Source organism: Acipenser ruthenus, chromosome 54 (genome assembly GCF_902713425.1).
Source record: "Acipenser ruthenus chromosome 54, fAciRut3.2 maternal haplotype, whole genome shotgun sequence".
NCBI classification, from domain to species: Eukaryota; Metazoa; Chordata; class Actinopteri; order Acipenseriformes; family Acipenseridae; genus Acipenser; species Acipenser ruthenus.
This window is the reverse complement of record NC_081242.1, coordinates 514,953-656,719: the sequence shown is the minus strand read 5'-3', so window position 1 is coordinate 656,719 and position 141,767 is coordinate 514,953. Positions and strand designations below refer to the sequence as shown.

Sequence of the window (141,767 nt, the reverse complement as noted above, 5' to 3'; positions counted from 1 at the left end):
ACTGTCCTTGAGATCGGTACAGAGAGTATTACAGATGAACCGATTCAATCACTGAAAAAACTCCCCTGGTGCTTTCTGAAAAGACTAATGATGGTAAATGTGACAGCTCGGAGTACCAAGTGCAGTGCTGCTGAGACAGATACAGACTCGATATTGCAAGACCTTGACAGTGTTCTTGAACTTACAGCTAGTAATGATGATCAAGACACAAATATAATCAATCCACTTGATCTCTTAGTAGCACTCTTTCTGTGCTCAGACAGCTTCCTGCAGCAGGAAATGATGTTAAAAATGTTGATGTGCCAGTTTGCTGTACCTCTCTTGCTCCCTGACTGCAGCACCAGTCAGTGTACATTAATGCTGTGGGCCATGCGAGACATTGTGAAGAAGTTTAGACCCCGTTCATTAGCTGACTCAAAAGGGTTTGTAGAAGACAGTATAGTCAGCACTGCCATGCCAATGATCTCTTTTGTCAGGCTGGGTGACTGCAGTTTATCAAAGTCTCAGATTCTGAATCAGGTTCTCAGTAACCCCCAGCAGTACCATGATTTCTTTACCCATCGTGACATGGAATGTGGAAATGTTCCACGGAGAATTTCAAACGGTCTAGTGGAAATAGGTTGGTACCTTCCTTGTGGAAAGAAAAACTTGGACATCTTTCCAGAACCTATAGCTGTTGCCAACCTTCGTGGAGATCTCCTTTCCTTTCAGAAACAGTTTTCCATTTTATGTCAAACATCCTCGACAGTCTTCATATTTTTTGACAGTATTGCGGAGAGCAAGTGCAAGCTCTTGTCCTCTGCAGGAGATATTAAAGCCCAATTGTATTTGGTTGGAAATTTTCCAAATACAACAGAGAAAAAAAACTTTCTGAAAAACTTGGCTTCACAATTACAATTAAGTACAAGTCATATCCTATTGAAGAATAAGCAGACCAATGACGCAGAGTTTGTGTCAAAACTGCGCTTAACTATGAATGACATCATGGAAAACTGTCAACACACAATGACTATTGAAGGCATGTCTGCTGAAGCACATGAATTGGGGATTCCTGTAGATGAAGACTGCACTGCATGTCAGAACGCTAAGAGAAGTGCTGCAGAAATCACATCTAAAATCAACGATGTGGTGCGATATAAAGAGGATCAGTTGCCATTGCAAGGGAAGCTTTGGAAGGAGCTGGCTAAAATAGAAAAGGAGGAGTGTAGACTACAGAAGGCAGGAGACAAACCTCTTGAACAATATAAAGCCAATCTGCAAAGAGAAAAACAGAAACTGAGACAACAGCAAAGCAGTTATAATATGTCTGAAGCAATCGGATGTTTCTTTACTGCTATATCCAATGAAAGCAAAGAAGAACGATCCTATTTTCTAAAGTGGATGAGGATGAACTTGGATGTTATAGCACGAAAGAAACTTTCCGGTCTTCGTGATGAATACAAAGAAAAGTGTTGCAAGTTCTCAGAGAACAAAGACATAATTGCAGACTTGGATAGACAAATATCAGACAGCTCTTTAGGAATTGAACATTTCATGCGTGAGATGGGGCAGCTTTATGAAGCAGCGTGCTCCCTTCCTCCAAGTAATGCATATCGTCTGCAATTTCAAGATCTTCCCAGTTTGGGGGCAGATCTGCTGTTGGACGGCTTCCCTCTTGAGCTGGTGGATGGAGATGCATCAAATATCCCTGTAAAATGGGTGACTGATGTCCTAACTGAGCTCCACAGGAAAGTCCAACCCAAGAGCAGGCTGCTGGTTGTAACAGTGCTGGGAGTCCAAAGCACTGGGAAGTCTACCCTCCTCAACACAATGTTTGGGGTTCAGTTTGCAGTTAGCAGTGGCAGATGCACAAGAGGAGCCTTCATGCTGTTAATCAGAGTCAAAGAGGATCTTAAAGGAGTGCTGAAATGTGATTTTATCTTGGTAATCGACACTGAAGGTCTGAAATCTCCAGAACTGGCACAACTAGAAGACAGCTACGAACATGACAATGAGCTTGCAACACTGGTTGTAGGTTTGAGTGACGTCACCATAATAAACATTGCAATGGAGAACTCCACAGAGATGAAGGATATCCTACAGATCGTGGTGCACGCCTTTCTTAGAATGGACAAAGTGGGGAAGAAACCAAACTGTCAGTTTGTGCACCAGAATGTGGGGGATGTGTCTGCTCATGACAACAATGCAAGGGACAGGAATAAGCTTCTAGAACAGCTGAATGAGATGACACAGGCAGCTGCCAGGATGGAGAAGCTAGATCCTAACACCAAACTCACAGATGTAATGGAGTATGACCCCGAACACAATAACTGGTACATCCCTGGCCTGTGGCATGGCATTCCTCCAATGGCTCCAGTGAACACAGGCTACAGTGAAACGGTGTATGAGTTCAAGAAGAGTTTGATTGAAGTGTTAAAAAGCTGCAAATTCCAAACACTTAAAGAGTTCCTGGAGTGGACAAGAAGTTTGTGGAAAGCTGTTAAATATGAGAACTTCATCTTCAGCTTCAGAAACAGTCTAGTGGCTGAGGCTTACAGTAATGTGTGTGTTGAATTTAATAAATGGGAATGGGCCTTCCAAAAGCACATGTACAACTGGCTGGCAACTGCTGAGACAAGGATTTCAAATACCAATGAGCAGTCCTCAAACCTTGATGAGTTTCTCAGCAGTTTACAAGCAGAGGCATTTCAAGAACTGACATCACAAGAAATGACATCTCTGGAGAAACTGACTAAATACTATGACAGTAAGGAGGGACATGTTAATCTTGTAGAAAGCTACAGAGCCACCTTTGAGAGAAGCATTAAAACTCTTAGGATTGAAACTGAAAACTCTGTGACAAACAAGTTGACAGCAGCGATTGATTTTCAAAAAGAAATGAAGAAAGTACATGATGTCAATGAAAAGCATAAAGCAATATTAGAGGAAAGAGTATTGCAACTGCTAGCAAAGTGTAGGAAAAGAAATAAGGATTTATCTGAGGAGCAGCTGAAAAACAAATTTGAAAAGATGTGGGAAGAGACAGTGAAGAGACTGGATTTTAAAGGTTTAGAGAAAATAGACATTGGATTAGATGTTTTTAATCAATTGAGAAACAAATTAAAAAGAAATGTAGGTGCAGTTAACATGGTGTTAAATGAGGCCACAGATCTGACTGAATATGGAAAAACACAGTTTAATGTAACTGATAAACACTTTGATCCTGTATGGTGCAAAAAACACCACGCTGATCCCATGGACCTGTCAACAAACCCCAAAGAGGAAGCAGAGGCGATGGTGAAATCTGTAACAGAACAGTGCATGGAGTTTGTAGCAAACAAAAAAAGGAGTAAAACTGACTACCATGAGACGTACACCAGAGAGCTGTTAGAAATGATAGATGTCAAGCTGAAGGGAACTGAGAAGCTCCAGACCAACGCCCAGTTTGAGGTTGATCTGAAGCTGCACATCTGTGGGTTTGCTGCCAGGGAATTCCAGCAGATGCACGAAGATTTCATTAAAGTCAATGACCCTCTGAACCATCTGGAAAAGTTCAGGCCGCAGTACAGTTCTGACTTCATAGATCTTTACCACAAGAAGGACCAGAGCCAAAAGAAGGCTGGAGAATTCACTGAGCGCTGCCTCAAGCCTGCAGTGAGGGAGTATGTCAACAAAGCCCTTGGGTTAGATATTGTGGATGAAATGCTGACTGGTGCAGACTCTCTGAAATACAGCACCCGGTCATATTTCCAGCATTCAATTCTGAAACAGCTGCTGGATGACAATAATTTTAAAAAGTATGTGGAATACAGTACAAACTATAACGGTTTTGTCAAGGGTTGGATATTGAATCGTATTATTGATCAGTTTTCAAACAGTAAAGCCCTTTCAGATTTACAAGTGAAACGTTTTGAAGCAATAACAAAAAAAATACAAGAAGCCATTGAAAAAGAAAAGAAGACTTTAACAAAGAGCGAAACCATTTTAACGCTTCTTAAAAAGATCTGCAGTAATTTAAACAGTGACATTGTGATTTCCACAGGCAATCTTGGATTAACATTTATCCATAACAAAGCAAACAGAGAAGAGTTCATTGAATATCTTCAGAAGAGTGTGAATGAAATGAAGACATCTCTAAGTGCTGAAGTTTCTCAAGGGTGTGATATCAATAAGAAACTAAACAAGCTGCCATTTAAGCCACAGGACGAGCTGTTTAAGAGGATGTTTGGCTGTGGAAAGCAGTGTCCGTTCTGCAAGGTCCCCTGTGAGGCAGGAGGCAAGGACCACGAACAACACCACGCATCCGTGCATCGACCTCAGGGTCTGGGTGAACACAGATGGTCCAAATCTGAAAAACTAATGGTAGATGTATGCTCAACTGCTGTACAGAGTTTCGTGAGATTTCAGAATAGCGACACACAAGGGAAGTATCATCCCTATAAATACTATCGGAAATTCTACCCTGACTGGAACATTGCCCCCGACGCCAGTATTGAAGCCTCTGACTACTGGAAGTACATCCTGACTGCATTTAATGAACAATTTGCAGAGGAGTATAAGGCAAAGCCTGCTGATATCCCTAAGCAATGGAGAAGAATAACAAAGGAACAAGCACTGAAGAGTATTAATGAGGTGTATAACATGGAGTAAATAAACAGAAGCTCGTTACCTACTCCCAGTGTTTAATTTGTGCCGGGGCGTGCAGTCACATTCCCAGTTCATCTAGTTAAAAAATCTCATAAAATGCTTTCTTTTTAAATTCTCAACACAGTTGAATCAAGTTTGCAAGATCTTGCGTGCGCGCTAAAGAGAGACAGTCCGCTGCCACGTTTGTAGCCTCCTTTAAATTACGATTTCAGCTTAAGTAAGATGACACTGGCTGCTACTCTATTATTATTATTATTATTTATTTCTTAGCAGACGCCCTTATCCAGGGCGACTTACAATTGTTACAAGATATCACATTATACATTATTTCACATTATACAGATATCACATTATTTTACATACAACTACCCATTTATACAGTTGGGTTTTTATTGGAGCAATCTAGGTAAAGTACCTTGCTCAAGGGAACAACAGCAGTGTCCCCCACTGGGGATTGAACCCACAACCCTCCGGTCAAGAGTCCAGAGCCCTCACCACTACTCCACACTGCTGCCCTACTCTATAAATTAATTTTTCTGCACGCACTACTACCTTGTATATGATGTAGAATATGTGAATGTAAACATCTAAAACCAGTACATACAATGCTCTTTCAAATAAACGTGCATGATTTTCAATGTGCGGTTCTTCAGAACGGTATTATTGTCATTGCTTGCGCCCCAGCACCTCTTTATTTACAAATTAAGCACTACCTACTCCTAAAACCATTCTAATGGATGTAGTTAGTGATGGAACACACACTGAATTGGGACGAGGAATCAGAATCAGGCTCTATTTTGAAGGAAGTGCAAAGTTTGCACCAGTTCTTTATGAAAGAAATAAAACAGTTTGAATCTTCTAAACAGAAAACTTAATTGAACTACTGATGTGTGTTTGTTTGATTGTTTTGTTTTGAGCACTCAGTATCAGGCCCTGTGTGGTTCCTTGGTTAATGTCATTTAGATTTTCTTTTGGCTGTAAAGAAAATTGAATCCTGTTTTGAAAATGTACTGTCTGTGTTTGCCTGAAAGCATTTCTTTCAAAAAAACATTGTAAGAATGCATCTCTTTCATTTTCAGTTTTGTTTAAAATGTTATGTCTTTAGATGTGAAACATAATTTAAGTCTACAGTGATGTTAAAAAAAGCAAACATGACTTGCATTTACTGGCACACAAACTATAATGCATGTTCTTGTAAATAATGCCTTTTAATGACCAGGACAATCATTAACGGTTACTGATGTAATCGGAGCTTACTTATTATTAATAGTATTAAACTATCACTACTGGGAATCGTAGTTGTTAAATGAATACACACGTGATTTCATGTTTTGTATTCATTATCTGTTGTACTGGATTACAGCAGTGTTTGACTTCGCTCTCTCTCTCTTTTGCTCGTATCCAACCAGTTTGGGAGTCTTCATGTCAGTCCTGTTACCATGACGACTTCATTAAAATCAACGACAGCAATATGTCCTGCCTGCAGTCCATTGGATAAAGGGGCTGTCTTAATTGATGTGCTGCTTTAAAAGCTGGCTGCTGGATGGTAACCGGGTGTGCCCTTGACCGAAAGAAATTGTGTTTGTGAACGTCAGGGAAAGAGCGAGAGCGCGCCTTTTTGTTTGTTCATTTATTTAGTTAGTTAGATTTGTTTTTAGCGTTTAATGCAGTGTGATTGGAAAATTAATTGTTCTACCCATGAATGAGTTGACAAGCAGATGAGTCGTGATTTGTTTATGATTGCTGTGTGTGGTGAGAACAAACCAAATTTGTGTAGCTGAGGAAGTATACAATTAAACTGACTTTTGTAATATATTGGCTCTCTTTTTTTCTGCTGTTTATTATGTATGGGTTAACTGATTTTATGATGTATCTATTTTAGTGAATTGAAACCGGTAAATTGTATTTCAGTCGTGGTATTAATTGTGTTTTGTATGTGGATTTTAAAACCTATGTTCTGTCTGGAGGTCAGAGGATTGTAAGCTTTGTTTAAAGGATCTATCTCACAGTTATTCTTTACAGTGCTGTCATTTTCATATATTGTCTATTTAGAAACTGAACTTGGTCATTAATCTACCTGAACCATTTTGCCCTGTGCTGCTAATATTTGGCGTTTTTTATGCAAATTTGTTCATTTATATATTGTGTTCATGGTGTTATGCTATATGGGATTTCTTTATTTTGTTTTGATTTGTTGAATAGTTTTATTTTTTTACTTTGTTTTACACTATTGTGATTTTATTGGGAAAGTGTGCAATTGAGCTGATTGGGCTGTTTATTTTTTATTCTGCTCTATATTGTGAAGTGAAGTTTCACTTGGAATCTGTTATTGACATTGTTCTCCTCCCCCACCCTTGTTTCTGTTTGTTTAAAGGGTATATCTTTCTTAAAGATATAATTGATTTGAATTATTCTTGTCTGCATATTTGTCCTATCTGAGATCGACTGTCCAATCCAAAGGAACCTGGCCCTGGGTACTTCATTGATACACAATGATTGTGCTTTTAAACATGTGTTACCAATAGATTGCTTAACTTGTTACTGTGCCTTGTATCTTAGATTACAATACAGTTGAAAATTGTATCGTCTTGTTTTCTGCTCAATGAAATAATAGTATTGGACCTTACACAGATCCTTGCTGTGGATTTTTCATTGTAAAATGAATCACTAGTTGGGTCTAGATTCTGTGATTTCTGCTTCTGCTCATACTTACTAATAAAGTTGAATTACACTTTGCAGTGTTGTGTGTTTCAGTTGATTTCCTAAGAGCTCTCATCACCTCACATGCTGGCTGGTTGCGGGTCAGTTGATCTCCAGGTTTTCTTTATTGAGAAGCACCTCGATCCTAGCATGAAGACAGAGTCCGGGTGTTACATGTTTGAAATGAATGTCTATTTAATCTGCTACTACTTTCTGTCCACACTGAAAGATCACTGATGAGTCTGACACAGACAGAGCAGCATTAAAACATGAGCAATCTAGGAGGCTGTGTGGTCCAGTGGTTAAAAAAAAAGGGCTTATAACCAGGAGGTCCCCAGTTCAAATCTCACCTCAGCCATTGACTCATTGTGTGACCCTGACCAAGTCACTTCACCTCCTTGTGCTCCGTCTTTTAGGTGAGACATATTTGTAAGTGACTCTGCAGCTGATGCATAGTTAACACACCCTTGGATAAAGGCGTCTGCTAAATAAACAAATAATAATAATAATAATAATAATAATCTCCATTGTGGGGCTGGCTGGCCATTAGGATATACACATTTCAAATGTATTTATTTAACCAGGATAAAAACCCTTGAGCTATATCTCATTTCAAGGGGGTCCTGGCTACAGCAGTACAGTGGTCAGTGAATTCTGATTAGGTTTCTATTTGCTCATCAGTAAAATATGACGTTGACAACAGACACAAACCTCCATGAAACCCGCGGATTATGATACTTTCTGTTTCATCTATTTAAAAAAATCGAAAGACCACCAGCTCTAATTTAAAAACGATTTCCTCATGTGGCTGTTATTGTATGCAGTAAAGTCAGTAAGTGGGTAATTAAACCAGGAAAGTCGAAACGCTGGAGACATCTTACTCTCTGATCAATGTATGGAACTGGAGTGGAAGAGAATATGGGAATAAAAACTCAGCGTTTCTCCATTTCACTTCAAACTATTAACTATTCATTTTAATTATTTGTTTGAATTAAATTAAACTCAGTCAGTATTCAAATTCTCTCAGCTGGACCGTCTTTGATAAACTCGGCCCGTCTTTCTGTGCCTATAGATTCAGCTGCTGTTTAAAGAGCAGCTGAGCATTATTTAAGGAGCCACGCTACTTCAAAAAGTAATCAACCCGTTTGTGGGAATACTTCAGAAAACTAATAAACAATATATATATATATATATATATATATATATATATATATATATATATATATATATATATATATATATATATTAAAAAATATACCAAAAAAAACATTCATGGATTTGAGATAACACTGGACTGTCATAGTCATTTATTAATAATTTAAGAAATATAGGTAACATATTCATGCATTATTATACTGTGTATAGTTTTAAAAATCATTAGAGAGTGCATCTAGCATTTTAATTGTCCAGTCTAGAGAACCGTTTATACACTTGTATGATTAACTCAAACACAGCATTTACTTTCAGAATCTGGCTAAACACCTTCTTTAGCCCAAGTTATTCAGAGCATCAGCAATCTGGGAGCGTATATGAAGGCCTCTATCCATCAGTCTGTGTGTCAAGCTTATGTGTTTCCATGTGGACACAGTGCACTCTCCCTGACACTATACTTTTAATATTATATAAAGTGTTCTCTCAGCTTGGCTAAACGCCCAGTTTCTTATCATGCTGTCCAGAGCTCCATCTGTTACAACTAACATTCCTTTAAAAAGACGTTGTGGATTTCCCTCCTTGACAAACACAAAGCCCTTTTCAGATATGAATTCCTTTAAATTAAGTGCTCGTCCGTTTAGCTATAGATATTTATAATAACTGGTGAGCTATTGTTTATATATATATATATATATATATATATATATATATATATATATATATATATATATATATATATATATATACACAGTCACCTCCAAAATTATTGGCACCCTTGATAAAGATGAGCAAAAAAGGCTGTATAAAATAAACAACACAGATAATGCGCTATATTGTATGCTCAAATATATGGGAAAACCATATTCTTTTATTCTAATACAATTGCTCAGAGAAAAGGTTTTTTATTAACAAGTAATAAAACATTTTCTCAAAAAGATAGGTGTCAGAATTATTGGCACCCCTAAAGATTCTTATAAATAAAATCAAACAAAATTAAATCTGCATTGACATTCTACTTCTTTAAGTTCATCTCAGTCTTAAGGAACTGTATTGTGGCCTTCCATGGCTTCCTGTTTCACTGGGGTATAAAAATGAGGTAACACGCATATAAAATCCATTTGTCATCCATCAACATGGGGAAAGGCAATGAACTCACAAATGAAAAGAGACAAATGGTTGTTGACCTTCAGGCAATGGGTACAAAACAATTACCACTATTAGGGCAATAATTAAGAAGTTCAAAACCACTGGAACAGTGGTAAACTTGCCTGGTAGAGGACGCAAGTGTATCTTGCCCCCACGCACAGTGAGGCAGATGGTTCGGGAGGCAAAGGGAAATCCAAGGGCCACAGTTGGAGAATTACAGAACTTGGTTGCATCTTGGGGTCACCAAATCTCCAAATCTACAATTAGACGCCACCTCCATGCCAATAGTCTACTTGGAAGGGTTGCCAGAAAAAAGCCTTTATTGAGAGCAACCAACAAACGTAAGCGCCTGGAGTTTGCTAAATGGCATTGGCACTTCGACTGGAACCGGGTGCTATGGTCAGATGAGATGAAAATAGAGATCTTTGGCCACGCACACCAGTGGTGGGTTTGGCATCGAAAGAAGGATGCGTGTGCAGAAAAGAACCTCATACCTACTGTAAAATATGGTGGTGGATCTTTGATGTTATGGGGCTGTTTTGCTTCCAGTGGTCCTGGGGTCCTTGTTAAGGTCAACAGCATCATGAACTCTACCCAATACCAGGACATTTTAGCCAAAAACCTGGTTGACGCCGCCAGGAGGCTGAAACTTGGCTGCAAGTGGATCTTCCAGCAAGACAATAACCCCATGCACACATCAAAATCCACAAAGAAATGGTTAATTGACCACAAAATCAACATTTTGCAATGGCCATCTCAGTCTCCGGACTTGAACCCCATTGAAAACCTGTGGTTTCAATTGAAGAGGGCAGTCCATAAGCGCAGACCGAAGGATATCAAGGATCTGGAAAGATTCTGTATGTTGGAATGGCCTAAGATCCCTCCCAATGTGTTCTCCAATCTCATTAAACATTATAGAAAAAGACTCAGTGCTGTTATCCTTGCAAGCAGGGGGGTGCACAAAGTATTGAAAACAAGGGGGCCAATAGTTGTGACTCTTCATTTTTTTTGGAAATAAATTTATAATTTGAGAAATGTGTAATTTTCATTGATTCCATTGAATCATTAATAAAGTCAAATATATTCCACATGTTGGAAAATTACAATATAGCTCAGTACTGGTATTATTTATTTTATACAGTCTTTTTTGCGCATCTTTACCAAGGATGCCAATAGTTTATACAGTATATATATTTAAAATTATTTATCAGTCCTAAAATTCTAGGTGATACAAAACTTTTGTCCATAGCTGTATATCTATCTGTCTGTCTGTCGGATGAAAGCTGCTGAATAATGTTACGTTAACATTGAATTGCACACCGCTTTGCAGTTTTCCATAACGACAAAACTGACATTTCGAAATCTAACATGAAATACTACTGTACTACTAGTATGGCTTCCCATGTGCACACAGTGGCCCTAGGCCGTGGTGATCTGCTTTTTCATGTGATTGACAGCTCTGATTTTGTATTGGCGGCTGTGGTAGGTTATAATAAGAACATAAGAAAGTTTCCAAATGAGAGGAGGCCCCATTCAGCCCATCTTTGCTCGTTTGGTTGTTAGTAGCTTATTGATCCCAGAATCTCATCAAGCAGCTTCTTGAAGGATCCCAGGGTGTCAGCTTCAACAACATTACTGGGGAGTTGGTTCCAGACCCTCACAATTCTCTGTGTAAAAAAGTGCCTCCTATTTTCTGTTCTGAATGCCCCTTTATCTAATCTCCATTTGTGACCCCTGGTCCTTGTTTCTTTTTTCAGGTCCCCTGGGTCGACATTGTCTATACCTTTTAGAATGCTGAATGCTTGAATCAGATCACCGCGTATGTCACGGATATACTTATTCTAGTTTTGTAAAATTACAAACTTTCAAGAAGTATTCCAAGTTAGTTACCACTTTGAAAATATACCCCCTATTTATTTAGGCAGGTTTTTATTTTGTATAGAGATTAGTTAAAAAGTCAGTTTTGGTGCCAATTATAATACCAGTATGCAATGAAAAATCTAAAACTGATTACAAGAAGTCACATGCTTTTCAGGAAAAATGATTCATTGTGACTTACAAGAAAAGGAAATGTTGGTATGTGCTTCCAGTTTCGTTTCTGCATCTGATATAAACAGGGCTTTTACATCCTGTGTCAGTGTAGAGGACAAGGAGCAGAGAGACTGAACTTCTTCAGCAGGGACTCTATCAGGTATTCACTTCATTTCTTGAAGATTAAAAACACACACAACATAAGAAAAGCAGTTAGTTCTGTTATGTACAGAAGAAGTGGTTAATGATATTATTATTATGATTATTATTATAACTGTTGATGTGAGCAGGTAAAAGCTGGACCAACAACAAAACTGCCCGGACAGGGCATTAAAACATTGAGAAACGTCTTCAAACATAAACCACATAGTTACTCCTTTTCTATAGCCTCGGAATTAAAAAGAGTTATCATTATCTGACACTTCATATTTTTTTTTAATCAATTAAGGAAGCAGTTATTTCAACTTAAACTTGATTTGACACAGAAAAAAAAATTAATTGATTCAAAAATAATCATTCACTCTTTTTTCCCGTAAAGACAGCAAGAGCAATCCAGTTTAAGTTTAATGAATTGCTCTGTCCGTTTTTTTGACTATTACAGAAACCCCAAAGGTGATTCAAGAATATATATTTTTTTGATAACTATGGGGGGCAGCTGAGTATTTGATTAACATTTGATTTTGTAAACACCCTTCCATTTTTAATTTCTTTGTTGTGTTTTGCACGGTCTGTGGAATGTTCTTGTATTTCAGATAGGAAGCATTCTTTGTGCGCAGTAACGGAAATATTAAAGCCCAGTCATTTTTGCTTGTTTTTACCGTACTCAGGGTTCATACGCCTTTGAAAGAATTAATTTCCAGAACTTTTTCAGACCCATTTAACAAAATTTCAGACTATGTTGCATGATTCTTGACAACAAGTCGTTTTAAATACTCCATTAGCATGCATACTTGAGTCTACAGTTGTATTTTTTTTTTTACTCTTGAGATTGTAGTATTTTTTCTTCTGTTAACTGTTGCTTGATTAAAATAAAGACAAACAACAATAAATAATATTGTCCTGTTGAACAACGTAGCTTGAAAGCAGAAGTACAATAAATACATACATAGAAACGGAAAACAGTAAACGTGGAAACAGGAAAAAAAAGAGATTAGGATGAGCAAAAGGAAATCTGAAGAAGCTTCCCTTTTTGGCTGGTGGTTTGCAGTTTGCCGCATACTAACTTTAATTTGTATTAAAGTACGACCACTTCCTAAATCGCATTCATGTTTACATAGAGAAACACACATCACGTGTTATAATATCACGCATCAATATAATAATAAGACATGCCAAAAATAACCTTTTTTTCATAAGCATATTCCGTTATACATCACTGCTTTTGCTATAGACCTGCCCTATTGACGTCACAATAAAGACAGATATTGGGTGCGCTAAGTAAGTGAGCCGCTCAGAGTGAGAGCCGCTCAGAAAGCACACTGAGCAGATTTAAATGACTTCACACTCTGCTCCACGACAGCGCTGAGCGACTTTTAAAAATGGTGAATAATAATTATTTGTTTGTTTGTGTTTCTGAGGTGATGGTAGATAAAACGGCCCCGTGTGAAGTTACTGTCCCCGGCTGTACCTCGCTGAGTTCGGGGCTCTGTTTGGACTGAACCTCATATCTGGCTGTGTTTAATACCGACGTTAATAATGAGAATTATGAATAATATTAATACTACAAGCCTAATAATAATACATTAATAACTATAAAACAGCTCTACATTTAAAAAAATGATACAAATTCGAAAACAACAATTTTTACCATCTTATTTAGCCATTTAATACATAACTTCATAAATCGAAACCAGTTCATCGTTCTTGACAGACGTATTTGTCAATCCTGCCTGTCATCTCCACTTGTTTTCTGCAGGTGTCCAGTCCGTCCGCTCACTCTGATCCCTGATGAGAAATGCTCAGGAGCGGCTCTGAGCGGCTCAGCGGGAGCGGAACAGAGCGAGTCGTTAAGTTGATTCTTTTACTGAGCCGCTCACTTACTTAACGCACCCATTGTCTTACTTTGCTGCTTCTCTGATTGCTCTTATAACAAATGATCAGTTTCCATACTTAATCCAGATACTTTAGCCAAACTGTATATTTTCCATATCTTTTCAACACCTGGGGCCGGTTGTACTAACGAGATCAAAAAAGAGGATCCGATCCGGGCTCACTGGAGCCGGATCATGAAAGCGTTGTACTAAGCGGATCAGGATCAAGCTCCACTGATCCAAAATCTTGATCCGATCCTGCAGCTGCGCAGACGTAACTAGGGAAACTGACCAATGAGAAGCGAATATGCGTGGCGCCGAGATTGAAGATACTGAATGTCAGAAAATGAAATGCGTTTAATTTAAACGACATGAATCAGAAGCAACTACTGTACATGTATAATTTAAAACTCCAGCGATTCTACAAAAACAGTCCGCGTATATTAATACCGGTATCTGTTTTTTTTTTAACTTCTAAAAATGTTTTAATAAATGTTACCGTAATCACGGTCGTGTGTATTTTCTGACGGACACACAGATTCTTTACAGAGGTATATCCACCATACACACAAACATCCAGCTGCAGCGTCGCTTCAGGGCAAATTATCAACACATTTTGAGCAAATATAATCAAGTGCTGACAGACAGCTGCAACTGGAAAATGTCGCGGACAGGGGGAGATTGAGGCTGTGAAAAGGTAAGCTTAAATTATTGAGAAAAAAGGAATGGGGGGGGGGGGGGGGGGGGGGATGATATGCATTAAAAAATACAACGTTAAATCTAATTAAATCAATGAGAACGCCAGTATGACTTTGTCAACACAGAAAACGTAGAAATATTATTTATGAAACCTCATTACGCAGTCAGGTCTAAAACAGAAATGTCAGATAGAGCTAAACACAAACTAAAAGTTTTTTTTTTTTTTTCTAATTGGTATTATCTTAATACAGTACTGTTACAGCTACTTTTAAATGCATTGTTGCTGAATGTTTCCTAAAACGCTGAATGATCTCCGTTTCAATCCGAAGGAAATATTTTTGGATATCCCTGCAAGCAGGTTTTAAAGTTTATTTAGTTATCGTTACAATTATCCAAATTCAATATCGTGCTTATTTAAATATTATTTTAGCAATTTAAAAAAGGTTTCAGTTAGGAATTTTGATGATGCATGGTCCATTTTAAAAACGTTTGATCAAGCTCTGATCCGATTCTGATCTTGGTCTAAAACATGCTTGATCTGATAGTTGGGCCGTATTATTACTTCCTCCTCGCCGAAAACCTCAAGAGGGTTTTTGCCTATCTTTAAAACCTGTAAGTGTCTGACGGTTTCGAATAAAACGAATTGCGTTTAGTTCCTCAATTTTTCAAAAGTGGGATCAAGTTCTGATCCTGCTCAAAAGCAAGATCAGATTTGAGCTCAGATTGACCACTGATCCGTCTAGTACACAACAACTAGGATTAAGATCAACATCTGAGCCCGGATCCGGGATCGGATCCCCGTAGTACAACCGGCCCCTGGAAAACGGCGCTCTAAATCCCACTTTTCCCAGACGTTCAAAACTGTGTACGAACACTTAGTTTATTTCTTTATCTTTTATAATTATTATTTATAAGGGCAAAAATCCAAATAAATTACTAACCGTGAAAAGCACTCGCAGATCTTATTATCTCCTTTATATCTCTTTTACAAACTACAGATTTCTGCATAAAAGTCAACTGTGTTTCTCTTAGTGATATTCGGATTGAGAGCCACCCGTTACTCGGACTTGTGAGGGAGTCTGCATCGAGAGCAATGGGTGATCTTGTGCACGCTCTACTTTGCACCCTGGTTCTTCTTTTAAATGGAGGTAAGAGAATACTTCAGCATGCATTTGGATATTTATATCATGTTTACAGTGTGTCATCGAGGACATTGAAAGAAGATCAAATTTAACATCCTTCGGATGAGTCTCTGTAAGTCGCCTTGGACAAAGGCGTCTGCTAAATAAACAAATAATAATAATAATAAAAACAATAATAATAATAATAATAATAATGAGACGTAAAACAAACGAACTCCTATTGGAAGTGACTCTGCAGCAGGTGTTAATGATGCGGAGTTCACCCCTCTAGTCTCTGTAAGTCGCTTTAGATAAAATAGTCTGCTAATGACTAATTATTATTATTATTATTATTATTATTATTATACTCTACGGGATAATATAACAATAATAATAATAATAATAATAATAATAATAATAATAATAATAATAATAATAATAATAATAATAATAATGTCTCGTTGAGTTTATTGCTCCTCAGTGATCGTTGTGTTTCCTTCAGCAGTCACCGCCTCTGAAGAGCCCCTCAGTGCCGTGCACGGCGGGGATGTTATCCTCAACTGCAGCTTCACCCTCAGCGGAGGTCGCAAAGATCTGCGTCTGCAGTGGGTGAAGGAGCGCGATGGGCAGACAGAGACCGTGCTGGCATACTGCGGTGGCGGGGTGCAGAAGAGCGAGGCCAGCGCCTCCTACAGGGATCGAGTCTATTTCTATCCAGAGGAGCTGACCCGGGGCAGCGCCCCCTTGTGGCTTCACGATGTTGAGCTCTCTGATCAGGGCAAATACACTTGCTATGTGGAGGACAGAAGAGTCGGGGACTCGGAACAGATGACAGTTCATGTGGAGGTGAAAGGTAAGTTTCTCTCTCTCTCTCTCTCTCTCTCTCTCTCTCTCTCTCTCTCTCTCTATGGTTCTTTTTTTATACTGTGAGACTGTGAATACTAAAATATTGTTTCATGTTAGATTTTGAAATGTCACATTTTTCCATCTTGTCCTTACACTGACACTGTACCCAAAACAACTGTTTATATCAGATGCAGAAACGAAACTGGAAGCACATACCAACATTTCCTTTTCTGGTAAGTCAATCATCCGTTCTTCCTGAAAAGCATGTGACTTCTTGTAATCAGTTTTATAATGACTGCATGGCCATGTTTATACTGTGACTCGAACATGCATTTGTTCAACTTCATTTTCATGTGTTTTAATAATTATTCTTCCTGAGTGTGCTGCCCAAGGTTAAAGGGCGACTGGAGTATAGATCATTTAAATATATATATACGCCATTCAATGTTTACCAGTAATGAAAACACACAGCATTTATACCAGTTTAACAATGTAACAATCGCAACAGGACAAACATGTTTTTAAAAAGCTTTACAAATATATAATATTAACAATATTTCATATTTGAGATACACATGGCATACTGGCAGTATAATTGACACCAAAACTGACTTTTCAATAAATTTCTATAAAAAATAAAAGCCTACCTAAATAAACAGTGAGTATAATTTTGAAATTTTAACAGAACTAGAATATGTATATCAGTGACATTAAAAATGCCACTGCCATCAATACAAAATCAGAGCTGTCAATCACATGAAAAAGCAGATCACCACAACCTAGAGCCACTGTGTGTACATGCGAAGCCATACTAAAAGTACAGTAGTATTTCATGATAGATTTCGAAATGTCACTGTTTTCACTTTTGTCAGTTTTTTTGTTAAGCATATGGAAACCACAAAGCGGTGTACAATTCAATATGTTAACAAGGTAATATTATTCAGCAGGTTTCATTCAAATTTATTTAGCAAAATGAGTTAATTCTATATTTGGGGGGAATAGTTGAAGTAAAGTTGTCAGTATGAGGAACTGTGAGCCGAGGACACCCTGGCCCTCCCTCCCCCCGGGCGACGCTCAGCTAATTGAGCGCCGCCCCCTGGGAGCTCCTGTCCACGCTAGGCTGTGGAATAGCCTGGACTCGAACTCGCGACGTCCAGACTATAGAGCGCATCCTGCACTCCATGTGGAGCGCCTTTACTGGATGCGCCACTCGGGAGCCCCCTCATCTGTTTATTCTAATGTGAATCTTTGTATGTTTTTCTTTATACAAATTTTTTTCAACATCAAAATCTGTTACAGGCCATCTTTTGCTTAGACAGTCAAATTATAAGTTTAATACCTATGTAGAGTGTTTGAAGAAAAAAAAAAGTGTCACTCTTTAAAATGATCACTTAATACAGTAAGCATATGTCTACTTTTTTTTAAAGAACATCATTTAAGCACATTGTACATTATTTATTTTCAAATCAGGAGCCGATCAAAGTGAATCACAAAGCATCCTTCCTTACGCTATTGGAGTGGTAGTGTGCTTGGCTACAGTCGCCATCATTGTGAAGATACTAGTTAAACTTCAAAATGGTAAGTTAATCAAGGATCAATCAAGTGATAGTAAAAACTTAATCCATAGCATTGTATTTGAAATTCCTATATATTCTGAATTAAAGTTAAAAAGAAACAATCACATAATCAAATGACATTCAACACAAGGTGCAGTGATTGCTTGTATTAACGAGAGGGGTTTTGAAGACTTGGTTAGCACTTCTTTAAAGAGAGGTTTAAGCTTCGAGGGAGCTCTACAGGTTTTGTTTGTGGCAAATGTAGGATAAACACGTCTGTTGCAGCCCTACTATAGCATTGCCACCAATGACATTATCACTAAGCTCTTCACTCAAATAAAAATAAGTCACCTTTTTCTCACGCTATTTTGGTAGTAGCTTTCGTGTAATTTCTGTTTCCATGTAGTTTTCTTTTAGAGGGAGAAATCCTCAGTCCAAATGCAAATGCTTTTTTGAAAGCATTCTTACTTTACAGCATTTTTTCACACCTGCCTAAAACTTTTGCACAGTACTGTATATATATATATATATATATATATATATATATATATATATATATATATATATATATATATATATATAATATGGTGTGCGGTGGCTTTTCAAGTAGGGCATGCAGTAATATATAAATGTAACATGTAACTCAAGAAATTTAAAAATATATATATATAGGTTTACTCACCCTATTTATAGATGAAATTCAGCCGACGTTCTTTCTTTACAAATTCTTCTATAACAGTGTCATAAAAGCTCTCCAGACTTTCTAGCTTGCTAAGTTATTTTCAACTGACATAACGGGCCAGTCCTGACAGACGTGATTTCAGTGTTGCATTTCTGGCACAAGTCTGTATTCTTCTCAGTGCTGAAAATGTTCTTTCCAGAGATGCAGTGACAGACGGAAGAGTTAGGAATAAGTCTCAGAGTTTATACACTTCAGCCGTCGCATCACTCAGGTCATTTGCATGCATGTATACTAGTAGCTATGCAACACTTTTCTTTATGAAATCTGGCACTGAATACATCACGGTTCGCTCATTATGCAGGCATACGGCATGAAAAAAGCCTATGTTTCTTTTAGGGAAGTGAACGCTTCCTCTGGAAAGGCATTTCTGTACCGGCCAAATTTACTGAAGTTTAGTAGCTCCAGGAACTTCAGTTTTTCCAGTGATGAAAGTCTCTGTTGCGTTTGCACTATTATCGTGTCCAACACCTGAACATATAATCATTTAAACTCCTCTTTTGGGTCGCTGCTGCAGTTTTGTCTACTTCTCTTGGCAGGGATTACAGTGGATTCCTCAATCATTGAATAGTATTTCTCATAGTGTCCTTTTTTATTCTGTAATAGCTCAGTTGTTTTCTTCGTTTCATTTACGCAGTATCCAATGTCTAGAGCAGGGCTTCCCAAACTTGCTCAATTAGACCTTTTTACTTGTTTTCAGCTCTTAAACAGTTGCAGTTGAAGTTACTTATCAAATGTTATAGCTAACTTGAAATATGCAAACTGTTCAAGAGCTGAAAACAAGTAAAAATGTCTAATTAAGCAAATTATCAGTTCAATTAAGGGTCTAGTTAAGTAATTGAGAGCTCGGTTGGAATGAAAACCAGCAGACACAGGGGGTCCCCACAGGACTGAGTTTGAGAAGCCCTGCTCTAGAGCCTTTGATTGCTGGGTATATATATATATATATATATATATATATATATATATATATATATATATATATATATATTGTATTAGTTATGACAACTTTATAACAGCAAGAAGAAACAAACACTAAAAGCCACAAACATGTTTATTTTATGTCTAAAAGAACAAACGCGGCAGAGCAACAGAATCCACAAAAGCAAAATTCCATAAAGATCAAAAGGACAACCAACTGTTCTACTCAACCAGGCAACCCCCACTGCTCTTAATATTAAAGCAGACCAAATTCTTCAAAACCTTAACGTATTTAAATATTTAGGAACATTTCTTGTATAATAAAACTCTAGAGTAAATGATCAATTTTGAATGTGACAACACTTATCTTTTCTGCTTTAATAAATAGTAGTCATGAAATATCTTGAAATAACTATTTTTAGACTGTGAATCAAGCCTTTTTAATTGCTTTAAAGAATGTTTTGTATGCACAGGTAAGGAGTTGTTATTTACAACTCTTGTGTTGATTCTTCATCTACCATTCTACTCTAAAGTGACATACCTTTCTCTTGCAGAACCATCCCCTCCTGGAGAGGTAAAGATAGACTCAGTGGAAATCAACTCTGTTTCTCTGAGCTGGGGCTTTCCTGACAATATGGAGGGGATGCCACACAGCTTTCACATTACCTACTCTAGCTCTGATAAGAGTGACCAAGACTCCATCACTGCAGTCTCCAATTCCACTGTCATCTCTGAGCTGAGACCTGGGAGAGAGTACAGCTTCACAGTCACCACAGTGCTAGAGAATGGGACCCAGAGCACGTCTGTTTCAAAATCTGTCCGCACAAGTAAGAATTATTTATTTACAACTCTTCTGTTGATTCTTCATATACCATTCTACTCTAAAGTGTCACAACTTTCTCTTGCAGAACCATCCCCTCCTGGAGAGGTAAAGATAGACTCAGTGGAAATCAACTCTGTTTCTCTGAGCTGGGGCTTTCCTGACAATATGGATGGGATGCCACACAGCTTTCACATTACCTACTCTAGCTCTGATAAGAGTGACCAAGACTCCATCACTGCACCCTCCAATTCCACTGTCATCTCTAAGCTGAGACCTGGGAGACAGTACAGCTTCACAGTCACCACAGTGCTGGAGAATGGGACCCAGAGCACACCTGTTTCAAAATCTGTCCGCACAAGTAAGAATTATTTATTTACAACTCTTCTGTTGATTCTTCATCTACCATTCTACTCTAAAGTGACACAACTTTCTCTTGCAGAACCATCCCCTCCTGGAAAGGTAAAGATAGACTCAGTGGAAATCAACTCTGTTTCTCTGAGCTGGGGCAGTCCTGACAATATGGATGGGATGCCACACAGCTTTTACATTACCTACTCTAGCTCTGATAAGAGTGACCAAGACTCCATCACTGCACCCTCCAATTCCACTGTCATCTCTAAGCTGAGACCTGGGAGAGAGTACAGCTTCACAGTCACCACAGAGCTGAAGAATGGGACCCAGAGCACGCCTGTTTCAACATCTGTCTGCACAAGTAAGAATGATTTATTTACAACTCTTCTTTTGAATATTACTCAATCAGTCTACAGTAGAACCTCAGAGTTACGAACCCCTTGGGAATGGAGGTTGTTCGTAAGTCTAAAATGTCTGTCACTCTGAATATGAGTTTTTCAAAGGTTTTAATAAATGTGCACACCTGCTATCTACACCCTCAATCTGGAGAATAATACAAGGATACAGCACAGTAACGCAATACTCATATTAGTATGGTTGATTCTAAAGTTCCAAGATACTATCAATGGAACAAGGCTAAATTAAAGTTATTTTAAAATCGTAACTGTAGCAAAAACACAGATTTAACATCCATAACGTGGGTTAATGTAGTTTTTATTTAATGTCTTCATGCAGCTTGCTCAGTCGTTTAGGCTCCTTTGGCTTTAAAAAAAAACAAACAAAAAAAAAACCTGTGCTTTGTTTAAAACTAAAATGTTCCTAGTAAAGTTCCCAACACTTGCTTTGAAATCTGCTTCACCTTTGTCTGGATACATTTGTTTGTTCAGTAATTTTGCTTTCTCCATGACCAGCATGGTGCTTATAGGAGTGCCTATCTGGTTGCATTGCACGCATGGCTGAGTGATTGCATTCTTCCAGCTGAAAGTGGGGTGTTCGGTAGAGCGGTCAGCTCGGAGGTTTGGAGTTTGTAACTCTGGGGTTCTGCTGTACTTTGTCATTATATCACTTCTCTTTTCTCTTCCAGAACCGTCTCCTCCTGGAGAGATAAAGATAGACTCAGTGGAAACCGATTCTGTTTCTCTGAGCTGGGGCAGTCCTGACAATATGGATGGGATCCCACACAGCTTTTACATTACCTACTCTAGCTCTGATAAGAGTCACCAAGTCTCCAACACTGCAGTTTCCAATTCCACTGTCATCTCTGAGCTGAGACCTGGGAGAGAGTACAGCTTCACAGTCACCACAGTGCTGGAGAATGGGACCCAGAGCACGCCTGTTTCAACATCTGTCTGCACAAGTAAGAATTATTTATTAACAATTCTTCTTATGAATATTAGCATCTCAGTCTACTTTTGCCATTACATCAGTTCTCTTTTCTCTTGCAGAACTGTCTCCTCCTGGAGAGATAAAGATAGACTCAGTGGAAACCGATTCTGTCTCTCTGAGCTGGAGCAGTCCTGACAATATGGATGGAATCCCACACAGCTTTCACATTACCTACTCTAGCTCTGATAAGAGTCACCAAGACTCCATCACTGCACCCTCCAATTCCACTGTCATCTCTGAGCTGAGACCTGGGAGAGAGTACAGCTTCACAGTCACCACAGTGCTGAAGAATGGGACCCAGAGCACGCCTGGTTCAACATCTGTCTGCACAAGTAAGAATTATTTATTTACAACTCTTGTGTTCATTGTTCATATACCATTCTACTCTAAAGTGTCACAACTTTCTCTTGCAGAACCGTCCCCTCCTGGAGAGATAAAGATAGACTCAGTGGAAATCGATTCTGTCTCTCTGAGCTGGAGCAGTCCTGACAATATGGATGGGATCCCACACAGCTTTTACATTACCTACTCTAGCTCTGATAAGAGTCACCAAGACTCCATCACTGCACCCTCCAATTCCACTGTCCTCTCTGAGCTGAGACCTGGGAGGGAGTACAGCTTCACAGTCACCACAGAGTTGGAGAATGGGACCCAGAGCACGCCTGTTTCAATATCTGTCTGCACAAGTAAGGCTGCACAAGAATTCATATCGCCGACTCACAGGATTTGTCTGAGGGACAACAAGTTTCACCGTTATAGTTTGCCCGTTAGACAAAGTTTTTTTTTTTCTCATTACGTTCAGTCTGTTGCTAGAAAAACACTGTAGGAGCCACGCAAACTCTGAATTGCATTGAAGTCTAGCAATACCCACACATTTAAAAATGTGTACTTCTAAACCTCAAACCAAAATGATACTCACATCTACAGTAACAAACGTACCAAAATTAGTGCAATGATGTTATTACTAATTTACATTAATTTTGTCTACAGTAGGAGCCAAGTCATGGATGTGTGTGTATATATGTATATATACAGACGTGCTCAAATTTGTTGGTACCCTTACAGCTCATTGAAATAATGCTTCATTCCTCCTGAAAAGTGATGAAATTAAAAGCTATTTTATCATGTATACTTGCATGCCTTTGGTATGTCATAGAATAAAGCAAAGAAGCTGTGAAAAGAGATGAATTATTGCTTATTCTACAAAGATATTCTAAAATGGCCTGGACACAGTTGTTGGTACCCCTTAGAAAAGATAATAAATAATTGGATTATAGTGATATTTCAAACTAATTAGTTTCTTTAATTAGTATCACACATGTCTCCAATCTTGTAATCAGTCATTCAGCCTATTTAAATGGAGAAAAGTAGTCACTGTGCTGTTTGGTATCATTGTGTGCACCACACTGAACATGGACCAGAGAAAGCAAAGGAGAGAGTTGTCTGAGGAGATCAGAAAGAAAATAATAGACAAGCATGGTAAAGGTAAAAGCTACAAGACCATCTCCAAGCACCTTGATGTTCCTGTGACAAAAGTTGCAAATATTATTAAGAAGTTTAAGGTCCATGGAACTGTAGCCAACCTCCCTGGGCGTGGCTGCAAGAGGAAAATCGACCCCAGATTGAACAGAAGGATAGTGCAAATGGTAGAAAAAGAACCAAGGATAACTGCCAAAGAGATACAAGCTGAACTCCAAGGTGAAGGTACGTCAGTTTCTGATCGCACCATCCGTCGCTTTTTGAGCAAAAGTGGGCTCCATGGAAGAAGACCCAGGAGGACTCCACTTTTGAAAGAAAAACATGAAAAAGCCAGACTGGAATTTGCTAAAATGCATATTGACAAGCCACAATCCTTCTGGGAGAATGTCCTTTGGACAGATGAGTCAAAACTGGAGCTTTTTGGCAAGTCACATCAGCTCTATGTTCACAGACGAAAAAATGAAGCTTTCAAAGAAAAGAACACCATACCTACAGTGAAACATGGAGGAGGCTCGGTTATGTTTTGGGGCTGCTTTGCTGCGCCTGGCACAGGGTGCCTTGAATCTGTGCAGGGCACAATGAAATCTCAAGACTATCAAGGTATTCTGGAGCAAAACGTACTGCCCAGTGTCAGAAAGCTCTGTCTCAGTCGCAGGTCATGGGTCCTCCAACAGGATAATGATCCAAAACACACAGCTAAAAGCACCCAAGAATGGATAAGAACAAAACATTGGACTATTTTTAAGTGGCCTTCTATGAGTCCTGATCTGAATCCTATCGAACATCTATGGGAAGAGCTGAAACTTGCAGTCTGGAGAAGGCACCCATCAAACCTGAGACAGCTGGAGCAGTTTGCTCAGGAAGAGTGGGCCAAACTACCTGTTAACAGGTGCAGTAGTCTCATTGAGAGCTACAGAAAACATTTGATTGCAGTGATTGCCTCTAAAGGTTGTGCAACAAAATATTAGGTTAGTGGTCCCATCATTTTTGTCCATGCCATTTTCATTTGTTTTATTATTTACAATATTATGTTGAATAAAAAATCAAAAGCAAAGTCTGATTTCTATTAAATATGAAATAAACAATGGTGGATGCCAATTACTTTTGTCAGTTTCAAGTTATTTCAGAGAAAATTGTGCATTCTTCGTTTTTTGTGGAGGGGTACCAACAAATTTGAGCACGTCTGTATATAATATGGCGTGTAGTGGCTTTTCAAGTAGGGCATGCAGAGCACGCCTGTTTCAACATCTGTCTGCACAAGTGAGAATTATTTATTTACAACTCTTGTGTTGATTGTTCATCTACCATTCTACTCTAAAGTGACACAACTTTCTCTTCCAGAACCGTCTCCTCCTGGAGAGATAAAGATAGACTCAGTGGAAATCAACTCTGTCTCTCTGAGCTGGTGCAGTCCTGACAATATGGATGGAATCCCACACAGCTTCAAAATCACCTTTTCAAGCTCTTTCGAGGGCAACACTCTTTCCATCACTGCACCTTTCAATTCCACTGACATATCTAAGCTGATACCTGGGAGAGAGTACAGTTTCACAGTCACCACAGTGCTGAAGAATGGGACCCAGAGCACGCCTGTTTCAACATCTGTCTGCACAAGTAAGAATTATTTATTTACAACTCTTGTGTTGATTGTTCATCTACCATTCTACTCTAAAGTGACACAACTTTCTCTTGCAGAACCGCCCCCTCCTGGAAAGATAAAGATAGACTCAGTGGAAATCAACTCTGTCTCTCTGAGCTGGTGCAGTCCTGACAATATGGATGGAATCCCACACAGCTTCAAAATCACCTTTTCAAGCTCTGTCGAGGACAACCCTCTTTCCATCACTGCACCCTTCAATTCCACTGTTATCTCTAAGCTGAGACCTGGGAGAGAGTACAGCTTCACAGTCACCACAGTGCTGAAGAATGGGACCCAGAGCAAGTCTGTTTCAACATCTGTCCGCACAAGTAAGAATTATTTATTTACAACTCTTGTGTTGATTGTTCATCTACCATTCTACTCAACTTGACACAACTTTCTCTTGCAGAACCGTCCCCTCCTGGAAAGATAAAGATAGACTCAGTGGAAATCGACTCTGTCTCTCTGAGCTGGAGCAGTCCTGACAATATGGATGGGATGCCACACAGCTTTTACATTACCTACTCTAGCTCTGATAAGAGTCACCAAGACTCCATCACTGCACCCTCCAATTCCACTGTCATCTCTGAGCTGAGACCTGGGAGAGAGTACAGCTTCACAGTCACCACAGAGTTGGAGAATGGGACCCAGAGCACGCCTGTTTCAATATCTGTCTGCACAAGTAAGGCTGCACAAGAATTCATATCGCCGACTCACAGGATTTGTCTGAGAGACAACAAGTTTCACCGTTATAGTTTGCCCGTTAGACAAAGTTTTTTTTTTTCTCATTACGTTCAGTCTGTTGCTAGAAAAACACTGTAGGAGCCACGCAAACTCTGAATTGCATTGAAGTCCAGCAATACCCACACATTTAAAAATGTGTACTTCTAAACCTCAAACCAAAATGATACTCACATCTACAGTAACAAACGTACCAAAATTAGTGCAATGATGTTATTACTAATTTACATTAATTTTGTCTACAGTAGGAGCCAAGTCATGGATGTGTGTGTATATATGTATATATACAGACGTGCTCAAATTTGTTGGTACCCTTACAGCTCATTGAAATAATGCTTCATTCCTCCTGAAAAGTGATGAAATTAAAAGCTATTTTATCATGTATACTTGCATGCCTTTGGTATGTCATAGAATAAAGCAAAGAAGCTGTGAAAAGAGATGAATTATTGCTTATTCTACAAAGATATTCTAAAATGGCCTGGACACAGTTGTTGGTACCCCTTAGAAAAGATAATAAATAATTGGATTATAGTGATATTTCAAACTAATTAGTTTCTTTAATTAGTATCACACATGTCTCCAATCTTGTAATCAGTCATTCAGCCTATTTAAATGGAGAAAAGTAGTCACTGTGCTGTTTGGTATCATTGTGTGCACCACACTGAACATGGACCAGAGAAAGCAAAGGAGAGAGTTGTCTGAGGAGATCAGAAAGAAAATAATAGACAAGCATGGTAAAGGTAAAAGCTACAAGACCATCTCCAAGCACCTTGATGTTCCTGTGACAAAAGTTGCAAATATTATTAAGAAGTTTAAGGTCCATGGAACTGTAGCCAACCTCCCTGGGCGTGGCTGCAAGAGGAAAATCGACCCCAGATTGAACAGAAGGATAGTGCAAATGGTAGAAAAAGAACCAAGGATAACTGCCAAAGAGATACAAGCTGAACTCCAAGGTGAAGGTACGTCAGTTTCTGATCGCACCATCCGTCGCTTTTTGAGCAAAAGTGGGCTCCATGGAAGAAGACCCAGGAGGACTCCACTTTTGAAAGAAAAACATGAAAAAGCCAGACTGGAATTTGCTAAAATGCATATTGACAAGCCACAATCCTTCTGGGAGAATGTCCTTTGGACAGATGAGTCAAAACTGGAGCTTTTTGGCAAGTCACATCAGCTCTATGTTCACAGACGAAAAAATGAAGCTTTCAAAGAAAAGAACACCATACCTACAGTGAAACATGGAGGAGGCTCGGTTATGTTTTGGGGCTGCTTTGCTGCGCCTGGCACAGGGTGCCTTGAATCTGTGCAGGGCACAATGAAATCTCAAGACTATCAAGGTATTCTGGAGCAAAACGTACTGCCCAGTGTCAGAAAGCTCTGTCTCAGTCGCAGGTCATGGGTCCTCCAACAGGATAATGATCCAAAACACACAGCTAAAAGCACCCAAGAATGGATAAGAACAAAACATTGGACTATTTTTAAGTGGCCTTCTATGAGTCCTGATCTGAATCCTATCGAACATCTATGGGAAGAGCTGAAACTTGCAGTCTGGAGAAGGCACCCATCAAACCTGAGACAGCTGGAGCAGTTTGCTCAGGAAGAGTGGGCCAAACTACCTGTTAACAGGTGCAGTAGTCTCATTGAGAGCTACAGAAAACATTTGATTGCAGTGATTGCCTCTAAAGGTTGTGCAACAAAATATTAGGTTAGTGGTCCCATCATTTTTGTCCATGCCATTTTCATTTGTTTTATTATTTACAATATTATGTTGAATAAAAAATCAAAAGCAAAGTCTGATTTCTATTAAATATGAAATAAACAATGGTGGATGCCAATTACTTTTGTCAGTTTCAAGTTATTTCAGAGAAAATTGTGCATTCTTCGTTTTTTGTGGAGGGGTACCAACAAATTTGAGCACGTCTGTATATAATATGGCGTGTAGTGGCTTTTCAAGTAGGGCATGCAGAGCACGCCTGTTTCAACATCTGTCTGCACAAGTGAGAATTATTTATTTACAACTCTTGTGTTGATTGTTCATCTACCATTCTACTCTAAAGTGACACAACTTTCTCTTCCAGAACCGTCTCCTCCTGGAGAGATAAAGATAGACTCAGTGGAAATCAACTCTGTCTCTCTGAGCTGGTGCAGTCCTGACAATATGGATGGAATCCCACACAGCTTCAAAATCACCTTTTCAAGCTCTTTCGAGGGCAACACTCTTTCCATCACTGCACCTTTCAATTCCACTGACATATCTAAGCTGATACCTGGGAGAGAGTACAGTTTCACAGTCACCACAGTGCTGAAGAATGGGACCCAGAGCACGCCTGTTTCAACATCTGTCTGCACAAGTAAGAATTATTTATTTACAACTCTTGTGTTGATTGTTCATCTACCATTCTACTCTAAAGTGACACAACTTTCTCTTGCAGAACCGCCCCCTCCTGGAAAGATAAAGATAGACTCAGTGGAAATCAACTCTGTCTCTCTGAGCTGGTGCAGTCCTGACAATATGGATGGAATCCCACACAGCTTCAAAATCACCTTTTCAAGCTCTGTCGAGGACAACCCTCTTTCCATCACTGCACCCTTCAATTCCACTGTTATCTCTAAGCTGAGACCTGGGAGAGAGTACAGCTTCACAGTCACCACAGTGCTGAAGAATGGGACCCAGAGCAAGTCTGTTTCAACATCTGTCCGCACAAGTAAGAATTATTTATTTACAACTCTTGTGTTGATTGTTCATCTACCATTCTACTCAACTTGACACAACTTTCTCTTGCAGAACCGTCCCCTCCTGGAAAGATAAAGATAGACTCAGTGGAAATCGACTCTGTCTCTCTGAGCTGGAGCAGTCCTGACAATATGGATGGGATGCCACACAGCTTTTACATTACCTACTCTAGCTCTGATAAGAGTCACCAAGACTCCATCACTGCACCCTCCAATTCCACTGTCATCTCTGAGCTGAGACCTGGGAGAGAGTACAGCTTCACAGTCACCACAGAGTTGGAGAATGGGACCCAGAGCACGCCTGTTTCAATATCTGTCTGCACAAGTAAGGCTGCACAAGAATTCATATCGCCGACTCACAGGATTTGTCTGAGAGACAACAAGTTTCACCGTTATAGTTTGCCCGTTAGACAAAGTTTTTTTTTTTCTCATTACGTTCAGTCTGTTGCTAGAAAAACACTGTAGGAGCCACGCAAACTCTGAATTGCATTGAAGTCTAGCAATACCCACACATTTAAAAATGTGTACTTCTAAACCTCAAACCAAAATGATACTCACATCTACAGTAACAAACGTACCAAAATTAGTGCAATGATGTTATTACTAATTTACATTAATTTTGTCTACAGTAGGAGCCAAGTCATGGATGTGTGTGTATATATATATATATACAGACGTGCTCAAATTTGTTGGTACCCTTACAGCTCATTGAAATAATGCTTCATTCCTCCTGAAAAGTGATGAAATTAAAAGCTATTTTATCATGTATACTTGCATGCCTTTGGTATGTCATAGAATAAAGCAAAGAAGCTGTGAAAAGAGATGAATTATTGCTTATTCTACAAAGATATTCTAAAATGGCCTGGACACATTTGTTGGTACCCCTTAGAAAAGATAATAAATAATTGGATTATAGTGATATTTCAAACTAATTAGTTTCTTTAATTAGTATCACACATGTCTCCAATCTTGTAATCAGTCATTCAGCCTATTTAAATGGAGAAAAGTAGTCACTGTGCTGTTTGGTATCATTGTGTGCACCACACTGAACATGGACCAGAGAAAGCAAAGGAGAGAGTTGTCTGAGGAGATCAGAAAGAAAATAATAGACAAGCATGGTAACGGTAAAGGCTACAAGACCATCTCCAAGCACCTTGATGTTCCTGTGACAACAGTTGCAAATATTATTAAGAAGTTTAAGGTCCATGGAACTGTAGACAACCTCCCTGGGCGCGGCCGCAAGAGGAAAATCGACCCCAGATTGAACAGAAGGATAGTGCGAATGGTAGAAAAAGAACCAAGGATAACTGCCAAAGAGATACAAGCTGAACTCCAAGGTGAAGGTACGTCAGTTTCTGATCGCACCATCCGTCGCTTTATGAGCGAAAGTGGGCTCCATGGAAGAAGACCCAGGAGGACTCCACTTTTGAAAGAAAAACATAAAAAAGCCAGACTGGAATTTGCTAAAATGCATATTGACAAGCCACAATCCTTCTGGGAGAATGTCCTTTGGACAGATGAGTCAAAACTGGGGCTTTTTGGCAAGTCACATCAGCTCTATGTTCAGACGAAAAAATGAAGCTTTCAAAGAAAAGAACACCATACCTACAGTGAAACATGGAGGAGGCTCGGTTATGTTTTGGGGCTGCTTTGCTGCGCCTGGCACAGGGTGCATTGAATCTGTGCAGGGCACAATGAAATCTCAAGACTATCAAGGCATTCTGGAGCAAAACGTACTGCCCAGTGTCAGAAAGCTCTGTCTCAGTCGCAGGTCATGGGTCCTCCAACAGGATAATGATCCAAAACACACAGCTAAAAGCACCCAAGAATGGATAAGAACAAAACATTGGACTATTTTTAAGTGGCCTTCTATGAGTCCTGATCTGAATCCTATCGAACATCTATGGGAAGAGCTGAAACTTGCAGTCTGGAGAAGGCACCCATCAAACCTGAGACAGCTGGAGCAGTTTGCTCAGGAAGAGTGGGCCAAACTACCTGTTAACAGGTGCAGAAGTCTCATTGAGAGCTACAGAAAACATTTGATTGCAGTGATTGCCTCTAAAGGTTGTGCAACAAAATATTAGGTTAGCAGTCCCATCATTTTTGTCCATGCCATTTTCATTTGTTTTATTATTTACAATATTATGTTGAATAAAAAATCAAAAGCAAAGTCTGATTTCTATTAAATATGAAATAAACAATGGTGGATGCCAATTACTTTTGTCAGTTTCAAGTTATTTCAGAGAAAATTGTGCATTCTTCGTTTTTTTGTGGAGGGGTACCAACAAATTTGAGCACGTCTGTGTATATATATATATAATATATAATATGGCGTGTAGTGGCTTTTCAAGTAGGGCATGCAGAGCACGCCTGTTTCAACATCTGTCTGCACAAGTAAGAATTATTTATTTACAACTCTTGTGTTGATTGTTCATCTACCATTCTACTCTAAAGTGACATAACTTTCTCTTGCAGAACCGTCCCCTCCTGGAAAGATAAAGATAGACTCAGTGGAAATCGACTCTGTCTCTCTGAGCTGGGACAGTCCTGCTGGTCTGGATGAGATCCCACACAGCTTTAAAATCACCTATTCAAGCTCTTTCGAGGACAACACTCTTTCCATCACTGCACCCTCCAATTCCACTGTCACCTCTGAGCTGAGACCTGGGAGACGGTACAGCTTCACAGTCACCACAGTGCTGGAGAATGGGACCCAGAGCACGCCTGTTTCAACATCTGTCTGCACAAGTAAGAATTATTTATTTACAACTCTTGTGTTGATTGTTCATCTACCATTCTACTCTAAAGTGACACAACTTTCTCTTCCAGAACCGTCTCCTCCTGGAGAGATAAAGATAGACTCAGTGGAAATCAACTCTGTCTCTCTGAGCTGGGACAGTCCTGACAATATGGATGGGATCCCACACAGCTTTAAAATCACCTATTCAAGCTCTGTGAAGGACAACCCTCTTTCCATCACTGCACCCTCCAATTCCACTGTCATCTCTAAGCTGAGACCTGGGAGAGAGTACAGCTTCACAGTCACCACAGTGCTGGAGAATGGGACCCAGAGCACGCCTGTTTCAACATATGTCTGCACAAGTAAGGATCAGTTCTCTGTAATTCAGGGTATTAGCCTCATAGATCATCTCTACTTCTTTTTTGTTTCATTCCAGCTCAAGTAGACCAATTTCTTGTATTTCATACATTTGTGATGATACATAAACCACATGTGCTGGAGAAAACGGTTCCAGGGAAGGTGTTGTGTTCATCAATACAGCTGTGTAGCTCATGCCCTGTGGGTCTGAAGCTTGACCTAGACAGGAACAGTTAGTATCATTTTAAAAATGTTTCAAGGGCCGAACAGGAATTAATTGACGCAAGCCTTCGATAAAAAAATAAAAAAAAATGTAAATGAAACGCCACATTGATCCACTTGAGCTGGAATTTACTATACAACAGTGGAACTGACTGACTTCAATAGGGATTGTAAATCACTATATCCTACAGCATACCGACTCAGTATAGAGTGGTTACATGCTGTAGCAAACCCAGTGGGCTCTATTTAAATCAGCAGGGACAATATTATATTAGTTTTGATCTATTTTTAAATGTTAACAGACTTGAGCTCTCATACAGTATGCTAGAGGGGTTGTTGCTTTGCAGTTCAGTTTAATTTAAACCTTGAGCCACTTGCTGTCCAATGTTGCTGGAGAATGATAAGACAGCAGCTTCAAACACTTGACAGTAATTAACAGCTTGTATTTGCTGAAATAAGAAATAAATGAGTCACTTTACTGTCTGTCAAAATCAAACCCTGTGAAGTCAGTAACAGACAAGAAGGATGTTTGCCTAACACAGCAGATAATGTAAGTATGTGCTCACAAATGATGCTCCTACATTATTATTATTATTTATTTGGCAGATGCCTTTAAGGTGACTTACAGGTGTTACAGGGCAGTACATCTGCAGTAAAATAGCCAATGACAAGCATATCCATCACTTGTACAAACCAATCAGCCTCCACTCAGAACACAGTGTTCTCATAATGTAGTCAACAACAGTTGTTACTGTTTCCCTTTCAGAAATATCTCTAGAAGATTTGCTGTGCATGCTGGGACTGGAGAACTACTTCCCAGGCAAGATTACGTTGACTACTGTCCTTGAGATCGGTACAGACAGTATTACAGATGAACCGATTCAGTCACTGAAAAAACTCCCCTGGTGCTTTCTGAAAAGACTCATGATGGTAAATGTGACAGCTCGGAGTACCAAGTGCAGTGCTGCTGAGACAGATACAGACTCGACATTGCAAGACCTTGATAGTGTTCTTGAACTTACAGCTAGTAATGATGATCAAGACAGTAATACAATCAATCCACTTGATCTCTTAGTAGCACTCTTTCTGTGCTCAGACAGCTTCCTGCAGCAGGAAATGATGTCAAAAATGTCGATGTGCCAGTTTGCTGTACCTCTTTTGCTCCCTGACTGCAGCACCAGTCAGTGTACATTAATGCTGTGGGCCATGCGAGACATTGTGAAGAAGTTTAGACCCTGTTCATTAGCCAACTCAAAAGGGTTTGTGGAAGACAGTATAGTCAGCACTGCCATGCCAATGATCTCTTTTGTCAGGCTGGGTGACTGCAGTTTATCAAAGTCTCAGATTCTGAATCAGGTTCTCAGTAACCCCCAGCAGTACCATGATTTCTTTATCCATCGTAATATGGAATGTGGAAATGTTCCACGGAGAATTTCAAACGGTCTAGTGGAAATAGGTTGGTACCTTCCTTGTGGAAAGAAAAACTTGGACATCTTTCCAGAACCTGTAGCTGTTGCTAACCTTCGTGGAGATCTCCTTTCCTTTCAGAAACAGTTTTCCATTTTATGTCAAACATCCTCGGCAGTCTTCATATTTTTTGACAGTATTGCGGAGAGCAAGTGCAATCTCTTGTCCCCTGCAGGAAATATTAAAGCCCAATTGTATTTGGTTGGAAATTTTCCAAATACAACAGAGAAAAAAAACTTTCTGAAAAACTTGGCTTCACAATTACAATTAAGTACAAGTCATATCCTATTGAAGAAACAGCAGACCAATGACGCAGAGTTTGTGTCAAATCTGCGCTTAACTATGAATGACATCATGGAAAACTGTCAACACAAAATGACCATTGAAGGCATGTCTGCTGAAGCACATGAATTGGGGATTCCTGTAGATGAAGACTGCACTGCATGTCAGAACGCTAAGAGAAGTGCTGCAGAAATCACATCTAGAATCGACGATGTGGTGCAATATAAAGAGGATCAGTTGCCATTGCAAGGGAAGCTTTGGAAGGAGCTGGCTAAAATAGAAAAGGAGGAGTGCAGACTACGGAAGGCAGGAGACAAGCCTCTTGAACAATATAAATCCAATCTGCAAAGAGAAAAACAGAAACTGAGACAACAGCAAATCCGTTATAATATGTCTGAAGCAATCGGATGTTTCTTTACTGCCATATCCAATGAAAGCAAAGAAGAACGATCCTATTTTCTAAAATGGATGAGGATGAACTTGGATGTTATAGCACGAAAGAAACTTTCCGGTCTTCGTGATGAATACAAAGAAAAGTGTTGCAAGTTCTCAGAGAACAAAGAGATAATTGCAGACTTGGATAGACAAATATCAGACAGCTCTTTAGGAATTGAACATTTCATGCGTGAGATGGGACAGCTTTATGAAGCAGCGTGCTCCCTTCCTCCAAGTAATGCATATCGTCTGCAATTTCAAGATCTTCCCAGTTTGGGGGCAGATCTGCTGTTGGACGGCTTCCCTCTTGAGCTGGTGGATGGAGATGCATCAAATATCCCTGTAAAATGGGTGACTGATGTCCTAACTGAGCTCCACAGGAAAGTCCAACCCAAGAGCAGGCTGCTGGTTGTAACAGTGCTGGGAGTTCAAAGCACTGGGAAGTCTACCCTCCTCAACACAATGTTTGGGGTTCAGTTTGCAGTTAGCAGTGGCAGATGCACGAGAGGAGCCTTCATGCTGTTAATCAGAGTCAAAGAGGATCTTAAAGAAGAGCTGAACTGTGATTTTATCTTGGTAATCGACACTGAAGGTCTGAAATCTCCAGAACTGGCACAACTAGAAGACAGCTACGAACATGACAATGAGCTTGCAACACTGGTTGTAGGTTTGAGTGACGTCACCATAATAAACATTGCAATGGAGAACTCCACAGAGATGAAGGATATCTTGCAGATCGTGGTGCACGCCTTTCTTAGAATGGAGAAAGTGGGGAAGAAACCAAACTGTCAGTTTGTACACCAGAATGTGGGGGACGTGTCTGCTCATGACAACAATGCAAGGGACAGGAATAAGCTTCTAGAACAGCTGAATGAGATGATACAGGCAGCTGCCAGGATGGAGAAGCTAGATCCCAACATGAAACTCACAGATGTAATGGAGTATGACCCCGAACACAGTAACTGGTACATCCCTGGCCTGTGGCATGGCATTCCACCAATGGCTCCAGTTAACACAGGCTACAGTGAAACTGTGTATGAGTTCAAGAAGAGCTTGATTGAAGTGTTAAAAAGCTACAAATACCAAACACTTACAGAGTTCCTGGAGTGGACGAGAAGTTTGTGGAAATCCGTTAAATATGAGAATTTCATCTTCAGCTTCAGAAATAGCCTAGTGGCTGAGGCTTACAGTAACCTGTGTGTTGAATTTAATAAATGGGAATGGGACTTCCAAAAGCACATGTACAACTGGCTGGCAACTGCTGAGACAAGGATTTCAAATACCAAGGCACAGTCCTCAAACCTTGATGAGTTTCTCAGAAGTTTACAAGCAGAGGCATTTCAGGAACTGACATCACAAGAAACGACATCTCTGGAGAAACTGACTAAATACTATGACAGTAAGGAGGGACATGTTAATCTTGTAGAAAGCTACAGAGCCACCTTTGAGAGAAGCATTAAAACTCTTAGGATTGAAACTGAAAACTCTGTGACAAACAAGTTGACAGCAGCGATTGATTTTCAAAAAGGAATGAAGAAAGTACACAATGTCAATGAAAAGCATAAAGCAATATTAGATGAAAAAGTGTTGCAACTGCTAGCAGAGTGTAGGAAAAGAAATGAGGATTTATCTGAGAAGCAGCTGAAAAACAAATTTGAAAAGATGTGGGAAGAGACAGTGAAGAGACTGAACTTTAAAGGTTTAGAGAAAAGAGACATTGTATTAGATGTTTTTAATCAATTGAGAAACAAATTAAAAAGAAATGTAGGTGCAGTTAACAAGGTATTAAATGAGGTCACAGATTTGACTGAATATGGAAAAACTCAGTTTAATGTAACTGATAAACACTTTGATCGCGGATGGTACAAAAAACACATCACTGATCGTGTTGGCCTGTCAACAAACCCCAAAGAGCAAGCAGAGGCGTGGGTGAAATCTATAACAGGACAGTGCACAGAGTTTGTATCACACAAAAAAAAGAGTAAAACTGACTACCATGAGACGTACACCAGAGAGCTGTTAGAAATGATAGATGTCAAGCTGAAGGGAATTGAGAAGCTCAAGACCAACGCCCAGTTTGAAGCTGACCTGAAGCTGCACATCTGTGGGTTTGCTGCCAGGGAATTCCAACAGATGCACGAAGATTTCAATGAAGACAACGACCCTCGGAAACATCTGGAAAAGTCCAAACCACGGTACTGTTCTGACTTCATAGATCTTTTCCAGAAGAAAGACCAGAGCCAAAAGAAGGCTCAAGAATTCACTGAGCACTGCCTCAAGTCTGCAGTGAAGGAGTATGTCAACAAAGCCCTTGGGTTAGATATTGTGGATGCAATGCTGACTGGTGCAGACTCTGTGAAATACAGCACCCGGGCATATTTCCAGCATTCAATTCTGAAACAGCTGCTGGATGAAAATAAATCTGAAAACTATGTGGCTTACAGTAGAAACTATGAAGGTTTTGTCAAGGATTGGATATTGAATCGTATTATTGATCAGTTTTCAAACAGTAAAGCCCTTTCAGATTTACAAGTGAAACGTTTTGAAGCAATAACCAAACAAATACAAAAAGCCATTGGAAAAGGAAAGAAGACTTTAACAAAGAGCGAAACCATTTTAACGCTTCTTAAAAAGATCTGCAGTAATTTAAACCGTGACATTGTGATTTCCACAGACAACCTTGGATTAGCACTTATCCAGGACAAAGCAAACACAGAAGAGTTCATTGGATATCTTCAGAAGAGTGTGAATGAAATGAAGACATCTCAAGTGCTGAAGTTTCTCAAGGGTGTCATATCAAGGAGAAGCTTAACAGCCTACCCTTCAAGCCGCAGGATGAGCTGTTTAAGAGGATGTTTGGCTGTGGAAAGCAGTGTCCGTTCTGTAAGGTCCCCTGTGAGGCAGGAGGCAAGGAGCACAAAGAACACCACGCATCCGTGCATCGACCAGAGGGGCTGAGTAAACGCAGATGGGCAAAATCTCAAAAACTAGTAGTAGATATATGCTCAACTGCTGTACAAAGTGAACACTTATTTTCTAATAGTGACACAGAGGACGGGTGGCATCCCTATAAAGACTATCGGAAATTCTACCCTGACTGGAACATTGCCCCCGATGCCAGTATTGAAGCCTCTGACTACTGGAAGTACATCCTGACTACATTTAATGAACAATTTGCAGAGGAGTTTAATGCAAAGCCTGCTGATATCCCTGAGGAATGGAAAAGCATAACAAAGGAACAAGCACTGAAGAGTATAAATGAGGTGTATAACATGAAGTGAATAAACAGAAGCTCTAAACAGTTACCTACTCTTAAAACCATTGTAATGAAACTCTTGCCCTGGATGTAGTTAGTGATGGAACACACACTGAATTGGGACGAGGAATCAGAATCAGCCTCTATTGTGAAGGAAGTACAAAGTTTGCACCAGTTCTTTATGAAAGAAATAAAACAGTTTGAATCTTCTAAATAGAAAACTTAATTGAACTACTGATGTGTGTTTGTTTGTTTTGTTTTGAGCACTCCTTCCAATAATACTGATGTTTTTTTTTTATTGTTTTGAGCACTCAGTATCAGGCCCTGTGTGGTTCCTTGATTAATGTCATTTAGATTTTCTTTTGGCTATTGAGTCCTGTGTTGAAAGTGTACTGTCTGTGTTTGCCTGAAAGCGTTTCTTTCAAATTAACATTGTAAGAATGCATCTCTTTCATTTTCAGTTTTATTTAAAATGTTTTATCTTTTGGATGTGAAAAAAAATTTAGGTCTACAGTGATGTTAAAATAAATAGCAAAAATGAATCCCATGTAACAGCACACAAACTACAATGCATGTTCTTATAAATAATCCCTTTTAATAATCAGGACAATCATTTAAAAATATTAAAGGTTATTGATATACAATGATTGTGCTTTTAATCATGTGTTACTAATAGATTGCTTAACTTGTTACTGTGCCTTGTATCTTAGATTACAATACAGTTGAAAATTGTATCGTCTTGTTTTCTGCTCAATGAAATAATAGTATTGGACCTTACACAGATCCTTGCTGTGGATTTTTCATTGTAAAATGAATCACTAGTGGGGTCTAGATTCTGTGATTTCTGCTTCTGCTCATACTTACTAATAAAGTTGAATTACACTTTGCAGTGTTGTGTGTTTCAGTTGATTTCCTAAGAGCTCTCATCACCTCACATGCTGGCTGGTTGCGGGTCAGTTGATCTCCAGGTTTTCTTTATTGTCCCTCCCGTCACATCACCTCCTTGCCTTCAGTACAAGTGAAGCACCTCGATCCTAGCGTGAAGATAGAGTCCGGGTGTTACATGTTTGAAATGAATGTCCATTTAATCTGCTAATACTCTCTGTTCACATATAATTTATATATATATATATATATATATATATATATATATATATATATATATATTACACACACACACACACATATGGGGTGCCATGTGTTAAAAAAAAAGGCGTTAATATTTTAACATTTTTTTTCACATTTTTTAAATCTTGTATTTTTTCCCCCAGATTTATAAATGTTGTGAAAATAAATATATATTTTAAATGTGTACATTCAGATATCATTTATAAATCTTAAAATATTTAGCAGCTTTTCAACATTTAAATGCAAAATCTTTATTTTAAAAATAAATATATATTTTGTTATTAAATATCTATTCTGAAAAATCAAGATTTAATATTTGGCTAAATATTTAACTGGCCAGCTAAGTCTGGAGTTTGTATGCAAATGAGCTCCGCCCACCGTGCCTTGACGTGATTTGATTGGCTCTTGTAATGCTGAAAGTTGCATATTTCTGAATAGCATTACAAGAGCCAATCAAATCGCATAAAAGCACAAAGCGGGCGGAGCTCATTTGCATACAAACTCCAGATTTAGCTGGCCAGATTTTAAAATAAAGATATAGCATTTAAATGTTGAAAAGTTGCTAAATATTTTATGATTTATAAATTATATCTGAATGTACACATTTAAAAACATATATTTATTTTCACAACATTTATAAATCTGGGAAAAAATACAAGATTTATTTATTTATTTTTACACATGGTACCCCATAAACACAGTTACTGACAAGTATTTGGTAGTTTAGAAAAATGAGAAAAACCACAAAGAAAATGATTTCTATAATTTCTAACTGTTCTATTGAAAGACATCACTTAGAGATTCAGCTTCATATGAAACAACACAACGTGCATACAATCAAAAATAACATGCAAAAACTAATTTCAAAATGTAAACATTTCCAATAAATTAAGCTGCAGACTGAAAACCGTCTTTTTAATAATCAAACTAAACAGGTGCTTTTGAATGTCATCTGAAAACTTTATTGTGAAGCAAAAAAAATATTTTTCCACACGCTTCTTATGCACTGATAGAAATGTACATCTCAAACGAACATGATAATATCGAAATCATTTTTATACACCGTGAATATTACATTAAGAGCTGACCAGGATGTTTTCGTAGCTAATTACAAACGTAAACCTTTTCCCCATACCCGGCTGTATCACAGGATTTTAAATACAGCTCGACCTTCAGTGAGAGTTGGGACAGCAACAAATCCGGCTTTGTGATAAACTGGAATAATGTATCTCTCGATACAAATGTGAAGCCCATGCAAGGTACAGAAAAAAAAAAACTATTTCTGTTGTTTTAATAAAGTGCAAGGAGAACTATTTCAGCCTTGACCAAACCGAGCTGCTCGGATCATTCCAAACAGTAGAGAACAACAGAATAAAACCTCCATTTGCCGTCCCAAGCAAACCAGGTTATCCATGGAAAACAACTGCACTTCAACACGAGGCTGAGCGATGAAAAATCCCCCCCAAACAAACCTGATACAGGCTTCCTGTGAAACACGTGACTTCTTGTAAACGCTGCCACTTGAACCGGGTCAGCGCTCACAGTACCCCTGGCTACAGGAGACAGGTTGAAGTTGGGCTGTGGTCGTGATCACAAATGACAAATACATTTTAGGAACGCAGTTAACTCTGTATTGGGCAATGGTCGAGTAGCTTCAGCACACACATACAATGAAGCGGGGAGTCAGAGAACCTTACGTTACATTAAAACTGCTCTCAGTCGAACTCGCTCTTAAATGTAATTATTTACTGTGTTCTATATTTTGCCCTTATTTGAATTTATCTTATTTTCTACTGATTTTACTGTACCATATAACTGCTCTTATCTGTAATGTGATATTTGGTAACAAGTGTAAGTCGCCCTGGATAAGGGCGTCTGCTAAGAAATAAATAATAATAATAATAACTAGAGTTGCCAGCAATTTTACGGCTTTCAGTACCGGTTCCATTACCAAACACTAGCACATAGTGCAGAATGACCCATGACCCTTTCTGCACTCTCAGGAGTTATAAGCCAGTTTTACATTTGAACTTTAGGAGAGGCCAAAGGTCACGGGCAATGACATTTTTTGATAGAGCACACATGGGATGCTATATGAATAATAATAATAATAATAATAATATGTATAATAATAATAATAATAATACAATTAAAAAACAGCACATACGGGATTATTAGTAGTATTTGTAAAAAGCAGATAGACAGTAACAGGTTAGTGATTGGAAAGCGTTTTACAGGTAATCTGTGAATGTGTTTGTACATCTCAAAACTATAGAAGCGAGTCTTTAGATTGAACGATCTAATTAAAATGTTAAATGTGAACAGACACTGAAAGGCGGGGGTCCGTGCCGTACTGAAGCCGTTCTGGATTCCAGAGGTGGCCGCCGCCATGTTTTCTCCCATTGCCGTACAAGGTGTTCCCGCGCAGGCGCAGTGAGGTTCCCCACCTGGGGCCGCGGGAATGTTAAATGGCGAGACGGGAGCGAGCGCCTAACACACAGACAGCAAAGCGAAGCAAACGAGCGCTTCAAAAACAAACAAAAAAAAAACCTTTTGTGAAGATTAAACCATGAATAACGCGTCTGACCCTCCCGTAAGTGTTGGTTTCTGCTTCCTTTTCTCTCACCATACCTGCCCAGCGTTGAACGAGTCAGCTTCGACTGATATTGAATGAAAACAAGAAACTCAAAATTAAACTGAATAAAAATGTATCCAAATAATCCTTAGTTATCAGTAGACAAACCCTGCGGAGTCAGTAGGAGATACGTGTTTGTATTTAAATTGTGTTTTTTTAAAAATTATTTATTTCATTGCGTCAACCAACTTTAAATACGATTTGATAACCCGTCACTATGGATTTTTTTTTTTTTTTAATGACCCTATTGTTATCATATAATCTTAAGAATTGTGTGCAGCCGCAAATGCACGAGTTTATATTCGCGCTCAGGTCTGGCAAACCAAACCGTATAGGTCTGTGTTGTCAGCATTTCGGTGGAGCAGAAAGATGTTTAAATGGTCGAGGGTTTGTTGCTTCACTGTCGTGTTGTGATATTGTAGGCTGCAATACTTTAGATTCTGTTTGCGCAGAGTAAATGCAACCTGGATCTACGCTTTACAGGTCAAGATAAGGACAAGCGTCGCGCTAATTATTTATATTTGTTATGCGTTTTTTTATTTATATATGTATTTATTATTTTTATTAATACGGGGGTTCATACGCGCATCCATGGCGTCATTAGCTAGTCGTTTCCTCGGTTGTTTTTTACATCAATGCTGATGCTCATGTGAATTCTGGTGAAGTACAAAATACTCTGTTTTCTCTGTGGGTTTGTCGTGCAACACAGGTTTGGAGGTTAAATAGTAAATACCAAGCACTCCTATAAATACTGCAGCTATAGCTTGAAACCTCAGATTGACCTCGGGAGAATGGCAGCTCTGGTTCCGACGATAGATTATATATATAACAATTACATACACACACAACACCTAACACACGCATGTACAACCTGTATCGCATGTGTTGCTGTGTTGTTGACAAGCTGTATGTATTGTTTGCTCAATAAAGCCTGTGTCCAAAGAAATTGGAGATGTTAATTGTAATAGGGCATTTTTTTTTTTTAAAGAAACGTGGTTTGTGGGGGGGGGGGGGGGGTCGGTAGAGACAGGAATCGGACGGTATATTGTCCAGTAGACATTTTAAAACGCTTTACTGTGTAAACTGGAATGGGCTTTCTGGAAAAGCGCAAACAGCGCCCTCTGCCGTTTGTGATCGGTAAGGCGTAGAAATAAAGAGCACAATTTAGTTTGGTTTTTTGTTGCTATCTATCTCTATCTATCTATCTATCTATCTATCTATCTATCTATCAGATAGATAGATTTATTGTGAAGCACCTCGATCCTAGCATGAAGACAGAGTCCGGGTGTTACATGTTTGAAATGAATGTCTATTTAATCTGCTAATACTTTCTGTTCACACTGAAAGATCACTGATGAGTCCGACACAGACAGAGCAGCATTAAAACATGAGCAATCTCCATTGTGGGGCTGGCTGGCCATTAGGATATACACATTTGAAATGTATTTATTTAAGCAGGATAAAAACCCTTGAGCTATATCTCATTTCAAGGGGGTCCTGACTAGAGCAGTACAGTGGTCAGTGAATTCTGATTAGATTTCTATTTGCTCATCAGTAAAATATGACGTTGCCACCAGACACAACCCTCCATGAAACCCGCGGATTATGATACTTTCTGTTTCATCTATTTAAAAAATCGAAAGACCACCAGCTCTAATTTAAAAACGATTTCCTCATGTGGCTGTTATTGTATGCAGTAAAGTAGGAAAGTAAGGAAAGTAGAAACGCTGGAGACATCTTACTCTCTGATCAATTTATGTAACAGGAGTGGAAGAGAATATGGGAATAAAAACTCAGCGTTTCTCCATTTCACTTCAAACTATTAACTATTCAGTTTAATTATTTGTTTGAATTAAATTAAACTCAGTTAGTATTCTAATTCTCTCAGCTGGACCGTCTTTGATAAACTCGGCCCGTCTTTCTGTGCCTATAGATTCAGCTGCTGTTTAAAATAACACGCATCTGTTCTCCCTTCACCAACTGAAATAAAAACGAAAAGGCATTTTAATCTTGAGTGCTAATTTTTCTTACCTCATAATCCTGTGGCTCCTCGTTTAACGGTTAAAACGAGCCTCAGCCCACTTCCTCACACACCTCAGTCAGCCTCTGTTTCTTTTAATCTTCATTTTTTTTTCTCCTAGACTTCGGTTATCACTCATTTACACCTCAATACTTCATCGTTTTTTTCTTAATCTTCTTTTTAATATTTTATTAGTTTGTTTTTGACGTGTTGTCGCCTCAGCCTCCAGCCTTTCTCCTCTCTAGCATCACCAGTCTGTGTAACCGTCGCCTCGCGCGCCTCTGTATTTGAATTTGAACTGGACTCGGTGAGAGGCTCGCGCAGCGCCGGGAGCTTCGACAACTCGTTCGTTTGTAAAGATGACGTTTCAGTTTTAATTTAAATCTGGACGAGCCTCAGTTTTCTACCAAAGTGTCCCGAAATAATAACTTTATGGGGTTTTTTTTGTTTGTTTTTTTGCTGGTTTAAAAAACACAGTCAGAAAGAGCAGTAAAACATATTGGGACACCAGCTCGATTATTTAAGGAGCCACGCTACCTCAAAAAGTAATCAACCCATTTGTGGGACTACTTCAGAGAACCACTAAACAAAACATATTTTTAAAATTATACCAAAAAACAATTCATGGATTTGAGATAACACTGGACTGTCATAGTCATTTATTAATAATTTAAGAAATATAGGTAACATATTCATGCATTATTATACTGTGTATAGTTTTAAAAATCATTAGAGAGTGCATCTGTTCCCATTTAGCATTTTAATTGTCCAGTCTAGAGAACCGTTTATACACTTGCATGATTAACTCAAACACAGAATTTACTTTCAGAATCTGGCTAAAGACCTTCTTTAGCACAAGTTATTCAGAGCATCAGCAATCTGGGAGAAATATAGGCAACATATTCATGTATTTATATACTATGTATATTGTAACATATGGCTTTGCCATACTGTGAATATAACAAATCTGTATGGCATACTACTGTATTTTAAAACACAGTGTAATAAAATAACTGGAGAAAAAAAAGGGAGGGAAGATTTGGGGAGACAGAAAATAAAATAAAAAAATACAAAAACAGACCGAGGCGTTTTGGAAGCTGAGTTTATTACTATTATTATTATTTTTATTATTAATGTTGTTATTATTGTCACCCTCTCTCTCTGCTTTTCTGATTCAGTGTGGTCCTCCCTCCAGTAGGTGGCGCCGCTCGCTCTCTCGGTGCTGTTCAGTGGCGAGGGCCCTCATAGCCGGTGGGGAGGGCGTTGGTGTGAGGGTTGTGGAAGAGAGAGTGGTTCCCATCACCCCAAGGGAAGGGCTTGAGGGAGGGAGGAGAGAGAGAGAGAAGAGGGGGAGGGGGAGGGGGAGGGTAGAAAGAGAGAACGGCCATTAGGCAGCCTTTCAAACGCTTTCCTTAACACACAGGTAGATAACTAAGGGAGAGACACCCACACACACACACACACACACAGGCAGACAGACAGACACACAGGTGTACAGATAGACATGTAGGTAGATTGACAGACAGGTATAGCTGTATTACCTTAGTCCTGTCGTGCAGGTGAGGGTAGGGGGTGAAGGAGGGGGAGAGAGTCACACACACAGGTAGACAGACAGACAGACAGACAGGTAGTTGTATTACCTTGGTCCTGACATACAGGTGAGGATAGGGGGTGAAGGAGGGGGTGAGAGTCACACACACAGGTAGATAGACAGACAGGTAGACAGACAGACAGGTAGCTGTATTACCTTGGTCCTGACATACAGGTGAGAATAGGGGGTGAAGGAGGGGGTGAGAGTCACACACACAGGTAGATAGACAGACAGGTAGACAGACTGACAGGTAGCTGTATTACCTTGGTCCTGACATACAGGTGAGGGTAGGGGGTGAAGGCGGGGGTCTCGTGGGAGTGGTGTTGCATCTTCAGCCAGGCATTCAGCATACAGACCCCCACCCCCGGCAGAGCCACGGTGAACGACAGAATCTTCCAGGTACGAGCTGAGAGAGGAGGGAGGGGTGTGAGAAAGGGAGAGGGAGAGAGGGAGGGAGGATGAGAGAGAGGAAGGGAGGTGAGAGAGAGGGAGGGGTGTGAGAAAGGGACAGGGAGGGAGAGGTGGAGGGAGAGAGGGAGGGAGGATGAGAGGAGGGAGGTGAGAGAGAGGGAGGGAGGATGAAGGGAGAGGGAGAGAGAGGGAGTGTCTGTTTACAAGTTTAATAAGTTTGCCTCAGGTCAAACTGAAGGACGATGAAAGTTGGCAACTCTCCCCCCCACCCCTCGCTGTGTGTGTGTGTGTGTGTGTGTTTTCACAATTGCAAAACTCTCTCTCTCTCCACAGTTTGCCAAGTAAAGTTAATCTGATAGGAATTTACTTCAACAACAAACACATTCTCTCTCTCTCTCTCTCTCTCTCTCTTTCTTTCTCTCTCTCTTTCTTTCTCTCTCTCTCACACAAGATGAACAGAGAGAACTCCAAATTTGTCACATCTGGACAATTCATCAACAAACCCACAAACAGACATGGATTGGTACTGTCATCAGCAGACACACACACACACCGACGCACAGAACAAACATACAGACACAAGACAGACAGACAGACACAGGACAGACAGACAGACACAACACACACACCAACGCACAGAATCAACACAGACAGACAGACAGACAGACACAACACAGAGAGATACACACACACACACACTGACGCACAGAATCAACATACAGATACTGCAGCTGACAGACGGACACAACACAGATACACACACACACACACACACCAACGCACAGAATCAACATACAGATACTGCAGCTGACAGACAGACAGACAGAATCAACAGACAAACAGACAGACGGACTTTCCCTCACCTCCCCCCTGGTGACCCCCGTGACCTCCGGCGCCCGTCTCCGTGGCGAGGGCCCTCCTGAACATTCCGAGAGACGCGCGTGGGACGGCAGCCATCTTCTCTCGCTCTTTTTTTTTTTTTTCACACGACGAAGGAAAAGGAAGCTATTCCCCGGGTACGGGCGACTGGGCTTCAGAACTGAACTCTGTCTCGCTGTGAGCCTCTCTGTCTGTCTGTGCCCTTGAATCGCCAAGCATGGCCGTTTCTAAAGTCTTTTTCTCCTCCCCTTCTCTCCGATTCTGTCTTTCTGCCAGAATCCTGGGCCAGCTGTTTATTTTTAGTTTTAGTACTGTGTTGTCACCTGACCGACCCCCCCACCTAACCACCCCTCTCTCTCTCTCTCAAAACAACTCACTTAACCAGAGGATCTCCAGCCAGACTGCTCGCCTCTGCATCGACAGACCAACACCACAGTCTATTATGAAAGTGTCCCACAGTAAAAACACAGCAAAGTGTAATAAAGCATAGGGAAGCATTGTAAAGCACAGAGAGGTCTGGTAAAGCATAGGGAAGCATTGTAAAGCACAGAGAGGTCTGGTAAAGCATAGGGAAGCATTGTAAAGCACAGAGAGGTATGGTAAAGCATAGGGAAGCATTGTAAAGCACAGAGAGGTCTGGTAAAGCATAGGGAAGCATTGTAAAGCACAGAGAGGTCTGGTAAAGCATAGGGAAGCATTGTAAAGCACAGAGAGGTCTGGTAAAGCATAGGGAAGCATTGTAAAGCACAGAGAGGTCTGGTAAAGCATAGGGAAGCATTGTAAAGTGCAGAGAGGTCTGGTAAAGCACAGGGAAGCATTGTAAAGCACAGAGAGGTCTGGTAAAGCATAGGGAAGCTTTGTAAAGCACAGAGAGGTCTGGTAAAGCATAGGGAAGCATTGTAAAGCACAGAGAGGTGTGGTAAAGCATAGGGAAGCATTGTAAAGCACAGAGAGGTGTGGTAAAGCATAGGGAAGCATTGTAAAGCACAGAGAGGTCTGGTAAAGCATAGGGATGCATTGTAAAGCACAGAGAGGTCTGGGAAAGCATAGGGAAGCATTGTAAAGCACAGAGAGGTCTGGTAAAGCATAGGGAAGCATTGTAAAGCACAGAGAGGTCTGGTAAAGCATAGGGAAGCATTGTAAAGCACAGAGAGGTCTGGTAAAGCATAGGGAAGCATTGTAAAGCACAGAGAGGTCTGGTAAAGTATAGGGAAGCTTTGTAAAGCACAGAGAGGTCTGGTAAAGCATAGGGAAGCATTGTACAGCACAGAGAGGTCTGGTAAAGCATAGGGAAGCATTGTAAAGCACAGAGAGGTCTGGTAGGAAAGAAAAGGGCTTGTAACCAGGCGGTCCCTGGTTCAAATCCCACCTCAGCCACTGACTCATTGTGTGACCCTGAGCAAGTCTCTTAACCTCCTTGTGCTCCGTCTTTCGGGTGAGACGTAGTTGTAAGTGACTCTGCAGCTGATGCATAGTTCACACACCCTAGTCTCTGTAAGTCGCCTTGGATAAAGGCGTCTGCTAAATAAACATAATAAAAACTACAAACCCTATCTATACTATAAAATGACAACAGCTTTCGTTAAACTCAGAATGACATTACTCTAATAAAAATAAACCCACAAACCAATGAACTGAAAGTGTGCTTAAAAGCAGAATTAAATCATGTGATTTTAAAGATTAAAACAAACCAAAAAAATACAAAAAGCCATATAATAAACTTAGGAACGCATTTTTTTTTTTATTTATAAAGCCTTTTTCTTAATTTTTTTATTTATTTAATTTTTAACATGCCCTCGTTGTAAATAGAAGTTGACAGTTTTCTGCTTAAAAAACAAATTATACAAAATAAAAAAAAAAAGTTAAAATTCTTCAATGGACAAGAACACTCGCTTTAAAACATATATTTAAAAAAAAAAAAAAAACTGTCCTTTTTATCTGTAGGGAAAGTCATTTAAAATCTGATTGGCTGACGACACACACACACAAAAAAAAAAAAGTTTATAGCCGCCTTCTCATTGGTTGGAGAATTATGAGCAGCGGCTGCTTAGTGATGTCACAAGCAGAAAAAAAAAACACAGCAGCCAGCCTACAGCCAATGAGATTGGCCGGCAACATGACAAGCGTAAAACCACACAGCAAATTCCACTGGTTGATGACGTCACAAAGGACACAGGTGATGTCACAGGATGTATTGCTGAAACATTACTGGATAACAGACAGAAGAGATCCCTCCCCCTCCAACAAGTATTGGGACAGATGATGAAATGAATAGTGGGAGATGGTTTTGTGGGGGGGGGGGGGGGCTGGGGAGTTTAATATTTTATTGCCTCACATTTGCCCCGTTTCTCAGCCCCACTCTGTCTCGCTTGAGAATTCGGACCGCATGTTTTTAAGATACGATTTTCTTTCTCTCCCTTAAAAAGAAAAAAATTATATATTTTTTTATTTAAATCTTCCCTCATATATATATATATATATTTATTTCACCATCTGTCCAGATTCTTGTTAGGAAGGGAGTCTGTCTGTCTGTCTGTGTCTGTGTGTATATATTGTGTTTCTCTCTCTCATGTATACAGCTCGAAGTCCAGTCTGTTTATCTATGTGTATATGTATATATTGTGTGTGTGTGTGTGTGTGTGTGTGTGTGTATGTATATATTGTGTGTGTGTGTCTGTGTGTATGTATATTGTGTTTCTCTCTCTCATGTATACAGCTCGAAGTCCAGTCTCTTGGAGTTGTAGAACTGGGCTCCAGGCTGCCCCACTCTCCTACAGTAAACCCCATCCTGGAAGTAGCCTTCATCCTGCCAGCCCTGAAACAGAGAGAGAGAGAGAGAGAGAGAGAGAGAGAGAAAGGAGAGAGAGAAATAGAGAGCGAGAGAGACAGAGAGCGAGCAAGCGAGAGAAAGAGAGAGAGACACAGAGAGAGACACAGACAGAGGGAGGGAGAGACGAGACAGAGAGAGAGAGAGACAGAGAGGGAGGGAGAGACGAGACAGAGAGAGAGAGACAGACAGACACAAACAGACAGACAGACAGAGACACAGAGAGAGAGAGAGACAAAGAGAGAGCGAGACACCGAGAGAGAGAGACGAGAGAGAGAGAGAGAGACAAGAGAAAATGCTGTCAAATCAATGCACATTGAAAAACACAAGGGACTAAATACAACAGGCTTTGAGCTTTCAAAATGAATACAGGACTAAATACTTAACATTCAAATGCAGCACATTAGGGGCTAATTTTATATATATATATATATATATATATATATATATATATATATATATATATATATATATATGTATAATTTGAAAAGCAGACACTGATATTAATGAATAAACAGCTGCTTGAGGTTTGTGGCGATGGCTCGCTTTAAGACTATGCGGAGAGCAGCGACCCACACAAACCCAAGCAGCTGTTTCTTCACTCTGAACTGGTGAATCAGCCCCCGATCCACACCAGAGACCCTCGCCCGCTTGTCAGCCCCTGATTTCTGCAGGGAGCTCGATCAGGATACCCCTAGAATCGGTTTGTGCGTCTCTAGCAGTGAAATAACTCCGACCAGGGCTGACAGAACCACCTACAAAACTCACCTGCATCTGTTGGCTGGTGAAAGGTCCATACATCTCAGAGTTTTCCTTATTATCCCATCGGTATTCCCACATCACTTCCTCATCCATCCCTGGAAAACCCAGACAGAGCCAGTTTTATTAACCCTTCATAGCCCCGCATTGCTCTGTGTGGCTGGAACAAGATCTAATGTACTCCTTTAAAGGGAGGGGCCGGTGATCCTGTTAATAAAGCTAATAAGAGGTGAGAGAATGGATTTTAAAGATGGTCAGCGCTCCTTTAAAGGGAGGGGCCGGTGATCATGTTAATAAAGCTAATAAGAGGTGAGAGAATGGATTTTAAAGATGGTCAGCGCTCCTTTAAAGGGAGGGGCCGGTGATCATGTTAATAAAGCTAATAAGAGGTGAGAGAATGGATTTTAAAGATGGTCAGCGCTCCTTTAAAGGGAGGGGCCGGTGATCATGTTAATAAAGCTAATAAGAGGTGAGAGAATGGATTTTAAAGATGGTCAGCGCTCCTTTAAAGGGAGGGGCCGGTGATCATGTTAATAAAGCTAATAAGAGGTGAGAGAATGGATTTTAAAGATGGTCAGCGCTCCTTTAAAGGGAGGGGCCGGTGATCATGTTAATTAAAGCTAATAAGAGAATGGATTTTAAAGCAGTCTCACCTATCTTTCTCTCCCTCTCGCTCTCTTTCTCCTTCCCTCCGTTCTTGGACTCGTCTATCTTCTCGGCGAAGGCGTCCAGGTCGTCGTCTTCATCATCATCTTCGTCGCCGCCTCCTCCTCCTCCTCCCCCCTTCTCCATGATCTTGATCTGGTGTCCCAGTTTCTCGAAGGTGTGCTGATAGATTTCGTACTCCCCGCAAGCAACCAGCCGATCAGCCAGTCCTGTCAGTCTCTCCAGAAGAGCCTTATCTCCTCCTTCACTCTTCTTCTTCTTCTTCCCATCCTCCTCCTCCTCCTCTCCTCCTTTCTTCTTCCTCCACTGCCTCGTTCCCTCCTTCTTCAGCCCCCCCAATCTCCGCAAGGCGTTGGCGACCGTCTCTCCCGGCAACATGAGCCCGATCATGCCCTGTGTTGGGATACATAAAGAAAATGGTTTAGCTAGGAGTTTAATAATCAGACACACCTGAGCTTGTTAGCTAGGCACACTGGGGGCTGATCAAGCTGGTAGTAAAACCTGGAATGGATCAAACTGCTGCGGAACGGGAGTCTGATTTCCTTCCCTCACCTGGATGAGAGCTTTTCGGTCATGCTGCCCCAGCGTCTCCTCCTCAGAGTCCGAGTCTTCGGCCTCGGCCTCTTTTCTCACTTCCTCCGCCTGCTCATCTTCCTCCATCTTCTCCTCCTCCTCCTCTCCTCTTTTCCCCTTCCCCTCTTCTTCCTCGTCCACCCTTCTCTTGGCGGCTAGTTTGGCCACATTTCTGGGGACAGTGGGACGTTCTTTAATCTGGACCTGAGAGAGAGAGAGACAGAAACAGAGAGAGCGAGCGAGAGACAGAGAGAGAAAGGAGAGAGAGAAATAGAGAGCGAGAGAGACATAGAGCGAGCAAGCGAGAGAAAGAGAGAGAAAGACACAGAGAGCGAGAGAAAGACAGAGAGCGAGAATGAGAGCGAGAGGCAGAGAGAGAGAAAGGAGAGAGAAATAGAGAGAGCGAGAGAGATAGAGAGCGAGAGACAGAGTGAGAGAGCGAGCAAGCGAGAGAAAGAGACAGAGAGAGCGAGAACAAGAGACAGAGAGCGAGAGCGAGAGCCAGAGAGACAGAGAGAAAGAAAGAGAGAGCCCGAGAGAGAAAGCAAGACAGAGAGAGACAGAAAGAGAGCGAGAGAGAGTGAGAGAGCGAGAGACAGAGAGGGAAAGAGAGAGACAGAGAGAAATAGAGAGACAGCGAAAGAGACAGAGCGAGAGAGAGAGAGTGAGAGAGCAAGAGACAGAGAGGGAAAGAGACAGAGAGAGAAAGAGAGAGACAGAGAGAGAAATAGAGAGACAGAGAGAGAGCGAGAGAGAGAGATTATTTTTGCCCTGGTTTATCAAGATCAATAATTCAGCTGCAAAGCCTAAACATTAAAATGTTAGAAAACTAGAAACAAACAATTCTGAAAGGTTTCTTTACAGACTCAAAGGTGCTGTGATGAAAAAGATCCTGAGCAAGTTTCACCACAAACAGGACAATCGCTTCACTAGATATCAAAGTCTGCGAGTCACTTCACCTCCTTGTGCTCCGTCCTTCGGATGAGACGTCAAACAAACGAGCTCCTATTGGAAGTGACTCTGCAGCAGCAGCAGCAGCAGCAGTTGATGATGATGCAGAGTTCACCCCCTCTAGTCTCTAAATGACTCATTAATAGATAGATAGATAGAGACAGACTCTCACCCAGTCGATATTGTCCAGCCAGTGGTCCCGAATCTGTTCCTCTTTATTCAGGAAGTAGTTCCCCTCGGAATCAAAGTGCCCCTCCTCCATTTCGTCATTCAGATTGAAGGGTGTGATCCGGACCCCCTCGTCCACATCGATTGTAGCCGACTCCTGACCTGCAGGTGACCCAGACCAGTTAACCAGACCTCTCTGTGCTTTACAATGCTCCCCTATGCTTTACCAGACCTCTCTGTGCTTTACAATGCTTCCCTATGCTTTACCAGACCTCTCTGTGCTTTACAATGCTTCCCTATGCTTTACCACACCTCTCTGTGCTTTACAATGCTTCCCTATGCTTTACCAGACACCTCTGTGCTTTACAATGCTTCCCTATGCTTTACCAGACCTCTCTGTGCTTTACAATGCTTCCCTATGCTTTACCAGAGCTCTCTGTGCTTTACAATGCTTCCCTATGCTTTGCCACACCTCTCTGTGCTTTACAATGCTTCCCTATGCTTTACCAGACCTCTCTGTGCTTTACAATGCTTCCCTATGCTTTACCAGACTTCTCTGTGCTTTACAATGCTTCCCTATGCTTTATCACACTTTGCTGTGCTTTTACTGTGAGGATCTTTTATCTTTTATCTTTAATTTTCCGGTACCTTCTATGTCATCACAGTCCAGGATGTCGTACTTCTTGCTGCCTCCTTCATCCCCCTCATCCTCTTCATCGCTGTCCAGGGAGTGCTTGCCTTTGAACCTGCTGCCAGGGCCTTCCTCACACAACTACAAAAACACAAGTCACATTTATTCCGATAGAGAGCCCCTCCCTTCACGCCACTGCGGTACAGAGTCACACACAAAAACAAGGACAGCTCACGCGTCCAAACACACTCCCAGCTACATATAGTTTTTGCATGCCTGCATCCATTTCCAATTCCAGCTGGAATTCCTGTTAAGTGCTGGGAATTGATTAAAAGCAGCGTGGATTAGCGGTTAGGGGCTCTGGACTCTTGACCGGAGGGTCGTGGGTTCAATCCCAGGTGGGGGGGACACTGCTGCTGTACCCTTGAGCAAGGTACTTTACCTAGATTGCTCCAGTAAAAACTCAACTGCATAAATGGGGAATTGTATGTAAAAAATAATGCAATTATTAGGAGGCTGTGTGGTCCAGTGGTTAAAGAAAAAGGCTTGTAACCAGGAGGTCCCCGGTTCAAATCCCAGCTCAGCCACTGACTCATTGTGTGACCCTGAGCAAGTCACTTCACCTCCTTGTGCTCCGTCTTTCGGGTGAGACGTAGTTGTAAGTGACTCTGCAGCTGATGCATAGTTCACCCACTCTAGTCTCTGTAAGTCGCCTTGGATAAAGGCATCTGCTAAATAAACAAATAATAATAATAATAATAATAATAATAATAATAATAATAATAATAATAATAGTATGTAAAAATAATGTGATTTCTTGTAACAATTGTAAGTCGTCTGCTAAGAAATTATTAATAATAATAAATAATAATAATAATAATAATAATAATAATAATAATAATAATATATGGACAGCATCGCCGCCGTCATATTGCCCCCTAGTGGCGGATGAGTGAATAACACTGACTTCCGTCTGGCAAGTCTCTCCATTCACTTCAACGGGCTGAGACACCAGTTCATTACACCATGCTAAACCTTATACTGCAGTTATGCCATTGTAGATATAACTTGCTGTGCTCCTAACTGGCTGCATCCTAGTTCATATTGTATTCTAGCAGTATTGTGATTTAGCCCTTGCTGTAAACTCCACTGTGTTTAAATATGAATCTTGCATTGTAACCCTGTGCTGCCCTGTGACGCCTGTGTGAGTCGTCTGGGATTAAAGCAGGCGTCTGCCAACATAATAATTATAATAATAATAATCATTTCATTAGGCAGTGAGTTAATTGAGTTGCACATTAAGAGCTCTGTGATCTACAGGTTAAAGAAAAGGGGTCTTTAATATTATTTATTTCTTAGCAGACGCCCTTATCCAGGGCGACTTACAATTGTTACAAGATATCACATTATTTTTACATACAATTCCCCATGTATACAGTTGGGTTTTTACTGGAGCAATCTAGGTAAAGTACCTTGCTCAAGGGTACAGCAGCAGTGTCCCCCACCTGGGATTGAACCCACGACCCTCCGGTCAAGAGTCCAGAGCCCTGACCACTACTCCACACTAATAATAATAATAATAATAATAATAATAATAATAATATACTACCTTCTTCTTAGGCAATTCCTCATCGATATCTTCTCCCCCGTCTTGAAAAGTCACTTTTCGTTTGGACATGATTCAGGTCAATCTGAAACAGAAACACGAGAAGCAGAAGTAAAGCAATGTTCTCTAGGACCGCTCCACGGATCAGAACTCGTCCGGTTCCGAGCATTTTAAAAGTCCCGCACCAGCATATTACCGGATTACTGCGATCCGTCTCTCCACAGAAATCAGGAGCCGACTTACCGTTCAGAGTGAATTAATTAACAGCTATTTGGAGTTTGTGATCTATCGCTTTTTCTTAAAAAGAGTGCAACGACCCACACAAACCCAAGCAGCTGTTTCTGAATTCACACTGAACTGGTGAATCAGCCCCCGATCCACACCAGAGACCCTCACACCCGATTTATTACTGTTTAAATTAGAGTTGCTCGATCGGAATAAATTTAATAATCTGTTCGTGTCAGCGCTGCGCTTGCAAACTCGTATGTCCTACGTTTGAATTTTCAGCGCGTAGTTTACCTTCACGTATGCAACGCGTGTATTATGTTTAATGCATTAAGTTTTGTATATTTTAACGGCTATTAAGTGTTTTTTTTCTTACTGGTAATAATATGCGAGGTAATTTCGTAAGCTGAGGCCTTTGTAAAATACTGTAAAAGTATTTAGTGAACCGAATTATTTTGAAACCAAACCGACATTTCGGTAATTATAATATAATGACTTTTACCGATTCCAGAACGCATTCGTTTTTAAAAGATAATTCATATTCAGGCATTTTAAGGGGTTAATTAGCATATCTGGCGGTCAGTTTGCGCGCTTGTGTTCACTATTCAATACATAAAATAACATTAAAGTTTACCTACTTCTCTGTGCGTCTCTTCTTCAGCGCCGTGCAAAACAAACGAGGGCAGCGTGAAAGGAAGTGACGAAAACTAAGGGCAGCCGAAGGCTTCTCTTTCATTCAAATGTGCGGTTGGGGATGGACAGTGAGGGCAAAAGGTTAAGGAAGTGACGTAACCCTAACGGCGCCCGGATGGTTTCGTTCTCATTTGAAGAACAGGGGTGGCGGGCGTGACGCAAACTGATGGCAAGGGAGGCTTCACTGTCATTCAAATGAGTGAACGAGCTGTATAGAAGTGAGGGCAAAACTACGAAACCAATGTATGGCTGTGTCTGGGTTAGTTCACTACATTCTTACAGAGTTTAGTTTCATTAAAGCTTCAGACAGACAGACAGACAGAGAAAGGAGGCTGTGTGGTCCAGTGGTTAAAGAAAAGGGCTTGTAACCAGGAGGTCCCCGGTTCAAATCCCACCTCAGCCACTGACTCATTGTGTGACCCTGAGCAAGTCACTTCACCTCCTTGTGCTCCGTCTTTCGGGTGAGACGTAGTTGTAAGTGACTCTGCAGCTGATGCATAGTTCACACACCCGAGTCTCTGTAAGTCGCCTTGGATAAAGGCGTCTGCTAAATAAACAAATAATAACAACAGAGCCCCACAATTCTGTTCAGTTTGACGCTACAATAGAATCCCTTCTTCTTGGGGTCTGTGCTAGTTAACTACAGTTAACCTCTGCTCTGAAAGAAAGAAAGAAACTTGAGAGAGAAAGGCATTAGACTGACAGTCCTAGTCTTTGACAGTGCTATGGCAGGTGTTTCCAATATTTTGTCCAAGCCCTTTCTAAGTGCCAGTGCTGTCCCTTGTAACTCGGGGCACTTCAGGGTGGCTATTTTGAGCAGTGGTATAAATACTAAGAAGCTTTGAGAAGCCAGCAGGTGGAGAAAGTGTTTCTATATCAGTCTGCCCCCCCCCCCTCCCCCCCCCCCCCTCTCTCTCTCTCTTTCCCTCTCGCTATGTAGCTGCTAGTCCACTGCTCCGCACAGGGGTCAAAAGATCACACTCCCACGCACTCCCCCCCGTGCAGCCAGAGACCTCAATTATTAAATTATTAAAACCCTCAATTATAAACTGTCCACAGACAGACAGACAGACAGACAGACAGACAGACAGAGCGACAGAGCCACTGCACTGGGCAGCAGTGTGGAGTAGTGGTGAGAGCTCTGGACTCTTGACCGGAGGGTCATGGGTTCAATCCCAGGTGAGGGGACACTGCTGCTGTACCCTTGAGCAAGGTACTTTACCTAGATTGCTCCAGTAAAAACCCAACTGTATAAATGGGTCATTGTATGTAAAAATAATGTGATATCTTGTAACAACTGTAAGTCGCCCTGGATAAGGGTGTCTGCTAAGAAATAAATAATAAATGCCAATGCAGACAGACTGTGGTACTACAATGGCAATGCAAACTCTCTCTCTATATAAATATTTAAATGTTTTTCAGTTTGTCAATTACTTTTTCTCTTCATTATATATATATATATATATATATATATATATATATATATATATATATATAGTAGAAGACAGAGCAAGACTTCTAGTTGATTATATATATATATATATATATATATATATATATATATATAACTAAACATCAGTTACAATTTATAGCTTCTGATTCTATGAAGTAAAGTACTGCACTCACAAGCATCTTTCTGCTTCGTCTAAATAGTTGGCATAACAGGATTGCTTTCCAGAGGGGGGAGAGAGAGAGGGGAGGGAGAGAGAGAGAAGGGGGGCAGAGAGAGAGAGAAGGGAGAGAGAGAAGGGGGAGGGAGAGAGAGAGAAGGGGGGCGGAGAGAGAGAGAAGGGAGAGAGAGAAGGGGGAGGGAGAGAGAGAGAAGGGGGCAGAGAGAGAGAGAAGGGGAGAGAGAAGGGGGAGGGAGAGAGAGAAGGGGGGACGGAGAGAGAGAAGGGGGAGGGAGAGAGAGAAGGGGGGCAGAGAGAGGAGGGGGGAGGCTGCATAGTGCAAACTGTAACCAGGAAACTTCTCCAAGCCCAAATTAGGAAGAGCGAGAGAAGACGAGAGAAGAGAAACTCGAACCGTCAGCACTGCGAGCCTCGACAGCTTCCACGTTTTCAAGCTGATATCGCGAGGTTTGCGAATACGAACTTCCTGTGACTTCTTTTGATGCACTTTATGTTTCTGTAAGGAAACTAATTTGATCTCTGCAAATCACATACCAACTGTTGTGTTAGTCATTTTCAGTTTATTTTAGATAGATAGATAGATAGATAGATAGATAGATAGATAGATAGATAGATAGATAGATATACAGATAGGTAGATAGATAGATAGATACACTGCATATAGCTTAAACATTTATCACTGGACACAACAAAGCTGCTGAATAATGTTCCCTTGTTAACATATTGAATTCCACACCCTCTATATAGAATGAACTCCCTCAGCTTCATAGAGTCCAATGAAAGCTGCTGAATAATGTTCCCTTGTTAACATATTGAATTGCACACCCTCTATATAGAATGAACTCCCTCAGCTTCATAGAGTCCAATGAAAGCTGCTGAATAATGTTCCCTTGTTAACATATTGAATTCCACCCCCTCTATATAGAATGAACTCCCTCAGCTTCATAGAGTCCAATGAAAGCTGCTGAATAATGTTCCCTTGTTAACATATTGAATTCCACCCCCTCTATATAGAATGAACTCCCTCAGCTTCATAGAGTCCAATGAAAGCTGCTGAATAATGTTCCCTTGTTAACATATTGAATTGCACACCCTCTATATAGAATGAACTCCCTCAGCTTCATAGAGTCCAATGAAAGCTGCTGAATAATGTTCCCTTGTTAACATATTGAATTGCACACCCTCTATATAGAATGAACTCCCTCAGCTTCATAGAGTCCAATGAAAGCTGCTGAATAATGTTCCCTTGTTAACATATTGAATTGCACCCCCTCTATATAGAATGAACTCCCTCAGCTTCATAGAGTCCAATGAAAGCTGCTGAATAATGTTCCCTTGTTAACATATTGAATTCCACACCCTCTATATAGAATGAACTCCCTCAGCTTCATAGAGTCCAATGAAAGCTGCTGAATAATGTTCCCTTGTTAACATATTGAATTCCACACCACTTTGTAGTTTTCCAGATACTGAACATTGAAAAAAGCTGACTGGAAAAATGTGACATTTTGAAATCTAACATGAAATACTCACTGGACTGCTATTATGGCTTTTTCGCGATATCATTTTGTAATATCTTTGATTACATGATGTTAAATAAAAAGATCTAAATGATGTTCATATAGATTTATTATTATTATTATTATTCTGTCTCAATCCTAAAATTCTAGGTGATGCAAAACTTTTGGCCAGAGCTGTAATTGCAAACAGAAATCATGTTCTGGAGAGAGATGCTCTGTTGTCAGGAGAAGATTCAGGTAGCTTGTCTTTTGAGTGCCTGTCTGGCCCCTCCCTTTAAAGGAGAGCTGACCATCTTTAAAATCCATTCTCTCACCTCTTATTAGCTTTATTAACATGATCACCGGGCCCTCCCTTTAAAGGAGCGCTGACCATCTTTAAAATCCATTCTCTCACCTCTTATTAGCTTTATTAACATGATCATCGGGCCCTCCCTTTAAAGGAGCGCTGACCATCTTTAAAATCCATTCTCTCACCTCTTATTAGCTTTATTAACAGGATCACTGGCCCCTCCCTTTAAAGGAGCGCTGACCATCTTTAAAATCCATTCTCTCACCTCTTATTAGCTTTATTAACATGATCACTGGCCCCTGGTAGATTGCTGCATTGATAGATAGACACAGAGAGATACACAGATTCACAGATCGCTAGATAGGCAGATATCCAACTGCGTGTGGCATCCTGTCCATATCTACAAGGGCTGTCGAAGGGAGGGTGAATGAAATGGACAGAAGGAGGAAAGGAAAGAGGGAGAGAGAGAGAGAGAGGGAGGGTGACTCTTCCTTCTCCTTATTAGTCCACGAATGGAGTCGCCTGAAACGCTAGCGGCTCGCTGCGCTACAGTCGGGAACTATTCCTGAAGAAATTGAGAACTCCTCCTTGCCCCGCCCTCCTCCTTCTCCTCCTCCTCCTCCTCCTCTCTCTCTCTCTCCTAGGGGAAGCCAAACTTGTGTTGTTCTATACTTAGCTTCTCAGGGTCTGGGGTTATATAAAGACAGAGAGTCTGGGCAGATCATCTCAGTCAGTCTCAGCCTCCCAGCTTCTCTCTATTTCCTACAAGCAGTTCCAGACCCAGGGAGAAATGGTGAGTGAGGACGGAATAGGGGATAGGGGACAGTGGAGGCAGCTACTGGACTTTTGTAAAAGACTTCAGAATTGTATTGTTATTTAATTTGGAAGCAAAAAAATTTGAGTGTATTTTCGACGCGGCGCAAAAGAAATTCTGAATTTGTTGTCGTTTTAATTCTGCGATGGGAAGTGATTTTTTTTTTCTTTTTTTAATTTTAGTTCTGCTGTTGGAAAAGATATTTTAGACGCAGGGAAAGAATTCTGAATTGTTTAATGCTGCTGTTAGAAAATGATTTTATTAATTTTGTTTTAAAAACTATATACAGAGAAGAGAGGGAGAGAGAGAGAGAGAAAGAGCAAGGGAGACAGAGAGCAAGAGAGAGAGAGGGAGAGAGAGAAAGAGAGCGAGAGAGAGAGAGAGAGAGAGGGAGAGAGAGAGGGAGAGAGAGAAAGAGAGATAGAGGGGGAGAGAGACAGAGAGCGAGAAAGAGACAGACAGCGAGAGAGAGAGAGAGAGAGAGAGAGAGAGGGAGAGAGAGAGAGAGAGGGAGAGACAGAGAGAGGGGGAGAGAGAGAGAGACAGAGAGCAAGAGAGACAGAGAGCGAGAGAGGGAGAGGGAGAGAGAGAAAGAGAAAGAGAGGGGGAGAGAGACAGAGAGCGAGAGAGACAGAGAGCGAGAAAGAGACAGACAGCGAGAGAGAGAGAGAGGGAGAGAGAGAGAGAGGGAGAGAGAGAGAGAGGGGGAGAGAGAGAGAGACAGAGAGGGGAGAGAGAGAGCGAGAGAGAGAGAGAGCAAGAGAGACAGAGAGCGAGAGAGAGAAAGAGAGAGAAATAGAGACAGTGAGAGCGAGAACGAGAGCGAGAGAGACAGAGAGACAGAGACAGAGAGAGAATTAATTAATCTATATAGTGGGACAGATTTGTTTTTAAATTCTGCTTGGAATTGATTGTAAATGGAATTTCAATTTTCATTTTTAAATTAATTCTTAAATTATATTGGAAAGTTCTTATTAATTCATAAATCAGGAGAGAGCTTATTATTATTATTATTATTATTATTATTATTATTATTAATTTTTGCAAGCATCTCCTTCAGATAAATACATTTTACCAGCACAGAACAGAGGAGAAAGTAATTCATATCTAACACGTCAAATTTGTATTTTTTTTATACTTGCCGTTTAAATACAAATATGTTAGAATTTGTTGATAAACATCAGACTCAAAAAATACGTGTTAAAATTCAATCCGCTCTCGTCTTTATATTTCCCGACCAGAACCCCTCTAATGGAATTTAAGCCTTATAGCACTATCTATTTCAGAAGAGATTTAGGTAGGTAGGTAGGTAGGTAGGTAGGTAGGTAGGTAGGTAGGTAGGGAGGGAGGGAGGGAGGGAGGGAGGTAGGGAGGGAGGGAGGGAGGGAGTGAGTGTGGGTAGCAGTGTGGAGTAGTGGTTAGGGACTCTGGACTCTTGACCGGAGGGTCGTGGGGTCAATCCCAGGTGGGGGGGGGACACTGCTGCTGTACCCTTGAGCAAGGTACTTTACCTAGATTACTCCAGTAAAAACCCAACTGTATAAATGGGTAATTGTATGTAAAAATAATGTGATATCTGTATAATGTGAAATAATGTATAATGTGATATCTTGTAACAATTGTAAGTCGCCCTGGATAAGGACGTCTGCTAAGAAATAAATAAATTAATAATAATAATAACGGAATTTAAGCATTATAACACTATATACTTCAGAAGAAATTTAAATAAACACAGATAGATATCTAGATAGATAGAAGTAACTGAAAAAAATGTACAAAATTAAAGACAGATACATTGTCGGACAGCTGTTGTGAAACTGTATGCCTGGGTCCGGCTGACCTATACCAGAATGGCGCTCAGTGTCCTGTAGCCGGGATGACGTTAATTTCTCCCCCCGTTTCCCTCTCTCCCTCTCCAGGCACCCAAGAAGGCTAAGAGGAGGCAGGCGGCCGAGGGCGGCGGTTCCTCCAACGTGTTCTCAATGTTTGAGCAGAGCCAGATTCAGGAGTACAAAGAGGTAACGAATACTCAAAATAAAACTGGGGGGCTGTGAAACTGGGCATCATCACCCTCTATATAGAGTTTTTTTTTTTTTTTTGCGATGTCATTTTGTAGTTTCTCTTTGATTACACGATATTAAATAAAAACAAATAAAAAAATTAAAATTTAATGACATGTTTTTGCTTGTTTGTTTGTTTTTTAAATCTCAATCCTAAAATTCTTGGCGATGCAAAGCTTGTGGCCACAGCTATAGATAAACCATGTACACATATCTAAATATAATATAATGTTTTTTTTTTTTCCTGGCCGATGCGGGGGTCTCTTTTCCCCGTGTACTTACATGGAGACTTCCTAGGATTCAGAAGACGGAATTAATCGCTCCCAGCTGTCTTACACGACATTCCAGAATGTGTAATTCTAGAACGCGCACTCTCGTTCTCTCGTTCTCTCGTTCTATGAAGAACTCTCTCTTTCTCTCTCTCCTCAAACTCAGCATAACGTGAGACGGACCAGCCAGCCAGGGGCGTTTTACATTTCAAGTTCGAGTATTTTAGGAGGCTTTGCCGTCTTAAAGACCAGACAGCTGCCGTCAGTTTAAAGATGCGGCTCACGGGCTTTAATTCGCCGGCAACAGTTAAGAAACCCTGCCTAGTGATGTGCGAGTGACAAAGGCCGGATTGTTTCGGACAGTTTGTTTTCTGTAATGGGGTCTCTCTCTTTGTATCACAGGCCTTCACCGTGATCGACCAGAACAGAGACGGTATCATCAGCAAGGACGATCTCAGAGACACCCTGGCCGCTATGGGTAAGGAGAAACGAATGATCTCTCTCTCTCTCTCTCTCACACACACACATTACACTGATGAAGGCACTAGAGCCCAAACGCTGGTCTGCTTGACTCAGTTTAGTTTCAATCACACTGATGAAGGCACTAGAGCCCAAACGCTGGTCTGCTTGACTCAGTTTAGTTTCAGTAACGCTGATGAAGGCACTAGAGCCCAAACGCTGGTCTGCTTGACTCAGTTTAGTTTCAATAACGCTGATGAAGGCACTAGAGCCCAAACGCTGGTCTACATGACTCAGTTTAGTTTCAATAACGCTGATGAAGGCACTAGAGCCCAAACGCTGGTCTGCTTGACTCAGTTTAGTTTCAGTAACACTGATGAAGGCACTAGAGCCCAAACACTGGTCTGCTTGACTCAGTTTAGTTTCAATAACACTCTCCCCTCTTCCTCTCTCTCCCCTCTTCCTCTCTCCCCCCCCTCTCTCTGCAGGCAGCATGAATGTGAAGAATGAGGAGCTGGAGGCCATGGTAAAGGAAGCCAGCGGCCCCATCAACTTCACCGTCTTCCTCACCATGTTTGGAGAGAAGCTCAAGGGTGAGTCACTGCACACAATAGACCTTATACAGACCACTCCCAGCCCAATATAGAAAACAGGAGGCACTTTTTTACACAGAGAATCGTGAGGGTCTGGAACCAACTCCCCAGTAATGTTGTTGAAGCTGACACCCTGGGATCCTTCGAGAAGCTGCTTGATGAGATTCTGGGATCAATAAGCTACTAACAACCAAACGAGCAAGATGGGCTGAATGGGGGCCTCCTCTCGTTTGGAAACTTTCTTATGTTCTTATGTTCAATACACACAGTACAGACCGCTCACCACTACAATACACACAGTACTGACCACTCCTAGTCTGATATACACACAATACAGGCAACTTCCAGAGTTCCAAGATACAGTTCAATGTATAGGCGACTTCCAGTCCTATATACAAGGCACACGCATCTTTAGCACAATGTACAATGTATAGGAACATTTCAGTGTAATATACACAGACAGTACAGGCTGATAGAACTGGAAGAGACTGTAGCGTCCTGTATGATCGGTCTGTGATAATTCCCTCTCTCTCTCTCTGTCTCTCTCTCTCTCTCTCTGTGACTCCCTCTCTCTCTCTCCTCTCTCTCCCTCTCTCTGCTCTCTCTCTCTCCTCTCTCCCCCCTCTCTCCCCCTTTCTCTCTCTCTCTCCCTCGCTCTCTCTCCCTCCCTCACTCTCTTCTCTCTCCCTCCCTCTCTCTCTCTCGCCTCTCTCTCGATGTCTCGCTCTCTCTGCTCTCTCTCTCTCCCCCCTCTCTCTCTCCTCTCTCTCTCTCCCTCTCCTCTCTCTCGCCTCTCTCTCGCTGTCTCGCTCTCTCTGCTCTCTCTCTCTCTCTCTCTCTCTCTCTCTCTCTCCCCCTTCTCTCTCCCTCTCTCCCCCCGCTCTCTCTCTCTCTCGCCTCTCTCTCCCTGTCTCGCTCTCTCTGCTCTCTCTCTCCTCTCTCTCCCTCTCTCTCTCCCTCGCTCTCTCTCCCCCCCTCTCTCTCTCCTCTCTCTCTCGTTTTCTCCGCTATCTCTTTCTCTCCCTCTCTCTCTTTCTCTCTCAGGTGCTGATCCAGAGGACGCCATCATGGCTGCATTCAAAGTTTTGGACCCAGAAGCCACCGGAACCATCAAGAAGGATTTGTAAGTATCATTATGAAAGCGCTGCAAAGACTAAGGGGTGAACTGTGCACCGTCTCGGACCACGATAACCCCACATCCCCCCTGAACGGTGATCCCACAGTCCTGTAGCGATCCCACGAGGCATTTTAAACACTTCAAAATACGCCACGCTGAGATGTCTATCAATTTCAATCAGATTTTATTTTTATATTTCATCGTACAATCCTATTTTTTTTTACAGCCTTCAAGAGATGCTGACAACACAATGCGATAGATTCACTCCTGAAGAGGTGAGATTATATTATTATTATTATTATTATTATTATTATTATTATTATTATTATTATTATTATTATTATTATTATTATTAATAATTATGTCTCAATCTTAAAATTCTAGAAGATGCTAAATTTTCACCCAGAGCTGTATTATGTATAGAACTATTTTCAAAGAAGGAAAGTTATAACATACTAATTTAACCTCCCCTCTCCCTCTCCCCCCAGATCAAAAACTTTTTCACCGCTTTCCCACCCGATGTGGCCGGCAACGTGGATTACAAAAACGTGTGCTACGTCATCACACACGGAGAGGAAAAGGAGGAATAGAGAAAATACTCAACGCCTCCCTACCCACAATCCCTCTCTCTCCGGACACCCTCCCTCTCTCCCTCCCTCTCTCACACACTCTCTCCCTTCTTTCCCGATCTCTCCCTCTCTCGCGGTGCCATCTTTAAACCAAATATATATATATTCACTTGTCTTAATTTGAAAATGGTGTTTAGTGAATACAAAACACCGAATGTCTTAACTAATCTCTCACTCGCTCTCTCTCTCTCTCTTCTCTCCGTTGAAGAAAAGTCTCGCTAACGTCGGATAGAGAGAGAGAGAGAAAGAAAGAGAAAAAGGGAGAGGAGAAAGACGGGAGGATTGGTAGTTGAAAGTTAATCGAGCTTCCTTAAAGCGATGGCAGGTTTTTGGAGCGAGGGAAGGAGGGAGGGAGGGAGGAGGGAGAGCGGAAGGGAATCAAGGGATTACACGACGGAAGTCTTTCTTTCTCTCGTTCCCTTCTCTCCCGAAGTCTGTTCCTTCACCATCCTGCTTGTAAAAAATTAAATAATAATAATAAAAAAACAACAACGATTTCTTAATTTTGTGTGCGTGCTTATTTTAACAACGACCACTAGATGGCGACAGTGTAGCTGTACATTTCCACACTCTGGTCCTGTATTGAGATTTTGCGTTTAACCAACTCACTGCTGCCGTCTTGTGGCCATTTAAACACACACACACACACACACACACACTGCTTTATATAGGCAATCTGCAGACTGATAGACCGACAGGGAAATGCAGACAATATAGATATTAAACAGGGGACAAATTAAACAGTCCCTAAAATATATATATTGTAAAACTACGCATTTCAGTTTTATCACTTCAAAAGGACCATGCAAAAACAAAATCTGTGCTAAACTGACCAAGACAGGAGTTTTATCAATAACACTAAAATAATCAACACAAATACAGATGAATGCATATCCGAGATTGTGGAAATTGATTATAGGACCACTTATTCCATGTATCACATTATTATTATTATTATTATTATTATTATTATTATTATTATTATTATTATTATTATTATTATTATTATTCTTTGGCACGCTACTCCTCTTACACAGTTTAAGCTAGAAACGCCGTTCAAACTTTAAAACGTGTAGACCGGTCTGGAATTGTCTGCTTGTATACAACTTTTTGATATCTATTATGCTTTTTAAACTATTAAGCTTTTTGTCCTTTTTTGGTCCATCTTCATTCACTTTAATGGGACTTTTTTCAACATTCTAAAGCTCCCCATTGTTTAAAAACTCCCAGACTTCCATCATTCTATTTCCTGTAAACGATGTGACTTTTGACACAAATCAGGTACTTTGACCACTTTCCCAACAAGTAAGACAAAAAGTTAGAGCATATGGAATCTTCCTCTACTTCTCCGCTATTCAAATCTGAAATCAAAACAGAAATAACTTTTACCAATCAAGAGGTACAGCTGTTTTAGTAGCCGCATCAACTAAATTTTCTCTAACTTTGTATAAACAACTGAAATTTTGACCACTTTCCCTAAAGCAAGCCCCACAACTTGTAAAGATACCATCTAGTTAATAATAATAATAATAATAATAATAATAATAATAATAATAATAATAATAATAATAATAATAATAAGTTCAATACTGTAAGTGTTTAATGCAAAGTCATTTCACACAGTGTGTCTAGCTAACAAGCTCAGGTGTGGCTTACTATTAAACTCCTTGTAAAACCAGGACTGGATCACACTGCTGTGCAACGGGAGTCTGATTCCCATCCCTGTGGTCTAATACTGCCTTAGTGAAATCCTTCTCCTGTTTTGGGCTGCAGTGTGGAAGGCAGTGGGTGAGGGTAGCTCAGTGGTTAGGGCTCGGGGCTGCAGTGTGGTCCAGTGGTTAAAGAAAAGGGCTTGTAACCAGGAGGTCCCCGGTTCAAATCCCACCTCAGCCACTGACTCATTGTGTGACCCTGAGCAAGTCACTTAACCTCCTTGTGCTCCGTCTTTCGGGTGAGACGTAGTTGTAAGTGACTCTGCAGCTGATGCATAGTTCACACACCCTAGTCTCTGTAAGTCGCCTTAGATAAAGGCGTCTGCTAAATAATAATGCAAGCTTCATATTTAAACATTACAGTAGTGCAAATAATAATACTACCAGAATACAAGATAAGAAGTGACAATTTAAGGGTAAGACAAATATGTATTAATATATAGCACCGTATAGGCTTTTAAAATCAGCCAAGCACTAATTTTTCATTTAAAAGCAGAAATTATAGACAAGATCCCAACATGTTACTAAGCGACTCGTTTTTATTAAAACTACAATTGATAAATAAAGTTATTTTCTGCTGGACGTGGTTTATTACAAACCCGTTTTGCAGCGCGACTGTATTTACATGAATAGAGGAGTCGCCTCTGCTTTGAAATGAAACAGTCAGACTTATAGTAATCGATATCATAATAAATAGACCGGCACGTTGCATATGTTATAGCTATACAAAAGGCCAACAAGATGCTTGGATATATTGTGAGAAGTGTTGAATTTAAATCAAGGGAAGTAATGTTAAAACTTTACAATGCATTAGTAAGACCTCATCTAGAATATTGTGTTCAGTTCTGGTCACCTCGTTACAAAAAAGGATATTGCTGCTCTAGAAAGAGTGCAAAGAAGAGCGACCAGAATTATCCCGGGTTTAAAAGGCATGTCGTATGCAGACAGGCTGAAATAATTGAATCTATTCAGTCTTGAACAAAGAAGACTATGTGGTGATCTGATTCAAGCATTCAAAATCCTAAAAGGTATAGACAATGTCGACCCAGGGGACCTGAAAAAAGAAACAAGGACCAGGGGTCACAAATTAGATAAAGGGGCATTCAGAACAGAAAATAGGAGGCACTTTTTTACACAGAGAATTGTGAGGGTCTGGAACCAACTCCCCAGTAATGTTGTTGAAGCTGACACCCTGGGATCCTTCAAGAAGCTGCTTGATGAGATTCTGGGATCAATAAGCTACTAACAACCAAACAAGCAAGATGGGCCGAATGGGGCCTCCTCTCGTTTGGAAACTTTCTTATGGTCTTATGTTTTACCCAGAAACATGTAAACGAAAGAAAATACAATTCTAACCTGCAGTTACACTAAAAGGAACACAAACAACTCCCCGCAAGAACGCGAGTTCACGCAGTTTATTCGCAACAACCTCAGCAATATTCATCACAGACGCAAATACACAAACATACTGAACCCCCCCTCCCCTCCTACCAAATCAAACGGGGGCGGGAGTCCTCAAAAACGGTTAAAAACTAGAGTAAAATCAAAACGATCAAACGCGAATTGGAAACAAATGCGTAACTGAAGAGCGATTGTGGTATGATAACTCACGCCTCCTCTCCGTGCAATGCCCTAATGTTTGAATAAATAAAAGCCATTGTGTTTCTTTAGTGATGGGAAAGCCTTGCACTGAGTAGCACCCCCAACGCTGCCAAAAACACCCCCCCCCCCCCCCCCCCCCGGCTCCACACCGCCTTCTCTCCACCGACAGAGACTCGCTACCCGCGCAGCTAACGCTTGACCGCAGCCCGAGGCTTCTCTTATCTGTCGCCCGACCAGGTGTGTCCGATTACCGGAGACCGCACCGCCTCTCCCGGCCTGACACCGGAATCAGAAGCCGTCTCATCTTTGAAAATCTTGAAGGGAATTCTGTTTGGGAAGCAGTCAAGAGGTATTTGTTTTCAATTATTATTATTATTATTATTATTATTATTATTATTATTATTATTATTATTATTATTATTATTATGACAGCCCCCCCTGAGTTTCTATAGCCATAGTTTTATATATTATACTGGACTGTGGCTCCAGCAATGATTCAGACAGTCCCCCTGAGTTTCAATAGTCATAGTTTTATATATTATACTGGACTGTGGCTCCAGCAATGATTCAAACAGTCCCCTCTGAGTTTCAATAGCAATAGTTTTATATATTATACTGAACTGTGGCTCCAGCATTGATTCAGACAGTCCCCTCTGAGTTTCAATAGCCATAGTTTTATATATTATACTGGACTGTGGCTCCAGCAATGATTCAGACAGCCCCCCCCTGAGTTTCAGTAGCCATAGTTTTATATATTATACTGGACTGTGGCTCCAGAAATGATTCAGACAGTCCCCCCTGAGTTTCAATAGCCATAGTTTTATATATTATACTGGACTGTGGCTCCAGCAATGATTCAGACAGTCCCCCTGAGTTTCAATAGCCATAGTTTTATATATTATACTGGACTGTGGCTCCAGCAATGATTCAGACAGTCCCCCTGAGTTTCAATAGCCATAGTTTTATATATTATACTGGACTGTGGCTCCAGCAATGATTCAGACAGCCCCTCTGAGTTTCAATAGCCATAGTTTTATATATTATACTGGACTGTGGCTCCAGCAATGATTCAGACAGCCCCCCTGAGTTTCAATAGCCATAGTTTTATATATTATACTGGACTGTGGCTCCAGCAATGATTCAGACAGCCCCTCTGAGTTTCAATAGCCATATACACAGTCCAGTTCAATGATATATTGAAACGTAGTCGGGCTGTCTGAGGCATTGTTTACACCTAATTATATACATTATTTTATAGTATTTTTTTTCTAAAAGCGTCTCTCGTTTTCCCCCCCCCCAGAATCTTCACAACAACAGAAAACTTTCACGAACTTTCTATTCAAAGTTTCCTGTTTTTTTTTTTTTTTATCGATTCTCCGGTCAACTCAACTCAACCCAAGACCGGACAATCGAAAGAAGGGAAATATTTCGGGGACTATTTTACGTTCCAAGGATTTTGAATCCCCGCTTCCAAGACACGCTTTCAATATTCCGATAGAAACGACAGCATTGCTTTCAAACTGTTTCCTTGTTGTGTTCAGCGGTTTGCATATTAATATTTTGTATTTATTTGTAAAAAGCTGAAAAAGGAAGGACAATTCTGGACATTTAGCGACACAGCCCTTTTAAAAGACATCCACGTTTCATTATATTGACACAGAATATGCATTTTGAATGTGTTATTATGTTTTTTTTTAGTATTTCTTAGATTATTTTTTGCTTTCGTCAGTTTTTATTAAACACTTTTTTAAATTAATACACACACATATATATATATATATATATATATATATATATATATTTTTTTTTTTAGATAGAATTATGGGACTTTGTTGTTTACGATTAAGATTATCAATTAATTAGCCTCTTCAAAACATAACATGAAAAGATAATATAAAATAATAATAATATTAATAATAATAATAATAATAATAATAATAATAATAATAATAATAATAATAAGATTATAAAATACAATATAAAATAACAATAATATTAATAATAATAATAATAATAATAATAATAATAATAATAATAATAATAATAATAAGATTATAAAATACAATATAATAATAATAATAATAATAATAATAATAATAATAATAATAATAATAATAATAATATAAGAAAAAACACTACAAACTACTAATAAAACAAGGATAACAAAATAATTATAAACTAATAATAAACTGTAACGATGGCAACCACGGCTCTGCAGCTCCTCGGCCTGACTCTCTGCGTGATTGGCTGGGTGGGGGAGATCCTAACGTGCGCGCTCCCGATGTGGCGCGTCACCGCCTTCATCGGCAACAGCCTCGTCATCACGCAGACGATCTGGGAGGGTCTGTGGATGAACTGCGTCGTGCAGAGCGCCGGGCAGATCCAGTGCAAAGTGTACGACTCCATGCTGGCGATCCCGTGGGATCTGCAAGCCGTCCGGGGGCTGGCCGTCATCTCGGTGCTGCTCGCCCTGCTCGCCCTGACGGTCGGAGTCGTCGGGGCGAAATGCACCAAATGCTTGGAGGAAGGCTCGCTGAAATCCAGTGTCAGTTTGGTAGCGGGGGCTCTGTTCTGCTTGGCCGGGTTTGTGTACTTCATCCCCGTGTGCTGGACTGCCAATTCCATCATCAGAGATTTCTATAACCCGGCGGTACCGGACCCGCATAAGCGGGAGCTGGGACCGGCGCTTTATTTCGGCTGGGGCGCGGCAGCTCTGCTCGTTCTCGGGGGCGCGGTTCTGGTCAGCGGGTCCCGCTCGGGTTCGAATCCGAATTTCGACAGCGGGAGTCGGGATAGTAGCCTGGCCAGGGGCGCACCGACGCTGCCCGCGGAGAGAGTGAAAGGATACGTGTGAACTAAACACGCACGCACGCACGCACGCACGCACGCAAAATCGGGTATTAAACCAGAGATAGCAATTTCTCTAAACCATACAGTCTTAACCTTTTAAACGCGACCAGCTTCAGCCAACGGCCATAAAATTAAACAGCAAACGTTATTTAACTGTGTTTAACTTGTGAGAAAATTATTATTATTATTATTATTATTATTATTAATAGGGCAGCAGTGTGGAGTAGTGGTTAGGGGTATGGACTCTTGACCGGAGGGTTGTGGGTTCAATCCCAGGTGGGGGACACTGCTGCTGTACCCTTGAGCAAGGTACTTTACCTAGATTGCTCCAGTAAAAACCCAGCTGTATAAATGGGGAATTGTATGTAAAAATAATGTGATATCTGTATACTGTGAAATAATGTATAATGTGATATCTTGTAACAATTGTAAGTCGCCCTGGATAAGGGCGTCTGCTAAGAAATAAATAAATAAATAAAAATTTGTCATTCAGCGGACGCTTTTATCCAAAGTGACTTACAGAGACTAGGGGGGTGAACTCTACATCATCAACAACTGCTGCTGCAGAGTCACTTCCAATAGGAGCTCGTTTGTTTGACGTCTCATCCGAAGGACGGAGCACAAGGAGGTGAAGTGACTCGCTCAGGGTCACACACACGCACACACACACACACACACACAGGGAGTCAGTGGCTGAGTACTGAACACACAAGCCTTTCGTTTGATTGGTAACAGGACTAATGGATCTAGGTGACAGTGTGTCTCAATTGCCTTGTTGTGTCTCATGGAAAACCTACGCATTCTTTTGTAGAAACCAAAATAAAATAAAAAAATAAAGCTTATAGATATGCAACAAGATATTGTGTTGATTTTCTTGTGCATGTATTTTATTTATTTGTTATAAATATGCAATTGCATCACATAAGATCTAGAATTTTTACATCAATAGAATGTGGAGTAGTGGTTAGGGGCTCTGGACTCTTGACCGGAGGGTCGTGGGGTTCAATCCCAGGTGGGGGGGACACTGCTGCTGTACCCTTGAGCAAGGTACTTTACCTAGATTGCTCCAGTAAAAACCCAACTGTATAAATGGGGAATTGTATGTAAAAATAATGTGATATCTTGTAACAATTGTAAGTCGCCCTGGATGAGGGCGTCTTCTAAGAAATAAATAATAATGTAAGACAGATGATATCTATATACAGTACATGATTTTATGACTAGATCGATCTTACAGTGAGATAACAGATAGACATATTGATCGTTGTGATCTCTCCCTCTCTCTCACACACAGTCCACTGTCTTGTACAATGAGCCCCATTCTCACACATGCAACACTGGGACAGTGTCTTGCACTTGCTAATATTAGCTAATGCAAAGTGAACGGGTTGCACTGGGGGCAGCGTGGATCACATTCTACAAACAGACACGTGCATCAGAATTTGTTTTGTTTTTGCACTTCTATCTAATATCTCAATTATTATTTTAACTTCACAACTGCGCTGTGTGTACCACTTGTTTGAACTTTCCTACAGGATGTGGTTTTGTCCAAGATTCCCCGTGAGTACCTGTTAATTTATTTATTATTTATTTCTTAGCAGACGCCCTTATCCAGGGCGACTTACAGTCGTAAACAAAAAATGCATTTCAGTAAACAAAAACTAAATTTAATGCAGCCAGGATCCGCTTGATTTACTTAATCCATAGTTATGCTTGCACTACTGTGCTTAAAAAAAAAAAAAAAGCATCTGGTAAAGCATAGGGAAGCATTGTAAAGCACAGAGAGGTCTGGTAAAGCATAGGGAAGCATTGTAAAGCACAGAGAGGTCTGGTAAAGCATAGGGAAGCATTGTAAAGCACAGAGAGGTCTGGTAAAGCATATGGAAGCATTGTAAAGCACAGAGAGGTCTGGTAAAGCATAGGGAAGCATTGTAAAGCACAGAGAGGTCTGGTAAAGCATAGGGAAGCATTGTAAAGCACAGAGGGGTCTGGTAAAGCATAGGGAAGCATTGTAAAGCACAGAGAGGTGTGGTAAAGCATAGGGAAGCATTGTAAAGCACAGAGAGGTGTGGTAAAGCATAGGAAAGCATTGTAAAGCACAGAGTGGTGTGGTAAAGCATAGGGAAGCATTGTAAAGCACAGAGAGGTCTGGTAAAGCATAGGGAAGCATTGTAAAGCACAGAGAGGTCTGGTACAGCATAGGGAAGCATTGTAAAGCACAGAGAGGTCTGGTACAGCATAGGGAAGCATTGTAAAGCACAGAGAGGTCTGGTAAAGCATAGGGAAGCATTGTAAAGCACAGAGAGGTCTGGTAAAGCATAGGGAAGCATTGTAAAGCACAGAGAGGTCTGGTAAAGCATAGGGAAGCATTGTAAAGCACAGAGAGGTGTGGTAAAGCATAGGAAAGCATTGTAAAGCACAGAGTGGTGTGGTAAAGCATAGGGAAGCATTGTAAAGCACAGAGAGGTCTGGTAAAGCATAGGGAAGCATTGTAAAGCACAGAGAGGTGTGGTAAAGCATAGGGAAGCATTGTAAAGCACAGAGAGGTCTGGTAAAGCACAGAGAGGTCTGGTAAAGCATAGGGAAGCATTGTAAAGCACAGAGAGGTCTGGTACAGCATAGGGAAGCATTGTAAAGCACAGAGAGGTCTGGTACAGCATAGGGAAGCATTGTAAAGCACAGAGAGGTCTGGTAAAGCATAGGGAAGCATTGTAAAGCACAGAGAGGTCTGGTAAAGCATAGGGAAGCATTGTAAAGCACAGAGGGGTCTGGTAAAGCATAGGGAAGCATTGTAAAGCACAGAGAGGTGTGGTAAAGCATAGGAAAGCATTGTAAAGCACAGAGTGGTGTGGTAAAGCATAGGGAAGCATTGTAAAGCACAGAGAGGTCTGGTAAAGCATAGGGAAGCATTGTAAAGCACAGAGAGGTGTGGTAAAGCATAGGGAAGCATTGTAAAGCACAGAGAGGTCTGGTAAAGCACAGAGAGGTCTGGTAAAGCATAGGGAAGCATTGTAAAGCACAGAGAGGTCTGGTAAAGCACAGAGAGGTCTGGTAAAGCATAGGGAAGCATTGTAAAGCACAGAGAGGTGTGGTAAAGCATAGGGAAGCATTGTAAAGCACAGAGAGGTCTGGTAAAGCACAGAGAGGTCTGGTAAAGCATAGGGAAGCATTGTAAAGCACAGAGAGGTCTGGTAAAGCACAGAGAGGTCTGGTAAAGCATAGGGAAGCATTGTAAAGCACAGAGAGGTGTGGTAAAGCATAGGGAAGCATTGTAAAGCACAGAGAGGTCTGGTAAAGCACAGAGAGGTCTGGTAAAGCATAGGGAAGCATTGTAAAGCACAGAGAGGTCTGGTAAAGCATAGGGAAGCATTGTAAAGCACAGAGAGGTCTGGTAAAGCATAGGGAAGCATTGTAAAGCACAGAGGGGTCTGGTAAAGCATAGGGAAGCATTGTAAAGCACAGAGAGGTGTGGTAAAGCATAGGGAAGCATTGTAAAGCACAGAGAGGTGTGGTAAAGCATAGGAAAGCATTGTAAAGCACAGAGTGGTGTGGTAAAGCATAGGGAAGCATTGTAAAGCACAGAGAGGTCTGGTAAAGCATAGGGAAGCATTGTAAAGCACAGAGAGGTCTGGTACAGCATAGGGAAGCATTGTAAAGCACAGAGAGGTCTGGTACAGCATAGGGAAGCATTGTAAAGCACAGAGAGGTCTGGTAAAGCATAGGGAAGCATTGTAAAGCACAGAGAGGTCTGGTAAAGCATAGGGAAGCATTGTAAAGCACAGAGGGGTCTGGTAAAGCATAGGGAAGCATTGTAAAGCACAGAGAGGTGTGGTAAAGCATAGGAAAGCATTGTAAAGCACAGAGTGGTGTGGTAAAGCATAGGGAAGCATTGTAAAGCACAGAGAGGTCTGGTAAAGCATAGGGAAGCATTGTAAAGCACAGAGAGGTGTGGTAAAGCATAGGGAAGCATTGTAAAGCACAGAGAGGTCTGGTAAAGCACAGAGAGGTCTGGTAAAGCATAGGGAAGCATTGTAAAGCACAGAGAGGTCTGGTACAGCATAGGGAAGCATTGTAAAGCACAGAGAGGTCTGGTACAGCATAGGGAAGCATTGTAAAGCACAGAGAGGTCTGGTAAAGCATAGGGAAGCATTGTAAAGCACAGAGAGGTCTGGTAAAGCATAGGGAAGCATTGTAAAGCACAGAGGGGTCTGGTAAAGCATAGGGAAGCATTGTAAAGCACAGAGAGGTGTGGTAAAGCATAGGAAAGCATTGTAAAGCACAGAGTGGTGTGGTAAAGCATAGGGAAGCATTGTAAAGCACAGAGAGGTCTGGTAAAGCATAGGGAAGCATTGTAAAGCACAGAGAGGTGTGGTAAAGCATAGGGAAGCATTGTAAAGCACAGAGAGGTCTGGTAAAGCACAGAGAGGTCTGGTAAAGCATAGGGAAGCATTGTAAAGCACAGAGAGGTCTGGTAAAGCACAGAGAGGTCTGGTAAAGCATAGGGAAGCATTGTAAAGCACAGAGAGGTGTGGTAAAGCATAGGGAAGCATTGTAAAGCACAGAGAGGTCTGGTAAAGCACAGAGAGGTCTGGTAAAGCATAGGGAAGCATTGTAAAGCACAGAGAGGTCTGGTAAAGCACAGAGAGGTCTGGTAAAGCATAGGGAAGCATTGTAAAGCACAGAGAGGTGTGGTAAAGCATAGGGAAGCATTGTAAAGCACAGAGAGGTCTGGTAAAGCACAGAGAGGTCTGGTAAAGCATAGGGAAGCATTGTAAAGCACAGAGAGGTGTGGTAAAGCATAGGGAAGCATTGTAAAGCACAGAGAGGTCTGGTAAAGCATAGGGAAGCATTGTAAAGCACAGAGAGGTCTGGTAAAGCATAGGGAAGCATTGTAAAGCACAGAGAGGTGTGGTAAAGCATAGGGAAGCATTGTAAAGCACAGAGAGGTGTGGTAAAGCATAGGGAAGCATTGTAAAGCACAGAGAGGTCTGGTAAAGCATAGGGAAGCATTGTAAAGCACAGAGAGGTCTGGTAAAGCATAGGGAAGCATTGTAAAGCACAGAGAAGGATGGTAAAGCACAGAGAGGTCTGGTAAAGCATAGGGAAGCATTGTAAAGCACAGAGAGGTGTGGTAAAGCATAGGGAAGCATTGTAAAGCACAGAGAGGTCTGGTAAAGCATAGGGAAGCATTGTAAAGCACAGAGAGGTGTGGTAAAGCATAGGGAAGCATTGTAAAGCACAGAGAGGTCTGGTAAAGCACAGAGAGGTCTGGTAAAGCATAGGGAAGCATTGTAAAGCACAGAGAGGTGTGGTAAAGCATAGGGAAGCATTGTAAAGCACAGAGAGGTCTGGTAAAGCATAGGGAAGCATTGTAAAGCACAGAGAGGTCTGGTAAAGCATAGGGAAGCATTGTAAAGCACAGAGAGGTGTGGTAAAGCATAGGGAAGCATTGTAAAGCACAGAGAGGTGTGGTAAAGCATAGGGAAGCATTGTAAAGCACAGAGAGGTCTGGTAAAGCATAGGGAAGCATTGTAAAGCACAGAGAGGTCTGGTAAAGCATAGGGAAGCATTGTAAAGCACAGAGAGGTCTGGTAGAGCATAGGGAAGCATTGTAAAGCACAGAGAGGTCTGGTAAAGCATAGGGAAGCATTGTAAAGCACAGAGAGGTCTGGTAAAGCTTAGGGAAGCATTGTAAAGCACAGAGAGGTGTGGTAAAGCATAGGGAAGCATTGTAAAGCACAGAGAGGTCTGGTAAAGCATAGGGAAGCATTGTAAAGCACAGAGAGGTCTGGTAGAGCATAGGGAAGCATTGTAAAGCACAGAGAGGTCTGGTAAAGCATAGGGAAGCATTGTAAAGCACAGAGAGGTCTGGTAAAGCTTAGGGAAGCATTGTAAAGCACAGAGAGGTGTGGTAAAGCATAGGGAAGCATTGTAAAGCACAGAGAGGTCTGGTAAAGCTTAGGGAAGCATTGTAAAGCACAGAGAGGTCTGGTAAAGCATAGGGAAACATTGTAAAGAAGAAGAGAAACTGCCTCCTACAGTGCAGAAAGACTTTCCTGAAATCAGTTGACGAGAAACCAGAGCAGGACAATGCTGCCCCCCCGTGGTGAAACACTGTAGTTCCCAAAAAAAAAAAAATAGAAAATAAAGCAAAGCCTCCTAGAGGTGTTTGGGGGGGGGGGGGGGGGGGGGAGAAAGGAGTTAAAAATGTAAAACAGCCCCCACAGTGGGGTTAGTTTGGGGTGTGACCTGTCCACAGGTGCAGGGGGTGCTGTAGTTTTGTATTTAAACAAGGCGAACCAGCTTAAGCTCACATAAAAGTTACCAGAGAAAAACAAAATGTAGCTCATGCCAAACAAACACAAATACAGCAAAAAGTTATTAAAAGTTTTATTTAACCAATTAAACCCCCACACCCTCAACCCCCCCCCCCCCCACGAATCGCAGTTTTAAAATGGGTTTACACGTAATTTTTGGATGGGTAGTCGGACCTGGGGTACGAGGGCCCCGCCGTGTAGCGAGCCCCGTAACGCTGGTCGTTCTTAACCGGGCAGCTACAGCACAGAAGCCCGCCTCCCAGCATGAGCAGAGCCGCGGAGCTCCAGCCGATATACACAGAAGCGCCGAGCTCCCTTTTCTGCGAGTCGCTGACCAGCGGACTGTAGAAGTCGCGGATGATCGTGTTAGCCGACCAGCACACGGGGATCATATACAGCAAGCCGGCGATCACAAACAGCGCCCCGGAGACGATGCTGACGCGGGACTTCACCGATTCCTCCTCCACGCAGTTGGTGCATTTAGCCCCGGCGACCCCGACCAGCAACGCCACCAGCGTTAGCAGGATGCTGATGACGGTCAGCGCCCGGGCGGCTTGCAGATCCTGCGGCAGCGCCAGCATGGAGTCGTACACTTTGCATTGCATCTGCCCGGTGCTCTGCACGACGCAGTTCATCCACAGACCCTCCCAGATCGTCTGCGCGACCACGATGTTGTTGCCGATGAACGCCGAGACGCGCCACATCGGGAGCGAGCACGTCACGATCGCCCCGACCCAGCCGATGACGGACAGGCCGATACCGAGCAGCTGGAGACCGGAAGAGACCATCTTTCCTCACTCGGATAGGATTCGACAGCGGAGGCGTTAGGGACTGGTTGGCTTGGAGAATTGTATAAAAAAAAGAAGGGGTTAAAACCTGAAAATTAAGAACAAACAAACCGCGTTAGAATGCATCAATGAGGGCAACACTTTCAATTTAGTCTCATTACTGTGCGTTTGCACAGTACTTGTATACATAGTAAGTTATGGCGAGTTACAATGGCGTTAATTTAACTACAGGCAGGTACGCAATGGTACCAGAAAAAGCGCGCAAAACACGTCATTCAAGTTAGTATGCGGTTTTATTTATATTATAATATATATATATATATATATATATATATATATATATATATTTATTTTTTTGCTCAAAGAGCCAGCTGCCCAACGTTTCGATATGTTGTACATATCTTTCTCAAGGGAGCCTGTGTTTGAATCCAAACATTGGAGGTATTTATAGGTTTTTGACAACTACTTGTTATTGTTTACATTCAAATCCATGAATCATTCTTACATGATGTCATGGTGTTCTATATATCGTGACGTCATTTTTACTTCTATCTTCGAATCTGTATTAATTCTAATAAACACTACAGCACAGTAGTGGTTAGGGGCTCTGGACTCTTGACCGGAGGGTCGTGGGTTCAATCCCAGGTGGGGGGACACTGCTGCTGTACCCTTGAGCAAGGTACTTTACCTAGATTGCTCCAGTAAAAACTCAACTGTATAAATAGGTAATTGTATGTAAAAATAATGTGATATCTTGTAACAATTGTAAGTCGCCCTGGATAAGGGCATCAGCTAAGAAATAAATAATAATAATTATAATAATAATATATTTTTATTATATCATGCAATGCTGGCTCTGAGGATCAGTCTAGATTTGGCCTCCCCAGCGCATCAGCATGCACAACTTTTGAATGAATTTTCTTTATTTATTTAAATGTTATATATTTATTGAAGTTAATTAGTTAATTCTTTTCTGTTGAGTCCCGCGGGCATAATCGTGTTCAGTCTATTTATCCATTTACTTTCTTTTATTCTCCTAGATGTCGCATTGTCTAATTTGAGCTGTTCTAATACTACAAACTTTACATCATTTATGTCATGTCCCCGACTGGTGAAGTGCTGTACTATTGGTTCATTCATTTTTTTATTTCTAATTAATGAAAGGTGGTTCTGAATTATTTTATATATATATATATATATATATATATATATATATATATATATATATATATATATATATATATATATATAAATCACACACGATAAGTGTTAATTCCTGCATGAATGCGCGCTTTACACACGTGTTCAACATTAGTTACAAAAAAGGAACACGGAATTAATCCGGGTACTTAACCTCATGAATTAACAGCGGCGAATTCAAAATAAAAAAACTCAGGCGGGAGGGCGCGCAGTAGATACATTTAGATGTTATTCCTGTGGGACTCGGACCGGAATTCACAAAATAGGAAATCGGCCGTTCTAAAACTTCAAAAAGGCGAACAACAAGATCGTTAACTATTCCTTTTGTATTCAAAACTACTGGAGGGAAACGAGACTCGTTCGCAACGCGGGTAACCCGAGTCACTACACCCCCCACCCCCACTCAGCGTGAACCCGAAACCTTAACACAAAGCACCCCCTCTCATTAAACATTAACACTGCAATTAAAAACGCTTTGTTTGTTCCGGAAACGGCAAGATGCGTCCCAAGAGCTTTTCTGTAGCACCTGCAAACGAAACGCAGTTCCGCCCCCACCCACCCCCGCAGAAAAAAAAATAAATTATAGATAGATACACACTATTTAGATAACTGTTGCATAATATTTACATTGGCTTAAGAGGTTCTATTAAAACAAGGTTATTTATTGGGAGAATGAAACCGAGTTTGTACCCCAAAAAACCACACACACATCTTTCGATGATACGAGTTTCAATACAACTATAATAATTACTGCACACCACTTTGAGCGCTTAATCGCTCAGGATGAGACGCGACAGGCGATGCAAGCCGGTCCCAACATCACAAGACCATAGCGTCCGTTTTAAAAGAGAGAAGGCGAGGGGCGCGTCAAATACTAGCCGAACGACCCCCTCCGACTTTAAAAAAAACCTAGAATAGAAATTAAAACGGCATTAATTAGCGTTGTGCTCAATACAAGCATCTCGGTTCAAAGACTCAAGTGAAGCGCTGCAGTGAAGTTAGTTGACTTTATTGAAGTTTATATCACGTGTTCACAGAAGCGACTCGAGTTACAGTCGATGCTGGAATACCTATATCGAAAATTTAAACATTTAAATACATATAAATACACACGCGCATCATTTAGAACGATTCTGTTGTATATAGTGTTTAAAACTACAGGGGGGGGTGGGAATACAATTCAAAATAGATGTATATATATTTTTTAAAGCGCGTACCGATTACCTAGCGGCTTTTACTCGTTTGTAAAGCTACAGAATTACACGCCAGTCTCTCAACTTTGTTTCAAAGCATTGTAGCGCTGTTTAGCACAGTTGCCGTGCCTCGGAAACGCATTAACAGAAGGAGCAATACATTCCCTGGCGCTAATCTATGAGTTAAGAGGCAGATGCACTCAAACGTGACTTAAACACAATCGTAACCAAACGAAGACAACGTAAAAGTTATTGTATTTCTTGCTCTTATTGTATTACTTGCATTGTAACGCTTGAAATGTTTTTGCTTACGATTGTAAGTCGCCCTGGATAAGGGCGTCTGCTAAGAAATAAATAATAAATAAATAATAAATAATAAACGTGGGAGCTGACATCTGAAGAAGCCTTCTCGTTTCAAACTCACCGACGCGTTGAAATCTCCCGCAAACCAGCCGCTTCGGACACCTGTTCTCTCGCTGCACGGTGCGTTTATATAGCGCGGTGTGGCTCCGCCCACAGATTTTTTCTCCAATCATCTCCCCCCTCCCCGTTCTTCTAAACGTTCGGGTGAATGGCCCCGCCCCTTTCTGGAACGCGCTTGGAGGTAATACGCGTTCTATTGTTCTAGAACACAAAGACGCAGGACACGCACATTCCGAAAACAATCAATTAAAAACAATGACGCTATAATAATCTATTTAACGAGGTCTATAGTCTTTTAAACACACGGAGGGCGGGCAAAAAAATATATTAATATTTAAGGATTCTGATTCTAAGTAGGTTACCCCGGCTTTTCCCCTCGCCTTTAAGAATTCAATTGATACCCGTTAAGTCATTGTATTTATTATTATTATTATTTATTTATTAGCAGACGCCCTTATCCAGGGCGACTTACAATTGTTACAAAATATCACATTATTTTTTACATACAATTCCCCATTTATACAGTTGGGTTTTTACTGGAGCAATCTAGGTAAAGTACCTTGCTCAAGGGTACAGCAGCAGTGTCCCCCACCTGGGATTGAACCCACGACCCTCCGGTCAAGAGTCCAGAGCCCTAACCACTACTCCACACCGCTGCCCTATGATTTATCTTGCTCTTAATTGTGTTAATACTTGGACTGTGATTCTTGAAATGTATTTTTGTTTACGATTGTAAATCGCCCTGGATACGGGCGTCTGCTAAGAAATAATTAATTAATACTAATGATGCCATTCGTGTCTCCCACTCACACACCGAGAAACGCCTTCCTAGTAAAAGCGACTTAAATTGCAGACGATTCTGTGAAACGACCACACGGGCTTTTTAAAAATCGGCCCAGCTTTTAATTTTTCATTTGCAAGCAGGATTTGCGAACGAGATCGCTACCTGTTCGTAAGAGACTCATCTTTTATTACAACTACAACTGAAAAAAATGAAGTATTTCTTACAAATCGTTCTGCAGCGCGACTGTATTTACGTTGAGTTGATAACAGGAGTCGCTTTTTTTTAAATGAAAAAAGTCAGACTTACCATTTAGTTGTTTAACAGAAGAAAAAAGCGCTGTATATTATAAAGACATTTCAGAGTGCTGGATCGCATCAATATCAGGGTCTAGTGCTGTATATTATAAAGACATTTCAGAGGGCTGGATCGCATCAGTATCAGGGTCTAGCGCTGTATATTATAAAGACATTTCAGAGGGCTGGATCGCATCAATATCAGGGTCTAGCGCTGTATATTATAAAGACATTTCAGAGTGCTGGATCACATCAATATCAGGGTCTAGCGCTTTATATTATAAAGACATTTCAGAGGGCTGGATCGCATCAATATCAGGGTCTAGCGCTGTATATTATAAAGACATTTCAGAGGGCTGGATCGCATCAGTATCAGGGTCTAGCGCTGTATATTATAAAGACATTTCAGAGGGCTGGATCGCGTCACTATCAGGTACATATATAAGCATACAGAGTCACAGACAAAAATCACACCGCGTATTTTGGAGGCAAATTAAAGTATTTAATCATCGAAAAAACACATTTACAAAAGCAGAAATATAAATGGGAAAAGAAAAAAAAAAAAAAAACACACACCTTCCAATTTAGCCCGAAGTGAGTCCGCTTCTACTCTCACTCCACTAAGATTTGAACTTGTCTGTGAATCACCCGCCTGTTTCCAATAGTGATGCAGGGATGGGAATCAGACTCCCTGTTCCACAGCAGTGTGATCCATTCCAGGTTTTACTACCAGCTTGATCAGCCCCCAGTGTGTCTGGCTAACAAGCTCAGGTGTGTCTGATTATTAAACTCCTAGTGAAACCAGGACTGGATCACACTGCTGTGCAGTGGGAGTCTCGTTCCCATCCCTGGTCATGCATAATTTTAATCCTCAATTCTGCTACTAATCTCTCTCTCAAACTCGCTCATCTGAAAGTATACCCCCCCATCTCCCCCCTAAAAAGCATGTTTAATCCTGTGGAGGAGAGAGGGCTCTGCATAACTAACTCAGCTATATTACAATATTTATTAAATATCCACTTCATTTAAAAAAAAAAAAAGCCAAAAACAAAATAATAATAATAATAATAATAATAGCTTCTTTCCCAAAATCTGGTCGATCGACATAGAAACATGTAATATAGGGAAGAAAAAAAAAAAGTTTGTCTGTCTGTCGAGTTCATATGTTGCGTTTATTTTGTTTGGTTTATTTTTTATAAATGACAGAGATCCTCTTGTTGAATTCACTTCTCTATTCACCCTTCTTGAATTCAGAGTTTTTTTTTTTTTTTTTCACAGTTTGATGTACTCATTCATTATAACAATCACGGACTTCGTTCGTTCGCTAAGGAGACCTGCAAAGAAAACAGAAAAAGTAAATAAACACTACCAACATCATTACAATAATAATAATTATTAATAATACTTCTTGATGAGAAACAGGCTCAGGCTAGCCGTGATAAAAAATAGATTCTACATTCAAAAACATGTTCCATCTTTTTAAAGTTATTTAGTGTGCCCAATTATTATTTTCCCCCCTGCCCCTCCCCCCTCACAGCTGCTCGGGAGATGTGAAGGTTCAGCGAGGGTCCTCCGATCCCACGAGCCAGCTTCCTCTTCCACACCCAGGGACTCCCGAGCGGATGTCAGCGAGCTACCGCCCCCTGGAGGCCAAGCCCTGCAGGTGTCCGCTCTGAGCTCACCTGAATGAAACTCCAATGCAACTCTCCCACTGGAATCCCCAGCGAAGACCCTCGACCCTCGGGGACCCCTGCGGTCCCCTGACTGTGTGACTCCCCCCTGCACGCCACGCGGCCGTGCCTTTACCAGGGGAGACCCTCGGAGACCCCTGCGCTCCCCTGACTGTGTGACTCCCCCCTGCACACCACGCGGCCGTGCCTTTACCAGGGGAGACCCTCGGGGACCCCTGCGCTCCCCTGACTGTGTGACTTCCCCCTGCACGACACGCGGCCGTGCCTTTACCAGGGGAGACCCTCGGGGACCCCTGCGCTCCCCTGACTGTGTGACTCCCCCCTGCACACCACGCGGCCGTGCCTTTACCAGGGGAGACCCTCGGGGACCCCTGCGCTCCCCTGACTGTGTGACTCCCCCCTGCACGCCACGCGGCCGTGCCTTTACCAGGGGAGACCCTCGGGGACCCCCGTGTTTAACAAAGTCTTGCTCACCTGTGTTTGGGTTTTGGGGAGTCCTTTCTCCTCTTTCTTCGAGGGGAGTGGCTGGGTGACCTCTGACCCCTGTGACACACACACAAAGACTGTCAGTTCTACATCAACAGTTCTTAATAATAAGACACACCTGAGCTTGTTACCTAGACACACTGGGGGCTGATCAAGCTGGTAGTAAAACCTGGAATGGATCACACTGCTGTGCAATAGGAGTCATATTTGGGGTGCAGACTGTATGCATTTCAAGAGGGGGTCGATTGTCTATTCAAGGACGAGGGGGGGGGGGGGGGGGGGTCTGCGATTGGCTGCTCACCTGCGAGCGGGCGGGGCAGGGGCGTATCTTCTCCTGTCGGTGGGTGGGGAGTAGCTGAGCGATCGCGAGTCTCTCAGCGAATCAGCTGGCTTTCTGGGGCTACAGAGAGAGAGGGAGAGAGAGAGCGAGAGCGAGAGAATACTTAATTATTATTAATTATTTCTTAGCAGACACCCTTATCCAGGGCGACTTACAATTGTTACAAGATATCACATTATTTTAACATACAATTCCCCATTTATACAGTTGGGTTTTTACTGGAGCAATCTAGGTAAAGTACCTTGCTCAAGGGTACAGCAGCAGTGTCCCCCACCTGGGATTGAACCCACGACCCTCCGGTCAAGAGTCCAGAGCCCTGACCGCTACTCCACACTGCTGTCAAATCATTGTCTCCATGTTATCTATATCCCTAGCTATTAAAATGTATTTATATCCTTCTAACCCAACTCGTCCTGCGGATGAGATAACGTCCTATTGGAAGTGACTCTGCATATAATGCGCAGTTCACAGCCTGCCTCTGTAAAGCACTTTGTGATGGTGTGCCACTATGAAATGCACTATATAAAAATAATATATATTGTTAGTATTACTACAACAACAATAATAATATTAAGAGTTTTATTTTTCTGTGAATCAACATATAGGGCAGCAGTGTGGAGTAGTGGTCAGGGCTCTGGACTCTTGACCGGAGGGTCGTGGGTTCAATCCCAGGTGGGGGGACACTGCTGCTGTACCCTTGAGCAAGGTACTTTACCTAGATTGCTCCAGTAAAAACCCAACTGTATAAATGGGTAATTGTATGTAAAAATAATTGATATCTTGTAACAATTGTAAGTCGCCCTGGATGAGGGTGTCTGCTAATAAATAATAATAATAATTACAAGCTTGATCGCAATAGTGACGCAGAGCTGGCAATGAGACTCCTGTTCCACAGCAGTGTGATCCATTCCAGGTTTTACTACCAGCTTGATCAGCCCCCCAGTGTGTCTAGGTAACAAGCTCAGGTGTGTCTTATTATTAAACTCCTAGTGAAACCAGGACTGGATCACACTGCTGTGCAGCGGGAGTCTGATTCCCAGGCCCGAGACAGACAGATTCAGTCTCTCACCGTTTCTCATCTTCTCCTGCAGGTGTCTTTACCGGAGTCTCGCTGTCCGAGGAAGAGGAGGAGGAGGAGGGGGAGGAGTCCGAGGAAGAGGAGGAGGAACTCTTCTTACTCCCCACCTCCTTGGGTTCAGACACGCCCCCTTGGGACTGTGAACTAAAAACAAAAAAATAAATGCTGATCAATGTGTTGGGATTTTTTTTTTTATTTTTTTTTTTTGAACAGGGAATTGGAAATTGACCCCCCTCTACATAACAAGCCTTTAAAAACCTTTAAAAAAACAAAACAAAACACAAACCTGACTTTTTTGCTTCCCTCGGACTCTGAATCCCCCGATGAAGATGAAGAGGAGGAGGAGGAGGAGGATGAGGAGGAGGAGGAGGATGAAGACCGGCTCTGCCTCTTCCTGTCAGCCTCTCCCCTCCCCGGCTGCTTCGATTGGCTGTCTTCCTCTGCCACTGCTAGCTCCGCCCTCCCTCTCTTAACCGGCGGCTCTCCGGAGTTCTCCGAGGTTCCGGTTCTAGAATGCGCTCTAGAACGCGATCCGGAACGAGTCCTGGAACTTGAGGGGCTCTTCGCGGGGCTCCTGGGAGATCTGGAACCGGACTGCCTCTTTACTGGCTGACCGGCTTCGCTTGCTCTGGGGCTGACCGACCTAGAACGCGACCGCCTCATCGCCGGGGTCCTAGAACCCTGTGACTGAGCCTTGGGGGATCTAGACCCTGACCCCCTCCCGCTGCTGAGGGCAGCTGCAGGGCTTCCAGAACCGGATCCACTCAGAGAGTTTCCCTTGCCCTCCAGCGGTGGGGTCGGCTGCCTCTGCTCCGGAGACCTGGAACGCGAACGGCTCCTGCTCGCCGGACCAGCCCCGGGGAGCGCCGCGATAGCATCAGTGGAATCGGGCGGGGTTCTGGACTTGGTTCTAGAGCGGCTCTTTTTCAAATCTGCTGCATTGCTGCTGACGGGTGACCCACAACTTCCCTGGACTTTCTCAACCGGACCGGGAGACCTAGACTTGTTGCCTTTTCTCTCTTTTCCGTCTTCAGCTGCCACCCCGGGCGACACGGAACCCTTAGGGGGGTCTCCAGCCCTGCGCTTGGGGGAGGGGGACGAGGAGGACGAAGAGGAGGAGGAGGAGGAGGAGGAGGATGACGAAGACGAGGAAGATGAGCTAGAGGAACTGGAGGAGCGAGGGGTTCTGGGTTTCCGCTCCGGAACCCGTCCAGTTCTGCGGTTCTGGATCGGGGAGCCGCGGACCTTGGCTGGTGGAGGGGGTGAGTGCCGGCTCCGCTCCCTCTCTGCTCCAGAACGTGTTCTAGAGCGGGAGCGCGTTCTCTTGGAGGGGGAACGTCTCCGAGAGGGAGGGGGGGAAGCACGGTACCTGAGGAGACGAGGGGACTACAGTCAGACACTCTCAACACCTTCTGAAAACACCACACATCGCCATTAGCTTAGGTGTTTCACAACAAAATCAGGACAAGCTTCTTTCAAGATACAAAACTCTAAACGCAGAGATGGAAATGTGCAATAGTGGTCAGGGCTCTGGACTCTTGACCGGAGGGTCGTGGGTTCAATCCCAGGTGGGGGGACACTGCTGCTGTACCCTTGAGCAAGGTACTTTACCTAGATTGCTCCAGTACAAACCCAACTGTATAAATGGGGAACTGTATGTAAAAAATAATGTGATATCTTGTAACAATTGTAAGTCGCCCTGGATAAGGGCGTCTGCTAAGAAATAAATAATAATAATAATAATAATAACAATAATAAATAATAATAATAATAATAATTCCCAATAATAATGGGAATCAGACTCCTATTGCACAGCAGTGTCACCCATTCCAGGTTTTACTACCAGCTTGATCAGCCCACAGTGTGTCTCGCTAACAAGCTCAGGTGTGTCTGATTATTAAACTCCTAGTGAAACCAGGACTGGATCACACTGCTGTGCAGCGGGAGTCCGATTCCCATCCCTGCCTGGTGTTAAATGGAGTTTCATCATCATCAACCCCGCCCCCCCCCCCCCCCCAAAAAGCTCACCTCTTGGTCGGACTCCTCCTAGCCCTGGGGGAACCTGGTCTCCGCGATCTGGAACTGGACCGGCGCCGCCCGGAGGTTCTAGAAGCTGCCGCTGGAGGTGGCGACTCTCTCCTCCTGTCCCTCTCCCCTCTGCGGTGATAAACGGGAGAGAAGCCTCGACTGTCCGCATTGCTGCCCCTCTCCCTTCTTGTAAGGGGCGAGCCTCTCCTGCTCAAGTAAGGAGAGGCGGATCGAGAACGTTTTCGGGTCCTTTTTGGGGACTGGTACCTGCCCCCGCCTCTCCTCCCAGCGGGGGACTGCTGGCCTCTCGTGGAGTGAGGGTACCTGGAACGGGACAAGATTGAGGTTCAGCTGCGATCAAAAAGTTTAGCATCATCACCCTACAGAAATAACTGTTTAATAAAGTCCAATGAAAGCTGCTGAATAATGTTCCCTTGTTAACATATTGAATTGCACACCCTCTATATAGAATGAACTCCCTCAGCTTCATAGAGTCCAATGAAAGCTGCTGAATAATGTTCCCTTGTTAACATATTGAATTGCACCCCCTCTATATAGAATGAACTCCCTCAGCTTCATAGAGTCCAATGAAAGCTGCTGAATAATGTTCCCTTGTTAACATATTGAATTGCACCCCCTCTATATAGAATGAACTCCCTCAGCTTCATAGAGTCCAATGAAAGCTGCTGAATAATGTTCCCTTGTTAACATATTGAATTGCACACCCTCTATATAGAATGAACTCCCTCAGCTTCACAGAGTCCAATGAAAGCTGCTGAATAATGTTCCCTTGTTAACATATTGAATTGCACACCCTCTATATAGAATGAACTCCCTCAGCTTCATAGAGTCCAATGAAAGCTGCTGAATAATGTTCCCTTGTTAACATATTGAATTGCACACCCTCTATATAGAATGAACTCCCTCAGCTTCATAGAGTCCAATGAAAGCTGCTGAATAATGTTCCCTTGTTAACATATTGAATTCCACACCGCTTTGTAGTTTTCCACATACTGACAAATTGAAAAAAGGTGACATTTTGAAACATGAAATTCTACTGTACGACTTCTGGCTTCCGGTAGACTTTCTTTTGCAATGTCATTTTATAGTTTATCTTTGTTTACATGAGGTTAAATAAAAAAGACCTAAATTATGTCCATATAGTTTATTTATTTACTTTTTACTCAGGGAGACAGAACACACTATCAACAGCAAAAAACGTTACACAGAGCAATTACAATAAAACTCATTCAGGTAACATACCTATCATGTGATCTGGGAGACAGCCTATCTCCGCCCCTTTTCCAATCCTTCTCTCTGGAATGGGATCGCTTCTGCCCCCTGCTGCCCAGCGGAGAGCCTCTAGCCCGGACTGGGGCAGGGGACCTCTCCCTTCGAATGGCCGAGGGATTGGAGCTCCTGTACTGCATGGGGGGCGATCTGGGCCCCTCTCTATGAGGAGAAGGGGAGGAGGAGGAGGAATCGGACCCCCGTCTCTCTGCCCCCCTTCTCTTTTGGGGAGGGGAGGAATAACCCCTGGGCTTCTGAGAAGGAGGAGATCGTTCTCTTCTTATAGCGGTCTGCTGCTGCTGGGGGGAGAGACTGTCTCTTCTCTCCCTGGACTGGGACCTCTTTCTTCGGTCTGCGGAGCTCCTGTCCTTGGAGGAAGGAGGAGGAGGAGGAAGGGGGGACCTGCTGGTTCTCCTCTCCCTGGACTGGGACCTCTTTCTCCGGTCTGGGGAGCTCCTGTCCTTGGAGGAAGTAGGAGGAAGGGGGGACCTGCTGGTTCTCCTCTCCCTGGACTGGGACCTCTTTCTCCGGTCTGGGGAGCTCCTGTCCTTGGAGGAAGTAGGAGGAGGAAGGGGGGACCTGCTGGTTCTCCTCTCCCTGGACTGGGACCTCTTTCTCCGGTCTGCGGAGCTCCTGTCCTTGGAGGAAGAAGGCGGAGGAAGGGGGGACCTGCTGGTTCTCCTCTCCCTGGACTGGGACCTCTTTCTCCGGTCTGGGGAGCTCCTGTCCTTGGAGGAAGAAGGCGGAGGAAGGGGGGACCTGCTGGTTCTCCTCTCCCTGGACTGGGACCTCTTTCTCCGGTCTGGGGAGCTCCTGTCCTTGGAGGAAGAAGGCGGAGGAAGGGGGGACCTGCTGGTTCTCCTCTCCCTGGACTGGGACCTCTTTCTCCGGTCTGGGGAGCTCCTGTCCTTGGAGGAAGGAGGAGGAAGGGGGGACCTGCTGGTTCTCCTCTCCCTGGACTGGGACCTCTTTCTCCGGTCTGGGGAACTCCTGTCCTTGGAGGAAGGAGGAGGAAGGGGGGACCTGCTGGTTCTCCTCTCCCTGGACTGGGACCTCTTTCTCCGGTCTGGGGAGCTCCTGTCCTTGGAGGAAGGAGGAGGAGGAAGGGGGGACCTGCTGGTTCTCCTCTCCCTGGACTGGGACCTCTTTCTCCGGTCTGCGGAGCTCCTGTCCTTGGAGGAAGTAGGAGGAGGAGCAGCGGTGGAAGTCGTATTGAGAATCGAGCTTTCCCTTCTAGCGCTAGACGGACTCCGTTCTGTCGCCGGGGAAAGCGATCGCGAGGAGTCGCCGCCGTGTCTGCCGGTCGGGGAGTACAACTCCCTCCGTTCTCCTGCAGACGGAGACGAGTTTCTGGCTACTTCCTCCTCTTCTTCCTCCTCCTCTTTATCCCATCTGCTCGATTTGGGATCCCTCACAGACGGATCGCAGTCTCTCCCGGTCGGAGAACCCAACTGCCCGGAGGTCAGCCTCTTAGCCCGGGAAGGAGGAGAGAACACTTTCGCCCACTTGCTTGAGCTAGGAGGAGGAGGAGGAGGAGGAGGAGGAGGAGTTTGGCTACTTCTCCTGACCGGAGATTCAGAATCCTGGCTCTCCCTTTGATATCTCGCGGAAGTCGGACGCTCCCCCGTTTTGGTGGCCTCTGCGGCAGGAGAGTGCGATTTCGTGGGGGGCGACCCACTCTTTTGTCTGACCGGTGACCTCGAATCAGAGTCCGAGTCATCTCTCCCGGTCGGAGAATACAGCTGCCCGACCGAGGACCTTTTACCCCGGAAAGGCACGGACACTTTGTTGTCCCACCTGCCTAATCGGGGGGGAGGAGTCTGGCTGCTTCTCCTGACCGGAGATTCAGAACGCTGGCTGCGGCTGGCCGCGGGGGGGTGCGAGGGCTGCCTCGAACCCGCGCCGATGGGAGAGGCGGCTTTGGAGACAGCGGGTGACCGGACCGGGGCCTTCGATTTGGGCGGGGATTTGCTTCCTCTCTCGGGGGAGGGCGACGAGGAGGAGTCGCTGTCTGTGTGTGTCGCGCTCGGGGAATATCTCTCGCTGGGTTTGGGGGCGAGCCTCGAAGCCGGGGTCTTATTATCTAGCGTCTTAGAAGACTTCGAGACCCCGCTATCCTCTCTCGCAGACAAAGGGGAACGCCTCTCGTTGGGTCTCTTCTCCCTGGTGGAAGACGTCCTGGAAGACGATCTGCTTCTTCTGCTGTTGTCCGCGACTGGAGACCGAGATGAATCACTTTGGTGGCTGCGAGAAGGAAGAACGGGCGGGGATCTTTCTTTGGGTCTGGAACCAAACTGAGCTTCTCCCCTCTCTCCGCTGGTGATGTCGGAAGACCTCTTATCCAGAATCCCGGAGCCTGATCTCGTTCCCTTCCCTCTCCTCTCAGAAGAAGGAGAGCGTCTCTGTTTTCTGGGAGAAGTCGTCGACCTCTCTCTGGACCTGGATTTCCCAGACACTTCACTACTATCTTCTTCCTTCCTCCTCCTCCTCCTCTCCTCTGGTGAATGATCCCTCTCCTTCTCTCTTCCCGGAGACGGCGAATCCCTCTTCTTCCCGGCTTCTCCGCGCCTTGGAAAAACCGGAGAAACAGCAGCGACTGCGTCCCTCTTCGGCTCCGATCTCGACCGCGAAGAATCTGCTTCCATCTCCTCTTCCGAAGGCAGATGCTTGCCCCTTCGCCTCTCGGTCGCCTCCTCCTCCACTTGCTTTTTATCAGTTTTTCCAGACTTTGCTGCTGCGCCAACTCCCTTGTCCTTATCCTCCTTTCCACTGGACCTCCGTTTATGAGCTTTTCCCGCTGGTTCCTCTACAGCAGCAATCGCAGAGCTGTTTTTTAGTTTGGACTTTTTGACCTTCTGGTCGTCGGACTCGGAAGAGGAACTGGAAGAAGAATCCGAAGAGTCGGTCCCGCTACTGCTGCTGTCACTGCTGCTGCTGCTGCTGCTGGACCCGCTAGAAGAGCTGGTACCACTGGAACCAGAACTGGAACTGGTGGAGGAACTGCTATCCTTTCTTGGTTTCTTCCCTTCCTTTTTCTCTCCCTCCTTTTTCTTGGTCGCGGTTTTCGCCCTTCGGCGCTCCTCCTCTTCCTCGACTTCCGGCTTTCCTTCCTTGCTTCCCGTCACCGTTGTCGTGGGACCCGGCTGGGCCGAGTCCGATCCCAGCTTTCCGGATTCCGAGCCGCCGATCCTTGACTTCTCCCGGCTGCTCCCGTTTGCGATTCCGCCATCCTGGCGAACATCCCGATCGCCGCTTCTCGTGGCCGTGGTCGAACTGGACGGTTCTTCCTTATCCCCTCCTCCTCCTCCTCTCTCGTCCCTCTTCCTCTCCTCGCCTCTCTCATCCCTCCTCCTCCCCCCCGTCTCTGAGACGGTCTTGGAGGATTCTGCGCGAGAGGTAGTGGAGATTTCGGGGCTCAAGCTCGACCCGGACTTCTCCTTTAATGGCGGAACTTCGGTCACCCTTTTGTCCCGTTCTTTGCAAGCCAGACTGTCAGTTCCTCTGCTTCGGTTACTTCTAGTAACATTATTATCTTCATCCCTAGTGGTAGTAGTAGTAACAGTTGTAGTAGTAGTTACTTCAGCTGCATCAGTTGCAGTAGAAGCAGCAGCCTCTTCTGTATCCTGCTCTGCTCCTCTCTTTTTCCCTTGATCCCCTCCTTCTCTCCTCCGGTCTCTCCCGTTGGCTTTGGGGGAGGGAGACGGGGAGGGAGAGGAGGAGGAGGAGGAAGAAGAGGATGATGATGATGATGATGAAGAACGAGAGCTGGGCGACCTCCTCTTCGATCGATCTCCATTATCGGAGTCACGTCGCCGTTCCTGTCTCCCCGCCTTCCGTTCTCTGTCAGGGGAACCCCTCTCCCCTCCTCCTCCTCCTCTGTCTCTCCTCTCAGATCTGGAGTGCGGCGCTCTTTCTGGGGTCCCCCTATCGCCTCCTCTCCTGTCTCCCCTCTCAGCTCTGGGATCCACCTCTCTTTCTGGGGTCCCCCTCCTGTTCCTAGGGGACCCCCTTTCTCCTCTCTCCGCTCTCGATTCTCTCTCGGGGCTGTTCCACCTGTGTCTGGTCTCCCTGCTGTGTTTCGGGGGGCTGCGCCTGTGTTTGGGGGAACCCCTGTCCCCCCTGTCCTGGGACGACCCCCCCTGTCTGCGTTTAGGAGAGTCCCTCTCCCCCCTGAGGGTGTTTCCTCTGCCTCCCCTCCTCTCAGCTGGGGACCCCGATCTGTTTTTGGGGTTCTCTCTGGGACCCCCCTTGTTGCCTCCGTCTGTGGGGGGACGGCCTGGGGATTTCTGTTTATCAAAATAAATCAAAAGGGTTTCAAAATAGATACATATATAAATAAGGTGGAAAAAAAAATCTCTTAATTTAAAAAAGTAGTCTGGGCGGATCTCTCCTCAGAAATCAGGTGCAGACAACCAGGCGAGGATCAGGGGTGTGGATCAGGGGCTGATTCACCGTTCAGAGTGAAGTAAGAAACAGCAGCTTTGTGACGATCACTGCTTTCCTTAAAAGACTCTGCGGAGAGCAGCGACCCACACAAACCCAAGCAGCTGTTTCTGAATTCACTCTGAACGGTAAATCAGCCCCCCGATCCACACCAGAGACCCTCGCACCTGATTCCACGGAGAGCTCGATCAGGATACCCCTATGAATCGGTGTGTGCTAGACCTCGGGGGTCAAATTAGGGTCACAGCAGAAATAACGCTATGTAGTTCAATTACACCCGTGCTGCAGGAATTAATTATAAATCGCACTGGAATTGCACTGTAAAAACCAATTCAATTATATATGGTACAATTACAATTACTAACGAGTCGCTTTTATCCAAAGCGATTTACAGAGACTAGGGGGGTGAACTCTGCATCATCAACAACTGCTGCTGCTGCTGCAGAGTCACTTCCAATAGGAGCTCGTTTGTTTTACGTCTCATCCGAAGGACGGAGCACAGGGAGGTTCAGTGACTCGCTCAGGGTCACACACACACACGGAGTCAGTGGCTGAGCCGAGATTTGAACCTCCTGGTATCAAGACCCCCTTTCTTTAACCGCTGGACCACCATGGGCCTGCCATGATTCAACTACATTTAAAAAGACGTTGTAATTGCAATTAATTACAAAATTAAACCCAGGTCTGGTCCATAAAGACATAGAAAATACATCGTCAAACATGCTTCAAAAGACACAGACACACAGTCTCTCACCTCTCTGCTCCCAGAACGCTCGTCACTGCTGCGTTTGTGGACCTGCCCCTTCCTGCCTCTCGGGGGCGTGGCTGACCGAGCCGGGGACCTCCCCCTTCCCCTCTCGCCTCTCCTGGTTGGCTGAGAGGGTTGTGCGTCTCTAAGGGCAACGGGGGACTTGCTGAAAAGGGGAGAAAGCAAAATGTTCAAAGGAATTGAATTTACACTGAAGATGCTGAGAAAGACTTCTAGTGGAAACGTTTGCCGTTGAATTTACACTGAGAAAGACTTCTAGTGGAAACGTTTGCCGTTGAATTTACACTGAGAAAGACTTCTAGTGGAAACGTTTGCCATTGAATTGACACTGAAGACGCTGAGAAAGACTTCTAGTGGAAACGTTTGCCATTGAATTGACACTGAAGACGCTGAGAAAGACTTCTAGTGGGAAAGGTTTGCCATTGAATTGACACTGAAGACGCTGAGAAAGACTTCTAGTGGAAACATTAGTCAGTCAATGTATTAAGTTAAGTGTTTAATAGTTTGGATAAAAAAATAGCGACTGACCTTGGACTGCCTCTAGAGGAAGGGGAGGAGGAAGAGGCGGGGCTTCCTTTATGACCTCGTCTCTGTGGGGGCGGAGACTGGCTGGGGGTTCTGGAGAAGGAGAGAACATTTAGTGAGGATTTATCAACACACTGACCAAAAGAACCACAAACCCAAACTTCACTCGTTTCTCTCCGAATGGTAAATCTCTCTCTCTCTCTCTCTCTCTCTCTCTCTCTCTCTCTCTCACCTGTGTCTCTTGTCTTTTCCCTTCGATTTGCTTTTGTCCTTCGGGCTGCGAGACCTGGCAGAGAAAGAAAGAAAAAAGAGGGAAGGTTTGAAAACAGAGAGACAGAGAGAGAGGAGAGAGACAGAGAAGAGACAGGAGAGAGAGAGAGAAGAGAGTGAGAAGAGAATGAAGAGAGAGTGAGAAGAGAGAGGGTGGCAAGAGGAAAGAGAGAGAGAGAGAAGAGACAGGAAGCGAGACAGAGAGAGGAGTGAGAAGCGAGAGAGACACAGAGAGGGAGACACAGAGAGACAGAGTGAGGAGTGAGAAGACAGAGAGACACACAGACAGAGAGAGAGAGACAGACAGAGAGAGGGATTGAAAACAGGTTTGAAAAGGAGAGACACACACACACACTATAAAAAGACCAAGTTTAAGTTGCAGTTTATTATAAAGGCTCTTGTCGTCTCGTCAGATTGAACTCACCCGCGATTTGGAGGCTTCTCCTCAGAGCTGGATCTGAGGAAGGGATAAAAGGAACAAATATCACCATAGTAATCTTGAGCACGAACAGAAACGACAGTCACTGAACCAATAAGCACTAAACAAATAATCAATCAATCAATCGATTTCATATAGCGCCTTTCATAGTGGTCCACCGTCACAAAGCGCTTTACAAGATAGTGAGGAACAAGGCATAATACATTAAATACAAGGATGTGAATTTTAAACATTGTGGATGCGTGTGTCACACAGTAATAATCATAATTATTAATAATAATAATAATAATAATAAGAGTACAAATAAATAAGCATTAATAATAACCAATTATCCCCAATACTACTATTAATTATTATTATTATTATTATTATTATTTATTTCTTAGCAGATGCCCTTATCCAGGGCAACAATGTATCTGTCTTTAATTTTGTACATTTTTTTTTAGCTATTTCTATCTAGATATCTATCTCTGTTTATTTAAATTTCTTCTGAAGTAGATAGTGTTATAATGCTTAAATTCCATTATTATTATTATTATTATTATTTATTTCTTAGCAGACGTCCTTATCCAGGGCGACTTACAATTGTCACAAGATATCACATTATTTTTACATACAATTCCCCATTTATACAGTTGGGTTTTTACTGGAGCAATCTAGGTAAAGTACCTTGCTCAAGGGTACAGCAGCAGTGTCCCCCACTGGGATTGAACCCACGACCCTCCAGTCAAGAGTCCAGAGCCCTAACCACTACTCCACACTGCTGTCCATATTATTATTATTATTTACACTAAATATTTTTAATAGGTGTTACCTCTGTTTCTTTTTCTTTGATTTCTTCTTCTTCGATCTCCGTGGCGACGCAGATCCGCTGTCTGAATTCCTAAAACAAGATTTTAAAACACAGAAATTAAAACCTACATTGCAGTGATCCACTGTAAATATGAGTGTGAGACAGACAGACAGACTCCCCCCCCCCAGATTCTCTCAATAGCTTCTGAGCTCAAGAAGGACCTGAGCGAGTTTCATCCCAATCGGACGAGCGTTTCTCTAGATAAAACCAAACATTCAAGCATGACAGACAGGCAGACCACTAGAGCTACACAAACAGATTATCTGATTTACCCGTTCAGAGTGAATTAAGAAACAGCTGTTTGGAGTTTGTGATCAATCGCTTGCTTTTCTTAAAGACTCTGCGGAGAGCAGCGACCCACACAAACCCAAGCAGCTGTTTCTTCACTCTGAACTGGTAGATCAGCCCCTGATCCACACCAGAGACCCTCGCACCTGATTCCACGGAGAGCTCGATCAGGATACCCCTATGAATCGGTGTGTGCTAGACCTCGGGGGTCAAACTAGGGTCACAGCAGAATTCAATCCAATTACAAACGCTGTGTAGTTCAATTACACCCGCACTGCGAGAATTACAATATAATCACAGACACACTAAAACGTCAGCTTGGAAAGGTGTGTAATTGCACTGTAAAAACCAAATCAATTATATATGCTATAATTCCAATTATTAACTGAATAATTGGTGTGGATCGAGTGAAATCAGCCCCCGATCCACACCAGAGACCCTCGCCCGACTCTCAGCCCCCCCCGGTTTCTGCAGAGACCCGCCCCGATAATCTTAAGAAAAGTGCTATAGTTATCGATGGTATCAGAATCTCTTCTCCTCTGCTCCCCCTCTTTCTCACCTCTCTCTTGTTTTGTTCTTTTTCTTGTTGTGACGGTGGGGTGGTGGGGAAGCTGAGCCTTCCGAATCCTCTGGGATAATTCTGAGAAAAAAAAAAAAAAGAATAAGTCTTTGCCTTTGATGGGAAAGAGATAACCTGCTTCCAATCAGACTCCAACTGCACAGCAGTGTGATCCAGTCCCTGGTTTCGCTAGGAGTTTATTATTATTATTATTATTATTATTATTATTTATTTCTTAGCAGACGCCCTTATCCAGGGCGACTTACAATTGTTACAAGATATCACATTATACATTATTTCACATTATACAGATATCACATTATTTTTACATACAATTCCCCATTTATACAGTTGGGTTTTTACTGGAACAATCTAGGTAAAGTACCTTGCTCAAGGGTACAACAGCAGTGTCCCCCACTGGGGATTGAACCCACGACCCTCCGGTCAAGAGTCCAAAGCCCTAACCACTACTCCACACTGCTGAGTTTAATAATAAGACACACCTGAGCTTGTTAGCTAGACACACTGGGGGGCTGATCAAGCTGGTAGTAAAACCTGGAATGGATCACACTGCTGTGGAACAGGAGTCTGATTCCCACCCCCCTGCTTTCTCCCCCTTCCCTCACTCACATGTACTCCTTCTTTCCCCTCTCCTCCTGCTCTCTCCTCTCCCGCTCTCGCGCTCTCCTCTCTGGGTGGAAGGAGCTCCCGTCCTCGTAGTCATCCCGGATACCGAAGGCCGCTCTCAGGCGCTCGTTCTTCAGCTGATTGGCTGCGGCCAGCTGGTGCGTCTCCGTTGCCCTGGCGACAGAGAGAGAGGGGGTGTGTCCGTGTGTGTGTGTCATCCTGCATGCTGTGCGTCTGCGTTTGCAGAGGTGCAGAGTTGTGTGTGTCATCCTGCATGCTGTGCGTCTGCGTTTGCAGAGGTGCAGAGTTGTGTGTGTGTGTGTGTGTGTCATCCTGCATGCTGTGCGTCTGCAGAGGTGCAGAGTTGTGTGTGTGTGTGTGTGTGTCATCCTGCATGCTGTGCGTCTGCAGAGGTGCAGAGGTGTGTGTGTGTGTGTGTCATTCTGCATGCTGTGCGTCTGCGTTTGCAAAGGTGCAGAGTTGTGTGTGTGTGTGTCATCCTGCATGCTGTGCGTCTGCAGAGGTGCAGAGGTGTGTGTGTGTGTGTCATTCTGCATGCTGTGCGTCTGCGTTTGCAAAGGTGCAGAGTTGTGTGTGTGTGTGTCATCCTGCATGCTGTGCGTCTGCAGAGGTGCAGAGGTGTGTGTGTGTGTGTGTCATTCTGCATGCTGTGCGTCTGCGTTTGCAAAGGTGCAGAGTTGTGTGTGTGTGTGTCATCCTGCATGCTGTGCGTCTGCACAGGTGCAGAGTTGTGTGTGTGTGTGTCATCCTGCATGCTGTGCGTCTGCGTTTGCAAAGGTGCAGAGTTGTGTGTGTGTGTGTCATCCTGCATGCTGTGCGTCTGCAGAGGTGCAGAGTTGTGTGTGTGTGTGTCATCCTGCATGCTGTGCGTCTGCGTTTGCAAAGGTGCAGAGTTGTGTGTGTGTGTGTGTGTGTGTCATCCTGCATGCTGTGCGTCTGCACAGGTGCAGAGTTGTGTGTGTGTGTGTGTCATCCTGCATGCTGTGTAGAGTTGTGTGGTTGTGCGTTGTGTATAACAGACTCACGTGGGTCTCTCGCTAGGCGCTCCCTCTTTGATCGGCTGCTCCTCTTTCTCTTGAAGCATCAGCCTGAAGGTGGCGACCTTCTCATCGATCTCCTCCACAGAGTACCTGACAAGCACACACAGAGACATTAACACACAGAGAGAGAGAGACTCACACACACCTTCTCATCGATCTCCTCCACAGAGTACCTGACAAGCACACAGAGACATTAACACACAGAGAGAGAGAGACTCACACACCCCTTCTCATCGATCTCCTCCACAGAGTACCTGACAAGCACACAGAGACATTAACACACAGAGAGAGAGAGACTCACACACCCCTTCTCATCGATCTCCTCCACAGAGTACCTGACAAGCACACAGAGACATGAACACAGAGAGAGAGACTCACACACCCCTTCTCATCGATCTCCTCCACAGAGTACCTGACAAGCACAGAGACATTAACACACAGAGAGAGACTCACACACACCTTCTCATCGATCTCCTCCACAGAGTACCTGACAAACACAGAGAGACATTAACACACAGAGACTCACAGACACACACACACCTTCTCATCGATCTCCTCCACAGAGTACCTGACAAGCACACACAGAGACATTAACACACAGAGAGAGAGAGACTCACACACCCCTTCTCATCGATCTCCTCCACAGAGTACCTGACAAGCACACAGAGACATGAACACAGAGAGAGAGACTCACACACCCCTTCTCATCGATCTCCTCCACAGAGTACCTGACAAGCACAGAGACATTAACACACAGAGAGAGACTCACACACACCTTCTCATCGATCTCCTCCACAGAGTACCTGACAAACACAGAGAGACATTAACACACAGAGACTCACAGACACACACACACCTTCTCATCGATCTCCTCCACAGAGTACCTGACAAGCACAGAGACATTAACACACAGAGACTCACACACCCCTTCTCATCGATCTCCTCCACAGAGTACCTGACAAACACAGAGAGACATTAACACACAGAGAGAGACTCACACACACCTTCTCATCGATCTCCTCCACAGAGTACCTGACAAACACAGAGAGACATTAACACACAGAGAGAGACTCACACACACCTTCTCATCGATCTCCTGATACACAGAGACATTAACACACAGAGAGACTCAGACACACACACACCTTCTCATCGATCTCCTGCAGAGTACCTGACAAGCACACACAGAGACATTAAAAAAAAGAGAGAGACTCACACACACACCTTCTCATCGATCTCCTGATACACAGACATTAACACAGAGAGACTCACACACACCTTCTCATCGATCTCCTGATACACAGAGACATTAACACACAGAGAGACTCACAGACACACACACACCTTCTCATCGATCTCCTGCAGAGTACCTGACAAGCACACACAGAGACATTAACACACAGAGAGAGACTCACACACACACCTTCTCATCGATCTCCTGATACACAGAGACATTAACACAGAGAGACTCACACACACCTTCTCATCAATCTCCTGATAAACGCACACAGAGACATTAACACACAGACTCAGACACACACACACACCTTCTCATCGATCTCCTGCAGAGTACCTGACAAGCACACAGAGACATTAACACACAGACTCAGACACACCTTCTCATTGATCTCCTGATAAACACACACAGAGACATTAACACACAGAGAGACTCACACAGACACACACCTTCTCATCGATCTCCTGATAAACACACAGAGACATTAACACACAGAGAGACTCACACAGACACACACCTTCTCATCGATCTCCTGATAAACACACGCAGAGACATTAACACAGAGAGACTCACACAGACACACACCTTCTCATTGATCTCCTGATAAACACACAGAGACATTAACACACAGAGAGACTCACACAGACACACACACCTTCTCATCGATCTCCTGATAAACACACGCAGAGACATTAACACAGAGAGACTCACACAGACACACACCTTCTCATCGATCTCCTGATAAACACACACAGAGACATTAACACACAGAGAGACTCACACAGACACACACCTTCTCATCGATCTCCTGATAAACACACACAGAGACATTAACACACAGACTCACATACTCACACACCTTCTCATCGATCTCCTGATAAACACACACAGAGAAACTAACACAGAGAGACTCCCACAGACACACACACCTTCTCATCAATCTCCTGCACAGAGTACCTGGGAAACATCATATCCTGTCAGCTTCCCTCCCCAGGACATTATATATAGAATAATAGAGGGGCTTCAGTGAGTTACAGGAAAATAATTCCATCTAGGGTTTCTGTGCCGTCATAAACTACGAGAGCGAAGGCGGAGTTTCTAAACTGTCACAGAAACCTGAGATGGAATTGTTTTCCTGTGACTCACTGAAGAGGCCTGTCTTATTTATTTTATAATCCATGTATACCCTTGTGAAAAAAAAAAGGTTTTTTGGATGATGTCGGACAGGGTCCGACAAAGGACCACAAAGGGTTAATTCTCTTCTCTCCCCTCTCCTCACCCCTGCTCCTCCATCATGTCCTGCAGCTGCGCACACTTCAGCTCCAGCCCCCTCTTCCTCTCGTGCTCCAGTATCTCGGGGTTGGGGGCTCTGGTCAGGCTGCTCTCCAGTTTGTCCAATTCCTCGTCTGTCCTGGTGTCCTGTCGGCTCCTCCGGGGACGCACGGTGGACAGGTTGCGCTGGACGTAGCCGTTGGTGCCACTCCCTCGCGGGGTGACCAGCCCGATCCCATTGTACATCCTACTGGAGAGAGAGAGGGGGAGGGAGGAGAGGAGGGAGAGGGGGAGAAGGAGAGAGGAAGAGAGGGTAGAGAGAGAGAGATGAGGGACAAAGGGAGAGAAAGAGCGAGAGAGGGAGAGAAGAGGGGGAGAGAAAAGAGGGGGAGAGAAGGAGAGAGGAAGAGAGAAGAGAAGAGGGGGAGAGGAAGAGAGGGGGAGAGGAAGAGAGACGGAGAGGGGGAGAGAGACAGAGAGGAAGAGAGGGAGACAGAGAGGAAGAGAGAGAGGAGAGAGAGAGGAAGAAAATAAAGCCTATGTAAAGATTCCAAAAATATTTAAATATGATATGGCTAATCAGTATATGAAAAATATTTGGAATTGATTTTAATTTTGTACAAATTAAACTTGGGAAAGGGGGTGTTCTGTTTTTATATCAGCTATAAAACCCAAACGTAATCCTTCACTCAAGAAGCACTCTGAATTAATAGTACAACTAGCTGCGCTTCGGATCACACCACAAATGATACAGACCTCTTAATTATTATTATTATTTGTTTATTTAGCAGACGCCTTTATCCAAGGCGACTTACAGAGACTAGGGTGTGTGAACTATGCATCAGCTGCAGAGTCACTTACAACTACGTCTCACCTGAAAGACGGAGCACAAGGAGGTGAAGTGACTTGCTCAGGGTCACACAATGAGTCAGTGGCTGAGGTGGGATTTGAACCGAGGACCTCCTGGTTACAAGCCCTTTTCTTTAATGATGTAAAGAAAGCATCACGATTGATCTGCACACAATGAAATCGGCACAGCCCTAAACATTAAGACCATAAGAAAGTTTCCAAACGAGAGGAGGCCCCATTCAGCCCATCTTGCTCGTTTGGTTGTTAGTAGCTTATTGATCCCAGAATCTCATCAAGCAGCTTCTTGAAGGATCCCAGGGTGTCGGCTTCAACAACATTACTGGGGAGTTGGTTCCAGACCCTCACAATTCTCTGTGTAAAAAAAAGTGCCTCCTATTTTCTGTTCTGAATGCCCCTTTATCTAATTTGTGACCCCTGGTCCTTGTTTCTTTTTTCAGGTCCCCTGGGTCGACATTGTCTATACCTTTTAGGATTTTGAATGCTTGAATCAGATTGCCGCGTAGTCTTCTTTGTTCAAGACTGAACAGATTCAATTCTTTTAGCCTGTCTGCATAAGACATGCCTTTTAAACCCGGGATAATTCTGGTTGCTCTTCTTTGCGCTCTTTCTAGAGCAGCAATATCCTTTTTGTAACGAGGTGACCAGAACTGAACACAATATTCTAGATGAGGTCTTACTAATGCATTGTAGAGTTTTAACATTACTTCCCTTGATTTAAATTCAAATTACAAACATTTCCCCTCCAGATGTTACAAAGCCTACATATGTTAAACACCTTTAATAATACAAGTTAAAGCGCTTAGGATTAACAAAAATAAATACACAACACACCTAAGAGCACAAACAGAAGACTAGCAAACAAATCGCCTTATATAAACCGGATGCCATTTTAAAGAGTTGTGAAAATACAAGAGCGTGTTTTTTTTTTTTTATATAAGGATAATAAAGTTTATTAATATACGATTTGATCTAACGAATTTCGTTAACTACTTTTTTTTTTTAACCAATCGGGACGTATGTTTTAACTTGTATTAAAACAACAGTCGACAACACGAGTCTACACAGAAAATATGTCTAGTGGTCTGGGGTTTGTGGCTGTATTGTTCGGAGTTTATTATTATTATTATTATTATTATTATTAATAAATAAAGTACCGGCAGTTATTTCGCAATAACTTAAGCACAGAATTTACTTTGTTTAAAAACACACTTTGAAGTTAGAATCTCTACACACACAAACGTTATTATTAATTTTCAAAAACCTTTTTTTTTTGTTTAATTCCACGTAAAACAATTACAAAATAACGCCTCGTCGTGTGTACCCCGCAGAAAAACACAGTCACACGACAAAACACGACTCACGGCAACTGAAACCTGACTCTCTCCGCGGGCCGAGATCGCAACTCCAACCCGGGGATTCACCGAGAACGCGGAGGCCTGCGCGTTAAATTATGATTTAGTCTTTCCTCCCCAAACCCCTGGCTCTGCCCTTCTTGTGGGGACACACTAACCTGCCCAAAACTAACGTTTGCCCGCCTGTTTTGTTATATATATAACCCACAGCCCCCGTGAATGAACTCCGGCCTCCGCCGGGTTCACCTGTCCGAAGCAGCGGGGTTTGTTGTGTTCGCTGCCCAATCCCCTCTCTCGCCAGCTCCCGCTTACCTCTGCTCCCGCGACCTCTTTCTGCTTCAGCCCGTATGAAAATAAACGAATCAAATCGGTTCGGGGCGGCCGGTGGAATCTGAAATCGATCAAACAAATGCCCACGAAACGAGTCACTGGAAATTTAAACTGGGCTAAATCGTGCAAGGCAACGCGCAGTTTACAAATATAGTCACCCACACTGCACCGCGGGGAGGGGGGGGAGGGACTACAGAGCCCATAAACCATCGCGCTCAAAGACTACAGGGACCACAATGCAACGAGGAAGGACCGCACAACCCACGCAAAAAAAAAAAAAGTTCCAAAAGTTGTCCACGGACGGTAAAAGCACAGTGAAAATATGGTAAAGCACAGAGAGGGCTGGTGAAGCATAGGGAAGCATTGTAAAGCACAGAGAGGTCTGGTAAAGCATAGGGAAGCATTGTAAAGCACAGAGAGGTCTGGTAAAGCATAGGGAAGCATTGTAAAGCACAGAGAGGTCTGGTAAAGCATAGGGAAGCATTGTAAAGCACAGAGAGGTCTGGTAAAGCATAGGGAAGCATTGTAAAGCACAGAGAGGTGTGGTAAAGCATAGGGAAGCATTGTAAAGCACAGAGAGGTCTGGTAAAGCATAGGGAAGCATTGTAAAGCACAGAGAGGTCTGGTAAAGCATAGGGAAGCATTGTAAAGCACAGAGAGGTGTGGTAAAGCATAGGGAAGCATTGTAAAGCACAGAGAGGTCTGGTAAAGCATAGGGAAGCATTGTAAAGCACAGAGAGGTCTGGGAAAGCATAGGGAAACATTGTAAAGCACAGAGAGGTCTGGTAAAGCATAGGGAAGCATTGTAAAGCACAGAGAGGTCTGGTAAAGCACACTGAGGTCTGGTAAAGCATAGAGAGGTCTGGTAAAGCATAGGGTAGCTGTGTATCTCTCTGGCTCCCCCTAGTGCCTAGTGAACGACTCTTACTCCACAATGCAGGTCCATCTGGGCATAATGTTGATTATGATACTAATTCTAATAATAATAATAATAATAATAATAATAATAATAATAATAATAATGCTAGTACTGACACTGGGTCCCAGAGGGTCTCCCCTGGTAAAGGCACGGCCGCGTGGTGTGCAGGGGGAGTCACACAGTCAGGGGAGCGCAGGGGTCCCCGAGGCTCTCCCCTGGTAAAGGCACGGCCGCGTGGCGTGCAGGGGGGGGGAGTCACACAGTCAGGGGAGCGCAGGGGTCCCCGAGGCTCTCCCCTGGTAAAGGCACGGCCGCGTGGCGTGCAGGGGGGGAGTCACACAGTCAGGGGAGCGCAGGGGTCCCCGAGGCTCTCCCCTGGTAAAGGCACGGCCGCGTGGCGTGACTCTATTTTGATCTGTTTGTTTCTCTGGCTCTGTTTGTCTGTATTGTTATTATCCCTCTTCTGTTGAAGTTCAGAACCCAACCCCATTGGCAGAACAAAACCTCAGAGCTGGCACGGGGCAGTGTGGTTGGCTAACAAGCGTTCCGACCAACGAGGTTACAGCATATCACCATAGCAGCACGGCTGCATTCAGAGCTCTCTCATTCACTCAACAGCATTGACGTGGCTGAACCGAAACTCGCAGAGTATTAGTCAGGCTCAGTCACATGCTCAGCTGTCTGATTCAGTCAATCAGTCAGTCCTCTTGATGCAATGAATACTGCATTAATAACTTTGTCTATTTCAAGCTACTGCTTTGAGTAGGTTGCAAAAATGCCAACAAAGACGACAGCAGCACACTGGCTACGACTGTGGACACAAACATAAACGAACACACACACACACACACACACACACACACACACACAAACACACACACGCAGACACACACAGACACACACACGCAGACACACACACATACACACACACAAACACACACACGCAGACACACACAGACACACACACGCAGACACACACACACACACACACACACACAAACAGACACACACACACAAACACACACACGCAGACACACACACACACACACAAACACACACACGCAGACACACACAGACACACACACACACACACACACACACACGCAGACACACACACAAACACACACGCAGACACACACAGACACACACACGCAGACACACACACACACACACACACACACAAACAGACACACACACACAAACACACACACGCAGACACACACACACACACACACAAACACACACACGCAGACACACACAGACACACACACGCAGACACACACACACACACACACACACACAAACAGACACACACACACAAACACACACACGCAGACACACACACACACACACACACGCAGACACACACAGACACACACACACACACACACACACACACACACACACGCAGACACACACACAAACACACACGCAGGCACACACAGACACACACACGCAGACACACACACACACACACACACACAAACAGACACACACACACAAACACACACACGCAGACACACACACACACACACAAACACACACACGCAGACACACACAGACACACACACACACACACACACACACACACACACACGCAGACACACACACAAACACACACGCAGACACACACACACACACACACACACAAACAGACACACACACACAAACACACACACGCAGACACACACACACACACACACAAACACACACACGCAGACACACACACACACACACACACACACACACACACACGCAGACACACACACACACAAACAGACACACACAGACGCACACACAGACAGACACGCAGACACACACACACGTCAATAAAGTTAAGCATTTCGTGGAAGCAAAGACACTTTGTGGAAATGCTTGTAAAAATGAGATAAATACCTGACCTGTTATTTATTAGATGTGCTACAAGAAGTTCATTGTACAAATAAAATGGGAATTTGTATAATAATAATAATAATAATAATAATAATGTCGATTTTAGGAAAATCGACATTTTAGTGGTGTTCCGGAACCTCCAGGTTTTAGGATCGCACACCGTTAACCCTACAGCCACAATCACAACAGCGCTTGCCTGTAAGAAATCTTTCTATCGGCAGGCATTTCAAAATCAGAGTTGCTGTCCTCCCCTCACCTTTACAATCGGGTACCACTCAATGGGGGCTGACGTCCGCGGCGTTTTCACTTTTCCATATATTATTTCGCAGAACTTATCGAGAATGTAAGCATCTGGGGGATATAGCGAAGCGTCTGTCTGTCTGTCTGTCTGTCTGTCTGTCTGTCTGTCTGTCTGTCACATTTGGTTCAGACTCTCACCTAGCTGTTTGAGACAGATCTGCTCTCATCACCTGCAAGAATATATTTAGACACCTGGCAACTTACCAGAGATTGATTCCTCCCTCCCTCTCTCCCTCTCTCTCTCTCTCTCTCTCTCTCTCTCTCTCTCTCTCTCTCTCTCTCTCTCTCTCTCTCTCTCCCTCTCCCTGGACATTTGTCTTTTTAATTCCAAATCTATCGACTCCTCCCTGACCTACAATAGTTACTATTATATAATATCCCCCCCCAATGGGTGTTGCTCTCCATTATTCAATTCCATACCTGTTGACTCCACCCCTAGTCTCCAGTACTTAATGAGCCACAGGTGAATTCTCAGACACACAAGAATCATTTTCATCAAACTCAGATTTTTCACCCAGGAATTTCACCCAGGAAGGTAGGATCAAAATTATATATATATATGTGTGTGTGTGTGTGTGTATATGTATTTCTTTTTTTCTTTTGTAAAACACATTTTGAATTATGAATTCAGTTTGCATAATTTCAAAGTGCATCCACATCTTGTTGCTATTTAATCTTCAGTGACAAACGTTTCCACTAGAAGTCTTTCTCAGTGTCTTCAGTGTAGGGGAGTCTTTTATGCATCTATAAAATCCGTTCTCTCACCTCTTATTAGCTTTATTAACATGATCACCGGCCCCTCCCTTTAAAGGAGCGCTGACCATCTTTAAAATCCATTCTCTCGCCTCTTATTAGCTTTATTAACAGGATCACCGGCCCCTCCCTTTAAAGGAGCGCTGACCATCTTTAAAATCCGTTCTCTCACCTCTTATTAGCTTTATTAACATGATCACCGGCCCCTCCCTTTAAAGGAGCGCTGACCATCTTTAAAATCCGTTCTCTCACCTCTTATTAGCTTTATTAACAGGATCACCGGCCTCTCCCTTTAAAGGAGCGCTGACCATCTTTAAAATCCGTTCTCTCACCTCTTATTAGCTTTATTAACAGGATCACCGGCCTCTCCCTTTAAAGGAGCGCTGACCATCTTTAAAATCCATTCTCTCGCCTCTTATTAGCTTTATTAACATCACCCCCCCCCCCCACCTCCTCTACCCATTTAAAGGAATGCTAACTCTTTCTAGGAACATTTGTAACAGAAAACCCTTTTGACGGAAATCCAGCAGTAATTGTTAAATCCTGGGCTTTGAGTCTCCGTGTCTCTTTTGTGTGGGATTGCAGTGTTGCTTTGTGAGTCACTCCGTTGCTATACACAAGACCTGGATCACAGAGGATTATTAGCATTAGTGGTAGAACTCCTGCAAACTGACACCAAAGACTACCATTCACAACAAAGAAACTTTCTTTACAAGGAATTGAATGGGAGATTTGCACCGTCAATCTGCAGCCCTCTCACGCCCATGTTTTGCCTCTCTGCGCTTCACAATGCTTCCCTATGCTTTACCACACCTCTCTGTGCTTTACAATGCTTCCCTATGCTTTACCACACCTCTCTGTGCTTTACAATGCTTCCCTATGCTTTACCAGACCTCTCTGTGCTTTACAATGCTTCCCTATGCTTTACCACACCTCTCTGTGCTTTACAATGCTTCCCTATGCTTTCCCAGACCTATCTGTGCTTTACAATGCCTCCCTATGCTTTCCCAGACCTCTCTGTGCTTTATCACACTTTACAGTCCTATATCCCTTCTCTGTTATTTCAATGTTTCAGATGTATTGTTTGGCAGCTGTTGCAGTCCTGCTAATTGTGGGATCGTTGTGTGGATCTGTTGACGCAGCATCAGGTAAGAACACAGAGGTATTGATTTGCCTTTGACAAGTATTTATTGGCAGGTATTCAATGAATCCATTCATCGAAGCATCAGTTTCGAAACATGAAAAGCTGTCCTTCCTTCGCCTTTACAATCTGGTTCCACTCAATGGTGATTAACTGGCCCGCTATTTATTTTTTATTAAATACTGATTGGAATTGAATTTTCCTCGCTGACATTTTTACTGCCTCCAATCGGTTTTTAAAAGTTAAATCGCCATTGATTTGGTACCCGGTTGTAAAGGTGAGGGAAGGACAGTTTTCCATGTTTTAAATTCAACGGCAAAAGTTTCCGCTAGAAGTCTTTCTCGGCGTCTTCAGTGTAAATTCAATGGCAAACGTTTTGTTTTATAGTGCAGGACTGGTGCTACAATGGAGACATCTGTGGTAAGTCATTTTTACCAGACCTCTCTGTGCTTTACAATGCTTCCCTATGCTTTACCAGACCTCTCTGTGCTTTACAATGCTTCCCTATGCTTTACCACACCTCTCTGTGCTTTACAATGCTTCCCTATGCTTTACCACACCTCTCTGTGCTTTACAATGCTTCCCTATGCTTTACCACACCTCTCTGTGCTTTACAAAGCTTCCCTATGCTTTACCAGACCTCTCTGTGCTTTACAATGCCTCCCTATGCTTTACCAGACCTCTCTGCTTTATCACACTGTGCTGTGCTTTCACTTCTCTAAGGGGATGGGGTGCAGCTGCTGTATTGAGGGGTCTCTGTGGGTTCTTTTGTGTGAAGGCCCGAATGTGTGGATCTCTAAGCCCTTTGGTAGCTGTAACGGCACTCGACAGTCCCCCATCGACATCGACACTGAGACGGCGCGGACCGACCAGAACCTCTCGCAGTTCACCTTCTCAGAGTACGAGGACAAGAACATCATGATGGAAATCATCAACACTAGGAGGACAGGTGGGGGAGATTTCAAAAGTTTAAAAGAAAAAAAAAAGGGTGTGTATATCTCTCTGTGTCTTTAGTGAAACTGACCCTCTCTCTTCCCCTGTCTCCTCTCTCTCTCCTCGTCTTTCCCCCTCTAATCTCCTTACCTCCCCTCTCTCCTCTCCTCTCCCCCCTCTGTCCTCTCTCCTCTCTTCTCTCCTCCCCTCTCTCTCCTCTCCTCTCCTCTCTCCTCCCCTCCCCCCTCCCTTTTCTCCTCTCTCCTCTCCTCTCTCCCCTCTCTCTCCTCTCCTCTCCTCTCCTCTCCTCCTCTCCCCCTCTCTTCTCCAGTGAAGGTCAGTCTCAATGACAGTGCTGAGATCATGGGAGGGGGTCTGAAGCACTCCTATCACGCAGTTGAGTTTCACCTGCACTGGGGTAACTTGCACTCTGTCCCGGGATCAGAACACAAGATGGACGGGAAGCACTTTCCCATGGAGGTGAGGAGTCTGTGTGTGTGTGTGTGTGAGTGTCTGTGTCTCTGTGTGTAGTGTGTGAGTGTCTGTCTGTGTGTAGTGTGTGTGTGTGTGTGTGTGTGTAGCATGTGTCTCTGTGTGTGTGTGTCTGTGTGCATGTGTGTAGTGTGTGTGTAGCGTGTGTGTGTCTCTGTCTCTCTGTGTGTGTAGTGTAGTGTTTGTGTATTGTGTGTCTCTCTGTGTGTGTGTAGTGTGTGTAGTCTGTGTCTCTGTGTGTAGTGTATCATGCATCACTGTTTTACGCGTCGATTCCTTCCTCTGCTCGCTCTCTCTCTCTCTCTCTCTTTCCTGGTCTCTTATATTTTTGCAGCTCCACATCGTACACTTCAAGAAAGGATACAACTACACCCTGGCAGTGGCAGACCCAACAGGAATTGCTGTGCTGGGCTTCCTCATCGAGGTGAGGCTTAAAAACGCTTCAGGAAAAAACTGGAGCGCTCATCGGACTGAAGCCAAAAGCCATCCGGGAGCGTCTATAGGAGGCTTCCAACGTGCCCGAAAAAGTCTGGAGAAGATTGGGAGCAAAAAAATCGACAGCGTTTCTTATCCTTGCATTTCTCATTGCTTACAGACAGGGAAAGGGAGGGTCTGTGTTACTGTAATAATTTTATTTTTATTTTAAGGCTACTGATGCTAAAGACACCCCTCTAAGCTGGAAACAACTGACATCCAAACTGGATGATATCTCACACAACGGTACCTCTCTAGTTTATTTAATTATCTCTCTCTTCTCTGTATATAATGCTGGTTATCATCACAGGGCTGGGAATCAGACTCCCGTTGCACAGCAGTGTGATCCAGTCCTGGTTTCACTTGGAGTTTAATAATCAGACACACCTGAGCTTGTTAGCTAGACACACTGGGGGCTGATCAAGCTGGTAGTAAAACCTGGAATGGGTGACGCTGCTGTGGAACGGGAGTCTGATTCCCATCCCTCTCCTCCCTCTCCCCTCTCACTCTATCTCTCTCTTTCAGTCACCTCAGCCTCTTTGAACCTGTCACTGTCCCTTGATGACCTCATCTCCGGGGTTAACAGGTCAAAGTTCTACCGCTATTCCGGCTCACTGACGACCCCCCCCCTGCCAGGAGTCAGTGCTGTGGACCGTCTTCGAAGAAAAGATTCACGTGAGCAAGGATTTGGTAAGAGTCTAGGGAAGCATTGTAAATCACAGAGAGGTCTGGTAAAGCTTAGGGAAGCATTGTAAAGCACAGATAGGTCTGGTAAAGCATTGGGAAGCATTGTAAAGCACAGAGAGGTCTGGTAAAGCATAGGGAAGCATTGTAAAGCACAGAGAGGTCTGGTAAAGCATAGGGAAGCATTGTAAAGCACAGAGAGGTAAGGTGAAGCATTGTAAAGCACAGAGAGGTCTGGTAAAGCATAGGGAAGTATTGTAAAACACAGAGAGGTCTGGTAAAGCATAGGGAAGTATTGTAAAGCACAGAGAGGTCTGGTAAAGCATAGGGAAGCATTGTAAAGCACAGAGAGGTCTGGTAAAGCATAGGGAAGCATTGTAAAGCACAGAGAGGTCTGGTAAAGCATAGGGAAGCATTTGCCTTGTTTATCAATGTATTATTAATCTCCCCCTCCCCTCCTTCTCTTCCACTCTCCCCTTCTCATTCCCTTGTTCTTTCCCCCTCTCTCTCTCCTCTCTCTCTCTCTCTCTCCCCTCTCCCCTTCTCATTCCCTCGTTCTCTCCCCCCTTTCTCTCTCTCTCCCCTCTCTCTCTCTCTCCCTCTCCCTCTCTCCCCCCTTTCTCTCTCTCTCCCCTCTCTCCCCCCCTCTCTCTCTGCCCTCTCTCTCTCTCTCTCCCCTCCCTCTCTCTCTCCCTCTCTCTCTCTCCCCTCCCTCTCTCTCTCTCTCTCTCTCTCTCTCTCTCTCTCTCTCTCTCTCTCTCTCTCCTCTCTCTCTCTCTCTCTCCTCAGATTGACTTGTTTGCTAAGACGCTGGTTCATTATCCCAGGGCCGGTGTGAACATCACAAACGTCTACCGACCAGTCCAACCTCTCAACTCCCGGACAATCTTGGCGTCTCCCGGGACAAAAGCCGGGGGCCTGCTGACCACGGCCGGTGTGGACGGGGCTCCGCGTCTCTCCGTCCCCTCCGCCTGGCTCCTGGTCGCCGCGACAACAGGACTCAGCTTCCTGAGGCCTTGTTAGATAGAAAAAGAAACTGACGTTTGGAATGAAAATAAATTACATGACAAATGTCTTTCTCAGCGTCTTCAGTGTAAATTCAATGGCAAACGTTTCCACTAGAAGTCTTTCTCAGCGTCTTCAGTGTAAATTCAATGGCAAACGTTTCCACTAGAAGTCTTTCTCAGCGTCTTCAGTGTAAATTCAATGGCAAACGTTTCCACTAGAAGTCTTTCTCAGTGTCTTCAGTGTAAATTCAATGGCAAACGTTTCCACTAGAAGTCTTTCTCAGCGTCTTCAGCGTAAATTCAACGGCAAACGTTTCCACTAGAAGTCTTTCTCGGCGTCTTCAGTGTAAATTCAACGACAGACAACTTGAAGACGTTTTTAGTGTAAATTCTTATACTTATAAAATATATATATATATTTTAAATGATGTCTCTATCGTAGAATTCCAGGTGATGCTAAACTTTTGGCCTCTGGTTTGTGACTTTCAGATTGAACGTAGCTGCCCCCCCAAAAAATTGCCAAAAAATCTGTTTGAAATCAGAAGCCGATGAATTGCACTGAAGGAGGAAATACATGTGGGGTTTAGAACTTTTTTGTCGAACATTTTTCTTTCTTTCTAATGCACTGTATTGAAATACTGTATGAAATACCACAATAAAGAAACTCAAAGTTTAAAAGGAACATCGCATTGCTCCCTTTCATTTGTTCATAAAGATCAGGGATGGGAATCAGACTCCCGTTGCACAGCAGTGTGATCCAGTCCTGGTTTCACTAGGAGTTTAATAATCAGACACACCTGAGCTTGTTAGCTAGACACACTGGGGGCTGATCAAGCTGGTAGTAAAACCTGGTACAATGTTCTTGTTAACTTGGGTTGACTGAGTCAAGCAGACCAGCGTTTGGGCTCCAGTGCCTTCATCAGTGTTACTGAAACTAGACTGAGTCAAGCAGACCAGCGTTTGGGCTCTAGTGCCTTCATCAGAGTTACTGAAACTAGACTGAGTCAAGCAGACCAGCGTTTGGGCTCTAGTGCCTTCATCAGTGTTACTGAAACTAGACTGAGTCAAGCAGACCAGCGTTTGGGCTCTAGTGCCTTCATCAGAGTTACTGAAACTAGACTGAGTCAAGCAGACCAGCGTTTGGGCTCTAGTGCCTTCATCAGTGTTACTGAAACTAAACTGAGTCAAGCAGACCAGCGTTTGGGCTCTAGTGCCTTCATCAGTGTTATTGAAACTAAACTGAGTCAAGCAGACCAGCGTTTGGGCTCTAGTGCCTTCATCAGTGTTACTGATACTAAACTGAGTCAAGCGTTGCTATGGGTTTCAACACAGCAAAGGGCGAGTTTTGAGATCAAGTTTTATATAGTTTCAGGCCGCACCTGGTTTTGCCTTTCTTTCTTTCTTTCTTTCTTTCATTCCTTCCTTTCTTTCCCGCTGTTGTTAGTTCACACCAGGTGGTTTGTTTAGTTGTTTTCTGTGTAAAGTGAGTCTCATGGTTTGCATTGTAATGCTGTCTAAACTAGAGTTTCAGATTCCAGTACATTGTGTGCGTCTCAACAAACCCTGAGACTGATTCCAATGAATTCCAATGAAAGCTGCTGAATAATGTTCCCTTGTTAACATATTGAATTGCACACCCTCTATATAGAATGAACTCCCTCAGCTTCATAGAGTCCAATGAAAGCTGCTGAATAATGTTCCCTTGTTAACATATTGAATTACACACCCTCTATATAGAATGAACTCCCTCAGCTTCATAGAGTCCAATGAAAGCTGCTGAATAATGTTCCCTTGTTAACATATTGAATTGCACACCCTCTATATAGAATGAACTCTCTCAGCTTCATAGAGTCCAATGAAAGCTGCTGAATAATGTTCCCTTGTTAACATATTGAATTCCACCCCCTCTATATAGAATGAACTCCCTCAGCTTCATAGAGTCCAATGAAAGCTGCTGAATAATGTTCCCTTGTTAACATATTGAATTGCACACCCTCTATATAGAATGAACTCCCTCAGCTTCATAGAGTCCAATGAAAGCTGCTGAATAATGTTCCCTTGTTAACATATATATATGTGATTACAGTCCATACTGTAATATGGAGGCTATAGTACTCCAACAGGAGAAATGGCTGTGATTGTATGGTCATTTTGGGTGAACAGAAAGCGTGGGTGAGGGAGGAGATTCTAGAAAAATCTTCTGGTAAACTGACCCTGTGGCACTGTGTTATTGACAATAGAATTTGGGTTAGCGATTAGGTTACCGGCCTTTGTTTTTACAGAGGAACACAAGTCTGCTGTAGAGAGGAACACAGGCCTTTAGTTACGTCCCCAGAAAAGGGATCAGGAGTTTGTCTTGTTTATCTCGATTTTGTTTGTAAATAAAGACATTTCACTTTTGGTTGCATTGTTACAAGGAAGGCTTCTTCGCAATACATTTATCTGGGAGTTTTTTTGAAGTTTTCCCAATGCTGGAGATCCCGAGTGAAGAGACGCCCCCCTGAAATCACACTTTGCAAAGCCGAATTCAATCACTTAACAACAGCATTGCACAAAACAGCCTCCTGGTATGCGTTTGTGTCGCATGAAGGTCACATTCTGCATCTCAATCCCTCATCAGGAATCCAAAGCAATCACTCAATGTTTTCTACTGTTTTTCAAAGATGACAGTTTCCAGGAAACTCAACAAAAACAGAACGTGTCAACACGCAGTTCAGAAAAAGCCAAGGGCTTTGATTGGAGAACGGAGGGGTGAGGAAAGTTTGTCAGGCAGGCAAACTAAAAAGATAACCTTTCCGAGATTAAGTGTTAAAGAAACAAAATTCTCTGGTATAGTGAGACTAAAATAGACACCACCCCCCCCCCCCCCCCCCCTTCCGAGCAGATGATTGATCTCAGAACTTTGTCAAGTCGGGTCTTAAAGGATCCTAGTGATTCAGCATCAACAGCAAGGATAGGTAACCCTTTATAATACTGCCATGTGTTTTTTTTTTAATATGCTTTACCAGACCTCTCTGTGCTTTACAATGCTTCCCTATGCTTTACCAGACCTCTCTGTGCTTTACAATGCCTCCCTATGCTTTACCAGACCTCTCTGTGCTTTACAATGCTTCCCTATGCTTTACCAGACCTCTCTGTGCTTTACAATGCTTCCCTATGCTTTACCAGACCTCTCTGTGCTTTACAATGCTTCCCTATGCTTTACCAGACCTCTCTATGCTTTGCAATGCTTCCCTATGCTTTACCAGACCTCTCTGTGCTTTACAATGCTTCCCTATGCTTTACCAGACCTCTCTGTGCTTTACAATGCTTCCCTATGCTTTACCAGACCTCTCTGTGCTTTACAATGCTTCCCTATGCTTTACCAGACCTCTCTGTGCTTTACAATGCTTCCCTATGCTTTACCAGACCTCTCTGTGCTTTACAATGCTTCCCTATGCTTTACCAGACCTCTCTATGCTTTGCAATGCTTCCCTATGCTTTACCAGACCTCTCTGTGCTTTACAATGCTTCCCTATGCTTTACCAGACCTCTCTGTGCTTTACAATGCTTCCCTATGCTTTACCAGACCTCTCTGTGCTTTACAATGCCTCCCTATGCTTTACCAGACCTCTCTGTGCTTTACAATGCTTCCCTATGCTTTACCAGACCTCTCTGTGCTTTACAATGCTTCCCTATGCTTTACCAGACCTCTCTGTGCTTTACAATGCTTCCCTATGCTTTACCAGACCTCTCTATGCTTTGCAATGCTTCCCTATGCTTTACCAGACCTCTCTGTGCTTTACAATGCTTCCCTATGCTTTACCAGACCTCTCTGTGCTTTACAATGCTTCCCTATGCTTTACCAGACCTCTCTGTGCTTTACAATGCTTCCCTATGCTTTACCAGACCTCTCTGTGCTTTACAATGCTTCCCTATGCTTTACCAGACCTCTCTGTGCTTTACAATGCTTCCCTATGCTTTACCAGACCTCTCTGTGCTTTACAATGCTTTCTCTGTGGTTTATTACACTGGGCTGTGCTTTTACTGTGGTACATAAATCGAAAAATTAAAAAATAAACAAGAGAATTTCAAAATATATATTTGTCTTTTTACACAATATTTTTTTTTTTTTCAAATTTCTTTTCTCTGTTTGAAACTTTCTCAGCGTTTTTGTTGTATAAATAAATAAACATTCTTTATAACTTTCAAATATAAACATATCTTTTTTTTATTTTTTATTATTTCACATGTAATACAGCGATTGGTCCTTGGCTCTAAAAGTGAGACAATACGACATCGCAATTTCTTTTCTGCTTTTGACAAATATCATAATCGTGAAATGATCTTGAAATAACTATTTCGTGGACCGTGAAATACACTTTTTTTTTTTTTTTTTTTTTTACAGTGAAAAAATAAAATACCACAAAACATATTTTTTGTTCTCGCATGACTTTGCTAGAGGCGAGGCGACACACGCAGGGCTGCTGTTGCAAATCAACCGCTGTGACTTTGCACAAAATGAGGAACAAATCCTATGATGTCACACCAAGGGTGGAAATAAGACTCCTGCTGCATTATTACTGACCCCCTTAAAAATAATTTGACCTCTTATTAGCGTTTTTAATAATATCACTGGCCCCTCCCTTTAGAGGAGCGCTGACCATCTTTAAAATCCATTCTCTCACCTCTTATTAGCTTTATTAACATGATCACCGGCCCCTCCCTTTAAAGGAGCGCTGACCATCTTTAAAATCCATTCTCTCACCTCTTATTAGCTTTATTAACATGATCACCGGCCCCTCCCTTTAAAGGAGCGCTGACCGTCTTTAAAATCCATTCTCTCACCTCTTATTAGCTTTATTAACATGATCGCCGGCCCCTCCCTTTAAAGGAGCGCTGACCGTCTTTAAAATCCATTCTCTCACCTCTTATTAGCTTTATTAACATGATCACCGGCCCCTCCCTTTAAAAGAGCGCTGACCGTCTTTAAAATCCATTCACTCACCTCTTATTAGCTGCAAAATTACTGTGGTGAACTTCTAAACTTTTGTATGCGTGCCCAAATATTTGCACTTGGTTTACATATTTGCTGAGTAACGTGATCTAAAAATATTCAAACTTGCTTTACAAAAAAAAAATGGGTAGGGTAGAGTTGTGTTAGTCAAGCTGATAACAGTGTGGCGAATAGCACAGGTTTTAAACAAGCCTTCACTGTTTTGAAACTTCACGATGGAAACGCAGATCACAAAACACAAGGGCTGCTGAGTGAGAGATCGGGGCCGCTAGTGTCTGTCTGTCTCTCTAATTCGTTAGTCGTGTTGACTTCCACCTTCATAGCATAGGGGTGGCCAGGCAGACTGATATTGTCGATTCATTTTAAAGTATTTTTAATATTATTTGTACATTTCACTAAACAATTATTGGATTGAACGGACGGAGCTCTCCGGAGAAACCAATCGGACGAGGGTCTCTGGTGTGGACCGGGGGCTGATTCACCAGTTCAGAGTGAAGAAACAGCTGCTTGGGTTTGTGTGGGTCGCTGCTCTCCGCAGAGTCTTTAAGAAAAGCAGCGATCGATCATCACAGACCCCAACACTTCCCCAGATATGTAAAGACAGATAGCCTCCACACCCCCACAGATTGTTTAATCTCTGAGGAGAGACAAAAAATGAACCACACAGACAGAGAAACAGGGAGAGAACAGACATACAGACACACAGACAGACAGAGACACATATCAAGACACAGACACACACAGACACACCGAGACAGAGAGAGAGATAAAGTGAGAAATACACAGACACACACAGACAAAGTCACACACACCAACAAAGACAGACAGACACAGAGACAGACTGTGGTCCCATTCTACCAGCCTCACCCCATTGCAGCTGCCCTATACTTGTGCTACCATCGCCCCTCAGTGTAATACAGAACCATTATTACCATTGCAGTGCCGCTGTCTGTCTGCATTGCCATTGAAGATCATGTAGGGTATAGTCAGCACACTGTGGTCCCATTCTACCAGCCTCACCCCCATTGCAGCTGCCCTATACTTGTGCTACCATCGCCCCTCAGTGTAATACAGAACCATTATTGCCATTGCAGTGCCACTGTCTGTCTGCATTGCCATTGCAGATCATGTAGGGTATAGTCAGCACACTGTGGTCCCATTCTACCAGCCTCACCCCATTGCAGCTGCCCTATACTTGTGCTACCATCGCCCCTCAGTGTAATACAGAACCATTATTGCCATTGCAGTGCCGCTGTCTGTCTGCATTGCCATTGAAGATCATGTAGGGTATAGTCAGCACACTGTGGTCCCATTCTACCAGCCTCACCCCATTGCAGCTGCCCTATACTTGTGCTACCATCGCCCCTCAGTGTAATACAGAACCATTATTGCCATTGCAGTGCCACTGTCTGTCTGCATTGCCATTGAAGATCATGTAGGGTATAGTCAGCACACTGTGGTCCCATTCTACCAGCCTCACCCCATTGTAGCTGCCCTATACTTGTGCTACCATCGCCCCTCAGTGTAACACAGAACCATTATTGCCATTGCAGTGCCACTGTCTGTCTGCATTGCCGTTGAAGATCATGTAGGGTATAGTCAGCACACTGTGGTCCCATTCTACCAGCCTCACCCCATTGCAGCTGCCCTATACTTGTGCTACCATCGCTCCTCAGTGTAATACAGAACCATTATTACCATTGCAGTGCCACTGTCTGTCTGCATTGCCATTGAAGATCATGTAGGGTATTGTCAGCACACTGTGGTCCCATTCTACCAGCCTCACCCCCATTGCAGCTGCCCTATACTTGTGCTACCATCGCCCCTCAGTGTAATACAGAACCATTATTGCCATTGCAGTGCCACTGTCTGTCTGCATTGCCATTGAAGATCATGTAGGGTATAGTCAGCACACTGTGGTCCCATTCTACCAGCCTCACCCCATTGTAGCTGCCCTATACTTGTGCTACCATCGCCCCTCAGTGTAACACAGAACCATTATTGCCATTGCAGTGGCACTTGGTTATTTTTGTTTCTTGGAAGGAATTTGGTCTATTCTCTCTTCTCTTTGTCTGTACAGGAAGTTAAAGACCACAACGGCACCGCAATTCTATCTCCATGGAAACCTGCGGCTGGTTGCTCAGAAACCGTACGAGCTCCCTGTACAGGAAGCTTGCATGGGTTTGGGCTCCCAGAATGCCCCACTCTGCCCGACACAGAGAGAAAAGTGAATCGGCAAAACGACACCAGGTATGAGTCTCTCAAATCTGCTGATTTCTTGTCAAAAAAGTTGGTTTAAGAGGGTTTGTTGAACCGTTGCTAGAATTTACAACACAAATTCAGTATTATTTATCACTAAGTAAAAACCACTGTGATGATGTTGTTGTTTTTTTATTATTTTTGTGTGCTGGCATTGTCTAGGGCGGCCATTTTTACCAAATTAACAGTTCATATTGGCTATTGAAACTCAGGGGGGCTGTCTGAATCATTGCTGGAGCCACAGTCCAGTATAATATATAAAACTATGGCTATTGAAACTCAGGGGGGCTGTCTGAATCATTGCTGGAGCCACAGTCCAGTATAATATATAAAACTATGGCTATTGAAACTCAGGGGGACTGTCTGAATCATTGCTGGAGCCACAGTCCAGTATAATATATAAAACTATGGCTATTGAAACTCAGGGGGGACTGTCTGAATCATTGCTGGAGCCACAGTCCAGTATAATATATAAAACTATGGCTATTGAAACTCAAGGGGACTGTCTGAATCATTGCTGGAGCCACAGTCCAGTATAATATATAAAACTATGGCTATTGAAACTCAGGGGGACTGTCTGAATCATTGCTGGAGCCACAGTCCAGTATAATATATAAAACTATGGCTATTGAAACTCAGGGGGGCTGTCTGAATCATTGCTGGAGCCACAGTCCAGTATAATATATAAAACTATGGCTATTGAAACTCAGGGGGACTGTCTGAATCATTGCTGGAGCCACAGTCCAGTATAATATATAAAACTATGGCTATTGAAACTCAGGGGGACTGTCTGAATCATTGCTGGAGCCACAGTCCAGTATAATATATAAAACTATGGCTATTGAAACTCAGGGGGGGACTGTCTGAATCATTGCTGGAGCCACAGTCCAGTATAATATATAAAACTATGGCTATTGAAACTCAGGGGGACTGTCTGAATCATTGCTGGAGCCACAGTCCAGTATAATATATAAAACTATGGCTATTGAAACTCAGGGGGGGACTGTCTGAATCATTGCTGGAGCCACAGTCCAGTATAATATATAAAACTATGGCTATTGAAACTCATGGGGGGCTGTCTGAATCATTGCTGGAGCCACAGCCCAGTATAATATATAAAACTATGGCTATTGAAACTCAGGGGGACTGTCTGAATCATTGCTGGAGCCACAGTCCAGTATAATATATAAAACTATGGCTATTGAAACTCAGAGGGGCTGTCTGAATCATTGCTGGAGCCACAGTCCAGTATAATATATAAAACTATGGCTATTGAAACTCAGGGGGGCTGTCTGAATCATTGCTGGAGCCACAGTCCAGTATAATATATAAAACTATGGCTATTGAAACTCAGGGGGACTGTCTGAATCATTGCTGGAGCCACAGTCCAGTATAATATATAAAACTATGGCTATTGAAACTCAGGGGGACTGTCTGAATCATTGCTGGAGCCACAGTCCAGTATAATATATAAAACTATGGCTATTGAAACTCAGGGGGGGACTGTCTGAATCATTGCTGGAGCCACAGTCCAGTATAATATATAAAACTATGGCTATTGAAACTCAGGGGGACTGTCTGAATCATTGCTGGAGCCACAGTCCAGTATAATATATAAAACTATGGCTATTGAAACTCAGGGGGGGACTGTCTGAATCATTGCTGGAGCCACAGTCCAGTATAATATATAAAACTATGGCTATTGAAACTCATGGGGGGCTGTCTGAATCATTGCTGGAGCCACAGCCCAGTATAATATATAAAACTATGGCTATTGAAACTCAGGGGGACTGTCTGAATCATTGCTGGAGCCACAGTCCAGTATAATATATAAAACTATGGCTATTGAAACTCAGAGGGGCTGTCTGAATCATTGCTGGAGCCACAGTCCAGTATAATATATAAAACTATGGCTATTGAAACTCAGGGGGGCTGTCTGAATCATTGCTGGAGCCACAGTCCAGTATAATATATAAAACTATGGCTATTGAAACTCAGGGGGACTGTCTGAATCATTGCTGGAGCCACAGTCCAGTATAATATATAAAACTATGGCTATTGAAACTCAGGGGGACTGTCTGAATCATTGCTGGAGCCACAGTCCAGTATAATATATAAAACTATGGCTATTGAAACTCAGGGGGGGACTGTCTGAATCATTGCTGGAGCCACAGTTCAGTATAATATATAAAACTATGGCTATTGAAACTCAGGGGGACTGTCTGAATCATTGCTGGAGCCACAGTCCAGTATAATATATAAAACTATGGCTATTGAAACTCAGGGGGGGACTGTCTGAATCATTGCTGGAGCCACAGTCCAGTATAATATATAAAACTATGGCTATTGAAACTCATGGGGGGCTGTCTGAATCATTGCTGGAGCCACAGCCCAGTATAATATATAAAACTATGGCTATTGAAACTCAGGGGGACTGTCTGAATCATTGCTGGAGCCACAGTCCAGTATAATATATAAAACTATGGCTATTGAAACTCAGAGGGGCTGTCTGAATCATTGCTGGAGCCACAGTCCAGTATAATATATAAAACTATGGCTATTGAAACTCAGGGGGGCTGTCTGAATCATTGCTGGAGCCACAGTCCAGTATAATATATAAAACTATGGCTATTGAAACTCAGGGGGGACTGTCTGAATCATTGCTGGAGTCACAGTCCAGTATAATATATAAAACTATGACTATTGAAACTCAGGGGGACTGTCTGAATCATTGCTGGAGCCACAGTCCAGTATAATATATAAAACTATGGCTATTGAAACTCAGGGGGACTGTCTGAATCATTGCTGGAGTCACAGTCCAGTATAATATATAAAACTATGGCTATTGAAACTCAGGGGGGACTGTCTGAATCATTGCTGGAGCCACAGTCCAGTATAATATATAAAACTATGGCTATTGAAACTCAGGTGGGACTGTCTGAATCATTGCTGGAGTCACAGTCCAGTATAATATATAAAACTATGGCTATTGAAACTCAGAGGGGACTGTCTGAATCATTGCTGGAGCCACAGTCCAGTATAATATATAAAACTATGGCTATTGAAACTCAGGGGGACTGTCTGAATCATTGCTGGAGTCACAATCCAGTATAATATATAAAACTATGGCTATTGAAACTCAGGGGGACTGTCTGAATCATTGCTTGAGCCACAGTCCAGTATAATATATAAAACTATGGCTATTGAAACTCAGGGGGTACTGTCTGAATCATTGCTGGAGCCACAGTCCAGTATAATATATAAAACTATGGCTATTGAAACTCAGGGGGTACTGTCTGAATCTAGTGTCGGTTGAAAATGATATTTTTTTTTGTTCTCAGGTACACTCAGGTGATGGCGAAAGGCGCAATTCTCCTGCTGTTTTTTCTCTGCGTCTCAAACTGTGAAGAACAGACAGCGAACTCAGATCAGGGATCGACGGAACGGATTCCAACGTCGCGGAACGGCCCGTCGGGTACGGGTTTGAGCGTGCCGCCCCCCTCGAGTCCCGCCGCGCCTCTCTCGAAGACCAGGAGGGACAGGATCACCTGCCTGGCCGTCCTCTCGGCTCTGGGGCTGCTCGTTTCGATTTTCGGCAGCGCGACCGTCTTCCTGTGCGCCAGGCTGCAGGTCCGCAGAGAAGCCTCGACGGCTGTGGAGGCGGGGTTGTGGGCAAAGCCGAACTGCTCTTCGGCGCCCCCTGCCCACCCCAGGAGGAAGGAACGCAGCCTGTGGTTGCAGCCTAAAGTCACCGTGGAGGAAATCACAGAGTTCTGGTATTCCAACGGAGTGGAGCTGAAAGAGATACACTGCCAGAGCTGAGTCATTACTGGAGCCACAGTCCAGTATAATATATAAAACTATGGCTATTGAAACTCAGGGGGGGGGGCTGTCTGAATCATTGCTGGAGCCACAGTCCAGTATAATATATAAAACTATGGCTATTGAAACTCAGGGGGGGACTGTCTGAATCATTGCTGGAGCCACAGTCCAGTATAATATATAAAACTATGGCTATTGAAACTCAGGGGGACTGTCTGAATCATTGCTGGAGCCACAGTCCAGTATAATATATAAAACTATGGCTATTGAAACTCAGGGGGGGCTGTCTGAATCATTGCTGGAGCCACAGTCCAGTATAATATATAAAACTATGGCTACGACCCCCCCCCCCCCCCCCCCCCCCCCCCCGCCAGGAGTCAGTGTTGTGGACCATCTTCGAAGGAAAGATTCACGTGAGCAAGGATTTGTTAAGAGTCTAGGGAAGCATTGTAAATCACAGAGAGGTCTGGTAAAGCATAGGGGAGCATTGTAAAGCACAGAGAGGTCTGGTAAAGCATAGGGAAGCATTGTAAAGCACAGAGAGGTCTGGTAAAGCACAGGGAAGCATTGTAAAGCACAGAGAGGTCTGGTAAAGCTTAGGGAAGCATTGTAAAGCACAGAGAGGTGTGGTAAAGCATAGGGAAGCATTGTAAATCACAGAGAGGTCTGGTAAAGCATAGGGAAGCATTGTAAAGCACAGAGAGGTGTGGTAAAGCATAGGGAAGCATTGTAAATCACAGAGAGGTCTGGTAAAGCATAGGGAAGCATTGTAAAGCACAGAGAGGTCTGGTAAAGCACAGGGAAGCATTGTAAAGCACAGAGAGGTCTGGTAAAGCTTAGGGAAGCATTGTAAAGCACAGAGAGGTGTGGTAAAGCATAGGGAAGCATTGTAAAGCACAGAGAGGTCTGGTAAAGCTTAGGGAAGCATTGTAAAGCACAGAGAGGTTTGGTAATACAGTGCACATTTAAATATGTGTCTCTCTGGCTCCCCCTAGTGCAAGTGAACCTCAATGCATGGTACAAACACCAAAAATCCCTTGGTAAACTTTTAGTAGAGTAATCAGCACCAGCAATATTGTTTATTATTATTATTATTATTATTATTATTATTATTATTATTATTATCCGTGCTCGCAATATTATCAAGGTTTTAAAAACCTGACCTCCCTTTTTAAAGGTGTGTAAAGCAAGGTTTTAAAATCCAGTGTACAGCATATGAAAGAAAAGGGTTTTAAAAAAAAAATGTACACAAAAGGTTTAAAAGATGAAAAAATATTTTTATTTTCAGGATGTTTCGGGGCAAAAGGAATCACAAAAGTTATAGCAAGTTTACTGCACTGTGTTCACTTTTCATTTTAAACAGCTGAAGAAGGGCTTTAGCCCGAAACGTCCTGAAAATAAAAATATTTTTTTAATCTTTTATAACTTTTGTGTACATTTAAAAAAAAAACAAAAAAACTTTTCTTTCATATATATATTTACGTTTTAGCTCAAAGAGCCGACTTTAACATGACTTTGTCAAGGTGAAGTGTGTTTGAAAACAAACATTGGCGGTATTTATAGGCTTTTGATGCCATGGCAACCACACATTTCTTGTTCTGTAATTCTAATGTCTTTGTGATGTCATTCGCTATGTAGTTGATGATGTAAAGATCTACTGCTCCTTTCTATTTAAACCTTCAGGCATCGCGGTATAGAGTCAATTTATCCATTTATTTCCTTTTATTCTTCAGTATTGTACATTATCATTTTTTTTTTCTAAAACCACAAACTTTTTGAGCCAGATGTCATTTTCCCCCCTCCTGTATAAACCACACACACACACACACACACACACACACACACACACACACACACACACACACACACACACACTAATGGATGTATTTGCATTGTGAGTTATTTAAAGATAGCTTTTCATTCATTTGTTTTTAATTCATTAAATAAAGTTTGATATTCTTGAAACTACAAAAGACTTCTTGTTTTCATAACCAACAGTTAAAATGTATGTCTAAAAGGGTCCCATATTAAAATCAGAGACACCCTGGGGATCCTTCAAGAAGCTGCTTGATGAGATTCTGGGATCAATAAGCTACTAACAACCAAACGAGCAAGCTGGGCTGAATGGGGCCTCCTCTCGTTTGGAAACTTTCTTATGGTCTTACGTTTAGGGGCAGCACAAGGAGAGAGCATGTTAGAGGAACAGTGTACTCTAGAGCAGTCGTTTTCAACCCCGGTCCTGTGGGGAACCCCTCATGCGCCTGCTGGTTTACATTCCATCCGAGCTCCGAATTACTGAACTAGACCCTTAACTGAACCTGCAATTAACTTAATTAAAGAGTTGCAGATTTCAAGTCAATCGTATAAGGTAACTTGAACTCTGCAACTTGTTAGGAGCTGAGAACAATTAAAAAGGTCTCATTAAACAGTTGAAATTAAGGGGTCTGGTTAACAAGGGGGGGGGGGCAGGACCAGGAATGGGAAAACCTGCCCTAGACTAGAGTGAGAGGAGATGGTTCAGTGAAGGAGAGAAAGACAGAAAGCATGGTCTGGTATGCACTGTGACAGCTGCGCTTGGGCGGGGTTTGGTTTTGCAGTTACTGCCCCTGACTCTGCCATTCTCTCCGCTGACCAGCCTTGACCGCCTGCCTCTTTACCACAATAGATATATTTTGATGTAACCATTGGTAAGAAATGCACAACGCTAGTCTTGTAGGGTAGCGTGATAAACGTTTTGTCTTTGTTAATAAAGAAGTAGGCTGCCAACAACCTCGTTCGTGCTCAGCGGTTTGACCTCATTTCCTTTTCCCTGTTCGTTTGAAATTTGTTTTTTTCATCACTTCATCCTGTTGTATGACTGAGTCACCGTGCAGCTCTGCTCATGGTTTCAGTAGGAACTTTTTTTTTTTTTTTTTTAAATTAAAGCTATGCAATGTAGACATCAACCACGACAGTGGCTATTTTACTGAGTAGCAACGGTAGCACAAGTATAGGGCAGCTGCAATGGGGTTAGGCTGGTAGAATGGGACCACAGTGTGCTGACTATACCCTACATGATCTTCAATGGCAATGCAGACAGACAGCGGCACTGCAATGGCAATAATGGTTCTGTATTCAACTGAGGGGGCGATGGTAGCACAAGTATAGGGCAGCTGCAATGGGGTGAGGCTGGTAGAATGGGACCACAGTGTGCTGACTATACCCTACATGATCTTCAATGGCAATGCAGACAGACAGCCGCACTGCAATGGCAATAATGGTTCTGTATTACACTGAGGGGCGATGGTAGCACAAGTATAGGGCAGCTGCAATGGGGGTGAGGCTGGTAGAATGGGACCACAGTGCGCTCACAATACCCTTCTCAAATGATCCGCCTTGGCACACCTTTATTCACAAATTTACAAAGCCTTGCTCCCCCAAGGAGCCATAACTACATTATTTTGTTGGTCTGACTAAACACCGGACGGACGGCTAAACCATTTACTGGCAACACAAGACAGCTATAGCAAGTACAAAACCATCGGGTCCCTGGACCTTCTCACACCACGCTGTGCCACGCTGTGCCACGCTATGCCACGCTGCAAACTAAGAATTCAATCATTAACTTACCACCGGTTCACATGCTGCACTTTCAATTAACCAATGACACAAAGCAATTACACAGTCATAGGCAGAGTCAGTTTTTCAATTCTGCTAAAAATAAATAAATAAATAAATAAATAATAATTATTTATTTCTTAGCAGACGCCCTTATCCAGGGCGACTTACAATTGTTACAAGATATCACATTATTTTTACATACAATTGCCCATTTATACAGTTGGGTTTTTACTGGAGCAATCTAGGTAAAGTACCTTGCTCAAGGGTACAGCAGCAGCGTCCCCCACCTGGGATTGAACCCACGACCCTCCGGTCAAGAGTCCAGAGCCCCTAACCACTACTCCACACTGCTGCCCCACCACTACTCCACACACTGCTAAATAAATAAATAAAATAAACAGCAGTATTTTTAAACTAGAAAAACTCAAATGAAGAAGTGGCTTTCTAAAAAGGAGTAAATGAAAGCAGAACTGGGCTTTCCATAATTTCAAAAAGCTAATTTGCTCCTTAAAGCGATAGTGCTCCCCAAAATCACTGTTATATTAAAAATAATAAGCAGTTAACTCTGAGAAGGGGGCTGGTTCACTATCTTCACTGTGCTTTGAGAAGGGGGCTGGTTCATTACCTTCACTGTGCTTTGAGAAGGGGGCTGGTTCACTATCTTCACTGTGCTTTGAGAAGGGGGCTGGTTCATTACCTTCACTGTGCTTTGAGAAGGGGGCTGGTTCATTATCTTCACTGTGCTTTGAGAAGGGGGCTGGTTCATTACCTTCACTGTGCTTTGAGAAGGGGGCTGGTTCATTATCTTCACTGTGCTTTGAGAAGGGGGCTGGTTCATTACCTTCACTGTGCTTTGAGAAGGGGGCTGGTTCACTATCTTCACTGTGCTTTGAGAAGGGGGCTGGTTCATTACCTTCACTGTGCTTTGAGAAGGGGGCTGGTTCATTATCTTCACTGTGCTTTGAGAAGGGGGCTGGTTCATTACCTTCACTGTGCTTTGAGAAGGGGGCTGGTTCATTATCTTCACTGTGCTTTGAGAAGGGGGCTGGTTCATTATCTTCACTGTGCTTTGAGAAGGGGGCTGGTTCATTATCTTCACTGTGCTTTGAGAAGGGGGCTGGTTCATTATCTTCACTGTGCTTTGAGAAGGGGGCTGGTTCATTATCTTCTCTGTGCTTTGAGAAGGGGGCTGGTTCAGTATCTTCACTGTGCTTTGAGAAGGGGGCTGGTTCATTATCTTCACTGTGCTTTGAGAAGGGGGCTGGTTCATTATCTTCACTGTGCTTTGAGAAGGGGGGTGGTTCATTATCTTCACTGTGCTTTGAGAAGGGGGCTGCTTCATTATCTTCACTGTGCTTTGAGAAGGGGGCTGGTTCATTATCTTCACTGTGCTTTGAGAAGGGGGCTGGTTCACTATCTTCACTGTGCTTTGAGAAGGGGGCTGGTTCACTATCTTCACTGTGCTTTGAGAAGGGGGCTGCTTCATTATCTTCACTGTGCTTTGAGAAGGGGGCTGGTTCATTATCTTCACTGTGCTTTGAGAAGGGGGCTGGTTCATTATCTTCTCTGTGCTTTGAGAAGGGGGCTGGTTCATTATCTTCACTGTGCTTTGAGAAGGGGGCTGGTTCATTATCTTCTCTGTGCTTTGAGAAGGGGGCTGGTTCATTATCTTCACTGTGCTTTGAGAAGGGGGCTGGTTCATTATCTTCACTGTGCTTTGAGAAGGGGGCTGGTTCATTATCTTCACTGTGCTTTGAGAAGGGGGCTGGTTCATTATCTTCACTGTGCTTTGAGAAGGGGGCTGGTTCATTATCTTCACTGTGCTTTGAGAAGGGGGCTGGTTCATTATCTTCACTGTGCTTTGAGAAGGGGGCTGGTTCATTCTCTTCACTGTGCTTTGAGAAGGGGGCTGGTTCATTATCTTCACTGTGCTTTGAGAAGGGGGCTGGGTCATTATCTTCTCTGTACTTTTACCAGGGCGGATACAGAAGCAGTAAACTTTGAGAAGGACATTTTGCTGTGGTTTTGTTTTTAACTTCCTGTTTTGTAGGCGTTTTTTTTTATTTTTTTTGTTTCAGAAAACTGACAGGAAGCTTGATTGCACCATGCTCCTTCGTGCTGTGACTCGTTCTGTCAGTTTTAAACCACACTTTCGACGGATAAGGACGCACAGCTTTCATCTTTCAGATCAGACCTGCCTTTAAAAAATTAATAAAAAAAAAAACTTCAATTATTCTTTTGCGGAAGAATTAGGACGAGGTAAGAATTTATAACTATTTATAACTAATAACTTAATTATTTTATAAAAGTTTCCATAGTAAAAGCACAGCAAAGTGTGATAAAGCACAGTGAAAGCATTGTATGGCATAGAGAGATATGCTAAAGAACATTAATAAACAGGGTAAACTATGGGAAAAGATGCAAAAACATCATGGTAAAGTTTTAGAAAGGTTTATTGCAGTTCAATTCCTTGTTAAACCTTATACAAGATTGCTACTTTATTTTTGCAACTCTCTGTGCTTTACAATGCTTCCCTATGCTTTACCAGACCTCTCTGTGCTTTACAATGCTTCCCTATGCTTTACCAGACCTCTCTGTGCTTTACAATGCTTCCCTATGCTTTACCAGACCTCTCTGTGCTTTACAATGCTTCCCTATGCTTTACTATACGCAGTCCATTCAATGGGGTTCTTGTGTTGGGGTTTACAGAGCATTAAATATTCCACTACAGTCTGGTTTTGCATTTCTGTATGCAGGGTTTGATGCATTAGGACTTGGCATTGAGTTATCTGCTCCAATGACACAGGCCCAAGCTTTGCGATACAGCATATTGTTCGGTTTGGCCATTTCGTCATTTGAATTGATTGCATATCTATCGGTTATTTATTATGGATGGGAAGCTGGTGGTGATTCCATATCAATGCTGTATTTGAATTAGAAAATGAATGAATTTTCATTGACGTGTTTTTTATACAACCAAAAAATGTCACCGAACTAGAAATTAAAAACCCGAGTCTGTATGTTTGTGTTCAGTTCAGTTTATTTTATTATTTTTTTTTAGAAATGTATAATATACTTATACAGCTATGACCAAAAGTTTTGCCTCCTCATCCTCTATATAGAATGAACTCACTCAGCTTTATAGAGTCCAATGATATAGAATGAACTCCCTCAGCTTCATAGAGTCCAATGAAAGCTGCTGAATAATGTTCCCTTGTTAACATATTGAATTCCACCCCCTCTATATAGAATGAACTCCCTCAGCTTCATAGAGTCCAATGAAAGCTGCTGAATAATGTTCCCTTGTTAACATATTGAATTGCACACCCTCTATATAGAATGAACTCCCTCAGCTTCATAGAGTCACGCTATTAATTGCCCACATTGTCAAACACAGCAGTAACAGCACTTATTTTATTTTTATTATTTTTTAAATCGCTCTTCCTGCAGCGATTTAGAGGACAGATCTCAAACCCCAAATGCACTAGACAGAGCTCTGAGACTTAAGTTATCAGTGTAAAAAGTTGTCAGGATGTTAACAGTGAAAAGAAAAATGACAGGTGCGTTATTCAAACACGTGGGGCACGCATCGTGCTAGATTTTTTCGGAACCCTCACTGCTTACTGTTTAAAGAAGTCCTGTGTAGTTTCACTTTAACAGTAAGCTGGGTTCTGTCCCTCAAGTTGCTCGGTATTTGTTTTACCTGCAGGCGAGAGGAGGGTAAGGTATATTTTTAGAAGTGAACCACGCCTAAATTGTGAATGTGTTTTCAGGTCCTTCTTGTTTCCTGTCAGTTTTGTGGTGATTTTTTTTTTTTTCTTGTAGATAATGTGAAATAAAAACATGATTCAGATTCTTCTTCTGAATAGTTATTTTATATTATATTCAACTTGTGTTCAGTTGTACAGTGTTGTAGACAGCTATTGCCAAAAGCATCACCCTATAGAATGAATACATGTTGCTTCATTGAGTCCATTGAAAGCTGCTGAATAATGTTCCCTTGTTAACATATTGAATTGCACACCCTCTATATAGAATGAACTCACTCAGCTTCATAGAGTCCAATGAAAGCTGCTGAATAATGTTCCCTTGTTAACATATTGAATTGCACACCCTCTATATAGAATGAACTCCCTCAGCTTCATAGAGTCCAATGAAAGCTGCTGAATAATGTTCCCTTGTTAACATATTGAATTGCACACCCTCTATATAGAATGAACTCCCTCAGCTTCATAGAGTCCAATGAAAGCTGCTGAATAATGTTCCCTTGTTAACATATTGAATTGCACCCCCTCTATATAGAATGAACTCCCTCAGCTTCATAGAATCCAATGAAAGCTGCTGAATAATGTTCTCTTGTTAACATATTGAATTGCACATCCTCTATATAGAATGAACTCCCTCAGCTTCATAGAATCCAATGAAAGCTGCTGAATAATGTTCTCTTGTTAACATATTGAATTGCAGACCGCTTTGTAGTTTCCCAGATACAAAAAACTGACAAAAACTGAAAAAAAGTGACATTTCAAAATCTAACATTTTGTAGTGCTATTATGGCTTCTGGTGTCATTTTGTAGTTTCTCTAAAAGTCTAGGTGATGCAAAACTTTTGTTCAGAGCTGTATATACTGTATAAAAAAACTAATTACTGTACATTAAATTATCACCGGCCCCTCCCTTTAAAGGAGCGCTGACCATCTTTAAAATCCATTCTCTCACCTCTTATTAGCTTTATTAACAGGATCACCGGCCCCTCCCTTTAAAGGAGCGCTGACCATCTTTAAAATCCATTCTCTCACCTCTTATTAGCTTTATTAACAGGATCACCGGCCCCTCCCTTTAAAGGAGCGCTGACCATCTTTAAAATCCATTCTCTCACCTCTTATTAGCTTTATTAACATGATCACCGGCCCCTCCCTTTAAAGGAGCGCTGACCGTCTTTAAAATCCATTCTCTCACCTCTTATTAGCTTTATTAACAGGATCACCGGCCCCTCCCTTTAAAGGAGCGCTCACCATCTTTAAAATCCATTCTCTCACCTCTTATTAGCTTTATTAACAGGATCACCGGCCCCTCCCTTTAAAGGAGCGCTGACCATCTTTAAAATCCATTCTCTCACCTCTTATTAGCTTTATTAACATGATCGCTGGCCCCTCCCTTTAAAGGAGCGCTGACCATCTTTAAAATCCATTCTCTCACCTCTTATTAGCTTTATTAACATGATCACCGGCCCCTCCCTTTAAAGGAGCGCTGACCATCTTTAAAATCCATTCTCTCACCTCTTATTAGCTTTATTAACATGATCACTGGCCCCTCCCTTTAAAGAAGCGCTCACCATCTTTAAAATCCATTCTCTCACCTCTTATTAGCTTTATTAACATGATCACCGGCCCCTCCCTTTAAAGGAGCGCTCACCATCTTTAAAATCCATTCTCTCACCTCTTATTAGCTTTATTAACATGATCACCGGCCCCTCCCTTTAAAGGAGCGCTGACCATCTTTAAAATCCATTCTCTCACCTCTTATTAGCTTTATTAACAGGATCACCGGCCCCTCCCTTTAAAGGAGCGCTGACCATCTTTAAAATCCATTCTCTCACCTCTTATTAGCTTTATTAACATGATCGCTGGCCCCTCCCTTTAAAGGAGCGCTGACCATCTTTAAAATCCATTCTCTCACCTCTTATTAGCTTTATTAACATGATCACCGGCCCCTCCCTTTAAAGGAGCGCTGACCATCTTTAAAATCCATTCTCTCACCTCTTATTAGCTTTATTAACATGATCACTGGCCCCTCCCTTTAAAGGAGCGCTCACCATCTTTAAAATCCATTCTCTCACCTCTTATTAGCTTTATTAACATGATCACCGGCCCCTCCCTTTAAAGGAGCGCTCACCGTCTTTAAAATCCATTCTCTCACCTCTTATTAGCTTTATTAACATGATCACCGGCCCCTCCCTTTAAAGGAGCGCTGACCATCTTTAAAATCCATTCTCTCACCTCTTATTAGCTTTATTAACAGGATCACCGGCCCCTCCCTTTAAAGGAGCGCTGACCATCTTTAAAATCCATTCTCTCACCTCTTATTAGCTTTATTAACATGATCGCTGGCCCCTCCCTTTAAAGGAGCGCTGACCATCTTTAAAATCCATTCTCTCACCTCTTATTAGCTTTATTAACATGATCACCGGCCCCTCCCTTTAAAGGAGCGCTGACCATCTTTAAAATCCATTCTCTCACCTCTTATTAGCTTTATTAACATGATCACTGGCCCCTCCCTTTAAAAGAGCGCTCACCATCTTTAAAATCCATTCTCTCACCTCTTATTAGCTTTATTAACATGATCACCGGCCCCTCCCTTTAAAGGAGCGCTCACCATCTTTAAAATCCATTCTCTCACCTCTTATTAGCTTTATTAACATGATCACCGGCCCCTCCCTTTAAAGGAGCGCTGACCATCTTTAAAATCCATTCTCTTAAATTAATATGTATGGCTTTAGTACCCTTTAAAAAAATACTGCTACTACTACCACTGCTACTGCAACTAATACTAATAGTTTAAGATGGACAAATTAAAAACCTGCCTTGCTTTTTCTTTCCTTTTCTTTAGATCGTCAATTTTGAAACCTGTCTGCATTCTTTTTCAAACACATTCAAGCGGACAGGAAGTGGGTGTAACTACTTCCTGTGTGGCAAGTGGTGGGCGGAAGATTTTGCTGGAAAACAACGGAAACAAAAGAACGAGAGAAAAAAAAATGACACAGGTTTGGCTTGTCGCGCTTTTGGCCTTGTCTGTTTGCTTAGCCCAGGCACAGTTCAAGGGCACTGATTCCCCCAACCCAGTAGTCCTGAGTAAAAGCAACAGCAGCACCGATTCAGAGGACCAGACGCAACATCAATATTTAAATGAACCAACATCCCTGAAACCTACAGCTATAGCTGAAACAGTGTTGATCACGTCTGATGCAAATGCCATCACAGTAGAAGTAAAACCAAGTAGCCTCCTTACAGAGACCCGCACCACAGAGAGCCAGACTGCACCCCACACTACGGCTGCCCCTAAATCCACCACAAAGGAGGCGTCTACCGCTGGGACCACCATAAAAGTAACAACAACAAAGGCCCTAGAGACAACTACCGAGGAAGGAACCACCACCAGGGGGCATACCAGCGCGGTTTTATCCAACGCAACTACAGAGGCGTCTCCTGCTCTGGGACCCGCCCAAGACCCGACCCCCTCCGAAAACTCCACCATCGTGGGAAGCATCGGGATGGGTGACGAAACCCAGGGACCCCCTGACGCGACCGCGCCCGCTACCGCTACCCCTACCCCTACCCCTACCCCTACCCCTACCCCTATCGCTACCCATGCCCCTGCAGCTACCCGTTCCCCTGCAGCTACCCCTTCCCCTGAAGCCATCACCACAGCCGCTACTAAAACCAGCGCTTCAACTGGGGCCAGCACCGCGACACCACAGACTCAGAAGAAGAGCAATTGGCTGTGGATCGTCGGTGTTGTGCTCGTCGTCCTGAGTTTGGGCTGCTGCATCTTCCTGGGGATGTGGGTGAACTCCAGGAGGAAGATGAGATCGGAGACCCTCAACAGCAGTAGCCTGCGGAAGAAGGGCAAAGGGAACAAGAGCAAAGGGGGGGACGCCTGGGCCGGCCCCGTGCCAATGAAAGACGACCTGGCAGCGGTCGAGATCCAGGATTTGGACGCCATTAAAGCGGTGGACGCCGCCAACAAACGAGCTTCCCTCACCACCTTCTTCGCCCCGAGTGCCTCAGAGGACGTCAAGGCGCAGGAAACGAAGACAGGAGGGGGAGGAGGAGGAGAAGCCACCCAACCGCTTCTCTCTCCTCCGGGGGACGCCCCGAACGGGATCGCGGATGGGATTCCTGCCGCCGTCGTGCCCCCAGCTCCGGAAGGGGAGGTTAGCTCCCCACCCCAAGCCAACGGGCACCCAGGGGGGAGCGAGGCGGACGAGGTCTTTCCACCACCGGAGGGAAGCTTCTGCTTGACGTCTTCGGTGTGAGCGGAGCCTGGCGGAGCGGATTATCTTGCTGGCTTTTTTTTTTTTTTTTTGGTCTTTGCAAAACGTTTTACGAACTTTTTTTTTAACATTTTTTTATAAAAATGACATTCATGGCGATTGAAGGTGTTTTGCGGAGGTCAGCCTCCAATAAGACATCATCGGCAATATCATATCCTCTTTTGGACACTGGGTATGCAAACTGTGTGTTTAATAAAAGGTGTGCTGATATTTATACTCGTATAGATATATTATTTTCATTGGCAGTTTTATGGCCTCAGCAGAGCAGCAAAAATACCAGCGCCTGAGGTGAGTGGAAAATTCTCTTCCAACCAGCTTTTAAAAACAGTTCAATCGCTGTACTCAGCGGTAAAGGCGAGAGAAGGCCAACGTTTCTTCTTTTTGAAATCGCCGCGTCTGTGAATTCATTTTTTTCGTACCTGCCGATTTTAAAAACTTCTCAAAGGCCATTCTGAGTAGCAGCACACAGGAATATCCACTAGAAACTGTCTTCAGGGCATCGGATGATTCTTAATGGTTAGGTATTGGGTTTGGGGGTTGGGTTAGGGTCAGGGTGGGTTGGTTTTGTAGAGTTGACGAGCTCTGGAAGTGAAAGGTGGGAGTGTTTGGCAAATGCCCTCGAATCATCTGATGCCCTCAGCACAGTTTCTAGCGGATAACCCTTTCCGCTGCTTCCGAGTACACATTTCAGCCACACACACCCCCTAGTGTTATTTTAAGGTTTTAATATACATTTCTCATTTTTTTCTGTTCTGAAGTAGTTTTTTTGTTGTTGTTTGATGCTTGCAGTATTTGTTATTTGTATTAATTTTTGGGGGGTGAATGCCCAATGTCCCCCCCTATTGTAAGGTACTGGTATTGCAGCACAGGGTGAGTCCTGTTCTTGGGTGCGTTCCTACAGCGGTTGGCTGTATTCTAATTGTTACCTTGATGAAAGTTTACCGCTGTTTTTTTTTTACACAGTATTTTCGCATCGTTTTGCTCATAGTTAATTAGTCATGTGATACGAGTGGATGATCTGCTAAATAAACAAATAATAGTAGCCTAAATTTTAAAGAGTGAATCGCAATTTCCAAAAAATAAAAGCATAATTAGGAGAACAACTTTTTTTTGTATTATTTGGCTGCTGTGGATGAATCTATAATGCATAGCTAATGCTAGACTAAGCATTTGAAACGGGCTTCATTTGTGATGTATATAATGCTCTAGGTTTTTAATAAAAACAATTGTTTCTACCTTTTTGATTGATTTTCGTTGTTTTTTTTTTTTTGTTTTTTTTTTTATTATTGAACAATTATTTGACCGGTAAAGTAATTTGACAATTTAAAAAAAATATATATCTTTCACAAGAAAACAACAAACGCTAATTTTCAAATGCCATTTCAAAAGCTTTTATCAATCAATCAATCAATCAATCAATCAATCAATCAATCAATCAATATTTATTTTATATATAAACAGAATTTTATTTAATCTTTTATTTAACATCATGTTTTAATTGAAGATGGTATTGCAAATAAAAAGTGTACAGGAAGGAAGTCGTAATAGCAGTACAGTGAGTATTTCACGTTAGATTTCCAAATGTCACATTTTTCCTGTCAGTTTTATTCGTTAAGTATATGGGAAACTACAAAGCGGTGTGGAATTAAATGTGTTAACAAGGGAACATTATTCAGCAGCTTTCATTGGACTCTATGAAGCTGAGGGAGTTCATTCTATATAGAGGGGGTGCAATTCAATATGTTAACAAGGGAACATTATTCAGCAGCTTTCATTGGACTCTGTGAAGCTGAGGGAGTTCATTCTATATAGAGGGTGTGCAATTCAATATGTTAACAAGGGAACATTATTCAGCAGCTTTCATTGGACTCTATGAAGCTGAGGGAGTTCATTCTATATAGAGGGTGTGCAATTCAATATGTTAACAAGGGAACATTATTCAGCAGCTTTCATTGGACTCTATGAAGCTGAGGGAGTTCATTCTATATAGAGGGGGTGCAATTCAATATGTTAACAAGGGAACATTATTCAGCAGCTTTCATTGGACTCTATGAAGCTGAGGGAGTTCATTCTATATAGAGGGTGTGCAATTCAATATGTTAACAAGGGAACATTATTCAGCAGCTTTCATTGGACTCTATGAAGCTGAGTGAGTTCATTCTATATAGAGGGGGTGCAATTCAATATGTTAACAAGGGAACATTATTCAGCAGCTTTCATTGGACTCTATGAAGCTGAGGGAGTTCATTCTATATAGAGGGGGTGCAATTCAATATGTTAACAAGGGAACATTATTCAGCAGCTTTCATTGGACTCTATGAAGCTGAGGGAGTTCATTCTATATAGAGGGGGTGCAATTCAATATGTTAACAAGGGAACATTATTCAGCAGCTTTCATTGGACTCTATGAAGCTGAGGGAGTTCATTCTATATAGAGGGTGTGCAATTCAATATGTTAACAAGGGAACATTATTCAGCAGCTTTCATTGGACTCTATGAAGCTGAGGGAGTTCATTCTATATAGAGGGTGTGCAATTCAATATGTTAACAAGGGAACATTATTCAGCAGCTTTCATTGGACTCTGTGAAGCTGAGGGAGTTCATTCTATATAGAGGGTGTGCAATTCAATATGTTAACAAGGGAACATTATTCAGCAGCTTTCATTGGACTCTATGAAGCTGAGGGAGTTCATTCTATATAGAGGGGGTGCAATTCAATATGTTAACAAGGGGACATTATTCAGCAGCTTTCATTGGACTCTGAAGCTGAGGGAGTTCATTCTATATAGAGGGTGTGCAATTCAATATGTTAACAAGGGAACATTATTCAGCAGCTTTCATTGGACTCTATGAAGCTGAGGGAGTTCATTCTATATAGAGGGGGTGCAATTCAATATGTTAACAAGGGAACATTATTCAGCAGCTTTCATTGGACTCTATGAAGCTGAGTGAGTTCATTCTATATAGAGGGGGTGCAATTCAATATGTTAACAAGGGAACATTATTCAGCAGCTTTCATTGGACTCTATGAAGCTGAGGGAGTTCATTCTATATAGAGGGTGTGCAATTCAATATGTTAACAAGGGAACATTATTCAGCAGCTTTCACTGGACTCTATGAAGCTGAGGGAGTTCATTCTATATAGAGGGTGTGCAATTCAATATGTTAACAAGGGAACATTATTCAGCAGCTTTCATTGGACTCTATGAAGCTGAGGGAGTTCATTCTATATAGAGGGTGTGGAATTCAATATGTTAACAAGGGAACATTATTCAGCAGCTTTCATTGGACTCTATGAAGCTGAGGGAGTTCATTCTATATACAGGGTGTGGAATTCAATATGTTAACAAGGGAACATTATTCAGCAGCTTTCATTGGACTCTATGAAGCTGAGGGAGTTCATTCTATATAGAGGGTGTGCAATTCAATATGTTAACAAGGGAACAATATTCAGCAGCTTTCACTGGACTCTATGAAGCTGAGGGAGTTCATTCTATATAGAGGGGGTGGAATTCAATATGTTAACAAGGGAACATTATTCAGCAGCTTTCATTGGACTCTATGAAGCTGTGGGAGTTCATTCTATATAGAGGGTGTGGAATTCAATATGTTAACAAGGGAACAATATTCAGCAGGCTTAGTTCGACTTTATGAAGCCGGCAGCGTGTTTGCCTCATAAACACCCAGGGTGTAGCATTTCCAATTTATCTGAGTGTGTAACTTCTTAACATGACCTGAAGTCATTATCCTGCCCCACCTAAACAGAGAGCTCATGGAAACTTGGTGGTAACACTACGTGCTGACACTATGTGAAAATCACACAGGAAGCGTGCAATGCATTGCAAACATACTGTGAGAAATCTTTAAGAAAAATACAAGAAGTTAGGTCACTGATAACAATGATGACAAGTCTAGGGTGCGGAAAACCGCAGAGACACACCATGCTAAGGATATGCTTTACATAATGTATCTGTCTGACCTGTCCAATAGCCGATTATTATTATTATTATTATTATTATTATTATTATTATTATTATTATTATTATTAAGTCATTTAGCAGACGCTTTTTATCCAAAGCGACTTACAGAGACTAGGGGGGTGAACTCTGCATCATCATCAACTGCTGCTGCTGCTGCTGCTGCAGAGTCACTGGACCCCCAAGCCTCACAACATAATTTAGATATATATTTTTTTATTATTTAACATCATGTAATCAAAGAAACTACAAAATGATATCGCATGAAGTCTTCCGGAAACCATAATAGTAGTACAGTAGTATTTTATGTTAGATTTCCAAATGTCACATTTTTTAATTTTTGTCAGTATTTCCTGAAGTATATGGAAAACTAATTCAATATGTTAACCAGTAGTGACCCTTGGCTTTAATATATATATATATATATATACACACTTTGTATTATACTCAATAAAACATAACCCAGACAACACTGCAGCATTGTACACAGATTAAAATCAACTCCCCAGTAATGTTGTTGAAGCTGACACCCTGGGATCCTTCAAGAAGCTGCTTGATGAGATTCTGGGATCAATAAGCTACTAACAACCAAACGAGCAAGATGGGCTGAATGGGGCCTCCTCTCGTTTGGAAACTTTCTTATGTTCTTTCGTATTTAACCACAAACACTACATCACTCACAGCTGGACTTGTGACCGTGTCTGTGTTTTGTGTGTGTTTAATAACTATGCCTATTATTTCAGGACTTGCAACCCGTTGTTTACTGAACTGTGCAATACACATCACTGTGTATTGACAGCTCTCCATGTCTTCACTGTTGTCCTCAGACTTTGGATGATCAATAAACCACCATTTCACCAGTACAAACCACTTTGCCACAGGAGGGTACAGACATTGCAGGATGTATTCGAACTTTAAAACCACCCAATTCTCAAAATGAGTTTTACAAGACAGCAGTTTCGTCCCCCCACCCACCGCACCCCCCCCAAAAAAAAGCTGACAGTCTGCAAAGAGGAAGTATACCATCAATAAGCTCTGTAAACAAGAAAACACAAAATGGGGTTTATTTCAGGGCGACGTTTAATTTTTTTATTTGTAGATTTACTTTGTATAGCCTGTGTTTCAGTCTTGGGGACTTTTTTTTTTTTTTAAAAACAGTACACTACAATATAATCCCTTCTTCTTGATGTCTGTGTTAGTTTACTACATTCTGAAAAGAGTTTAGTTTCATTAAAGCTGCAGACAGGCAGACAGACAGACAGACAGAGCCCCACAATCCTGTTCAGTTTGACGCTACAATATAATCCCTTCTTCTTGGAGTCTGTGTAATTTACTACATTCTGAAAAGAGTTTAGTTTCATTAAAGCTACAGACACACAGACAGACAGACAGACACTGCCTCGCAATCCTTATAACAATAATAAAGCTAATAAGAGGTGAGAGAATGGATTTTAAAGATGGTCAGCGCTGCTTTAAAGGGAAGGGCCGGTGATCCTGTTAATAAAGCTAATAAGAGGTTAGAGAATGGATTTTAAAGATGGTCAGCGCTCCTTTAAAGGGAGGGGCCGGTGATAATGTTATTAAAGCTAATAGGATGTTTGGGTGTGGTTGTATTGAGATTCAGTTATTTCGCACAGTGCACAATTGCTCAACAGAATTTAAATGACCTGAATTTAAGAAGCTATAAACTTAAACACGCCTAAAATAAAGACTCTGTATTTGAGAAGGAACTAGCTGATTGGTAATGAGGTCATATTCTGAGAACTCCACAAAGGCAACGAGCGTCAGCGACTTGAACTCTTTGTGGTAAGGGTAGTGAGAAATCTTAAATTAGATGTCTACAGCTACAGCCAAAACTTTAGCATCGTTTCGAATTTTAGTATTGAGAGATCATTTAAAAAAAAACAAAAAAAACTATATAAATATAATTTCAAGCTTTTTTATTTAACATTGTGCAATCAAAGAGAAACTACAAAATAATATGGAAAAAAAAATAATAGTAGTTATTATTATTATTAATTTCTTAGCAGACGCCCTTATCCAGGGCGACTTACAATTGTTACATGATGTCACATTATTTTTACATACAATTACATTATTTTTTTACACATTATTTGTACATACAATTACCCATTTATACAGCTGGGTTTTTACTGGAGCAATCTAGGTAAAGTACCTTGCTCAAGGGTACAGCAGCAGTGTCCCCCTACCTGGGATTGAACCCACGACCCTCCGGTCAAGAGTCCAGAGCCCTAACCACTACTCCACACTACTGGCCTAGTACAGTAGCATTTCCTGTTAGATTTCGAAATGTCACGCATGTAATTCAATACGCTATAACATTCAGCAGGTTTCACAGCAAAATGTGTTCATTCTATAGGGTGGTGATGCAAAACTTTTGGCCTGAGCTGTACAGGTATAAAGATCGCAGATTCTGAATCAGGTTCTCAGTAACCACCAGCAACATGATTTCTTCATCCATCGCAATATGGGGTGTGGGGATGTTTCACAAGAGATTTCAAATGGTTTAGTTGAGACCAGTTGGTACCTTCCTTGCGGAAACACAAAATGTAGACATCTTTTCAGAACCCACAGCTATTGCTACACTCCGAGGAGACATATGCTCCTTTGAGACACAGTTCAGCTTTTTAGTGCAAACATCATCACCTCTTCAGAAAGCACCTGTAGAACTCCTCTGTTTTTCCCTCTGGACACTTTATCACTCTTCCTTAAATGCGCTTTACTTGCTCTTATCTGCCCCCTATATTACTGCATTTAATCCTGTACTTCAGAGTACTGTAATCTGCCAAGTGTTTAATCTGTAGTATTTTGTATTTAATTATATCCTGATGTAACTATCACTGTCACTGTTATCT

The 141,767-nt window shown here is 42.6% G+C and overlaps 12 protein-coding genes and 1 pseudogene across 15 annotated transcripts in view; 9 read left to right on the top strand and 4 right to left on the bottom strand.

Annotated features, from left to right (window-relative positions):
- Positions 1-6,412, top strand: part of LOC117398267 (interferon-induced very large GTPase 1-like) — a 12,678-nt gene extending 6,266 nt beyond the window's left edge. Inside the window, exon 5 of the mRNA XM_033997226.3 lies at positions 1-6,412. This exon is cut by the window's left edge and continues 71 nt beyond it. Within this exon, the coding sequence (XP_033853117.3) occupies positions 1-4,629 (4,629 nt within the window). The 3' untranslated portion in view covers positions 4,630-6,412.
- A 5,350-nt stretch (positions 6,413-11,762) lies between these two features.
- Positions 11,763-26,067, top strand: LOC117966607 (receptor-type tyrosine-protein phosphatase eta-like). The gene is made up of 10 exons (XM_059016865.1): positions 11,763-11,815; positions 15,383-15,532; positions 16,011-16,358; positions 16,540-16,584; positions 17,822-17,929; positions 20,122-20,394; positions 20,476-20,748; positions 22,541-22,813; positions 25,302-25,574; positions 25,655-26,067. Exons 2-10 carry the CDS (start codon positions 15,478-15,480, stop codon positions 26,065-26,067), a joined length of 2,061 nt encoding a protein of 686 aa, XP_058872848.1. The 5' UTR covers positions 11,763-11,815; positions 15,383-15,477.
- A 2,374-nt stretch (positions 26,068-28,441) lies between these two features.
- On the top strand, positions 28,442-31,621 carry LOC131723242 (receptor-type tyrosine-protein phosphatase eta-like). The gene is made up of 4 exons (XM_059016864.1): positions 28,442-28,688; positions 28,769-29,041; positions 31,192-31,458; positions 31,566-31,621. Exons 1-4 carry the CDS (start codon positions 28,496-28,498, stop codon positions 31,619-31,621), a joined length of 789 nt encoding a protein of 262 aa, XP_058872847.1. The 5' UTR covers positions 28,442-28,495.
- On the top strand, positions 31,554-38,362 carry LOC131723348 (up-regulator of cell proliferation-like; annotated as a pseudogene).
- Positions 38,363-44,343: 5,981 nt separating this feature from the next.
- LOC117398324 (cytochrome c oxidase subunit 6A, mitochondrial) lies at positions 44,344-46,424 on the bottom strand. The gene is made up of 3 exons (XM_033997319.3): positions 46,124-46,424; positions 45,113-45,255; positions 44,344-44,574 (listed from the first exon to the last, which is right to left on the bottom strand). Exons 1-3 carry the CDS (start codon positions 46,215-46,217, stop codon positions 44,485-44,487), a joined length of 327 nt encoding a protein of 108 aa, XP_033853210.2. The 5' UTR covers positions 46,218-46,424; the 3' UTR covers positions 44,344-44,484.
- Positions 46,425-48,816: 2,392 nt separating this feature from the next.
- Positions 48,817-55,317, bottom strand: cd2bp2 (CD2 (cytoplasmic tail) binding protein 2). 2 transcript variants are annotated; one of them, XM_033997273.3, is made up of 8 exons: positions 55,184-55,317; positions 54,324-54,405; positions 52,732-52,855; positions 52,088-52,245; positions 50,944-51,168; positions 50,379-50,784; positions 49,735-49,823; positions 48,817-48,954 (listed from the first exon to the last, which is right to left on the bottom strand). In XM_033997273.3, the coding sequence occupies exons 2-8, from the start codon at positions 54,390-54,392 to the stop codon at positions 48,844-48,846; spliced, it is 1,182 nt and encodes a 393-aa protein (XP_033853164.3). In that variant the 5' UTR covers positions 54,393-54,405; positions 55,184-55,317; the 3' UTR covers positions 48,817-48,843. The 2 variants fall into 2 exon arrangements, with proteins under 2 accessions (XP_033853164.3, XP_033853163.3); XM_033997272.3 differs by having other exon boundaries at positions 55,180-55,301.
- Positions 55,318-59,339: 4,022 nt separating this feature from the next.
- On the top strand, positions 59,340-65,122 carry LOC117398320 (myosin regulatory light chain 2, skeletal muscle). Its single transcript, XM_033997314.3, has 7 exons — positions 59,340-59,471; positions 61,412-61,510; positions 62,224-62,299; positions 62,769-62,873; positions 63,918-63,996; positions 64,217-64,265; positions 64,479-65,122. The coding sequence occupies exons 1-7, from the start codon at positions 59,469-59,471 to the stop codon at positions 64,578-64,580; spliced, it is 513 nt and encodes a 170-aa protein (XP_033853205.1). The 5' UTR covers positions 59,340-59,468; the 3' UTR covers positions 64,581-65,122.
- Positions 65,123-70,041: 4,919 nt separating this feature from the next.
- On the top strand, positions 70,042-71,656 carry LOC117398315 (claudin-4-like). Its single transcript, XM_033997308.3, has one exon. The coding sequence runs from the start codon at positions 70,131-70,133 to the stop codon at positions 70,785-70,787; it is 657 nt and encodes a 218-aa protein (XP_033853199.3). The 5' UTR covers positions 70,042-70,130; the 3' UTR covers positions 70,788-71,656.
- A 5,328-nt stretch (positions 71,657-76,984) lies between these two features.
- LOC117398316 (claudin-4-like) lies at positions 76,985-80,789 on the bottom strand. Of its 2 annotated transcripts, none has more exons than XM_033997309.3 (2): positions 80,706-80,789; positions 76,985-77,976 (listed from the first exon to the last, which is right to left on the bottom strand). In XM_033997309.3, exon 2 carries the CDS (start codon positions 77,886-77,888, stop codon positions 77,244-77,246), a length of 645 nt encoding a protein of 214 aa, XP_033853200.3. In that variant the 5' UTR covers positions 77,889-77,976; positions 80,706-80,789; the 3' UTR covers positions 76,985-77,243. The 2 variants fall into 2 exon arrangements, with proteins under 2 accessions (XP_033853200.3, XP_033853201.3); XM_033997310.3 differs by having other exon boundaries at positions 76,985-77,939; positions 80,706-80,770.
- A 1,472-nt stretch (positions 80,790-82,261) lies between these two features.
- srrm2 (serine/arginine repetitive matrix 2) lies at positions 82,262-103,761 on the bottom strand. Of its 2 annotated transcripts, none has more exons than XM_059017012.1 (17): positions 103,572-103,761; positions 101,045-101,287; positions 98,514-98,618; positions 97,471-97,641; positions 96,841-96,921; positions 95,955-96,023; positions 95,126-95,158; positions 94,664-94,717; positions 94,435-94,524; positions 93,892-94,051; positions 88,668-92,980; positions 87,405-87,728; positions 85,663-86,745; positions 85,368-85,520; positions 84,260-84,358; positions 83,947-84,015; positions 82,262-83,115 (listed from the first exon to the last, which is right to left on the bottom strand). In XM_059017012.1, the coding sequence occupies exons 2-17, from the start codon at positions 101,281-101,283 to the stop codon at positions 83,106-83,108; spliced, it is 7,053 nt and encodes a 2,350-aa protein (XP_058872995.1). In that variant the 5' UTR covers positions 101,284-101,287; positions 103,572-103,761; the 3' UTR covers positions 82,262-83,105. The 2 variants fall into 2 exon arrangements, with proteins under 2 accessions (XP_058872995.1, XP_058872996.1); XM_059017013.1 differs by having other exon boundaries at positions 101,045-101,284.
- Positions 103,762-107,141: 3,380 nt separating this feature from the next.
- On the top strand, positions 107,142-112,867 carry LOC117398001 (carbonic anhydrase 4-like). The gene is made up of 9 exons (XM_033996982.3): positions 107,142-107,236; positions 108,530-108,602; positions 108,983-109,015; positions 109,374-109,544; positions 109,860-110,008; positions 110,355-110,444; positions 110,668-110,740; positions 111,020-111,184; positions 111,968-112,867. Exons 2-9 carry the CDS (start codon positions 108,530-108,532, stop codon positions 111,970-111,972), a joined length of 759 nt encoding a protein of 252 aa, XP_033852873.2. The 5' UTR covers positions 107,142-107,236; the 3' UTR covers positions 111,973-112,867.
- A 6,511-nt stretch (positions 112,868-119,378) lies between these two features.
- si:ch73-248e21.5 (uncharacterized) lies at positions 119,379-123,617 on the top strand. Its single transcript, XM_059017048.1, has 2 exons — positions 119,379-119,431; positions 122,782-123,617. Exon 2 carries the CDS (start codon positions 122,795-122,797, stop codon positions 123,260-123,262), a length of 468 nt encoding a protein of 155 aa, XP_058873031.1. The 5' UTR covers positions 119,379-119,431; positions 122,782-122,794; the 3' UTR covers positions 123,263-123,617.
- A 5,346-nt stretch (positions 123,618-128,963) lies between these two features.
- On the top strand, positions 128,964-136,149 carry LOC117398107 (mucin-2-like). Its single transcript, XM_033997077.3, has 2 exons — positions 128,964-129,121; positions 133,471-136,149. The coding sequence occupies exon 2, from the start codon at positions 133,616-133,618 to the stop codon at positions 134,894-134,896; it is 1,281 nt and encodes a 426-aa protein (XP_033852968.3). The 5' UTR covers positions 128,964-129,121; positions 133,471-133,615; the 3' UTR covers positions 134,897-136,149.
- The last annotated feature ends 5,618 nt before the right edge of the window (positions 136,150-141,767 follow it).

Coding starts and splice junctions, on each gene's coding strand:
- LOC117966607 (XM_059016865.1), top strand. CDS start 15,478: ATGGGTGATCTTGTGCACGCTCTACTTTGCACCCTGGTTCTTCTTTTA. Junction 20,749..22,540: donor TTCAAAATCTGTCCGCACAA/GTAAGAATTATT, acceptor TTTCTCTTGCAG/AACCGTCCCCTCCTGGAGAG. Junction 22,814..25,301: donor TTCAATATCTGTCTGCACAA/GTAAGGCTGCAC, acceptor TTTCTCTTGCAG/AACCGCCCCCTCCTGGAAAG.
- LOC131723242 (XM_059016864.1), top strand. CDS start 28,496: ATGGATGGAATCCCACACAGCTTCAAAATCACCTTTTCAAGCTCTGTC. Junction 29,042..31,191: donor TTCAATATCTGTCTGCACAA/GTAAGGCTGCAC, acceptor TTTCTCTTGCAG/AACCGTCCCCTCCTGGAAAG. Junction 31,459..31,565: donor GCCTGTTTCAACATCTGTCT/GCACAAGTAAGA, acceptor CCTCCTGGAGAG/ATAAAGATAGACTCAGTGGA.
- LOC117398324 (XM_033997319.3), bottom strand. CDS start 46,217: ATGGCTGCCGTCCCACGCGCGTCTCTCGGAATGTTCAGGAGGGCCCTC. Junction 45,256..46,123: donor CGGGGGTCACCAGGGGGGAG/GTGAGGGAAAGT, acceptor CTCCTCTCTCAG/CTCGTACCTGGAAGATTCTG. Junction 44,575..45,112: donor ACCTGTATGTCAGGACCAAG/GTAATACAGCTA, acceptor CCCTCCCTCAAG/CCCTTCCCTTGGGGTGATGG.
- cd2bp2 (XM_033997273.3), bottom strand. CDS start 54,392: ATGTCCAAACGAAAAGTGACTTTTCAAGACGGGGGAGAAGATATCGAT. Junction 51,169..52,087: donor GGCTGGACAATATCGACTGG/GTGAGAGTCTGT, acceptor TCTCTCTCTCAG/GTCCAGATTAAAGAACGTCC. Junction 50,785..50,943: donor ACCGAAAAGCTCTCATCCAG/GTGAGGGAAGGA, acceptor ATCCCAACACAG/GGCATGATCGGGCTCATGTT.
- LOC117398320 (XM_033997314.3), top strand. Junction 61,511..62,223: donor AGATTCAGGAGTACAAAGAG/GTAACGAATACT, acceptor TTTGTATCACAG/GCCTTCACCGTGATCGACCA. Junction 62,300..62,768: donor AGACACCCTGGCCGCTATGG/GTAAGGAGAAAC, acceptor CTCTCTCTGCAG/GCAGCATGAATGTGAAGAAT.
- LOC117398315 (XM_033997308.3), top strand. CDS start 70,131: ATGGCAACCACGGCTCTGCAGCTCCTCGGCCTGACTCTCTGCGTGATT.
- LOC117398316 (XM_033997309.3), bottom strand. CDS start 77,888: ATGGTCTCTTCCGGTCTCCAGCTGCTCGGTATCGGCCTGTCCGTCATC.
- srrm2 (XM_059017012.1), bottom strand. CDS start 101,283: ATGTACAATGGGATCGGGCTGGTCACCCCGCGAGGGAGTGGCACCAAC. Junction 94,052..94,434: donor TCCTCTAGAGGCAGTCCAAG/GTCAGTCGCTAT, acceptor TCCCCTTTTCAG/CAAGTCCCCCGTTGCCCTTA. Junction 84,359..85,367: donor GCAGGAGAAGATGAGAAACG/GTGAGAGACTGA, acceptor CTCTCTCTGTAG/CCCCAGAAAGCCAGCTGATT.
- LOC117398001 (XM_033996982.3), top strand. CDS start 108,530: ATGTATTGTTTGGCAGCTGTTGCAGTCCTGCTAATTGTGGGATCGTTG. Junction 110,009..110,354: donor GGAAGCACTTTCCCATGGAG/GTGAGGAGTCTG, acceptor ATATTTTTGCAG/CTCCACATCGTACACTTCAA. Junction 110,741..111,019: donor GGATGATATCTCACACAACG/GTACCTCTCTAG, acceptor TCTCTCTTTCAG/TCACCTCAGCCTCTTTGAAC.
- si:ch73-248e21.5 (XM_059017048.1), top strand. CDS start 122,795: ATGGCGAAAGGCGCAATTCTCCTGCTGTTTTTTCTCTGCGTCTCAAAC.
- LOC117398107 (XM_033997077.3), top strand. CDS start 133,616: ATGACACAGGTTTGGCTTGTCGCGCTTTTGGCCTTGTCTGTTTGCTTA.